The 144,179-nt window shown below is 48.4% G+C and overlaps 1 protein-coding gene across 2 annotated transcripts; it reads right to left on the bottom strand.

Moving 5' to 3' along the window:
* Window positions 1–47,117: 47,117 nt before the first annotated feature.
* LOC146869818 (HLA class II histocompatibility antigen, DRB1 beta chain-like) lies at window positions 47,118–137,738 on the bottom strand. Of its 2 annotated transcripts, none has more exons than XM_085619001.1 (6): window positions 137,050–137,738; window positions 131,050–131,319; window positions 70,424–70,702; window positions 65,943–66,056; window positions 57,705–57,737; window positions 47,118–49,465 (listed from the first exon to the last, which is right to left on the bottom strand). In XM_085619001.1, exons 1-6 carry the CDS (start codon window positions 137,135–137,137, stop codon window positions 49,446–49,448), a joined length of 804 nt encoding a protein of 267 aa, XP_085475127.1. In that variant the 5' UTR covers window positions 137,138–137,738; the 3' UTR covers window positions 47,118–49,445. The 2 variants fall into 2 exon arrangements, with proteins under 2 accessions (XP_085475127.1, XP_085475212.1); XM_085619086.1 differs by lacking the exon at window positions 137,050–137,738 and adding an exon at window positions 135,757–135,833.
* Between the last annotated feature and the right edge of the window lie 6,441 nt (window positions 137,739–144,179).

The following is a 144,179-nucleotide window of genomic DNA, read 5'->3' as shown; positions in this document are numbered from 1 at the left end:
GGGCTGGAAAGCCCCGGTTGTGTTTGGGAAACACCCTCGCTTCTCCCTTTCAGTTCCCTGCAGGCCTGGACATGTGCACACCGCGGCAGCCTCTCTTCTGCCTTCACCGATTAAATACAGTCAAGCTCCTCTAAGTGCTGGTTCCGGGGGACGGGGTCACCTCACGCCACAGGCGGGCAACTAGAGCCAAATTTCAGGGGGGTTGAAAAAGATTTCGGGGGGGGCTAAGTCTTCCAGCCATAGGCAGAGTGGCTGTAAGAAGGGGTGAAAACACAACAAACGCCTCATTAACGAGTAAATGGTATTTTAAAGACCTGTGAAGTACTCGGGTCCGGCTGCAATTAGACGGACGCCAGCCCGCGAGGCTGTCTCAGCCGGGCTGACACACATGAGGGTGGGGGGGGGGCTGAAGCCCGGTGAGCCCAATGGGTGTTGCAGGCTCACGATGATGCTTGTGTGAGGATACAAGAGAGCGGAAGAGCTAATGCATCTGGTGTGGTGCCCGGGGCAGCAATGGTGCAGGCCTAGCGGGTGCACAGGCCCTATAGTGCCTTGAAGTACTAAACTAGAGGGCAATAGACAATATACACACACATCAGCATCAGCTAATCAGCTTGTAGATTTATGTTTTTTAAACCCTGCCTCAAAGAAACGCTGCAGTACATTTGTGGTGAAGGAGTGAGGGGAGGCTGCACTTCCGGGGGTAGCTGGGGGGGTTATTGAATGAATGCTGTGCTGTGTCCATCGTTGTACACCTGAGGCCCAGATTTTGGCATCAGGGTTGCGCCGTAATCTCACTTCCTGTGATGTCACACGACGGTGATGATCACTTCCTGTGCTATCACACCGTTTCTACCTAACTTGGTGGGTCCCCCACTTCTGTTTTTTAGGACTTCAGCCCGGATCGCTACATTGCCCTGAATTTCTGTGTTAGAGGGCGAAAGGCAAATATACAAACATAAGTGTGATCAGGGTTTTAAGTGGGATGAAATAATGTGTGGGGGGAGTCTCTGAAAGGGGCGTGGCCAGTGTAATTCATGTAATTAAGGGTGTGGCTTAAAAACACACAATTTGAAAAGCTGTGCTTAGCATAGTGTGCCCGACTGGAATTTCGCAACTTTTATCATTGCATCCAGATATATAATAAAACAAGTTACATTATACCTACAACAAGCCTGTAGTATTGGCTTTGTCAGTGCTTGTTAGTTGCATAAAAAAATAAGCAACAACTATGTCTTCGTTGTATATAATATTGAAAATGCCTCAGTTCTGACACAATGAGATTATGAAAGAACTATAAGGAGTTTCTTTGAAGTTACATCACAGGCACTGGAGGATGGCACTGTTGCAGAGGTAAGATTTATTTTATCACCCTGAGGGTGAGGGCAAACAATGGGGAGCCGGACACGGACTCGTCTCAGCAGCTGCTTTTTAGAACTGCTGGTGCTGAGCCCCGGCTGGACCCGGCCCACTTAAAGCCTTGAGTATGATGTACAACGCTAGACACAGCAGCGCATTCATTCAATAAGATATGTGCTGATACAGGCACTTGCTACCAGACCAGGCCTTGGAACAGGGAACCGAAAGTCCCCAGAAGCCTCCTCACCACAACCACAGCCTGCACCAGGCCTCTGCGCGAACAGCCAATGAGGACCGGCCTTGTAGGAGCGTCAGCAGTTGCCAGGCAGAGGAGCCCAGAAGGGCCCTTCCAGAAAACAAACTCTGCACGCACAGGTGCAGGTTCAGCAGGTGGAGACAGGATAAAAGTCCCCATTGAACTAGGGTGACCAGACCTTCTAAAGGAAAAACCGGGATGGGCAGAGTCCAGTATACAACACTCTCAACACCAGTGACACTCTAAGTTTGCTCACATCAAATGTCTGCTTTTCTATCAAAGTCTTTAAGCATAGGATTAGGACAGTGTCATCCACGCCGAGATAGAAAAGAACAAAGGGGCATATTCTCAAAGAGCTATCGCCGAGTTAACGGCACTTTATCACAGCCAAAGTTGCGATAAACTTTTCGCCCCACTCACAAGCTGGTGTCAGCAGCCCATAACACCAGTTTACCCACGATGGCGGACGCAAAAAACATCGCCACAGATGACCACGGCAACTATCGCTAATGAGATGCAGAGTAGGCGTTCCCGTGCCAAAAGCTGCGGCACCACCCCTCCGCAACATTCTCAACGACCAGACAGATCGGCGATATGAACTCAAAACAGGCGATAAGGTGCGTTAGCAGCAGGAAATTAACACCTGCTCTGACCTGGTGTAAAGTCGGACGCAGCCAGCGCCACAAAAGGGAGCACAGCCCAGAGCTACACCTGAAGAACAACAGATGCCATGGAGCTACTCATCATGCAGCTCAGAGCCCCAACAGCCCCACAACACCCACCGCCACCATACCCAGGACCGCCACCCCCCCCCGACCTCCCCCGCCTCCCCTCGGACCACCACGGAGGCAGCGCAGACACAGACCCCGGACCTTCAGAAAACGCACCAGCCTCACAGACATGACACCAGAGTATGTAATTGCCCACTACCGGCTCAAAAGGACAACCATCCTCCGCATCCTGAACAACATAGCTCACAGGCTGACGGTACCAGCACAGCGGACAACCAATATCCCTCCGCAGACAAAGCTGCTGGCTGTGCTGCACCTGTTGGCCTCTGGTACCTTCCAACCAACAACCGCCAGAGTCAGAGGAGTCTCACAGCCAGCCCTATCCAAGTTCCTCAAACCTGTCCTGGATGCCATCATCAGCTTGGTACCCCAGTACCTATACTTCCCCCACACTGAGCAGGAACAGCTGGAGACCAAACAAGACTCATAGCATGCATTCAGCAGGTAAAGCACTTCCATGACTGCTCCAGCATGCACCATGTCTCAAACACCTGCATGGCCTCTGCAGCATGCATTCAGCAGGCACAGCACTTCCATGACTGCTGCAGCATGCACCATGTCTCAAACACCTGCATGGCCTCTGCAGCATGCATTCAGCAGGCACAGCACTTCCATGACTGCTCCAGCATGCACCATGTCTCAAACACATGCATGGCGTCTGCTGCATGAATTCAAGAGGTGCAACACTTCCATGACTGCTCCAGCATGTGCCATGTCTTTGGCACCTGCATGGCCTCTGCAGCATGCATTTAGCAGGTGCAGCACTTCCATGACTGCTCCAGCATGCACCATGACTCAAGCACCTGCATGGTCTCTGCAGCATGCATTCACAGGTACAACACTTCCATGACTGCTCCAGCATGCACCAAGTCTCAAGCACATGCATTGTCTCTGCAGCATGCATTCACAGGTGCAATAGTTCCATGCTCCAGCATGCACCATGTCTTAAGCACATGCATGGCGTCTGCTGCACGAATTCAAGAGGTGCAACACTTCCATGACTGCTCCAGCATGCACCATGTCTTAAGCACCTGCTTGGCCTCTGTAGCATGCATTTAGCAGGCGCAGCACTTTCATGACTGCTCCAGCATGCACCATGTCTCAAGCACATGCATGGTCTTTGCAGCATGCATTCACAGGAGCAACACTTCCATGACTGCTCCAGCATGCACCATGTCTTAAGCACCAGCATGGTCTCTGCAGCATGTATTCACAGGTGCAACACTTCCATGACTGCTCCAGCATGTACCATGTCTCAAGCACTTGCATGGCGTCTGCAGCATGCATTCAGCAGGTGCAGCACTTCCATGACTGCTCCAGCATGCACCATGTCTCAAGCACCTGCATGGCCTCTGCAGCATGCATTCAGCAGGTGCAGCACTTCCATGACTGCTCCAGCATGCACCATGTCTCAAAAACCTGCATGGCCTCTGCAGCATGCCTTCAACAGGCGCAGCACTTCCATGACTGCACCAGCATGCACCATGTGTCAAGCACCTGCATGGCCTCTGCAGCATGAATTCAACAGGCGCAGCACTTCCATGACTGCTCCAGCATGCACCATGTCTCAAGCAGCTGCATGGCCTCTGCAGCATGAATTCAACAGGCGCAGCACTTCCATGACTGCTCTAGCATGCGCCATGTCTCATGCACCTGCATGGCCTCTGCAGCATGCATTCAGCAGGTGCAGCACTTCCATGACTGCTCCAGCATGCACCATGTCTCAAACACCTGCATGGCCTCTGCAGCATGAATTCAACAGGCGCAGCACTTTCATGACTGCACCAACATGCACCATGTCTCAAGCACCTGCATGGCCTCTGCGGCATGAATTTAACAGGTGCAGCAATTCCATGAGTGCTCTAGCATGCACCATGTCTCAAGCACCTGCATGGCCTCTGCATGCATGCATGGGGGTAAGCAGCTCGTTCTGTTGAAAAGCCAGGTCTTGAGCATCTTCCTGAAGATGTTCAGGGAGGGGGCGTGTCTGATGTTGATTGGGAGCTCGTTCCAGGTCTTGGCCATGATGTAGGAGAAGGCTCTTCTAACTGTTCTCTCTCTGTGGATGCACGGGTTTTCGGCGAGGGCGAGGTCGGCGGATCGGAGGTTTCTCTTGGGTGTGTGGAAGGAGTTTCTCTCATTAAGGTATTGGGGTCCTGTGTTGTGGAGGGATTTGTAGGCGTGGGTGAACATCTTGAAAGTAACTCTCTTCTTGACGGGGAGCCAGTGGAGGTTATGCAGGTGTTGGGTGATGTGTTTGTGTCGAGGGATGCCGAAGACGTGTCTGGCTGCTGTGTTTTGTATGGTCTGGAGTTTGCGGAGTAGAGACTTGTTGATCCCGGCGTAGAGGGCGTTTCCATAGTCAAGTCTGCTGGTTATGAGTGCATGGGTGATGGTCTTCCTTGATTGGGGGATGTCCATTTGAAGGTCATTCGGAGGATGCGGAATGTGTTGAAGCAGCTGGAGGCGACGGCGTTAACCTGTCGGGTCATGGAGAGGGAGGAGTCGAGTACGATGCTGAGGTTTTGGGCATGGTCCGTGCGGGTGGGAGGGTTGCCAAGGGCAGTGAGCTAACCAGGTGTTGTCTGTCAGGGTAGCGTAGGGGTGCGAGCTCGTCTGCGCAGTTGGAGATCCATCTGAGCAGTTCTTTGGCTGTGAGGATGGCGTTGGCCGAAGTGGTGGGGGCATCACGGTTGAGGGCGGAGTTGAGCTGCTCCTCCGTGATTTTGCTCCAGTTCCTTCTTGGAGGGTGTGGTGCCGGTTTGGGGGTGGTGGGTTTGTTGGCGAAGTGTACGCAGTGGTGGTCCGTCCAGAGGGGTTGCGAGGTGTGGCTGAAGTGGATGCTGTTACCTTCTGCGAAGATGGGGTTGAGGGTGTGTCCTGCCTTGTGGGTGGGCGTGGTGATGAGCTGTTTCAGGCTGATGTTGACGAGGTTGTCCAGGAGGGTGTTGGAGTTGGGGGTCGCTGGGGTTGTCGAGGTGAAAGTGCAGGTCTCCGATGAGTATGTAGTCCATAGAGGTGAGGGCGGTGGGTGCAATGAGGTCAGCGATGGATGTGGCGAACGAGGTGCGAGGTCCGGAGGGGTCTGTAAGAGAGGGTGCCGCGAGGTGTGGTTCTACGGCTGGTTTGGATCTGGAAGTGAAGGTGTTTGGTGTTGGAGAGGGAGTCATTTGTGGTGGAGTTGGAGAGTCGCAGGGAGATCTTGTGTGCGATGGCGAGCCCACTTCCCGGGTGATTGGGGCGGTCTTTCCCCTGGATCTTTTATCCATCGGGGATGGTGCTGGCGATGTTGGGAATGGAGGAGGTGTTGGTCCAAGTTTCTGTAAGAAGGCGACGTCTGGTGAGAGGGTGTCGAGGAGGTCATAGATCTCAATGGCGTGTTTGTGTAGGGAGCGCACATTAAGGAGGATGCACTTCAGGGTTTCGGGAGTGTTGGCGTTCGGTGCAGGGGTGGTGACCGAAGGGGTGCAGACAGTGGTGAAGGTCTGACGGCAGTGATGGCAGGAGATCTATCTGTGGAAGGTGCTTGGTGTGGATAGCTGGCAGATGTTGTTCCTTCCGGGGTTGAGAGTGAGGCGGGCAGCTGAGTCGTATCGATGGGTGGTTGGAGATCCAGGGTTCCTGACGCTGGCCGCGGTCGGGTCGCCGACGGGCGCAGACGGGCTTTCCTTCAGCATGCCAGCGGCACGACCGTGCAGTGGCCGCCATTAAGTAGGGAAAGGGGGAGGGACGAGCAGCTGGAAGGCGGGAACGTGCGTCGACAGGGAGAGGGGCCGTGGGGCAGCAGCGGCGGGGAGAAAGCCGGTCACGCAGGCACAGAAGATAAACAGTTAACAATGAGCAGTATGATTACAATAGGAAAAACAAGACGCAAACAATGAGCAGTGCAATTACAGCAAGACAAATAAGAGGCAAACAAGAGCGCAGGACGCGGCGAGGGAACCTGACCAGGCTGGAGTGAGCTGACAGGCTGGAACGGGCACAGCAGGGAGCGGACCGCAGTGGCCTCGAACACCAGGCAGGGGAGGCGAGATGGAGTCAGCGGCGAGACAAGGCACAGCGGAGCTGCTGGGGAGATGCTGGGGAGAGAGCAGATCTCAGACCAGAGACCTGCTTGGCCTCTGCAGCATGCATTCAACAGGTGCAGCACTTCCATGACTACTCCAGCATGTACCATGTGAGCAAATGCACCTGCATGATGTCTTCAATATGCACACTCTTTCAACAGGTGCATCATGTGACTTCTGCAGCACCTGCACGACCTCTACTGCAAGCATGCACCATGCCTTAACAGGTGCAGCACCTGCATGACCTTGCAGAATGAACCATGCCTTCCACAGGTGCAGAACCTGCATGACCTCACAGCATACGCCATGTCTTTAACAGGTGCAGCACCTGCATGCCCTCACAGCATACACCATGCCTTCCACATGTGCAGCATCTGCATGACCTCGCAGCATGCACCATTCCTTCTACAGATGCAGCACTTGCATGGCCTCGCAGCATGCACCATGCCTTCCACGGGTGCAGAACCTGCATGACCTCACAGCATACACCATGCCTTCCACAGGTGCAGCATGACCTCAGCAGCATGCACCATGCCTTCCACATGTGCAGCATCTGCATGACCTCGCAGCATGCACCATGCCTTCTACAGATGCAGCACTTGCATGGCCTCGCAGCATGCACCATGCCCTCCACGGGTGCAGAACCTGCATGACCTCACAGCATGCACCATGCCTTCCACAGGTGCAGCACCTGCATGACCTCAGCAGCATGCACCATGCCTCCAACAGGTGCAGCAGCTGCATGACCTCAGCAGCATGCGCTTTCAACAGATGCAGCTCTTTCATGACCTCTTAGCATGCGCCTTCAACAGATGCAGCTCTTTCATGACCTCTTAGCATGCACCATGCCTTCCACAGGTGCAGCAGCTGCATGAACTCGTAGCATGCGCCATGCCTTCCATGGGTGCAGAACCTGCATGACCTCGTAGCATGCACCATGCCTCCAACAGGTGCAGCACCTGCATGACCTCGCAGCATGCACCATGCCTTCCACGGGTGCAGAACCTGCATGACCTCGTAGCATGCACCATGCCTTCAACGGGTGCAGCACCTGCATGACCTCACAGCATACGCCATGCCTTCACCAGGCGCAGCAACTGCATGACCTCGCAGCATGCACCATGCCTTCCACAGGTGCAGCAACTGCATGACCTCGCAGCATGCACCATGCCTTCCATCGGTGCAGCACCTGCATGACCTTGTGGCATGCGCCATGCCTTCCACAGGTGCAGCGGCTGCATGACCTCACAGCATGCACCATGCCTTCAACAGGTGCAGCAGCTGCATGACCTCACAGCATGTACCATGCCTTCCACAGGTGCAGCACCTGCATGATCTCGTAGCATGCACCATGCCTTCAACGGGTGCAGCACCTGCATGACCTCACAGCATACGCCATGCCTTCACCAGGTGCAGCAACTGCATGACCTCGCAGCATGCACCATGCCTTCCACAGGTGCAGCAACTGCATGACCTCGCAGCATGCACCATGCCTTCCACAGGTGCAGCACCTGCATGACCTCGTGGCATGCGCCATGCCTCCAACAGGTGCAGCACCTGCATGCCCTCACAGCATGCACCATGCCTTCCACAGGTGCAGCACCTGCATGACCTCGTTGCATGCACCATGCCTTCCACAGGTGCAGCGGCTGCATGACCTCACAGCATGCACCATGCCTTCAACAGGTGCAGCAGCTGCATGACCTCACAGCATGCACCATGCCTTCCACAGGTGCAGCACCTGCATGACCTCGCGGCATGCGCCATGCCTTCCACAGGTGCAGCAGCTGCGAGATTCTCCAAACAACCTCCATGATTCTCTTTGCCCTACCCCGGCCCTGGTTTCCCTCTTCCCTTCTCCTCTGGGGGCCTCTCTCCTCCCTCCTTCTCCCTTTCTCTCCCGCCACTTGGCAGCAGCTCAGGCCTCGTCTCACCTGGGAACAAGTGATGCTGCGCGGTGCTGGGTTCTGATTGGCTGCTCCTGCGCACAGACGCGGCTTCTGTGCTTGTTTATGGTTCTGGGACAGCATCTGTGCAGCGTCCAGGGCTGGAAAGCCCCGGCTGTCTGTGGGAAACAACCTCGCTTCTCCCTTTCAGTTCCCTGCAGGCCTGGACATGTGCACCCCGCGGCAGCCTCTCTTCTGCCTTCAGCGAATAAATACAGTCGAGCTCCTCTAAGCGCTGGGTGCGGGGGACAGGGTCACCTCACGATGATGCTCGTGTGAGGCTGCAAGAGAGCGGAAGTGCTCCTCCTGCGTCTGTTGTGGTGCCCGGGGCAGCAACGGTGCAGGCCTAGCGAATGCACAGGCACTATAGTGCCTTGAAGTACTGAACTAGAGTACAATAGACAATATACATACACATCAGCTCCAGCTTATATATTTATGTTTTTTAAACCCTGCCACGAAGAATTTGGCAACAAAGAGAAACGTGGCAGTAAATCTGTGGTGAAGGAGTGAGGGGAGGCTGCACTTCCGGGGGTAGCTGGGGGGTTATTGAATGAATGCTGTGCTGTGTCTATCGTTGTACACCTGAGGCCCAGATTTTGGCGTCAGTGTTGCGCCGTAATCTCACTTCCTGTGATGTCACACGACGGTGATGATCACTTCCTGTGCTATCACACCGTTTCTACCTAACTTAGTGGGTCCCCCACTTCTGTTTTTTAGGACTTCAGCCCTGATCCCTACAGTGCCCTGAATTTCAGTGTTAGAGGGCGAAAGGCAAATATACAAACATAAGCGTGATCAGGGTTTTAAGTGGGATGAAATAATGTGTGGGGGGAGTCTCTGAAAGGGGCGTGGCCAGTGTAATTAATGTAATAAAGAGTGTGGCTTAAAAACACGCAATTTGAAAATCTGTGCTTAGCCTAATGTGCCGCCCGACTGGAATTTAGCAAGTTGTATCATTGTATCTAGATATATAATACAAGTTACATTATACCAACAACAAGCCAGTAGTATTGACTTTGTCAGTGCTTGTTAGTTGCATAAGATAAATAAGTAACAACTATGGCCTTGTTGTATATAATATTGAAAATGCTTCAGTTCTGATATGATGAGACGTATCCCAGGCCGGGGAGGCAAAGCCGGACCCGATGGAGGCCCGGGTAAAACGCCGTCCGGGTGCAGGAAGCCCGCCCCCCCCATGAATATAAATTACGTCTCGAGAGGGGGCGACCAGGATTGGTCCCTCCAGGGACGAACACATGCCCCCCCAATCAGGCGACGTGTATGCTAGGGCAAGGGGGCATAAAAAGAGCCAGCAGGCCCTAAGCAAACGCAACCACCCCCCCCCTCGCAGAAGAATCAGAAGAATCCCACCCACCCACGCCAAAAGAAGCTGGCGTGGCAGCCGCAGGGGTAGAGGGGAAGCGGAGATTAAACACAAGGAAGGTAGTAAAAACAACTTAGTAAAAGGTAGATGGAAGGCTCTCACAGTGTCCTTGGGATGCCTCACGGCAGGGGCACTGAGGGAGCCAAGGGGCGGTGTGCCGCCATAGAAAGAATACATGTGATGCTCCGGCAGGACCCTGGGGGGTGCCTCATGGCAGGGGTACCGAGGGAGGAAGATGCAGGGACTCAGCCTCAGTAGATAGAGGAGATGCTCAAGGAAGGTCCTGGGGATGCCACACGGCAGGGGCCCCTGGGAGCAGGGAGGGCCCACGAAAGGGTACAGGGTGAGCGGGACGTCACTTGCAGCCCGGGCAGGTCCAGACGGACACCCTCCAAATCGGTAGCAAGCTGAAGTCTAGACCTGTAAATCAGAGGCCCAGATAAGGGGTCCCTCCCCTCCCGGGAAAATTGAGGAGGCTGTGTTCATACTGCAAGCAAATGTAAATAATGTAAATATATAGCATGAACATTGAAGGAACAAATGCTATGTCCAAGAGCGTACCAAATGTGCAAGCATGTGAAATTTTGAATAAACTGCGACCTTTTAAGGCATCAAAAGCACGTTGTCAGTGGTGATTTAAGGTGAAAAGGGAACGCAGTTTGTTGGGGGATTGGTAAGGGGCAGGGAAGGGAGGGTGACTCGCCACCTGGAGGGGGTTTGTGAAAGAACTATAATGAGTCTCTTTAAAGAGACATCACAGGCAGTGGAGGGCGAAACTGCTGCAGAGGTAAGATTTTTTTTTTTTTCACCCTGAGGGTGAGGCCAAAAAATGGAGAGCCCGATACAGACCCGTCTCAGCAGCTGCTTTTTAGAACTGCTGGTGCTGAGCACTGGCAGGACCCGGCCTACCTAAACCCTTCAGTATGATGTACAACGATAGACACCGCGGCACATTGATTCTATGGCAGGACCGGAGGTTCCGATTATGCTAATTTCCTTCTTCGCTTTATTAACATATTTTCTCCACAGCAGCCAAAAATAGAAACCAACAATATTTCTATCCTCAACAAGGAAAACCAACTGGAAAGAGTCACCATGAGCACCACCAAAGTTCGCAAGACTACAGTTCCCATCAGTCTCAGTCTCATTCCACCGTAGTCCTTCCTTAGTGTTAGCCTCCAGAAGAAGGTCCGCCACATCCGTTGTCCCTCCTCTTTCTTCGCTGCTCCGCAGCAACAGATAAGTCACTTTCCTGTTCTCACCTTGTTTTGGTGTATTTCGCATGTTTGCTGGGTATTTTCGGGGCCGTTTCTTCTACGCGGTTGACAGGCTCCTTGTTGGGGTTTCTTCTGTGCTTTGTTCCAGATTCCCCAGTGCCGCGGGAGCGCTTTCGCTCCTTTCGCGGACTCTCCAACTCTGCGGTTAATAATTACCGCCACCAGGGGGGGCTCGCGCGTCTCGTTGGTCCCGCTCCGCGTCTCCTTCATTGTCGGAGCGCGAAGCGAGACCGGCGGTCCGATGAGCCTTGTCCCCCGCGCCGCCACACCTGAACGCCCCGGTGGGGTCTGTATTTTCCCGCATCCATACTGTGACGCCCCGGCGGGGGTCTGTACAGCGGCAGTGCCGCGCTGATTGCCTGCGGGCATTTACCTCACTCGCACTTCGCTCGTCAGAGCTTTTAGCGCGCTGGGTGGCGGTTGGGCCCAGTCACTGGGTGGGGGCTGCGCGCGTGAGGCGGGTGCGGCCTCTATTGCGGTGTTTTACACTGCCCACATCTTTTGCAGTTATCCCAGCTGCCCATATACCACTGTGGAGTTCCTGCCCACATTATTAGACCCCCTTGTTATTCCAAGGGGAGGCTTGGCCCTGTTTTCCCGTGAGGGGATTGCCGCCCGGTTACTAGGGTGAGCGCTTGGCGCTATTGGTGTCTGCGAAGTGGTGCTGCCTAGCTACAATGAGCCACTCGGAGTTTGTGGAGGAGGAGCAGGTGCAATATTTGCCCCTAGACGACCAGTTTTTTGAGGCTGTAGATGACTCTATTTATAGATGTGTACATGATGTGCTGGGGCCTATGGAGGAGCGCCTCTCTAACCGCATTATTGCGGAGTGCGCAAAATTGGCTTTTTCCCAGGGTTCCACTTCTACCCCTTCCCCGGGGGAGGGGCCGCCTGTACCTAAAAAGGGTCGCTCGGAGGGAGGCTCTGGGGAGCCGCGGGGGGTAGACAGGGACGCGTTTGACTGTCTAAAGCGTGCGTTCCTAGCAAAGGCGCCCCTGTCACCCCCGGCGCCATCCCCGGTCCCAACTCCTACAGCGTCCGTAGTTCCGGCTTCCCCGTCCCCGGACGCAGGTTCGCCGGCGGATTCGGACGAGGAAGAAGGGTCTTCGCGGTCTTGGCGCCCTACAGGCTCTGTCGCGGAGTTGCCGCAGGATGCCTCAGGTATGCTGAACCCGGATGACATCATTCATCCGCGGTCAGCGGCCTGGGCACCCGGTGACAAGGTGGCAAAGTTTGTGGCGAGTCGTCTCCGGAAGCCCTTAGAGAAAGAAGCTGGGGGTTGTCTACCGGCGGAGTGCCCTAGGCCGTCCTTGGACGGGAAGGTGGCCCTTACGCCGGAATTGGATTCCAAGATGGCCACGTTCTTGGCCGAGTGTATGAAGGACCCCCGTAAGGGCATAGACCGTTCCTGGCGCTCCTGTCAGGACAAACTCCTCGACGTGATAGGGCCTTTGACAAAGATTTTGGATATGGCCGAGGAAGCCAAGGCAACAGGTTCCTCCATCTCTCCCGAAGTGCTTTCGAACTGGGCGCAGCGGGCGGTGGTCTTTCTGGGCAACGCCAATTGTGCCCTTTCGACGGAACGTCGGCGTTGTTCCTGATTAAATTGGACCCCAAGCTAGGCGACTTGGCTTCGTCCGAGGCAGGGGCGGTCGCAGAAGGTGGGCTTTTTGGCGAGCCCTTTGTGAAGGAATTGGGCAAGTTTGTGGCCACCTTCACGAGTTTGGACAAGGCCCAGTCTAATATTAAACGGGTCTTTCAGTCTCGTTTTTCCGGCGGGGCCGGTCGTGGCAGGGGCCGCGCGACCGGCCGTGGTGCTCAGCAGAACCCTGGTAGGGGACAAGGCTCCGGACGAGGTCAGTATAACACCTCCGCCAACTTTACCAATTTCTACCCGACCAGAGGGTCGTGGAGGCTACAAGAACACCACTGGAGGACCAGCAGGTGGCGGTAAGTCTCATTTCCCCTTCCCAAGTTCAAATTGGGGGCCGGCTGGCGCACTTCAGGGAGGCCTGGGGGGCCATTACGAGCGATGCTTGGGTTCTGCAGACCATTCGAGGGTTCCACATAGAGTTTTACGATTCACCCCGCCAGGCAGGTTTTCCGCAGCTTATAAGTTTTTCCGCGGACGATGCCAGTCTGATAGACGAGGAAGTCTCCGCGCTGCTCCACAAAGGGGCAATCTGTCGTTCGACTCTGCATCCCCAGGGCTTCTTGAGCAATATCTTCCTTGTGGAAAAGACGGATGGGGGGCGCAGACCGGTCATCAATCTGAAGGAGTTCAATGGCTGGCTGATATATCACCATTTCAAGATGGAGGGGATCCCCCTCCTTCGGGATGTGCTCCTTCAGGGGGACTGGATGGCACGCTTGGATTTGAAAGACGCGTATCTGGTGGTTCCGATCCACCCTCCTCACCGCCGTTTTCTGCAGTTTCAGTGGAGACAGCACGTGTACGAGTTTACCGTCCTTCCGTTCGGGCTGTCCTCGGCACCCTGGTGCTTCACGAAGGTGCTCCATCCGGTGGTGGAATTTCTGCGAAGCCAAGGGGTGCGGATGATCGTATATCTGGACGACATCCTTCTCATGGCGCAGTGCCCGCAGCGGTTACTTTCTCATCTGCGTCAGGCGGTGTCGCTCTTGCAAAGCTTGGGCTTCATCATCAACGGGGACAAGTCGATTTTACACCCGACTCAGACTATAGTCTTCCTGGGGTTCGTGGTCGATTCGGTTCATGCGTCTTTGAGCCTTCCCCAGAGGAAGTTGGCCAAGATTCGGCACCTGTTATGACAGACTATCTCCAGGTCCCACACCTCCCTCCGTCAGATTGCCCGGGTGGTGGGTCTGCTCTCCTCATCCATCCAGGCAATCTTTCCGGGTCCCCTGCACTATCGTGCACTGCAGCGCCTGAAGGCACATCATCTTCGGAGGGGCGTGTCGTACTACCAGAGGGTGTCCCTTTCAGAGGAGGTCAAAGACGAAATGTCCTGGTGGCTCGCCCACATGGATGCCTGGAATGGCAGAGCCATTTTCGGAGCCGCTCCCGACATGGTGATAGAGTCCGACAGCAGCAGGTCGGGGTGGGGCGCTCGCTGCGGCGACTTCTCTACTGGCGGCGCTTGGTCATTAGACGAGCAGGGGCTCCATATCAATTGTCTGGAGCTTCTAGCGGGGTCGTTCGCGATCCAGTGTTGGACCAGAGACAGGGTTCGCTCCTGCGTCCTCTTGAGAATGGACAATATCTCAGCGGTTCGTTACATCAACCGCCTGGGGGGCCCTCGGTCACAGGCTCTGGCAAACCTAGCGAAAGACTTTTGGGAGTTTTGTCTGGATCATCACATATCTGTGACGGCGGAGTACCTTCCGGGTCGGGCCAATCAGGTGGCAGACTGGCATTCCCGGCATTTACGGGATTCCAGTCAATGGAAGCTGAACGTTCAGGTTTTTCAGTGGTTAGCCACCCTTTGGGGCCCGTTCTCGGTGGATCTGTTTGCGTCCCGTCTGGACCACCAGCTTCCGAGGTTTTTCAGTTGGAGGCCGGACCCTCTGGCGCAGGCAACAGATGCTTTTCTGCAGGACTGGAGCCAGGAACAGAGTTATGCGTTTCCTCCGTTCTCCATGATTGTGCGGTTGGCGGCGCGGGCTCGCCGGCAGGCAGCGGAGATGGTCGTGGTAACGCCTTTTTGGAGGTACCAAGTTTGGTTTCCAGTTCTTCTGGAACTTTCTTGGGATTTTCCAATCCCACTCCCCCTGTTTCCTCATCTTCTTCTGAATCCGAACGGGGAACAACACCACCTGATCGCTCAGGGTTCTCTCCTCCTGATGGCATGGCGGCTTTCCGGCGACGCTGGTCGCTCCCAGGCCTTTCGGGATCGGCTGAGACCCTCTTGTCACAGGCCTGGGCCGCAAGTACCTCCAAGCGCTATCGGTCCGCCTGGACGAAGTGGTTTCGTTGGTGTCTTCGACGGGGTTTGGATCCCGTGGTCGCGGGCATTGTTCCCATCCTGAATTTCTTAGCTGAAATGGCGTCGGACGGCCTGGCATATCGAACCATTAACGCAATGCGCTCGGCTATCTCAGCGGCCCATTGTCTTGTAGAGGGTGTGCCGGTGGGGGAACACCCTTTTGTTTGTCGTCTTTTGAGGGGAATTCGTTTTGTCTTTGCCCCCGGAACCTCGTTATTCCGTCTTATGGTTTGTCAATGTGGTTCTTAACTTGTTCTTGTCTTGGCAGTCGAATCGGTACCTTTCCTTGAAGGAGATCTCGGCGAAGCTAGCCATGCTACTGTGTCTAGTCTCTTGTCGTAGAGTCTAGGATGTGCGTGCGCTGGACATTTCGGCGCGAGTGTTCTCTCCGGTTGGCGTGACTTTTACCATTGGTCGCCGAACGAAGTCGGCTTCAAGGTCAGTATCGTATCCGGCCTTTCCGGAATTGCCCAAACTTTGTGTCGTGAACTGTTTGAAAGCTTATGAGGATGCAACCTCTGAGTTACGCCCTCCGGGCGAAAGACAACTTCTCATTGCATTACGAAAACCGCACAAGGCAGTCTCCTCACCCACCATTGCTCGGTGGGTGCGGTGGGTCATGCAAGAAGCGGGGATAGACACAAACCAGTTTGGAGCTCATTCTGCCAGAGGAGCAATGGCGTCGAAAGCATTCACCCTGGGGGCTCGCTTGGAGGATTTAATGCGTGCTGCGGACTGGTCTTCGGATTCGACTTTTAAACGGTTTTATTTTAAACCGGTGGTGGATTTAGCACATTTGGTGGTAAGTAAGCTTTAAACTAGCATAATCGGAGCCTCCGGTCCTGCCATAGAATCGAAATTTGCCTAGCATAGTGACGGTAAGTTTCAATTCTATTAAGGACACGGAGGCGAGGATTATCCCTCCCTTAGCACAATCTGTGCGAACCCTCCCGTATGGCAGTAAGTAAGACATTTTGCTACTCTTCAGGATGATGTCATGTTTGCTCGTTGTTTCACGATGCTGTGGTGCTACATTATGCGGTTTCAGGTTCTTACGCCTTGTGCTTTGCCTTTAGGGAATGATGGTTCCAAACAAGACCAATAACGTGGAGGCGTTCGCGCAAAGAAAGAGGAGGGACAACGGATGTGGCGGACCTTCTTCTGGAGGCTAACGCTAAGGAAGGACTACGGTGGAATGAGACTGAGACTGATGGGAACTGTAGTCTTGCGAACTTTGGTGGTGCTCATGGTGACTCTCTCCAGTTCGTTTTCCTTGTTGAGGATAGAAATATTGTTGGTTTCTATTTTTGGCTGCTGTGGAGAAAATATGTTAATAAAACGAAGAAGGAAATTAGCATAATCCTCGCCTCCGTGTCCTTAATAGAATTGAAACTTACCGTCACTATGCTAGGCAAATTTCGATTCAATAAGATATGTGCTGATACAAGCACTTGCTACCAGACCAGGCCTGGGAACAGGGAACCGAAAGTGCACAGAAGCCTCCTCACCACAACCACAGCCTCCACCAGACCTCAGCGCGCACAGCCAATCAGGACCGGCCTTTTAGGAGCATCAGCAGTTGCCGGGCAGAGGAGCCCAGAAGGGCCCGACCAGAAAGCAAACACTGCCGGCACAGGTGCAGGTCCAGCAGGTGGGGAAAGGATAAAAGTCCCCATTAAACTAGGGTGACCAGACTTTCTAAAGGAAAAACCGTGACGGGCACAGACATAGAAATCGGACTAAATGTCCTATTACGTCTCAGGGTATCATATATATATATATATATATATATATAGATATATATATATATATATATATATATAGATATATATAGATATAGATATATATATATATCTACTGGCGGTCGCCAGTAGATAGTTATAGTTAGGACCGTGTTTCCATAGGAAATCTCAAAATTCTATTTTGAATAACTTTGGCGCCGGTTGATGAATCTTCGTGAAATTTTCAAAACTAATGGGGCGCTCCGCTCAGCTCCTTCCCTGAAAGTCTCAGGGGGATTCGTCAAGCGGGGGCCAAGAAAAAAGGGGGGTCCCAAAACGCATTTTCCCCATGCATTTTCCCATAGGACCTTTAGTCGAAGGTACAGCCCGAACGGCTGAACAGAATTACTTGAAATTTGGCAGAGAGGTAGTCCTCAGGTCAGGGATGTGCCTTTTGCATATATGGAGTCAATCTGTTCAGTAGTTCCAGAGAAAATTGCAGTAAAAAGCACATACATATCTATAGCCGCGCACCGTGCATGCTCCGTGCGCGCACCTTGCGCGCACCCTAACGTGCGCGAGCGTAATTCTGATTGGTTGTTACATGTAAGTCAACGTTCGAATCGGTCGAAATCAGGAAGTGTCGGCCGCTATTTTGTTTGTTTTCAGTGCGAGAGTGGAAAAGGAAGGTGGCGAACGTGAAAAGGGGGCAGGGTAGAGAGTTCCTGACCCCCTAGCCTTGGTCAGGGGGTCCCTGAAGGACCCCGAAGGCAGAAAAAAACATTTAATTTTTTTTTTTTAAATCGCGGGGGTGCGCGCACCGTGCGCGCACGGTGAAAAAAATAATAATAATAATTTTAATACGTAGTTTATTGAAAAATATATATGTAAAAAAAATAATAATACATACATAACTTAGCATTTAAAAAACCATACAAATTCACTGAAAAAACCATAGGTTTCACACACGTTATAGTTAGGAATTAGCATTTAAAAAACCTTGCAAATTCACTTAAAAAACCATAGGTTTCACACATGTTATAGTTAGGTGGATATTTCACTCGTAAAAAACCAATGAAATTCCCCCGTTATAGTTAGTTGAGATAACTATAACTCGTGCGACCGCCACTCTATCACAAGGATGATGTCATGAGTGATGCCACTGACCATGTCATGAATGATGTAATATGTGACGTCATGAGCAGAGGATTGCGGGCGCGCGAGTTATAGTTATCTCAACTAACTATAACGGGGGAATTTCATTGGTTTTTTACGAGTGAAATATCCACCTAACTATAACATGTGTGAAACCTATGGTTTTTTAAGTGAATATATATATATACACATACATATATATTTATTTATATTTTTTTTGTTTGTTATTTTTTTTCTTTCCACAAACCCTTCCCTTCCTGTAAAGAGCTCCAGGGTCCCGGTGCTGGGCCCAGCCGGGCTCTGCAGCCCTGATTCACACTTCATTAACTCCAGCAAGCTTGAATGAGGCGAGGCAGCACAACAGGAGTCTAAACAAATGAACTTCTTCCCCCGGTTTCTAAGAGGACGTTTGAAATGTGAACCTGCACAACACTGTGGTTCATGTACCGGTTCACCCGACCCTCCCTTAAAAATAGGAACATTTTTTGTTTTAGGAGAAAGTGTCAGGACACCGGGCCGGTCCGGGCAGATCTGGGACATCTCATCACCCTACATTGAACGCCAATATTTGTGTCCTATTTCAAAGGTGACTATCAATTTATTGTGATTAATGAAGGTAGAGCTTCTATGGGCCCAAGTCAGGGGTTGAATCCTCACCCCACCCTGATAAGGCGGTCCTACCAGGGCATACTCAACCTCATAAGTATGAGGGAGTTCTTAATAAAGTAAAATTCCTAGGGTCCCCCATAAGATATCCCTTTATTATCCTGAACCCTAGGTATGGTTACAAAACTACGGGAGAAGTTTTTGGGTGCTATGACCCTTACATCTACTGGTCTGTTAAAGGGAGTGTCATCCTAATTTTCTGCCAAACAGAGCACCTGATAATAAAGAGACCTCCTATGGGTGACCCCAAGATACTTTTATCTGGATCATTGTAATTATCCAGGAAATATACTTTATTAAAGACTCTCTCATACTTACCGAGTCCGCCCTGGTAGTACCATCTTAGGTGGTGTGAGGGAGCCTATGGTGAAGCATGCCACATTACATTGGTGATGCTACCTCGACCAGAAGGACTTGATTTTACCTTTAATCCAGGGATTGCTAATACAGAAGGAATGTTCTTCTGGGTTCCCCTGTGACGTCCTGTATGCCTTGTGATTTGAAATGCTAGAACTTTCACAGGATAAATAGGATTTGTTTGGAGAAAGGTTCAGTAGATCATTAAAGTGGGCAGGCAATGCAGTCTATGATTCACTATAATGCACTGTATTTTGAATTCAGTCCCACAGTTTGCATCAACCAACCAAAATGAATGCCATCTTTTTTCTAAAGTCTCCAGAATCCCTTGTTGCTTATTCACCAATAATAATGAAGTATCCCAGTATGCATGATGATGGGAGACACCTCTTAATATTGTGACTGCAGCTCTTCTTCCCCACTGAAGGCCAGATATGGGAGATGGACAGATATGGGAGATCTCTCTGGTGTGGGCCAAAGGCCTACCCTTGTTTTCACAAGTGTCACCTCATTGCAGGTGACAGGCTGACCTGAGGGATGATGGGTAACCTGGTGTGGTAAACACAAAGGTCTCCTCTCTGCTCCATTGTAACATCTGTGGATCCATACCAGACAAACAACACCTCGAGCCACGCACCTCTCCACAGGGAGGGGGCAGTACAGTGCTTAATTTGAGCCAGTGGTTTCCGGTGCTCGGCACCAGCACTAAGGACCGCATTACTATGGCCGAGGGACCACCACTGACGGGCTGTCGGTCCCTCAGCCATCGTAACAGGGATCTCCGTCTGCCATATTGCAATGACTTCTGGACGGGTGGCGGGCGGAAACACCGACCACCACGGTCTCGACAGGCGGTCTTTATCCGACCACCTGTCGGACCTCCCTGTAGTCCCAGAATGGTGGCAGCGCCTGTCAGGCACCGCCATAAGGATAACAATATCCCTTTCTTCCGGTCGTTCGGCGGCGGTCAAACCGCAGCAAAATGTCAGGCGGAAATGGATTTGGGGCCCGTAGCGGGCCCCCCAACCCCCTAGGCCAGGGACATAGGCCCTGGGGGGCACCTATGGTGTCCCCTACATATACCTACACCATGTGGTAGGCACTGCATGGTGCCTGCCATGTAGTGCAGGGATATGCTTGGGGTGTCTGTTTTGTCTTGCGGCGGCTGCTGCAGAGCGTAGCACCCACCGCAATACAAAACATGGGCAATGTGACCGCCACGGTGGGGGTCGCATCCTAATTTGCCCTGTGGGACCGCCGCCTTATAGGGGGGCGGTCCCAAACACGATTGGATGGTGGACGGATGAAAGTCCGTCCGCCATCCTAGTGACCCCCTTAATTTTCAACACCAGCGCTTGTGACTGTCTGCCACAAGTTGGCACTGTCTGGCTAATTTAGAGATGACCACAACAACAGTAAATTATTAATTCAATACACATAAAAAATGACTATTACCTGCTGTTCAAGCCATTCTTATAGCTTATAGCTTTGAGGCCTGAATTGTCACACTTGTAGGAGTGTGATGGCTTGTAGTTGGGTTGTCAATATCACTGTCAGCTCTAGCAAAGGGCAATGTGTGGTGCACGCTGCAGTGACCTCCTGACGAGAGCCCTGGCAAATGTTTTTGTTTTACAAATTAAGCACTGCCAGTAGTGACATGCAGTGGACAATATCTGATTCTGCCTTCTACACACCTGAGGACCTCCAGGCACAGGTATCTAGTGTCAATCGCACTAGCACGTGCAACTCACATAAAGAAGGGGTCCGCCTAGTCATAACCAACTACTCAGACCCAACAGGATGGGCTAACAGGGAGCCTTCTCCTAGCTGTGCGGGAAAACACCTGGATTCAGCTGCCAGCAATCACCAGTCATGCCAAAGACTGGCAAGAGGGACAGAAGTGTTCCTTGACAAAAGGGGGTGCTTCTGGTGTGTACCCCGCACTCCAGAAGACTTGTTCTCTCTGCTGGGGACCAGCAGAAGATACTTTTTAAAGGACTCATTGCAGAAGTTTCGTGGGCAGGAGAACAGGCCAGGGTGATCAGAAATGTTGAAATCAACGGCTTAGCAGCACAGGGACCTCAAGACCCTCAGAGCTTCAAAGATGCCTCCTGGCTGGGGGACTATGAAGCTAGTGTAAAGTCCCCCAGGGGTACCCTAAGCACAGTGTTAGAGGTGCAGCAGCTAATGGCACATGTGAAGTCACTGGCAAGAACAGCGGAGATGTGTAGGGCCGCTACCAGCATAACAACATGAGGGTTTTGGGTCTACCTGAGGGAGCAGAAGGGGCTGATGCAGTGGCATATACTGAGACATGGTTGGGTGGCCTACGCCCAGCAGGTGCACTCTCCCCATTCTTCATTGTGGAGCAGGTCCATCGAGTGCTGGTGGGCCACCTGCTGCCGGGGACAGGTTCTAGCCCCTTTCTCTACAGGGATCGTGATGCTGTCCTGAGGGAGCTACGCAAGCTGGGGGAGGTGAAAGAGGATAACACCACAGTTATTTTCTTCCCTGAGTACGCCACAGGGGTGCAGAGACAGAGGGGCTCTTCTCTAGTGGTTAAGCAATGCCAATGAGAGTTGGGCATCAAATACTCCCTCCTCTACCAGTAAAGACTGCAAGTGATCTCAGTTGTTGACACTCAAATAATTGACACCGCTGAACAGGTCTGAACCTGGCTGCAATCTACTGGTCGCCAGGTGCTGCGGGAAAGGAGTGAAGGGTTTGCACAACAAGCTGTCATTCGTGGAGCCAGTCGTACTAGGAGGTGTAGGAGGAGCAGCCGTCCCTTCCACAACTACAAGCCACCCCCAATCTACAGTAGGTTATACAAGAGAGGAAGAAGCTGTTGCATGCGGCAGCGACAATGTGAAATTGCACTCAGAGACAGGATCCCCACACTTCCCCTGAACACTCTCCCAGCAACGTGGGCTCCACTGCGATATGGTCATCCGGTGTGGAGTCCGTGCAGCCCCGGATGTGACTCCTCAGATGGCAGATAATCTAATATAATGTAGACTGGTTGTGCGTCATTCCTTCTTCCATAGTTATAGACCGCTCCGGAGAGTCCCTGGTTTTCTGCGGTTCCTGCTCTCCAGCTTCCTGTTGCTGAAGTTCTGGTGTACAGAGGTCAGCACTTAAAGGTGATCAGGTCCACATGTCACCCAAAGGGAACGGAACAGTTCTTCAGGTGCGAGATGCATGTCAGGGGTGGTGGTCTCTTGATGCTCCGAGCTGCAATGGCAGGAGGTCCATGACGTCGTTGACCTTGCCAAAGAACAATTGTGGGAGTTCTACTATAATCCAAGGTCCTCATTTATGAGGCCCTAGCGGCACTCTTGCAATGCTGTGACGGCATGTCTTTGACGTTCTGATTGCGCAATGTGTCACAGCATGCTTACATGGCCACGCAAAGCCACTTTATGTGACTTTTCTTGGACTTGTAAATATGTGCTCCTTTCAAGCATTAAACAGTGTGAAAGGGGCGTTCAATGGGTGTTGCTGTGGGCTTTCCCACGCCAAACCAATGGAATCTGAAGCATTTCCAGGTTTACGTGAAACCGTAAACCTTCAGAATGCGTCAGATTGTAATACCACTCCATAGGTGACGTTTGGGAGGTGCTTCGAGGATAAATGTTTTAATTTCTCCTCTTTATTTTCACTTTTTATACGTGTGCAGCATTCTGCAGCACACACAGTAAGCGGAAATACCTTGGATTGATAGGTTTTGTGCAGGTGGGTGTCCCTTCTTGCACAACATCAATCAACTCCGCAACACAGTTGTTCCATGGCGCAAGGGTGCCTGCATCAGCGCATGGCAGCCATTGTGCATCAACGTAGGAGAAAAATACAGGGGGGCTTATTCATTAGCCCCTTCAGACAGTTTAATGCCATCGGTGCATCATTTTTTTGACGTACTTGCAGCTTGAATTTTGCATCACGTTGCGCCATATTTATAAAGTGACGCATCTAGGCATATGCGTGACCTTGTAAATCCCTATGCCACATTATACCTGTTTCAGGTATGATGTATGCAGGGTGGCCATTCCCACGCAACAAAGCCTTCTAGGAGTGGCGCAGTGAACTCTAACAGATTACACTGCGACAATTCTAGGACGCCACTGCATCAAAACCTTACGCCTGCCTCATGGCCCCCAAAAGGGGCATTTGTAAACTGTTGGAGGATGCAGAGCAGGGAACAGGCCGGGAAAGGGCCGTGAAACTCTATCTGTTGTTGTAGAACTGGGGAAAATAGTAAGGAAATGCAAATATTAGAGGAACCTGAGTGTAAAGCCGTAATTTTTTTACATGATATTTCATGATACATTAGAAAGGAGAGTAAATGTTAATAGCCCGGATGTCATACCTGGAGACTGCGCACGAAGCCAGTGGGCTTACGGGTGTGTTTGAGCACTGTGTGAAGTTCAGTAGAGGAATGAACTGTAGGGTGGGTTTGGTGACTGTATGAAGTTCAGCAGGGGAATGAACTGTAGGGTGGGTTTGAGGACTGTGTGAAGTTCAGCAGGGGAATGAACTGCAGGGTGGGTTTGGTGACTGTGTGAAGTTCAGTAGAGGAATGAACTGTAGGGTAGGTTTGAAGACTGTGTGAAGTTCAGTAGAGGAATGAACTGTAGGGTGGGTTTGGTGACTGTGTGACGTTCAGCAGGGGAATGAACTGTAGGGTGGGTTTGAGGACTGTGTGAAGTTCAGCAGGGGAATGAACTGTAGGGTGGGTTTGAGGACTGTGTGCAGTTCAGCAGAGGAATGAACTGCAGCGTGGGTTTGAGGACTGTGTGCAGTTCAGCAGAGGAATGAACTGTAGGGTGGGTTTGAGGACTGTGTGAAGTTCAGCAGGGGAATGAACTGTAGGGTGGGTTTGAGGACTGTGTGAAGTTCAGTAGAGGAATGAACTGTAGGGTGGGTTTGGTGACTGTGTGAAGTTCAGCAGGGGAATGAACTGTAGGGTGGGTTTGAGGACTGTGTGAAGTTCAGCAGGGGAATGAACTGTAGGGTGGGTTTGAGGACTGTGTGCAGTTGAGCAGAGGAATGAACTGTAGCGTGGGTTTGAGGACTGTGAAGTTCAGCAGAGGAATGAACTGTAGGGTGGGTTTGAGGACTGTGTGCAGTTCAGCAGGGGAATGAACTGTAGGGTAGGTTTGAGGACTGTGTGAAGTTCAGCAGGGGAATGAACTGTAGGGTGGGTTTGAGGACTGTGTGAAGTTCAGCAGGGGAATGAACTGCAGGGTGGGTTTGGTGACTGTGAAGTTCAGTAGAGGAATGAACTGTAGGGTAGGTTTGAGGACTGTGTGAAGTTCAGTAGAGGAATGAACTGTAGGGTGGGTTTGGTGACTGTGTGACGTTCAGCAGGGGAATGAACTGTAGGGTGGGTTTGAGGACTGTGTGAAGTTCAGCAGGGGAATGAACTGTAGGGTGGGTTTGAGGACTGTGTGAAGTTCAGCAGGGGAATGAACTGTAGGGTGGGTTTGAGGACTGTGTGCAGTTCAGCAGAGGAATGAACTGTAGCGTGGGTTTGAGGACTGTGAAGTTCAGCAGAGGAATGAACTGTAGGGTGGGTTTGAGGACTGTGTGCAGTTCAGCAGGGGAATGAACTGTAGGGTAGGTTTGAGGACTGTGTGAAGTTCAGCAGGGGAATGAACTGTAGGGTGGGTTTGAGGACTGTGTGAAGTTCAGCAGGGGAATGAACTGTAGGGTGGGTTTGAGGACTGTGTGAAGTTCAGCAGGGGAATGAACTGCAGGGTGGGTTTGGTGACTGTGAAGTTCAGTAGAGGAATGAACTGTAGGGTAGGTTTGAGGACTGTGTGAAGTTCAGTAGAGGAATGAACTGTAGGGTGGGTTTGGTGACTGTGTGACGTTCAGCAGGGGAATTAACTGTAGGGTGGGTTTGAGGACTGTGTGAAGTTCAGCAGGGGAATGAACTGTAGGGTGGGTTTGAGGACTGTGTGAAGTTCAGCAGGGGAATGAACTGTAGGGTGGGTTTGAGGACTGTGTGCAGTTCAGCAGAGGAATGAACTGTAGCGTGGGTTTGAGGACTGTGTGCAGTTCAGCAGAGGAATGAACTGTAGGGTGGGTTTGAGGACTGCGTGAAGTTCAGCAGGGGAATGAACTGTAGGGTGGGTTTGAGGACTGTGTGAAGTTCAGTAGAGGAATGAACTGTAGGGTGGGTTTGGTGACTGTGTGAAGTTCAGCAGGGGAATGAACTGTAGGGTGGGTTTGAGGACTGTATGCAGTTCAGCAGAGGAATGAACTGTAGCGTGGGTTTGAGGACTGTGAAGTTCAGCAGAGGAATGAACTGTAGGGTGGGTTTGAGGACTGTGTGCAGTTCAGCAGGGGAATGAACTGTAGGGTAGGTTTGAGGACTGTGTGAAGTTCAGCAGGGGAATGAACTGTAGGGTGGGTTTGAGGACTGTGTGCAGTTCAGCAGAGGAATGAACTGTAGCGTGGGTTTGAGGACTGTGAAGGTTAGCAGAGGAATGAACTGTAGGGTGGGTTTGAGGACTGTGTGCAGTTCAGCAGGGGAATGAACTGTAGGGTAGGTTTGAGGACTGTGTGAAGTTCAGCAGGGGAATGAACTGTAGGGTGGGTTTGAGGACTGTGTGAAGTTCAGCAGAGGAATGAACTGTAGGGTGGGTTTGAGGACTGTGTGAAGTTCAGCAGAGGAATGAACTGTAGGGTGGGTTTGAGGACTGTGTGAAGTTCAGTAGAGGAATAAACTGTAGGGTGGGTTTGAGGACTGTGTGAAGTTCAGTAGAGGAATGAACTGTATGGTGGGTTTGTGCTTCATTAAAGCCCCATTAGAAGGAAGTGTCAAGTAGTGAAGCCGCCTAATGCGGAAGCCCTGGTGCAGACATGCGGTGTGATTGGAGAAGATGTTAGAGTTGTGTCCTGAATTTTTTGAAGATCTACAAGATCTCCGTGGGCTCAGTTGGACTGAGGTGAGATACTAGCTGCCCACAAACTGCGACCATCCGACGGCAGGCAGTATCTAGGGTTCTGCTACGGTAGGTGGAGATGCTATGAGGCACAGGGTTAGTTTAGAAGGCCTATTCCTGGAAGCTCTCAAACCTCATGGCGTGAATAATCCGATTATGTCTGCCATTACCACAGTGAAGAGGTTGCAAGCGGTAGCCCCTCCCTGTGCAAGCTGGACAGGATACCTGCAGCCATAGAGGCCACCAGGGAAGTACCTGAGAATAAAATGGATACAGTACTGGTCGGCAATTCCTTGCTGAGGGATGACCAGTGCAAACTGGGGTGTAGGATTATTGACAATGAGGAGAAATTGTTGTCTCTTAGTCCAGCAGCAGCAGATCTGCAACATCAAGTTATTGAGTTGGCTGAGAGCATTGCTCTTAGAATACAGGGGTCATGTGGCAACTACATAACGGTCATTGAAGGGCTCTCACCACAGCTATGTGAGAGTCATGGCCGGCCAGATATCATGGAGGTGACAAGGCTACCTTTAAGGAAAGTTGGTTGGAGCCGAAGATTGAGCCGCAAGGCCTCTCCAGTTTCTATGCAGTTGAAGGGGCTCACAGGGCCCTAGGCCCTCATTTACGGAGATTTGGCATAGGGCAGAGCAGCAAGTCACCTTGCACCATGGTGCAAGGGTGCCTGTGTTGTCGGAAGGATTGTTTTGTGCAGGAAGAGGCACTTTCCTGCACAAAAACAATACTGAGAGGCATTTTCCCCTTTCTATATTTACTGCAGAATGCAGCACACATGGAAAGAGGAATAAACTAAGAGAAATAAAGTTATTTCTCCTTGATGCGCCTCCCCTGGGGAGGCGTAAGGTTTTGGCGCATCCCCAGGCTTACATGGTTCTGTAAATCTGGCGAAGCGTCAAAATCCATGGACGTTGCTTGGGAACACTGTAGTGATGAAGCAGGCACGAAGGTGATGATTTCACGTTTTTATTTGTAGAAAGCTACACGGCAGACGGGAGACATAGGAAAATCTCCTCCCAGCTCCAACTACTCACCAAACCTTTTTGAATATATCAAAACCAGCAACATGGCAACCAAGAACATTCTAATTAACATGACATAAGCATTAGAACATTGAGCTGCAGCAAGAGGCTACAGCACTACGTAAAATATTGCAGAGAATACAACATATCCACCTTTCTCAATAAAAAAAAAGTACAAAAAAAACATAAAATATAAACAGAACAAAGGAATCTACACACAATATCTGCTGGGAATAGTTCTAGATCTCATGCTTCTCCTAACAGGAACCTCAGTAGGCACAAGAGCATCATGACTTACAGAAGAGTAAGAAACACCAAGTGGTACATTCCTGACTTTAACAATCTTACCTACATTCCACCACTTTCCTCTGTCAACTTGAACAGCATTCCTCCCCACACTGGTAACAGAGATTCACCACATCACAATTACTAAACTTGACCCATTTTATACAGTCACCCACCACTCTGTTCATACGTTCAATGAGGCCGTTAGACTGGGGGTGATGAAGAGAACTCCTTACATGTTTGATGTTACATGACTGTAGAAAAGAGTGAAAAACACAACTCACAAATTGTGTCCCATTGTCCGTGACCATGGTCTCTGGAAACCCTTCCCTCATGAACACCTCGTTAAGGAAAGATATGATAACTTCAGAAGAGGGATCCTTGACTAGTTTGATTTCTGGACATTTTGATCCATAATCAACAAACACCAAAATAAAACGAGAGCCACCAGACAAGATTTCAAAGGGACCGATTATATCCAACCCAACTTTAGTCCAAGGTCCGGAAGGACACTCGATCGGAAAGAGAGGTGGAGTCGACACTTTCAACCCCTTGTCAGCTGTCAGGCACAAAACATACATATCAACTACATCATTGATTTCAGAATCCATAGAGGGCCACCAAAAGACCTCATGAATACGTCGCTTAATTAGAATAGAACCCAAATGGCCATCATGAGCTTTCGCAATAATCCCTTTTTGGAGGCTCTGCGGTGGAATAAGCTTGTCTGAGCATAGTAAAACTCCACTTTCCAGAGAAATTTCTGACTCAGCCTTCCAAAAAGGTTGAAGAACTGGACAAAGAACACCTGACAAATTCACACACCTGCTGCAAAACCTCATCATTCTTAAGAGCGCTCAACTAGTTTTACTGAGTACCAAGATCATGTTATTGTAAATCAAGTGAAACTACGAAACAGTCATCAGAGTCATCCTCACAAGAGTCTAAGAAACCATGTTCACCATCATCCTCATTCATAGGAAAACGAGATAAATAGTCAGCCCTAATGTTCCTACCACCAGAAACATGGACAACATCGAATTGATACTGCATAAGGCGAGACACCATCCTGAGAATCCTAGGGGAACAACATTTACTTGTCCCAGCACAAAGTATATTGACCAAAGGTGTGTGGTCAGTCCTCAATAGGAAACGTCTGCCCCAGACATATGGGTGAAACTTTTCAATCGCCCATAAACAAGATAGAAGTTCCTTTTCAATAACAGAGCACACTCATCATACCATGTCAACTCAATACATTTTCTAAGAAGAGAGCTAATGGGATGTACAATCGTAGCATAATTGGAAATAAATTTAGAATAATATTCCAATAAACAAAGTAAAGATTTGACACCAGTCTTATCCACTGGAGCAGAAGCATGGGTAATAGCATCTAACAACCCCTTCCTGGGTCTAATACCTTCACCAGAAACAAGATGGCCCAGGTACTCAGTCTCTTCAGTGAGAAATGTACACTTCTCTGATTTGACTACAACACCCTTTTCTTGAAAAATTCTCAAAAATTTACTCAGTAAGAGGTCATGTGATGGAACATCTTTGGAGTGAATCAACACGTCATCTTGAAATACTAAAACTCCATCAATACCCCCAACAAGATTTTGCATGACACGTTGAAAGACAGAGGCAGCTGAAGCTAGCCCGAAAGGCATGCGCTTGTATTGAAACATACCTAGGGGTGACACATTTGCAGTGAGTGGGCATGATTCAGAATGTAATTCAATTTGGTGATACGCACAGGTGAGATCTAACTTGGAAAAATACCTTGATCCTCTGACTTACGCAAACAGTTCGCAGATCTTGGGTAAGGGGTGAGAATCATCCCAAATCTCTTTATTTAACGACCCCAAGTCCACACAAACACGTAACTTCCCATACTTCTTACCTGCAACAACCAGTGGTGAAAGCTAGAGAGAAGACTCTGTAGGTTCAATGATGCCTTGATCACACAAGGATGTTAGTTCCTTCTCAAGATCATCCCTGACGCTGAGAGGCACACCCCTCAATTTATGCTTAACAGGCATTGCTCCATCTTTCACGATGATCTTGAGTTTGAAGCCTCTTATCATTCCTAAACTATCTCTGAAAACAGATAGAAATGTTTCTTCCCACTTGCATTGCTGATATTCTTCTGAGACTACAAGAATTTGTTCTTTCATGCCTGGCAAAAGAATCATGCCAAATAACCCTTGGTGGTACCAGCTTAAGATGTTCAATCCTTTGAGAGCAACGTAGATCTTGCCTCTAATGTTCCTTCCCTTGAAAACTAAAACATCTTCTATATAACCCAGGAGTTAAATTTTTCGTCCCGCATATGAAACAGGGGAGCGATCAGGAGGTTTCAAGAGGTCTGCCTCCCCATGTTTCATTGAATAATTTATCTGTTATCATCTGGCGCCTGAATCAACAAGTAAATTTAGAGATTTATCACCAATACATATCTCAACAATGGGATCAACAGGTTCAGTATCGTACACATCAGTAACTACAGAGACAACATCAGAATCTGATTATTGATCAGATTCCAACACACTCAACCGTTTTTTTTATTCTTCAATTTCAAACCTACTTTTGCAAAATGCCATACTTTTTTGCAATAATTTCAAACAATATTGGCACCTGGACACTTCCCACCTTTCTGGTGAGCTGGATTACCACAATGATAACACATTTGTTTTGTGTTAGAAGCATTTGACCCATTTTTGCCTACGGAAGAGTTTCTACTTGCAGTATTTCTTGGGGAAGAATATCAAAAGTCAAATTGTTTACCCTTTGAATTACCTATAACCCCATTTACTGATTCAAGGGCTTTGTCTTCTAGCTCCTTCAGTGAAATCTGCGACGTTTCAATACTTTTCGCTATTTTGATTGTCTCATCAAGAGTGGAGTCACTTAGAGACAATAATTTTTGGCGAATTTGTTTGTCCTTGCATTGGCATACAAATTGATCCCTGATCAACTGATCTCTAAATACTTCAAATTGACAGAGGCAAGACTGCAGAACAGAGATGTAAAAGTCAACGTCTTCTCCTTCACCTTGACGTCTTTTAAAGAATTTATGATGTAAAACTATTAGACTTGGTTGTTTATCAAAACTCATTTTGAGTTTAGTAATCGTGTCTTGATATACATCAACATCATCATCTGGAAGATGAGGTATTTCAGGAAGGTGCTTAAAAATAGACCTACCCTCAAATCCCAAAGAATGGAGTAAAAGACATTTTTGCCGCTCATTGTTGAATCTGAAAGCACCAATTGTTACGAGATAGGTGTTGAAAGCATCAAACCAAATCTCCCATCGAACGGGAGGTTCTCCTGGAGAATCTAAGAAAGAAGGAGCTGGAACAACAGATTGCATGGTCCAGATGAGAACGGAAAGAAGAAAGCAGAATAAAACAGAGACGCAATAAAAATAGATATATAGGATGCCACTTAAAAGATGAAACAAATAGCCAAGGAGGGACAAATGAAAGTAGTAAGAGCTAGTAAAATAACAGAAAACAAAAAAAAGAAAAAGGAAAAAAATACAATATTGGTGTGCGAATCACCGTGTGTAAATTCACTTTTTCCTTGTTAGTGTGTAAATCTCCCCTATGACGATTTAACATGTGTCAAGGATCTAAAGCATGTGTAAACCATAAAGAGAACAATCACTTTAAATGTTTGAATAAGGAGAATTGGAAATAAAGAATTACTGTTGTGGTGATCACAAAATCTTAAATGACAAAGGTGTGCTAATCACTGTGATCAGCTTTGCGTGGACATGAGCTGGAGACTGGTAAGTAATAGGTGATCACAAAATTTGAAATGATAAAGGTGTGCTAATCACCATGATCAGCTTTGCATGAGGTGGAGCTGGAGACTGAAAAGTAGTTAGTGCAGCAACTATATTGGTGTGCGGATCATCATGAAGATATCCGCGATAGTTATGGAAGCAATTGAAGGGCACTTCACCGTACAATTGACAGTGGTTGAAAACGAAGAGAAGAAGGTGTGCCCGTCACCGAGACCAGATTCAGACTTGCACGGTGGTAAAGGATAGAGCGTTGCTAGGCAGCCGAACTTGTTGCAGAGCGCTGAAGAAATCCTTACTGTTACGTGGTAAAGATGGCCGCCGAAGAATGCGTGAAGAGTCCTGTACACAGAGTCAGGCAGAGTCAGGCATCAGAACAGGCCTGTTGTTTGACGTACGAGGTCAAGCAAGGACAGGCAAAACGTTTGGAAGTCAATGCGCATAGAGGGAAGTATTAATAAAGCCGGTGAAGCGTGGCAATGACATAAGAACAATTAAATCATTGCGAGCACGGGTGAGGGCATAATTCAGTCGGAGACAGGCTTAAAAGTGTCTCTTTAAAGAATTTACAACAAAAACCTTCCACATTTTTGGATTTGAAAGGATGTGCTGAGATAGCGATTCAGAAGACCAACAGTTAACGTCAAAAACAATCTTACCGCCGTGGGAGGTAGGAACCTTTAGATTTCTTGTGCAGTTAACTTGAAATTCAGGATGCACACGTTACATTCGTCGTGTTGCCATGTAGCCAGCTTGTCGCCACAAATTGTAGTGATGAAGTAGGCACGAAGGTGATGATTTCACGTCTTTATTTGTAGAAAGCTACACGGCAAACAGGAGACATAGGAAAATCTCCTCTCAGCTCCAACTGCTCAACAAACCTTTTTGAATATATCAAACTCAGCAACAAGGCAACCAGGCCACCAAGAACGTTCTAATTAACATGACATAAGCATGAGAACATTGAGCTGCAGCAAGGGGCTACAGCACTAAGTAAAGTATTGCAGGGAATACAACAAACACCCACCACAACGCCCATGGAACACCTCTTGAGTGCAGAGTATGGCAAAGCAGCGATTTGCACTGCCTTGAATTACACCATATCTATGAGATCAATCAAAGCCATGGAAAGAGGCTTTGCGGGACCGCATAGATATGATTATGTAGTTTGCGCTGCCACTTCCGCGGCACAAGGGGCTCATAAATATGCCCTTCATTGACAACACAGAAGACAAGCGGGACCTCGTAATCTAAAAATACCATCACAGGCCCGATATGAACAATTGGCCACAGTAGAGGTGATAAGTGATATTCTTGACCAGCGGTCACTCGGACAATGGACTGGCTCTGAGGGTGGTTTAAGTGAGCCCCCTCCTGCTCCTGGCGTGGTATGTGCATAATGTGCGCCACTGAGTTTATGCTGTTTGCTTCTGGACACTGAATCAATCTTCTACTGTCCTGGGGGCGTGGTTTTGAATTTGATTCGTGGGTGCAGTATTGAGAGAAATATTTGAAGCACAATTTACACCCATGAATGCTCAAAGATGTATACGGTTACCTGCATTGCATGACCTGAGGCAGGATGGAGCCATTACATAAATGTGTATCTTGATGTGGAATGTTCAGGGATTGACTAATGCTAACAAAAGGTACAACAAGCATTGTCAATGCCAATAGGTCTGGTTTTAAAAGAATGTTGTATGGTAGTGTGAAGCATTACAAGTAGATAGCATGGGAATGGATATATATTGGTGTTGAAGCAAAGAACTGGAGCATAATATTGGTGTAGGTTAAAAGGTCAGGTGCCAGACCTGAAAATCCATGTAGGTTATTAACTGCCCCCCTCCTCCCAGTGCTGCTCCCAGAGAAAAACATTATAATTAACTAGTTATATAAGATACATTAAAAACATTACAGTGTAATGTGTGTGCTCCTGAAAGTTCAACTTCTGGCAGCTGGAAGTAGGGGTGATCTCTGCTGGGTGTAGAGCAAATAATTTTCTGTGGCAGCACACAACTTCTGCCCAATCAAAACATGTACTCCTGGCTCCCAATATGTGGGTGGAGCCAAGGCTCCACTCCTGGCGATTCTCTCTCACATAACTGTCTGGCAACAGCAGTGCTGTCAAGCCAGACCATTAAAACCATGCATTCAAGTAATCTATAGGGGCCCATCTAGCACTTATACAGGAAACACGACTTTCCCAGGAAGATGGCGGGAAATGAAGAAGCACAGGATAGGTCAGTTGGGGCTACGAAGATTTCAGGCAGACCTCGGACACACTTGAAACCCATTAATGTGCAGGTGGATGCAGAGGGTAGACGTGCTGGTGAGGGAAGATTGCAGGGAAAGGATAGACTACCCACTAGCATGTATGCACCGAATGTTGACCAGAACACTTCCATGCCAAGTTAACTGAGTAGTTGGGGGAGTCGGCTCTACGTCCGCAATAATTATGGGGAATTTAACACAACATGTGATGTTATTATTTTTTGCCAAAGCAAGTTAATGTTTTTCTCAATATATAAACATAAAAGGTTGTTTTCCAAGACAGTGGAAGTGCATTGTTAACATTGCTGAAGATGCCGGGAGGCGACCTAGACACTGTAGTGTGGACAGCGGAGACAAGGCCCCTTTGGAAATTCAACGAAGCCTTCTGCTGCAAAGAGCTGGTGATTGCGCTTCATGTAGCTCTGCCATTTGCTAAATGGCCCGTGGAAAGGGTGAGACTGCAGCCTCTGTTGTTCACTTTGAAAGGGACCCTTTAGGTGAGTCCAGCCTTTTCTCTCTTTCCAGATCATTGCTCACCGTGGCTGTTGATAGCCAGCTGCAGAAAGCTCACACCTCTTTCTGTTGTGGGTGCTCTAGGCTGGTGACTGCCCTGCTGCGAGGAGCATCACTCTAAGGCTGTATCTTAAGAGTAGCCTTGAAGGCCGCTTGAAAGGAGAGAAACTATAAACCCATGCCAAAGGTGCCGATAGTGGATCCACATTTCCTGTCTGCCTTGAATGACGCGCTTTCTGAATCCTACCCTGCAGTCACCGGATAAAGGCTCGCCGTGAGGGGAACGGCATCTTGAGGGGAGAAACGCTCCTTTTTTACTCGAACTGGGACGCCGCCGGGAGGCTCTAAGACTTCAAATCCCAGCATCCTCAGCTCCGGGCGCCTGCCGTTGACGTCATCAGGCAGCGCCCGGGCTGTTCAAAAACCCCCCAGGCTCCACGCAGCGCGGGACGCGCTTTCTGAATCCTACCCTGCAGTCACCGGATAAAGGCTCGCCGTGAGGGGAACGGCATCTTGAGGGGAGAAACGCTCCTTTTTTACTCGAACTGGGACGCCGCCGGGAGGCTCTAAGACTTCAAATCCCAGCATCCTCAGCTCCGGGCGCCTGCCGTTGACGTCATCAGGCAGCGCCCGGGCTGTTCAAAAACCCCCCAGGCTCCACGCAGCGCGGGACGCGCGCGGGCAGCGCCCGGGCGAAGCCCGGGCCAAGCCCGGGCCAAGGGCGGGCCCGTCCTTGCCCGTCTCTGACTGGACTGGGCCACATCTCTAACGCTGTTGTGACATTATACCCAAGGTAGAAGGGCGCATTTACTTTTGTTTGGACTTGAAAGTGATTGCTGCGTCTCCTTGTTTTGTTTTATAGTCGCTCATCTTGCATAGCTAGTATTTTGTTTTAGTGGAGTTGTATTTTATCTTCCTCTAAAGTGACCTTTTTTAGATTAACGACCATATTGGTTCTAGTATTGTATAAATGCTAGTATACGCTTAGTATAAATGGCGTCTAAAGGCAAACGTACCGGTGGGGGTGGGTCTGTGACCGGTACTCTTGACCATTTCATCACTAGAGCTGTATCAGTTCTAGAGCACGAACTTGCTATTACTGAGCGTCGCTTGTCTGTAGAGCTAGCGCAAGCTAGACGCTCTTCCCTGGGAATTTTGGCAGTGGCCAAATCTCCTTCGAAGATAGCGGCCCAGAATGGGGGCGAACTAGCTCTGCAGGAGAATGTTGGGACAAGTCCTTCCACATCCCAGTCCTGCAGTGTTGTGTGTGATGCTCCTGGGGATTCTGGTGACATTGCGATAGCAACTCGCAGTCCCCCTATTTCTAATAAATTAGCCTTATCCCATCCACAGACTAGGGCTAGCAAAAGAATTGTAAATCCCCCTAATGCCAAGAGGAAACGAGTAGGGGGGTCCCAGGGAGGGAGAAAGGCCAAACACCCTAATGTTATGGGAAAATCTCCAATGGGGGCAACCCAGGGCGAAGTTCCCGTATCTCCTAGTGGGAATATTACTTGTCATACAGACCAGCCCCAATCGAGTAATATGGTTCTCGAAATAGAAAAAATGGTCCGTTCTCTGATTCTTCCCGTGCTGGAAAGGGTTAAACTAGTTAGTGAGAAGGTAGATAGATTAGAACAAACTGTTCTGGATAATTTTTGCTCACTTAAAAATGTCATTAAACTAGCTACCAAGGTAAGGGACAATTCTGTAGGGGGGTTCTCTACCCTTCCTACACTCTCGCTGGCATCTTCTGCTAGTGAAGTAGTGCACGGGGTTGTACCAGAGGTCGCTCTCCCCAAGGCACAGGTCACTGATAATTCGAACTTTATTAACCAATGTATTGACAATTTGGGCGACAACCTTCCGAGTGTGTCCAGTATTAATGCTGGAAAAAAGTTTAGGAACAAAGAAAGGTCCCTGGAAACTGGGGTTAAAAACAGTATATCGTCTAGGGCTCATATTCATCTGCCCCCTGCCTGTACACCTTACGTTGCTGTTCTGACTGGAGTCCCAGAACTAAAGGAAGGTGTTTTGGAATCGTACCAACAACTAAAGAACAAAGTTACGTTTTGGTTAAATAGGAACAGACCACTTCCTAACCACTTGGATGGAAAGATTCTCTTCACTAGAAGGGTTAGTTGGGTAGGCCCAAGAACCAAAGATGTCCCGGGGGACTCCATTATTGTCAACTTTGGAGATAGTCGCACAGTGCATTATATTTGTGACTCCCGACTGGCTTATGACCAGTCAAAAATCGGGGTACATGATTTAGGGTTTTTTTACAATTCTTACCCCAATGTTCCTGCAGGATTTAGCCCACCTCAGAAAGATTGGGAAGTAAATGATCTGTGCTCCTCAGTAGCTTTTGCCTGACCGACACCTGGGCTGCAGTCATTTACTGCACCTCCTAACCCAAGTATCCCTGCTGGAGGGCCTAAGTCCAACGAACCTCTACGTTACTCCCCTGTTACCGGGGCGGATAAGATAGTAGATGTAGTTGTAACAACCCCTGATCTGTCTACAGAATCACAACGTGGACACGAACAGTTGTGTACGCACTCTGCTCATGCCCAAGGCCAAGGAAGGGAGGGGGGGTCTATGGTCTCCTGGAATATTGCAGGCTTAAAATCAAAAATATATTCACCGGAATGGCTAGATTATATAGGCAATTTTGATGTCTGCCTTTTTCAGGAAACCTGGTCCTGCGAGTCTCAGTTCCTACAGGGATTTTTGAACTTCTATGTCCCCGAAATCCTGGGTCTAAGGGGACGTCCAAAGGGAGGACTGGCAATCTGGGTCCGACAGGACATATTTCCTAAGGCTTTTGCAATTCCTACTGGGTCCGAAGATATTCAATTAGTCAGGGTGTCACCTGGAACCCTGGGTGATTTGGATATCTACAATCTGTATTTGAGGGACCCCAATAGGACAGGCTCCCAGGTTTTGGCTCTCTTGGTCTCCCTCATTGATCAGCACTCAGGTGGGAGGCGAATAGTTGTAGCTGGGGACTTCAATATCACCTTTGAACCGCTCCTAGATCCTGACTCTGGGTGGGGCAACGAAGCTCTGGAAGACCAATTGTGGGGGGTACCTGCGCTTGATCTCAGTCCAATCAAAAGGTGGACTGAGATTATTGTCCAGACTAATGCTCTCTGTTTTGAGCATGGTTTGAGGGCCCTGAATGGGAGGACGCCAGGTGACAAACAAGGGGCGAAGACATTTGACAATGGTCGACACTCTAGCAGGATTGATTACGTCTTATGTAGCTTGCAACTATGGCAACCAGCTTTAGATATGGTTGTTGAGGTTAGAGTTGAGAGCGACCATAACCCTATCTGTGTAGCGCACAGATGGTGGTCTAGCAATCGCTTAATAGATGGTAGAATGGTTCCGTGCCCACCTGAGGTAACTCTAACAAATAACATGCGTAGACTTAAGTGGGGGGAGCTCGAGCATAACATCCTGGCCATTGCGGATATAGATAACAAATTAGTTGATTCTATTGTTGAGCTTGAGGGTATGCTAATCTATGACCCCGGCAATATTGAAGTCGCTGCATGCCATGAGAGGTTGTTTGCTGAAATAGGTTCCTACTTTACGAAGCACTTGAGGAACACGAATAAGGCTCCAGCTAAGAAAAATAGATGGTATGACGGTGCTTGTAGAGAATCTAGGTCCAACCTAGTGAAAGCCCTGTCTAATGGTGGATAGGAGTGTATCCGCTCCGCCAGACTAGCATACAAAAAAGCTGTAAGGATGGCCAAAAAAAACTGGGATGAGCAACACTGGCTTGATTTAAAAAGCGCCTGCCATACCCGAGATTCCCGGCTATTTTGGAACATCCTCAAGTGGGGCAGTAGTGGGCGGCCTGATAGCCCCTCCAACTACGTTTCGCAGGCAGAGTGGGTACAATACTTCAAACCTCAATATGCTTGTAACATCTGGTTCAACTTCGCATGGGTGCCAAATTATGTCTTTTACTCCCAGGGTCCCTTTTGCATCCAAGATGCCAGTAGGGCTCTATGCTCAGTTACCAGGGGACGTGCCCCCGGCCAGGACAGGGTTCCTTCGGACGTCTTTCTCCACAATAAGGAAAACTGGAGCAAGTATATAACCCTATTGGCTAATGCTGTGGCTGCAGGCGCGCCAGTCCCAAAATCTTGGAGGGGGGCAGTTATTATACCTGTATTCAAGAAAGGTGACAGGACGCTCCCGGGAAATTATAGGCCAATTAGCCTCATTGATTCCATACAGAAGGTGGTAGGGAGGATGGTCCTGAATCAAATACAAGAATGGATGGATGATAATAACATTTTGTCACCCTTCCAAGCTGGCTTTCGGAAACTAACCAGCACGGTGGACCAAGTCTTTTACTTTGTTCAGCTCCTATGGAAGGTGGTGACATTGGGGAACGGCAGCCTTTATGTAGCTTTTGTTGACCTAAGGGCTGCCTTCGATCTTGTTCCACGACAACGGCTGTGGGCAGTCCTAGAAAGGCTAGGTCTCCACAAAATTGAGTGGCTGAAGAACTTACATACGTCTTTAAAAGACATGGGTATGGAAGGGATGTGGACTGACCCAGCTTCTGCCCAGTTTCCATCAAAAAGTTCTCTTAAAATAGCATACTGGGCAAGAATTGATTCCCAGGTACTGAGTAAAGCATCAGGGATGTCTGGGAACTTTTTGGAGTTCAAAGATTCCCCCCATCTTGAACAATACTGGGATGTGGTGACTAATGTGGGCGACAGGAAACTCTATTTCCAGTTTAGAGCTGGTTCTTTGCCTCTTAGATCTTTGACTGGAAGGTGGGCCAGGAACTCGGACCTGCAGTGCCCTGCATGTGGGGCTGCGATGGAAACATCTCCCCACTTTCTGTTTGTCTGTCCGGCATTTGCCATTCCAAGGCGTGTTTGGCTTACACCAATGTGTAAATCTCTTTGCACAAGGAGCAGTGTTGTAGCTTTACGCATCTTGCGCACTAGCTCTTTGACATTAGTTTCTGTCGCATTGGCAAAATACCTGGGCTGGGCATGGGCATTGCGGAGAAAATCAATCAAGCGCACCCTTGATGGTCTTTAATGAATTCAGTGTTTGGGGCTTCCCTATTTTTAAGCTGCACTAGGGATAATTTTTATCCAAAAATTTTTTATATCACTATATGTCAGTCTATTGAAGTGTTTAATGTTTTTTTAACTAGGCTTTTTTAATAAGGTATTTTAATGTATTTATTGAAATGTATGGTTTTAGGTACTATGTTTGTGTCTTTTATGATTGTATTTTTAAATCGAATAAAGACTGATTGATTGCGTAAAAGTGGGAGATGGACCCACTTGTTCTTCAAATTCCTAGTTATCTTTGACCAAGGAAAGGAGTCCTGTTCAGAGTACTCGGGGGACTGCTGTGCAACCAGAGGTGGCATCTGCCTCAAAGTAAGCTTCTCCGAGGAGAGGAGATTTTACCTTAAGTCTTGCCTGTAAGGCAGAATCTGTTCCTCTGATCTGAAGCACCTAGAAGCCAGCCTTGCCTGCTGAGAGAGGGACGGAGCCTGCCATCTGTGTAGGAGGTGTGACTGTCCAGTGAGAACCAGAAGCAGCTTCAACCCCAGTGGAGTGTGGGTCCATCAGCATAGGTGGACTGAGGCGAGTGATCTGGGTGCCCTGCGAAGAAGCGCTGGCAAAGTCTCTCCATCCATGTGCCCAAGCGGACTGTGATGCTGCATTGAGGAAGTGTGCCCGAGTGGACTGAGACACTACAACAGAGAAACCTTACCATCAAATTCTGCACTTGTTGTAGACCATCCTGCTGTGAACTTTGACCTTTTTTGCCTGACTCAGTGAACTCACCCAAGTCCAGAGGCGTGTGGAGGTCTATGTCATTACCAGAGCCCCCACATGCCTGCAAGCTCCAGGTGGCAGCCTCCATTGCTATCTGCTGCGGTCCAGCTTGAACGTGGGAGGAACCTTCAACTGGTATGACTCCTGCCAGAAGAAGGAGTGAGCAAGACACATGCAGTATGTCCCCAGTGGGCACCGATGACTCCACCATGGTGAGAACTGTAACACAGGGGCTGTTTTGAACTGATGGAGTGCACCACATATACAGAGGGGCTAATCGGCACCTGAGCCTTGATACTTGCCCTTACAAGCTCAAAACCCAGAAGGGGGAAAGGTCTGCCCAAATACTAAACAGGAGGGACATCCAAGAGTGGGTAGTAGGTCTCATGTAGCAGAAGCCCCAGGAACAGTATAGTATTTCTGTCTGTAGACTGTTCTGTGAAGCATTAAGTTTTATGTGTGTATTAAAGTTCTTTTCTTTACAAAACTGGGTTGGACAATCATATATGGATCTGCTGGGTGATTACTGAGCTCTGAAAGCTACCTCTCTGAGCAGCCTGTGACTGCTTATTATTGCTACCAATAGGAGTCAAGTACTGACGGGATTTTACCTGGGTTTGGTTTGCAGAGCCTAGAAGAAACATCAGAGGAAAACAACTCCAGCCCCCACAGCTAAGATCCAGTAGCTCCTGCTTGCCCTGAAGCTCCCAGAATGGGGTCTGACGGGTCTGATTAGGGAAGAGATACAGCATTACATTGAAGATAATGAGGGCGTAGCATTCGATTAGTCATTGTTAGTCAAGTGGGAGGTGCTTAAAGTGGTCATACGGGGGCACTGCATTAGGACATCTTATGGAACCAAAAAGGTCAAGCACCAAGAGATAGAATCCTTGGAAAGACAATTTCAAGAACTGGAGAGTGCTTGACTCCGTATCAGATATGTAGGTGAATGCATCATGAGTATCCCCTCTTTCCACCTATTAGGTCTCGCCTAAGCAGCGCATGTGCTGTCTCTTCAAGACATGCTGTATCTATTTTGTGGGCTTCTAGCACGCCCATCGCTTGTCATTCGTTCCTTAGTGTGCCTTTTAAAATTCCTTGCTTTTCACCGGTGAAATTGTTGCCATTTGTCCCTCCTTCTGGTGTGTAGTTCCCTCCCATGTAGGCTGGCCCGGTTACATGTATCATTTCACTACTGGCCATTTATGTTACTTTCAGCGCACTAGTTTTTTCATTGGTTTCTGGCCGTAACACGAGCGCTCAAGTTTTCAGTCGCTCACAACACTTTGAGTTCCCGTTCAAGTAGATGGTGTAAACATATTAACATTTCACAATGCTGCCCCCTTCCCTGTCCCTCACCCTTCCCACCACATTACTTGTTTCATTTAGCACTTCCCAGACCTTCTCACGTGACGTGTTCCATAAAGGCTTCACATAAACACTGCTGCTCATCATCTGTCATATATTCGATCCTTCTCTTCACCCCAGGACCATCCTAATTCTGGCCCTTAACCTCCAGTCAACCAGGCACCACCAAAAAGGTCCCATCTCTCCAGCAACCAGTGCTCACATCCCCAGCATGCTAATGTGATTGAATGTGTATCTGTAAGGCATGCTTTACCGTAACCCGTCTCTAGGCGCTGATGCTGCACCCTTCAGTCAGCCTTTCAGCAACCATGCTTTAGCAGTTTCATTAAATGGTTCATTGAGGAAGTGAGCGTCTGGGTAGGAGGCAGTGGGGCAGTCAGCATTTCGTTTTGTGATATGCCTGTTGTTTATGCTCTATCCATCAGCCGCAAAGATAACGACATAAGAGCGCTGGGTATTATGGAGCTGCAGGCTCATGCCTGGAATGTCTCATTCCCCTGTTTATCCAGAAGCCAGTAATGTTTTATTTAGAAAGCATGTCCCTGTCCCTCATCCATCCCACCACGTTACTTGTTTCATTTAGCACAGCCTCTGACCTTGTTTTTTCTTTTTGCTACGCCATCAACCAGCTACAGGGCTATCAGTTGCTTTCGGCCAGTGCAGGCAGCGCTGCCTCTGCAGCATTTTGTGTTAGTGATACAGTCATGGTCGACAGGAGCACTCTCGCTTGTAACTGAATGACACAAAAAAGCGATATGAGGGAGCACATCTGGGAATGCAGGATAGCCCTGCGTACACTGCAATTGACATCCACAGACCTGATTGGAAAACCCTGTTATCTTGCTGCGCAGCTTCAAGGGTCAGCCAGATGGCTGTTTCAAATCCTAAGGCAAGATACCCTACAGCCAGTTTCCTGGCAAATTAATCAATCAGGATTTATAAAGAGCAGGAAAGTCAAAGGAAACCACTTCAGTATTTCTTGAATTTGAGTGGCCATTTATAAATCGTAACAGCTACTTACTAACGAGTGTCCTGGCGCTCAATAAGATGAAAATCGCTCAGACATATTAGCAGCAATCTAATACACTGTATGACAGAACAGATAGGTTTGAATCAGCTTCCTGAAAGCCATATAATTTTCTTGCCCACAAATGTGCAATGGTGACGCATTCCAAGTTCTGGCTGTAGTCACTGCCAGAGCGCCCTCCCTATCTTGCTTTCATATATATATATGGTTGCAGTGCAGCAGTAAGTTCTTGTGACTCTAATATTTGAATTCATTTCTAACTCTATGGAGTCGCAGAACTCTGCCAGCCTATGTGAGAATCAACTTAATTGAGAAGCAGGATGGCTGGAAAAGCCGTTTAGTACTGAAAAGGTGAAAAGTGAAGTACCCTGCAGCTGAGATGGAAGCATACAAAAGAACAAGTTACTTACATTTGGTAGTATTGTTTCTGATGGGTACTCCTTTAAACTGCACTGCAGATTCCTCACCTTTAGAATATTCCCCAAGCACCAGACTAGATCCAGAAATATTTCAGCAATGCTCTTGTGTGCTGCTTGGTGACACCGTGCGGCACCGCAGCATAAAAGCGCCACCCTTGCGGGCTGACGTCAGTTACTTGCTTGACTCTTATTGGCATCTGAGGGTGTGGAAAGACACAATAATTGGTATCAGGGTGCAAATTCCATACTTGGGACTTTTTTAGGTGTTAGAAAGAGGCCACTCCACAGAATAGTGAGCTAGTAGATAGGTTAGGAATATGCAGTTAAATAGAGCATACACCAGAAAGAGCATCATCAAAGGTAAATAAATTGTTCTACCTTTAGAATAGATACCAAAGCAGTACCTCTGAAAGGAGAAGGGTCTATGGAATGGGTTCAGACCAAAAAGACTTGCAGGACCGAATGGGCGAAATGTCCTTCGTGTTGGACGTAGCTGTCAAGGCAGTAGTGCTTCATGAACTTCGGCACAGATGCCCACGCTGCGGCCTGATAAGATTTCAAGGACATACACTCCACATGCCAACATAGAGGTAGCAGCCTTGATCCTGGTGTAATGAACTCTCAGCCCTCCTGGAGGCTGCTTTTAGGCCAGAGGGTAGTAGACCTTAATGCAAAGGAATATCCACCAGTAACAGAGTCCTCTTCTGCACAGCCTTTCTTTTTTCACCCCGTAAAACCCCACAAAAAGCTGATCATCCACACGATGGTGTTTGGTAAATAGGGGTAGGGGAGTGGGGTAAATCATTCCCTTCCCCACTATCATCATCTTTGGGTGATGGTAAGCTTTGATCAGAATCTAAGCCAAAAAGACAATAGAGTCTCTGAGGGTGAGTCTGAGGTAGAACAGGAATAGGATTGGAATCAAATCAGGCTGTATGGAGACTGGTTGTACTTTAGTGATAGCGCAACATCTGTCGGGATCATGTTGAAGTTCATTCGGGGTCACACATTGGAACCAGCACCGGATCCTCCTTCCCCGGATATGTCGGTACTGGAATTGACGAGTTAAGGGCTGACACAGGTCATGGTGCCGGGGTGGAAATCTGTCCTGGAGCCGGTATGGGGTCCATCTCAGGTCCAAGGGGGTCAGACGGAATGGAGGATGGATCTATCAGCTGCAACTCATCTGACAGCGTTTGTGGAGCCTTGGACCCAAAAGCACATCAGAGGGAGCCAAAAAAGTGCCAAATATCTGCAACATGGCCTCCTTAAAGGCTTCAACCTGTTGCAATGTCATCGATGGCCTTGGGAATTTGGGATGCACACTGCAGGATCAGTTCAGCAACTAGAAAATTACAGGGAGATCGACTGGCATCGTGAAGTCCTTGCTACATCGCTTTAGACAGAGATTGGTGGGATGAGGTTAAGTCCTGCTTCGCCTTATTGCTTTTAAGTTTGGACTTTGAGTTATCTGAAGATTTCGACCATGAAGTCGACCTTTTGCGTAGGCCTGAACGAAATTTTTATTACAGCAGAGTAATTGGAGTAATTTTTCATTTCAAGAACAGCGACTATAGTGAGTGGATGCTGCTGTTTGTGGTCTGTTGCATTTAGCACTAGTTTCCTAGTGCAAAATGCATCCTAGGGTCCATTTTGGAATGATGGTGTATTTTATGCTGTTTGCTGGTGTACACTCCTCCTGTAACTCCATGTAATCTTGGGTAATTTTTCTGCAATTTTGCATATTTACGTTACAGCAAATTACACGAGTTAGGCCCGCCACTACTTTCAAAGGAGCAGCCTGGTGAGTGAGAGCAGATACACACTTTTGACATGGAACTGGTGTGAGACATACATGTGGCCCATAACTTCCTGTGTTCGGTGATCTATCATCCCTGATCGTCTTCAGATGCATGGAGGCGCTCTTGTCCCACAACTTAATGTCTTGACCCAAGCCCAAACACCAGACGCACCTTGTCCAGGTCCATGATCGACATCTGTTTTCAACAATCTTGGTATGCCTTGAAACCTGTAGTATTAGAAGGGGACATCATTCCATAGGACACTGGATTTGTTGTTTTAGCCATTGCCGGACATCTGACGAAATTGGGAGCAGAGTTCTGGATCTGTGTCCCAAGGCATGGAAAAAATGGAAGTGATGTCAGTGCGAAGGGATGGCATATGCAGCTTTGTTCTGTTATTTACAGGGTGGTAGGGAACAAGCGCGGATCTGCAGGGCACCGCCTTTCGGATCCCGCCTAGCCTTGGGGGATATTCTACTGGTGAGGAATGTGGAGTTAGGAGTATCCATCAGTAATCCAGATCTTCCATGGCAACTGGAATTCCTGTTAACACACAGCCTTCACTTGAAGCAGTCTTGAAAAGAGTGGGCTGCCATTTCTTGGTGAGCCTGGAGCTGCTCCTCCTTAGGTGCAAAGGAAAGCCAAGGAGAGGGGCCTGGTGTCTTCCTCGTGAGGTCTTTAGAAGAGCATCTTAATCCAGGACCTCCAGGCTCCTGTAAAACCAGACTATTTCTAGGGAGACAAAATCCCTTTAGGCTGGTCCAGGCCCTGGCACCATTCATTACGAACCACGGATGTACATGGGAACAGGCGAGGTGTGTCTGAACTGCTTCATTTTAAATACATAATGATGAGATCAGACCACTGGTAAAAGATCTGAAATCTCCAACTGGTTGGTGCAAAACAACATCCACTGTGTGTCCTTTTAGCTGTTTTGGGCCATTGACCACTGGAGATTCGCCAGACGAGGCCCAGAGCCCATGGAGTCACTTGCCATCGTATCTGTGGAGCCATCCATGGGCGTGCTAGAGCCGACCAGTAGGAAAAATATAATAATAATAATATCCACATTTGTAAAGCGCGAACAATCACCCGTAAGGGTCTTTAGGTGCTGGGGGCCGTCGGGAAGATTAAGCAAGCTATTGCCCAGAGTCACATGGTGCTGGGCTAATCTGCTGCCGGCGTCGGGGATCGAACCGTGATCCCCACATTCCGGAGTCAGTCACCCTGGCCACGGTACCACACCTCTTCTTAGGAAGACACGGACAGCTTGCAAAACTGCCTAGCCCACTGCCTCGTCAGCGACTTTAGGGAATTACCCGCTGTGCTCCAGGGAAATGTTATGTGAATTTGTAAATGGCACTATCACCCGCGAGAGTATCCTGGCACAGAGCAGGCGTGAGCCCCGCCTAGGGTAGGTTGGTTGATTGAAACACCAGGTCTTCAGCTTCTTGCAGACTTCAAGAAGAGAGCAGGAGGCTCTGACGTGGAGTGGGAGGTCGCTCCACGCTTTAGGAGTGACGTACCATGATGCCCGTTCCCCTGATCTGGTTCTGTGTGTACGTGGGATGTGCACGAGTAGGAGTCCTGCTGAGCAGACGCACGTGGGTGGATGGTAGAAAGAGATGTGAGTGTTCAGGTAGGTGAGGCCTAAGCTGTGTGGTCCCTTGAATGTGTATGTGAGGAGTTTCAATTCAGCATGTATGTGTCTTGGGAGCCAGTGGAGTTCCCTGAGGTGTGGTAATTATCCAGCAAGAACAGCAGAGTAATTAACAAGAACAAACTGCAAAGAAACATTAATAGTCGTGAAAGTATGGAGTACCTCAATGACATTACATATGATGTTTGAAATATTTGCAGCCCACCGACTAGTGAGGTCGCGCAACCTCGGTGCAGGATGTTCTACCACTGTGGCAGAGCAACACTTTATGTTATTTTTAAGCGTTTATAGAGCATGCTCCACCAGGAGGGGTCAGCGTGCTGTAGATCTGAACAACCGGGGAGGATGAGCATCCATCTATACAGAACTGAAAATGATTCTTAACACCAACTGCAACTAGGAGTTAGAAAGTAGTAAAGTCCTGCAGGCGGTCAGTCAGGGCAAGCAGCAAAGCAGGGGTGAGATGAAGAGAGAAGAGATAGCTAGAGACAGAAAGCACGTGGGCAGAGTGTGGGCAGCAGGGGTGCAACACCTGCCCCTGCATGGGCAGCAGTGGCGGAACACAAGCCCCTGCAGCCCCTGCGGCGCAGCCCCCTTCCCCAACCCTTCAGGAGCACCTTAAACCTTCAAAGGTCCCCGTTCAGCCCAAGGTCAATGAGTATCTGTCAGATATGGGAATCTCAGGGCCCCCCTCCATATATGGCAAGGGGCCCCATAATTTTCAATGACGTCACTGGTGGGCAGGAGAAAAGAACACTGGAGATCCGGGGATATAAGTACAAAGGTGAGGAGGAAAGCAAGTAATGAGATGAGAACAGGAGAACCCCTCAGCTTTTTTCAAATGCAGCCTGTTTGTGACCAACTAAGCAAACCAGAATTCCCCTCCTTTTTACTTGTTGCCTATATCTTGGAGGTGGAGTTTATATAAAACTATGGCACAGACACGGTCATTGGTTCAGCCCCTCATGACTCCGTCCCTCATGATTCTGAGCGTTATGAGTCTGCCCCTTATGGCTCCGCCCCTCATGGCTCTGCTCCCCATAGCTCCACCCCCTTCCTGGCGCAGCCAATCTATGGAATCCCGAGAGTAAATGTTTTCCATTCCCAGCACAGAAGAATATCATGTTCTTATGAGATAGTTGACAGTGCACACTCAGAGGAGCACACATACATCCGGGTACAAGCGAGTGTTTAAGACAAATTCACCATTTTATTGAATAAACCACACCCAGCAGGTACATCAGATTTATCACAGTAATTTACACAGAAGGCTGATCAAAATGAAAACTAGCATTTTATCTCTGACATTAGACCAGGAGAGGCAATCATCTCAACAGAATCATTCCATAGACAAATATTGCTCAAAAAAAGGATTTGACAGCAGCAGGCAGGGACTTGATTGGTTTTTGACATGGGTTATAGACAAGTCTTCACCATCACTCTAAGAAAATGTCAAGGTAGATCTTTGGCCTACTTTTCACCTGCTTCCTTCTTCACCCTCCTGGACAGAGGTCTTTATAGATGTCTTGCACATTGTCCAATGAGGTTAAAGCAATGAACTCTGAAAGGACTGAGTAAAAACCACTGTGGACAAGGCTGTGAACCCCACAGACACCATGACTGGGATCCTCATAGACCTGTTACTGCTGAAGCATCATCAAAGAGGACTGTAGCAAACATGGTGCCATCACCGACTAGGCCATTACTGACGGGATGTGTCCACCAGGTGAACGCTGCTTGAAGCCATCACACTTGTCATCTCAGTTGAAGACCAGGCATCTCGGCAGGGAAAGTGGTTATGAAGCAGGTGGGTCACCAGCAACCGCTAGGCCTCCTTGGTAGCTGCACTTCGCTCTGCTCTCCACATATTCAGGTATAGGGGTCAGGCACGGGTTGGATCAACAAAGGGCCTGATTTAGATCTCGGCGGATGGGTTACTTTGTAACAACGGTGACGGATATCCCGTCTGGTGAACTGTAAATCCTATTATATCCTATGGGATTTATATTTTGGCGGACGGGATGGATATCCGTCACCGTTCTGATGGTTAACTCATGCGCCAAGATCTAACTCAGGCCCAGAGTCCTAAACAGTTGTTCCTTGAGTTAAAAGGTAGGTTAGGTTTTTTTATTGTGCAGGTAACACAATTAAGGTCAAACAATATAGAACTGCAAGTGTGAGGTGTCCAGGGAGGGGGCAGAAAGGCACTTCAATGGGGGACCGGTACTAAGACTTCGATCAGAAAACAGGGACGTTCTTGTGGGACTGAGCTGTGGCAGGAAGTAGGCCAAGGGCTTATCTTTTAAAAAGCTGTCTTAGGAGAGTGTGACACAAGAAGAGAATTCTACACAAACAATAAAAGTGATTGTCACACGCGATTAAACATACACTTATAAGAATACCAGGTGTCCTGCGATAGCTAACATTATCCGACCTTTTAACTAAATGTATTATAAGAAGAGGAGTCCAGGTCAGTTGATACCAATTAGGGGGGTTCTCATTTGAAAGTTCTGATAACAGAAGGAGCCCTGAGATAGGTAATATCATTGTGGGGTGGGAAACAAGGGTAGTACATTTTTATTTGTCAAAAACAAATGGTGGCACTTTCAGTCCTTTGGTCTCAGTTAAACTTAAGACCAAAACGTACGTTTAACTGAGACAAAAGTCTAACTTTACTACTCGTGAATGCCCTTTGTGAATACCCAAAGCCGTAAAGTTAGACTTTCGTCTCAGTTTACCTTTGTGAATCCGGCCCTACGTGCAATGAAGATGTGCTCTTGACAAAGTCCCTTCGTAGGCCTTCTGCTGGGCATCGCAGAAGCCCTTGTAGACTCTTGACGGACTGAAAGTGTACTCTTGACAAAGTCCCTTCGTAGGCCTTGTGCTGGGTATCAAGGGTGCCCTTGTAGACTCTTGGCGGACTGAAAGTGTGCTCTTGACAAAGTCCCTTCGTAGGCCTTGTGTTGCGTATCGAGGGTCGCCCTTGTAGACTCTTGGTGGACTGAAAGTGTCCTTTTGACAAAGTCCCTGCGTAGGCCTTGTGTTGCGTATCGAGGATCGCCCGTGTAGACTCTTGGTGGACTGAAAGTGTGCTCTTGACAAAGTCCCTTCGTAGGCCTTGTGTTGCGTATCGAGGGTCGCCCTTGTAGACTCTTGGTGGACTGAAAGTGTGCTCCTGACAAAGTCCCTTCGTAGGCCATGTGTTGCGTATCGAGGGTTCCCTTGTAGACTCTTGGCGGACTGAAAGTGTGTTCTTGGCAAAGTCTTGTGGTAGGCCTTGTGCAGACAGAAAATGTGTCCAAGACTGCAGGTTGGAAAAAGAGGGCTCCTTGTAGGCCATGTGCTACTGACTTTGAATATCTTCTCACTGGCAGCAGAAGAGGAACAATAAGTGATAAATTGATTGGTTCGGCGCATGCTCTATTTGAGGCACAAGTTGATCTCAAGCATTAGGCCATTAAAATGTTGCATGAGTGAGTCCCAGAGCTTTGTGAAAGTGGCAGGTCATATAACTTCATCTAACTCATGAAACGGACTCCTGTAGGAAAAGAAAAGAAAGGGAGATTAGAGAAAGACCTGTGTTGCTAGGCATTTGCTAGGCAACAAGCATTAAAAACAAGATGATGGACAATGCAACGGAAGCTGGGCTTGGACAGAGTCTCTACTACACTTGTGGTGGCTGGTAAACTTTGGAAGTGGTGAGGATTCAACACCTGACCTGAAATTCAACAAGAAAGAGAAGAGAACAAGTCTGATGTCACATACCTGATATAGAGGTGGTTCTGCCCTTAAGACAATGAAAAAAATCAGGGCCAAATGTTGCAACGTGAACTAGTGCAATAATGTTATGGTGTACCATGCCAGGCCTAAGAGTACCCTAGGAGATTAGGGATTCACCCTCCCAGGAAAGAAACAGCATCTTTTTTCATGCCTACGCTCAGCTGCTTTCATTTTTCAAATCTGTCCCTTCCATGTAGTTTCTCTGTCACATGGTTATTAGAATGGGCTGGGTTGAATTAGCTAAAGTTTTACAAATTTCACCCTCACGAGGCATGGGCAGTAACAGCAGCCACTTCCAACAGGATCATACCCAGTGGTTCTCCTCATTTTAGGGAAACCCTCCAGGATACAGGGCAGACAGGCTGCGATCTCAGACTTAGACTCATTTTAGGATTTCTCGGGTCTCGAGTCTTCTGTTGCCAAGTAGCAGCCATTCTTGCAAGGGTGCCAGAACACTGCAGATTCCCAAGGCTGCTAAATAACGTATCCCATGGGCCAGTTTCTCAGCAGCTGTGGGTGCCCGGACTTCCGACTCAGTTGGTTTAAGGTTGGGTTGTGGAGAATATGAAAAACTCTCCAAAAGGATCATTTTACTTACCCTGTAAACATCTGTTCTTGGCATGTAGTGCTGTAGATTCACATGCTTTGCATAAGTCCGCCATCCAGTGTTGGGATCGGATGACTGCAAGTTGTGTTTGTTTGAAGAAGTTTGTTTGAGTCACGAGGCTATGTGACTCCTCCTGTTGGTGATGCGGCACATGGGCATCGACTCCATTGTTACCTTGTTTTGCCACAGGCGGGTGAGAGTAAGTATCAGTAACGTGTGATGTCTATGCAAATAATGTGAATAAAGGTAAAATAAACTGTGACCTACACAGGCTCCCGGGAAGGAGGATGGACGCATGTGAATCTACAGCTCTACATGCCAAGATCAGATGCATACAGGTTAAGTAACATAATCTGTTCGAGGCAAGTGTGGCTGTAGATACACATGCTTTACCCAGACTGTAAAGCAGTCCCTCTCTCAAAGTGGTGGCTAGCCTGTGGGGGTTGCAGTTTGTAGTATCCTGGTGTTATGGATTGCCTCTCCCATGTTTCCTTGTCCCAGGCTGATTACTACACAGTTATTAAAAGAGAAGCTGTAGTACTGCTAGTGTTTTGTGAAGGTGTGTGGTGTGGTCCATGCTGCTGCTTTGCAAATGTCAGCAAATGCCATAGAGGCCCCTATTCTGCGAGGTGAATGAGCTTTAGGGCGAACACGTAAAAGTCTTTTAGCTTTAGCATAGCAAGTTTGGATAGATTTTACTATCCCTATTAAAATTCCACTTTTTGAAATAGCATTCCTATACATTAAAGTTCTTTTGACATCCAAAGTAAGTAGAGCTCTTTCCGCAGCAGAATCAGGTTCCCATGTCATGGAAGTCCTCACCCAGCATGGAAAGCTGGGCCTGCCTGTGCTTCCTTCTTCTGGCCTGCAATCTCTCCAAGTCAGCTTCACAATCTGTAAGCCCAAAGGCCGCCTGCCATGCTTTGATGACATCCCACAGCAGGAAGCCAGGCTCTGTTGGGCTAGAGGCTTACCTAATGTGCACCCCCACTAAACATCGATGGTTTCTACTGTGCCAGTATCCCAGGATAAAAGACTCACTGAAGCAGATTACAGCATAGGCCCCCCTTGCTGAGACCAGCCCCCCACCCCTCTCTGTAAAATCCATCAAGCCCCCATAATTGCGGTCCTGAGCAAAGGTACCAACATTAAACTGGGAGCATTAAACTGGCCAAAAAAGACTTCAGGCAACCAACCCATGGGCACCCCAATTTCTTCTTCTATTTCGCTTGGGATGGATCCCATTGTTCATTTTGCATGACTAGTTTTTGAGTAATTTGATGTTTAGAGTGGTTTTTTTGTATATTCTTTGCAGCCTGGCCTTCATTAATTGAGTCCGTGAACTCACAGGCACCAGGACACTCGCACAAGACAGGCGTAATATTGCATGCTTGTGAAATTGCAACATTACTATACGAACATACAATTTCACACGCTTGCAATATTACTCTGCTCTACAATGGAACTCTGTAAAATATCTGGACTGGTGCAAGAGCCTAGAGGCCACAATAATGGCAGACGGAATGAAGTACAAAAGCCCAAGAATACCCAGGACCCCAGGAGGGTGGCACCCCTTGCTTAGGTGTTCAATCTTTTTTAGGCCTCGGCTCTAGATGGTGTGCATGTGCCCTCTAAAAAAGAGACCTGTTGTATGTACTTTGTGGGCTTCAGCCCGCCCACAGGCTTGCCATTTGCTGGCTCCCTCATCGCTCCGTTATTCATTCTCCCCTTTTGCCCATTGCTTCCATGCATAATTCCTCTTTCTGTCTTTAGCCCTCCCCGAGAGTAGCGATCAATTACTGCTAAACATACGCAGGGGCCATTTTAAGGCATTGTTTCTAGACAACTTTTTTATTATTACTTTAGTAGTGCATTTCGTGAGCGCTACAGTTTTTACTTGCACCGTTCTTTGTTTCCTGCTCGTGCCTGCTCATTATTTATTTATTTCTCTTTGCCTCTCGCAATCCCTATATATTGCTCTCTCACTCCCTGTTCTTTCACTGTCTGTTGTTGCATCCTCTGTCTCCTGTGAATTAATTTTTTTTTTTTGCATTTTTATAGCCCTAACTCAACCCTAAGGGATTGAAGCGCTTTACATGAGCACCAGTTACATTACACAAGGATACATTCATTTCTTCGTAGCCCCAGGGAGATTAAGTGATTTGCCCAGAATCACAGGATATTGAGTTGATGGCGAAATTCGAACCAGGTTCCCCAACTCCAAAGTCGACAGCTCTGGCTGTTATGCCACATTCTTGTTCCAGCAGTGAGTCAATGATCAGTAAAGACCTAGGGACAGCACACCCTGCTCTGTTTAAACCAACTATGCCATTATTGCTCAACTTCATTGTAATACTTTGTATGCATTTTTCCTTTTTACTCACATCGGTCTGTTTCCTGCTCATGGCACCTGGGGCACATGCATCAACAATGCCATTTGCGATTCCTTATTAGCGAAAAATAAGGAATCGCTAATAAGGAATAGCAAAAGGCTATGCATGTAGGAATCGCTATTCAAATAGCGATTCCTTAACTTTCCTTAATTGCTACTAGCAAATTGCGAGTAGCAATTAAGGAATGCCATCCCAATCATTCCTATGGGCCTCCAGGCCCATAGGAATGAATTGGAGATTGCATGAGCAAATAGCGAGTACCAGTAGGTTCTCGCAAATTGCTCATGCAATTTCAAGGGTGCAAGGGTGTCAAAATGACACCCTATTGCACCCCTGAAATTGATATGTGCACATATGTTGCACACACACATGCTCTAAGGGCATGTGTGTGCGCAACATGAAACTTTGAAAAATGCACAAAAGTGCATTTTTCAAACTTTTAGCAAATTACCATGCAGTTCATCTTCATGGTAATTTGCTCCCCCTATTAGCGAATTCGCTAATTTTTTAACTTTCATGCATTGCATTTAAGGAATCCCAAATTGAGATTCCTTAAATTAAGGAATCTCAATTTGGGATTCCTTAAATGCTATCGCTATTTAAGGAATCGCTATTTAAGGATTCCTTAAATAGCGATTTTTGCTTTTGGGTTGATGCATTGGGATTGGGTATTTTTAACTCAATACCGGGAGCTATTAGCGAATCGGTATTTTACCGACTGGATTTTGGCTTGATGCATGAGGCTGCTGGTTATTTCTCTATTTCTCTTTGCCGCTTGCAATCTCTCTGTGTTGCTCTCACTCCCCGTTCTTTCACTGTCTGTTGTTGTATCTCCTCTGTCTCCTGCTAGTTTTTTTTTTGCTGCACTTTTTTTTATAACGCTAACTCAACTCTAAAGGGATTGGAGCGCTTTACATGAGCACCAGTTACATTACACAAGGATACATTCTTTTCTTGCTAGCCCCAGGGAAATTAAGGGCCTAATTGCGATCTTGGCAGACGGGTTACTTCATCACAATGGTGACGGATATCCCATCCACCGAAATATTAATCTCATTATATCCTCTGGGATTTAAATTTCAGCTGATGGGATATCCATCGCTGTTGTGACGGAGTAACCCGTCCGCCAAAATAATAATCATGCCCTAAGTGATTTGCTCAAAATCACAGGATGTTGAGCCGACGCTGAGATTCAAACCTAGTTCCCCAGCTCTAAAGTTAGCAGCTCTGGGCATAACACCACATCCTCTCTATCTAGCAGTTGGACAATGGTCAGTGCAGACCTAGGGGCAGCTTGCCCTGCTCTGTTTAATAAACAATGCCAATATTGCTCAGCTTCATTGTAATACTTTGTACGCATTTTGGCACGGCTAGAAAAGTCCCCTGGGATTTACAATCGCCTGCTCAAACATTAACAACCAAGCATCAAGTTAGTAGGTGGGACGTCTCACTGCTTCCTCTAGGTAGCTCCCAGAGCCTCCAGCAAAATGGCTGTCGAGGCGAGCCGCAGTCTTTTCAGATTGCATGACCATAAGCCTCTGCTGCCGGTTTGATATGATTAGATGCCTGAGGTTGTTGGACTGAAGCAGGTTTGTTTTACAGGGACATTTTTAAAAAGTTATCCACCGCACTGCTGTTATCCGGAGAGCAAGAGGTTAGAAGGAAGAAACTACATCCCTGCATGCAGCCAAGCAGATATATTTTCTGGGGTTTGAGAGGGTAAATGCGACACCTGTAACAGTTGGCAATATGTTGTGAACTTCAAGGGACGCACAGATGACCCATTTTTAGGTCTCGACTCTACACAGCGTGCATGCACTGTCTCACAAAGAGACCTGTTGTATGTACTTTCTGGGCTTCAGCCTGCCCATATGTGTGCCATTTGCTGTCCCTGCAGTTGATACTGTATGGACAAGTGCTTCTTTCCTCTTCCCGCTCGCCCCCACTGATAGATGCTGTTCATTTGAGTGTCATATCTCTCCTCTATGATACATGATTATCACCTTACTTTTTCCCCTAAGTACCAAATTTGTGCTGGTTAGTATCTACACTATGCAGGGGGGCTATGGGCCGTTCTCAGAGGCAGACCTCTCTGGGGCTAGATGAGTTTGTGCTGAAATCTGGCCATAGAGTCAACTAAACCAAGTCCTGTCTCTTCCCCCTTCAGCAAATAAGCACTGACATGACTTGATGACTAGAATATTGGAATGTAGATTTGATATGGGGGTAAATATTTACCACACAGAAGACAACCTCAGCAGTGACAACCTGGGCAGGGTTCCTACATCTACCCACCAGTTGCTTACCATATAGGCCGGCATTACACTCTCCCCTAAGGAACGGGTGGCAATAGCCAAAACGCTGCTCCTACTTCGACTATTATATTTCTTTCTGGCATTGCCTGTAATCGTAAGGACAGTATTCTTTACAGAACTCCATGTTGTTGTTTCAGAATTAATATGGGGTAGTGGAAGTAGGGAAAGGGTTGAGCTCCACAAGATACAACATCCTTTGTCGGAGGGAGGGTTTGGGACCCCCAAATTATGAAATGTATTACGCAGCTGCCCAACTACAATGGCCAATTAAATGGCTAGAGGAACTCCCAATTCTGAGAGGACTAGTCTGTGTCGGGTGCTGCGTGGTTGGGCAATTCTTGACTGGCTAGTTAGCCCGACTTGGGTGATCCCCAGTATGTGTAATCTCACAAGAGTGGTGAAGAGGTGCTGGCACAGACATCTGCATGTGAAGGGCCGACCTCCTCCACACGCGCCAGAACTACCACTCTGGATGCTCCCTGAGATGAAGGGCGTTACGGTGAGGTTCTGTAATTCCCGAGTCTGACTCCATTTTGTTCTGTGCCACCATTTTGTGTTGCCCTCACATAGGCCTGTGAGGGTAGCCTGGCGAATAAAGTGGCCTGGCCTTCTTAGTTCATGTATACATTAACTAGGTCTCTTTTTGACTCTGAAAAGAACTGTAAGAAACTGACCTCTGCACCTGAAACTGACCTCTGCACCTGAAACTGACCCCGCAAAGCCAATTTCCCTAATCGATCTTTGTCTGAGATTGCCAATCAATGTTCAGGACATCGTTAACTTTTAGTTTCCTTGTACATGCCTTATCTTGTTCAGCATCTGTTACCGTTTCTTTTTTTATGTTTCTTCATTACATGGGTTATGCTTTCAATTATAGGTTTGTCCGGTTTGTGGAGATTGAATTTGGGACATTCCTAATAATTAACTTTTGGGTTGGGATACTGTAAATTGAGTTTTTGTTATGTGACACTTTGTTTGAAAATGTACCTTGTTGGCTAGAATTTTGTGCAGTGGGTGTACATTTATAATGTGAATATTGGGTATAAAAGGAGACATCTCGCCTTTGTAAAATGAGCAGTCTCCTGAGAATTTATACCGTGATGTATTTCTAGGATCACTGTTACTAGCTGCAGCTAATAAACGTGGTCTCTGATGCCATCCAGAAGTATTCCGTGTCTCTGTATACCAAGACAGGTGAACTCGAAGATCTTAGGCGTGCCCCTGACGCCGCTGGGTTAAACCCCGGTTCTTCAACGGTACCACACGACAGGAGGCCATGGACTGTTGGAGACCCTTATACAAAGTACGGTGTACATTTCAAGAGCTGAGAGATATGTATGGGGGAGATCAGGCCAATATCCTGCTTACAATGCTCTGGTGAACAGATCAGAGACGGGACCAGGAACAAACAGAACCCGCTGCGTCCTTGCTGTTGCAGTGTGTGGGAACAGAAGAAAGGCAACTACCACGCTTTATAAAGCATTGAACACACAGCACGCCACAAAACCCCTGGATGTCAGGAAGAAATGGGAGCATGACAACGGTGGAGGATTAACGAATGGGCAATGGGAGGCCTAGTTGGAATATGTAAAGAAGGTCTCGAAGAACCCAAGGCTCAGATACACACAGTTCAACTCTTTACAACAAACTTATCTCACTCCGAGATGCATGCACCACTTGTTTTCTGGAGCGTCTTTGGCATGCCCCAGATGTCGACAGCTGACACAGGTTTTTACCACATGGTGTGGGACTGCCTGGTGCTGTCTCAGGCATAGACAAGGAACTTAGGGTTATTTAGGAGCTCACAGGGTGGAAAATGGCTCCAGAGCCTGGACTCTGTTTACTGGGCTTTATGTCAAGAGGGAAAAGTGATAAATCTATGTAACCGGGAATTCATATGGTCCATGCATAACAGTGCTATGTCATGGACGCATTGCTGTGTCATGGATGCATTGCTGTGTCATGAACGCATTGCTATGTCATGGACACATTGCTATGTCATGTATGCTTTACTGTGTCATGGAAGCCTACTGGCGATCCGGTCGGCTGGCTCAGAGACCTGCATTAATGGGCCACAGATGTACCTACATTATTGTGCATTCAGCGCGGCAGGGGCCCATTTGGGACCACGTGGGATATGTATCTCACAAACTGGAGGCTAAAACTCACAACAGGCCACAGTTAGGGTGCAGAGTGTGATGTTTTGACATTTCTGGCCAACACTACTTGCGATATCCCAGGTACCTGCAGTGCTTTAAATCAAGCCACCTCTGGATGTGTCCATGCTGCAATGTTATACTGAATGAATGTTTTAATATATGAATACAAATGTATGGTTCTTTGTGACGCTCATGCAGCTGGACCTGTGGGCGATCTGTGAGTACACTACAGATATGATAATTTCACGTTCGAATGAAGTACACCGCCTGGGGCTTTCGTACATTTGATCTCAGTGTTACTTAGGGTCTGTTTTTTATTGTTACTAACAGTATTGTTGTTGGCGCTGGTTACTGAGTAGAATTCTCATGCCTTTTACATACTCCAGAGTTTTCTGGTACGAACACTTATTTTTGTATCGATGCCACAGAATGGACTCTGATTTGTAGTGAAGATTGAATATACTGTAGTTGTTAGGGTGATAAACAGGTAAAAAGCAATACAAAAATACTAGAGAAATATTACCTTCAGACACATTATTGATGGACTGAGGCGAGCCTGTGGAAGAGAGAGAAATGTCTTGTTAAAGGCCGCATTCCTCACTCTGAGATCTGTCCTATATCCTGGGTCCTGCCCGCATTCAGTGTGCTTTCACTTAATAAGTGCTCACTCAGTGTCCTGTCCTGATCTGTCACCCAACAATCCATCACTCAGTGTTATGTTACTCAACAACCCATCACTCAGGGTCCTGTCACTCAACAATGACTCACTCAGTTTCAGGTCACTCTAAAACGCCTCACTCGATGTCTTGTCACTCAACAATGCCTGACTCTGAGTCCTGTCACTCAATACTCTCCCACTGAAGGTCCTGTCAGTCAACTATACCTCACTCAGTGTTTGTCAATCAATAACACAATGACTTCTCACTGGGCAATCCTGCACTCAGAGTCCTGTCAGTCAACAGTTCTTTACTCAGTGTCCTGTCACTCAACAATGTCTCAATCAGAGGCCTGTCACTCAATCCCTCGCTCAGGGTCCTGTCAGTCAAAAATGCCTCACCCAAACCCTATTCACAAAGGTAAACTTAGACCAAAAGTCTAACTTAGTCCAAACGTCTACATTTACTACTTTTCGGTATTCACAACGGTAAGTTACTACTAGTAACTTTACAACTAGTATACTTACTACCAGTTGAGTTACTGGTAGTGAAGTTACTACTGGTAACTTTACTAGTAGTAAATTAACTAGTAGGTTCTTACCTTTGTGAATACCAAAAAATAGTAAAGTTAGTCTTCTGATCTAAGTTGGACTTTTGGTCTAACTTTATGTTTGTGAATTGGGATCTCCATGTCTTTTCACTCAACACAGCCTCAGGGTGCTCCACTGTCAATAGGTGATCTCTTCATTCATTGGCCCCTCACCGCAAGATCCCTTATAAAGGGTTCAATCATAGGGCAATGCCTCCCTCAGAATCCTAACACTGAACAATCCATAACTCAGAGTCCTATCACTGTATCGCCCACCACTCACGCCCCTGTACTTGACCATCCCTCACTGGTTCCATCAATGCTACTATCCCTCACTGTTACAATACCAGTGTACATCATTGGTACTATCCCTCACTGTGTCCATCACTGTTACGATTCCTCATTCTTACTATCCCTCACTGTGTCCATCACTGTTACTATCCCTCACTGTGTCCGTCATTGGTACTATCCCTCACTGTCACAATCCCTCAATGGGTCCATCAATGTTACTATCCCTCACTGTTACAATACCAGTGTACAGCATTGGTACTATCCCTCACTGTGTCCATCATTGTTACTATCCCTCACTATTACAATCCCTCACTGGTTCCAACAATGTTACTATCCCTCACTGTGTCCATCATTGGTACTATCCCTCACTGTGTCCATCACTGTTACTATCCCTCACTGTGTCCATCATTGGTACTATCCCTCACTGTGTCCATCATTGGTACTATCCCTCACTGTGTTCATCATTGGTACTACCCCTCACTGTGTCCATCATTGTTACTATCCCTCACTGTGTCCATCATTGGTACTATCCCTCACTGTGTCCATCATTGGTACTATCCCTCACTGTGTCCATCATTGGTACTATCCCTCACTGTGTCCATCACTGTTACTATCCCTCACTGTGTCCATCACTGTTACTATCCCTCACTGTGTCCATCATTGGTACTATCCCTCACTGTTACAATCTCTCACTGGTTCCAACAATGTTACTATCTCTCACTGTTACAATATCAGTGTACAGCATTGGTACTATCCCTCACTGTGTCCATCATTGTTACTATCCCTCACTGTGTCCATCATTGTTACTATCCCTCACTGTGTCCATCATTGGTACTATCCCTCACAGTGTCCATCTTTGTTACTATCCCTCACTGTTACCATCCCTCACTGGTTCCAACAATGTTACTATCCCTCACTGTTACAATACCAGTGTACAGCATTGGTACTATCCCTCACTGTGTCCATCATTGTTACTATCCATCACTGTGTCCATCACTGTTACAATCCCTCACTGTGTCCATCACTGTTACAATCCCTCACTGTGTCCATCACTGTTACTATCCTCACTGTGTCCATCATTGGTACTATCCCTCACTGTTACAAACCCTCACTGAGTCCATCATTGGTACGATCCCTCACTATTACAATCCCTCCCTGGTTCCAACAATGTTACTATCCCTCACTGTTACAATACCAGTGTACATCATTGGTACTATCCCTCACTGTTACAATACCTGTGTACTATCCCTCACTGTGTCCATCACTGTTACTATCCCTCACTGATAAAATCCCTCACTGGTTCCAACAATGCTACTATCCCTCACTGTTACAATACCAGTGTACATCATTGGTACTACACCACACTGTGTCCATCACTGTTACTATGCCTCACTGTGTCCATCATTATTACTATCCCTCATTGTTATAATCACTCACTGTGTCCATCATTGCTACTATGTCTCACTGTTATAATCCCTCACTGTGTCTGTCATTATTACTATCCCTCACTGTGGCCATCCTTGTACTATCCCTCACTGTGTCCATCATTGGTACTATCCCTCACTGTGTCCATCACTGTTACTATCCCTCACTGTGTCCATCACTGTTACTATCCCTCACTGTGTCCATCATTCGTACTATCCCTCACTGTTACAATCCCTCACTGGTTCCAACAATGTTACTATCCCTCACTGTTACAATACCAGTGTACAGCATTGGTACTATCCCTTACTGTGTCCATCATTGTTACTATCCCTCACTGTGTCCATCATTGGTACTATCCCTCACTGTGTCCACCATTGTTACTATCCCTCACTGTGTCCATCATTGGTACTATTCCTCACTGTGTCCATCATTGTTACTATCCCTCACTGTTACAATCCCTCACTGGTTCCAACAATGTTACTATCCCTCACTGTTACAATACCAGTGTACAGCATTGGTCCTATCCCTCACTGTGTCCATCATTGTTACTATCCCTCACTGTGTCCATCACTGTTACTATCCCTCACTGTGTCCATCACTGTTACTATCCCTCACTGTGTCCATCATTGGTACTATCCCTCACTGTGTCCATCATTGTTACTATCCCTCCCTGTGTCCATCACTGTTACAATCCCTCACTGTGTCCATCACTGTTACTATCCCTCACTGTGTCCATCATTTTGTACTATCCCTCACTGTTACAATCCCTCACTGAGTCCATCATTGGTACTATCCCTCACTGTTACAATCCCTCCCTAGTTCCAACAATGTTACTATCCCTCACTGTTACAATCCCTCACTGTTACAATACCTGTGTCCATCATTGGTAGTATCCCTCACTGTGTCCATCACTGTTACTATCCCTCACTGTTATAATCCATCACAGGATCCAACAATGCTACTATCGCTCACTGTTACAATACCAGTGTTCATCATTGTTACTATCCCTCACTGTGTCCATCACTGTTACTATCCCTCACTGGTTCCAACAATGTTACTATCCCTCACTGTTACAATACCAGTGTACAGCATTGGTACTATCTCTTACTGTGTCCATCATTGTTACTATCCCTCACTGTGTCCATCATTGGTACTATCCCCCACTGTGTCCATCATTGTTACTATCCCTCACTGTGTCCATCATTGGTACTATTCCTCACTGTGTCCATCATTGTTACTATCCCTCACTGTTACAATCCCTCACTGGTTCCAACAATGTTACTATCCCTCACTGTTACAATACCAGTGTACAGCATTGGTCCTATCCCTCACTGTGTCCATCATTGTTACTATCCCTCACTGTGTCCATCACTGTTACTATCCCTCACTGTGTCCATCACTGTTACAATCCCTCACTGTGTCCATCACTGTTACTATCCCTCACTGTGTCCATCATTGGTACTATCCCTCACTGTTACAATCCCTCACTGAGTCCATCATTGGTACTATCCCTCAGTGTTACAATCCCTCCCTAGTTCCAACAATGTTACTATCCCTCACTGTTACAATACCAGTGTACATCATTGGTACTATCCCTCACTGTTACAATCCCTCACTGTTACAATACCTGTGTCCATCATTGGTACTATCCCTCACTGTGTCCATCACTGTTACTATCCCTCACTGTTATAATCCATCACAGGATCCAACAATGCTACTATCGCTCACTGTTACAATACCAGTGTACAGCATTGGTACTATCCCTTACTGTGTCCATCATTGTTACTATCCCTCACTGTGTCCATCATTGGTACTATCCCCCACTGTGTCCATCATTGTTACTATCCCTCACTGTGTCCATCATTGGTACTATTCCTCACTGTGTCCATCATTGTTACTATCCCTCACTGTTACAATCCCTCACTGGTTCCAACAATGTTACTATCCCTCACTGTTACAATACCAGTGTACAGCATTGGTCCTATCCCTCACTGTGTCCATCATTGTTACTATCCCTCACTGTGTCCATCACTGTTACTATCCCTCACTGTGTCCATCACTGTTACTATCCCTCACTGTGTCCATCATTGTTACTATGCCTCACTGTGTCCATCACTGTTACAATCCCTCACTGTGTCCATCACTGTTACTATCCCTCACTGTGTCCATCATTGGTACAATCCCTCACTGTTACAATCCCTCACTGAGTCCATCATTGGTACTATCCCTCAGTGTTACAATCCCTCCCTAGTTCCAACAATGTTACTATCCCTCACTGTTACAATACCAGTGTACATCATTGGTACTATCCCTCACAGTTACAATCCCTCACTGTTACAATACCTGTGTCCATCATTGGTACTATCCCTCACTGTGTCCATCACTGTTACTATCCCTCACTGTTATAATCCATCACAGGATCCAACAATGCTACTATCGCTCACTGTTACAATACCAGTGTTCATCATTGTTACTATCCCTCACTGTGTCCATCACTGTTACTATCCCTCACTGTGTCCAACATTGTTACTATCCCTCATTGTTATAATCCCTCATAGTGTCCATCACTGTTTCGATCCCTCACGGTTACAATCCATCACTGTGTCCATCATTTTTACTATCCCTCACTGAATCCATCATTGTTACTATTCCTCTCTGCTACAATCCCTCACTGTGTCCATCATTGGTACTATCCCCCACTGTGTCCATCATTGTTACTATCCCTCACTGTGTCCATCATTGGTACTATTCCTCACTGTGTCCATCATTGTTACTATCCCTCACTGTTACAATCCCTCACTGGTTCCAACAATGTTACTATCCCTCACTGTTACAATACCAGTGTACAGCATTGGTCCTATCCCTCACTGTGTCCATCATTGTTACTATCCCTCACTGTGTCCATCACTGTTACTATCCCTCACTGTGTCCATCACTGTTACTATCCCTCACTGTGTCCATCATTGTTACTATGCCTCACTGTGTCCATCACTGTTACAATCCCTCACTGTGTCCATCACTGTTACTATCCCTCACTGTGTCCATCATTGGTACAATCCCTCACTGTTACAATCCCTCACTGAGTCCATCATTGGTACTATCCCTCAGTGTTACAATCCCTCCCTAGTTCCAACAATGTTACTATCCCTCACTGTTACAATACCAGTGTACATCATTGGTACTATCCCTCACTGTTACAATCCCTCACTGTTACAATACCTGTGTCCATCATTGGTACTATCCCTCACTGTGTCCATCACTGTTACTATCCCTCACTGTTATAATCCATCACAGGATCCAACAATGCTACTATCGCTCACTGTTACAATACCAGTGTTCATCATTGTTACAATCCCTCACTGTGTCCATCACTGTTACTATCCCTCACTGTGTCCAACATTGTTACTATCCCTCATTGTTATAATCCCTCATAGTGTCCATCACTGTTTCGATCCCTCACGGTTACAATCCCTCGCTGTGTCCATCATTGTTACTATGCCTCACTGTTACAATACATCACTGTATCCGTCATCGTTAAAATGCTTAATGTTATAATCCCTCACTATGTTCATTATTGTTAATATGCCTCACTGTTATAATCCCTTACTGTGTCCATCATTGTTACTATCTATCACTGTTACAATTCCTCAGTGGCCATCATTGTTACTATCCCTCACTGAGCCCATCATTGTAACTATCCCTCACTGTTATAGTCCCTCACAGTGTCCATCATTGTTACTATCCCTCACTGTTACAATCCCTCACTGTGTCCATCATGGTTACCATCGCACAATGTTAATATCCCTCATTGTGTCCAACATTGTTGGTATCCATCACTGTTACAATCCTTCACTGTGTCCATCATTGTTACTATCCCTCTCTGTAACCATCCCTCACTGTGTCCATCATTGTTACTATCCCTCTCTGTTACCATCCCTCACTGTGTCCAACATTGTTACTATACCTCACTGTGTCCATCACTGTTACCATCCCTCACTTTTGTAATCCCTTACTATGCCCATCATTGCTACCATCCCTCACTGTTACTATCCCTCTCTGTAACCATCCCTCTCTGCGTCAATCATTCTTACTATTCCTCATTGTTACTATCCCTCACTGTTACAATCCCTCACTGTGCTCATCATTGTTACTATCCCTCACTGTGTCCATCATTATTACTGTCCCTCACTGTTACAATCCATCACTGTGCCCATCATTTTTACAATCCCTCACGGTTACAATTCCTCACTGTGTCCATCATTGTTACTATCCCTCACTGTTGTAATCTCTCATTATGCCCATCATTCTTACATATATCCCTCTCTGTTACAATCCTTCACTGTGTCCATCATTGTTACAATCCCTCACTGTGTCCATCATTGTTACAATCCCTCACTGTGTCCATCATTGTTACAATCCCTCACTGTGTCCATCATTGTTACAATCCCTCACTGTGTCCATCATTGTTACTATCTCTCTCTGTCACAATCCCTCACTGTGTTCATCATTACTATCCCTCACTGTATCCATCATTGTTACTGTCCCTCAATGTTACAATCCCTCACTGTGTCCATCACTGTTACAATCCCTCACTGTGTCCATCGTTGTTACTGTTATAATTCCTCTTTGTATCCATCATTGTTACTATTCTTCACTGTTATAATCCCTCCCTGTATCCATCCTTGTTACTATCCCTCAATGTTACAGTCCCTCACTGTGTCCATCATTGTTGCTATCCCTCACTGTTACAATTCCTCACTGTGTCCATCGTTGTTACTATCCCTCACTGTGTCCATCATTGTTACTATCCCTCACTGTTACAATCCATCACTGTGTCAATCATTGTTACTATCCCTCACTGGTGGAATCCTCACTGTATCCATCATTGTTACTGCCTCTCACTGTTATAATCCCTTGTTGTGTCCATTGTTACTATCCCTCACTGTTATACTCCCTCACTGTGTCCATCATTGTTACTATCCCTCACTGTTATAATCCCTCACTGTGTCCATCCATGTTATTGTCCTTCAATGTTACAATCCTTCACTGTGTCCATCAGTGTTACTGTCCCTCACTGTTACAATCTCTCACTGTGTCCATCAGTGTTACTATCCCGCACTGTTACAATCCATCACTGTGTCAATCATTGTTACTATCCCTCACTGGTGCAATCCTCACTGTACCCATCATTGTTACTGTCCCTCACTGTTATAATCCCTCGTTGTGTCCATTGTTACTATCCCTCACTGTTATACTCCCTCACTGTGTCCATCATTGTTACTATCCCTCACTGTTATAATCCCTCACTGAGTCCATCCTTGTTACTATCCCTCACTGTATCAAATCATTGTTACTATCCCTCACTGATATAATCCTTCTGTGTACATCATTTTTACTATCCCTCAGTGTTGCAATCCCTCACTGTGTCCATCATTGTTACTATCCCTCACTGTCATAATCCCTCACTGAGTCAATCATTGTTACTATCCCTCACTGTTGCAATCCTTCACTGTGTCCATCCTTGTTACTATCCCTCACTGTACCAATCATTGTTACTATCCCTCACTGTTATAATCCTTCTGTGTACACCATTTTTACTATCACTCACTGTTGCAATCCCTCACTGTGTCCATCATTGTTACTATCCCTCACTTTATGGTCCCTCACTGCACACTCTCGCTGTCCCTCAGTCTTATAATCACTCAGTGTGTCCATTATTGTCCCTCACAGTTACTGTCCCTCGCTATCTATTATCGTCCCTCAGTGTTGCCATCCCTCAGTGCCCCTCATATTCCCTCACCTTTTTTGTTCTTCAGGTAGATGACGAGTCCAATGGTGATGAAGATCCCGCCGAGCACGAAGCCCACGATCCCCGTCACCATCTTGTTTCTGGCCGACTCCGAGGCCTCGAGCCCTGTGTGAGGGAGGGCGACAAGCATTATAGTCACTCAGGGGTTAGAGACACTCAGGGTGAGCAAAAGACTGATGACACGCCTGGTAAGAAACCCTCCAGGGAGCACTCTAGGGTTAGGACTATTGAGGCAAAGTTCACAGGGGCCGATGAGGGTCACTGGGGACAAGACACCCCACCTCTGCATCAGGACCATGCGGACAGAAGTTCCGCCAGGGTTCTCCTCACTGAGGATCAGTGAGGATGCCCGGCAGGGAGCTGCCAGAAGTGCTTAATTTGTACAAAACATAAGTGCCAGGTCTGGCGTCAGACGGCCACTGCAGCGTGCACCACACACTGCCCTACTAGCTCTGCCAATGACTATACCAACACAACTACTGACCATCACACTGGTACAAGTGTGACAATTCGGACTATTCCAGGCCCCAAAGTGATAAGAATGGCTTAAGCAGCAGTCAATAGTCATTTCTAATGTATATTGATTGAATAATTACTCGGCCTGGGCGTAGTTCACAGAGTTTTGCTACGCAGAACTCCGCGAAGTTACAAAAAAACTCTGCGAAGTTCCGCGAGTGGCAGAGTGCAGTGCGAACTGCAGTTTGTACTGGTATTCCTGCAGCTCGGGTAGAAATTCTACCCGAGTGGGCGCTCGCGAACTTACCGTTCACGATCGCAAACTTACTTTTCGCGATCGCGAGCAGGGAAAAACTCCCCTGCACATCGCGAAGCGGAGTTTTCTGCACTCCGGGAGCTCCACGGAGTGCAGAAAAGTCCACAAACGGAGCAAATTTCACCGCCCAGGCCCAATAATGACCTGTTATTGTGCTCATCTCTAAATTATCCAGACAGCGCCGTATTGTAGCAGACTGTCACTAGTGTCCATGTTGACAATTAAGTGCCGGTGCCGAGCACCGGGAACCACCGGCTCAAATTAAGCACTCTGCCGGGCAAGGCTGGTGTACCCAAGGTTGGCAAACCCAGTAACTTATGGGGGGGCATTTAAAGAGTTGTATGATTGCTCTATGCACATTTATGGATTTTCTGCACTTATCATATAATGCAACATCTGGTCATAATTTGGAGATTTCAACAAAAAAAGGTTTTAGCTCAAGTGGAGTGCAGCCTGGATCCATGACTTTAGCGAAAGTGAACGAGTCACCCTTTACCCAATTACTCCTGTATGGAAGCCCTTAAAGAGGAATACCTTTTACCCAATTGGTGTTAATATCCCTAATTGATGAGCGAGGAAAGGAAGCATTTCGTACTGACCAGTGAATGAAAGACGTTTCCTGCCTGCAGGCTTTGTGAGGTGCTGTTTGCTGCTGTAGGCACCTCTTTGTAAGTACAGGTAGACAGTAATGTCAGGTACAGGTATTTTAATAGAATTGTTTCCTGTGCTTCAATGTGCAACAAAATCAACATGTTGTTAGTGCATTACATTGTCAATAAGGTTTGCTAACCTTGTATAGTTTTGTTTGTTAGGAAACCTATGAATTTTCTTTTGCGTGTACGCTCTTTTCCTATTAATGAGTGTCTAATCGTCCAAATAGCTTTATACTAGGGCTACACAATGTGCTGCTTATTTTACCATTAATGGATGTTTAATCTGCATCATTTGCCTCTGGCATAAATTCTTCACTACGAGTGCTAGTGCCTGCATAAGACTGCTGCATAGCCCAGAGAGTTTTCACGCAAACCCCTTTGTCAGAAACCTCCCTGCAGAATGCCCTGGAAGCCGCCTTGGCTCTGATGGAAGGCGACAGACTTTCAGTGGGAGATGCAACCCGTAATTAAACAACCAATCAGAGATTTGTAAAGCACAGCAAATCACCCGTGAGGGTCTCAAAGCGCTGGAGATGCTAGCTGCTTCGTGGTAATCTGTTCATTCGAATAGCCAGGTCTTTAGTCCCTTCCTGAATTCCCGGAGCAATGAGGTGGTCCTGAGGTGCAGGGGAAGGTTGTTCCAAGCTTAGGCCGCCAGGTGTGAGGAGCGTCCTCTGCTGTTGCTTCGGTAGATCCGGGGTGTGTCTGCGAGGGAAAGGGAGGCGGGTCGTAGGTGTCTGGCCTATTGGTGGGCAGACACGTGTTGGTTGATGTATGCTGGTCCTTTGTTGGACAGGGCTTTGTATGCATGGGTCACCATCTTGAACTAGCATCTCTTCTGGTTTGGGAGCAAGTGTAAGAGCCAGTGTAGCTTCTTGAGGAGCGGTGTCATATGTGTTTGTGGATGAGTCTGGCTGCTGAGTTTTCCTTTGGCTGTAGTCTCTTCAGGAGGCGTGCGGTTATGCCTACATAAAGCACATTCCAGTAGTCTAGTCTGCTGGTGAAGAGGGCCTGCGTGAGGGCTTTTCTGGTTGTTGAATGGGAGCCAGCAGAAGATCTTGAGGAGCATGAGTAGGGTGTGGAAGCAGGCAGATGAGATTGCGTTTACCTGTTTCTTCATGGAAAGCTTGCTGTGTAGAGGATGGTGCTGAGGTTGTGTACATGTTCTGTCTGGGCCGGTTATGGATGGAATGGGCCAATGGAAGAAGCAGGCCACACCAATCACAAGTAGCCAGTGGAGATCGCGCCAGTAAACTAACATCCAAGATTATAGAGGTCCGAGCTAGAAGGGTCTGGCTGGTTACAGGCAGCTTTCTGAAGGATGCTCTCCACAGGCAGTCATCCAAGTCTGGGTAGCAGTGAAGATTTAGAAGCAGAAAGGCTGCTACCAGAGTTAGCGTTTTGGTTTTCACATCATAAAAATGGTCTCTGATGATGAACCAAGGCAGAAACGGCATCGATGATGGCCTCACCTCCTTCCTTACCGGAAAAACCCAGAGGATCCACCTCCAACCTTTCACCTCTGAACCCAAGGAGATCACCTGCGGTGTCCCCCAGGGCTCATCCTCAGACCTACGCTCTTCAATGCATATATGACCCCGCTAGCCAACATCATCAGATCTCACGGCCTCAAAATAATTTCCTATGCAGACGACACCCAACTCATCCAAAGACGGCCAAGTACCCGCACTCCCTCCCAAAGAAAGGGAAACTGTTTCTTCCAGAAAGCGACTTCAGAAGTGCTGTTCGAGCCCTCGTACTCTTGCATCTGGACAGTGGTGATTCCCTACTCTCTTTGGGGCATTCTACGCACCACAGCACGTCTCATTCAGGACCTGAAGAAACAGGATCATATCACCCCCATCCTGATGGAACTCCTTCGGCTCCCCTCGCCGGCCCACACCATCTTCAGAACTAGGTGCATCATTTGCAAAGCTATCACCACCACCACCTCTGCTTATCTTTTAGACAAGCTCACCATCTCTGATGAATCTAGGCACACCAGCAGCCGCGACACCATCTGACTGCAGACTAAGAGGTGTAAGGAAGCGAAAACAAGGCAACAGGCCTTCTCCAACTATACATCCAGTGGAACAACATCCCCCTATCCATCTGGACCTCCCCAACGCTGCTCTAATATAGGAAACAGTTAAGGGCTCTCCTCTTTAAAGAACACTACATCACAGTGCAGTAACCGCGCACAAGCAAACTTTCTTTCCCATTACTCCTTGTCTTTATGCTTGTTTTTGGCCATGTACGGAGCTCCGTTGCCTACTATAGAACAACATATACATACACGCATACCTGTATACAAATGGGACTTAAATGGTCTTGCGAGTTATCACATCCACAAAGAGGTGTTCTTGTGGAATAGTGCACAGGAAGAGTATCCTCCTAGGACTGATGTCTAGCAGCAGATACTGGAAGGTACAGACAGACAGACAGACAGAAAAGGCAATGAATGAGACAAAGACACACAGGACTGATTGAAAGAAAGACAGACAGACAGGAAAATGGATGAGAGTAAGACAGACAGGACAATGAATGAGAAAAAGACACAGACAGACCGAGAATGAGAAAAAAACAAAGAGAGACAGACAGGACAATGAATGAGAGAAAGAGAGACAGACAGGACATTAAATGAGAGAAAGTCACAGACAGGACAATGAATGAGAAAAAGAGAGACAGACAGGACATTGAATGAGAGAAAGAGACATACAGAGAGGACAATGAATGAGAGAAAGAGACATACAGAGAGGACAATGAATGAGAGAAGGACACAGACAGCCAGACAGGACAATGACTAGGAGACACAGACAGACAGACAGGACAATGAATGAGAGAAAGACAGAGAGGACAATGAATGAGAGAAGGACACAGACAGCCAGACAGGAAAATAACTAGGAGACACAGACAGACAGACAGGACAATGAATGAGAGAAAGAGACAGACCGAGAGGACAATGAATGAGAGAAGGACACAGACAGCCAGACAGGACAATGAATGTGAGACACAGACAGACAGACAGACAGACTCTGGCTGCTTACGCCATTCCCTCTGAAGGGGCTCCGGGAGGCTGTCGTGCTCCACCTCACAGAAGAAGGTGTCTCCACTCTTGATGGTGGTCTGCAGCATCACCAGGATCTGCCCCGTCCAGTCCCCATTCTGCAGCAGCTCCGAAGACACCACACCCGGGTCCTTCTTCCCATTCTTCACCCAGTGGACGGTGATGTCGTAGGGGTAAAACCCGTTCACGTTGCAGATCAGCTGGTGCGGATTCTTCGGGTCCTCAGTGTCCATCAGCGACACTTTCACTGAGGGCTTCACTGTGAGACAGAGGTCAGAGCAGAGGACAGTCAGGATTACCATGTTCTTACTCTCCCTACCGCACCATCGGCCGGGGCCTGATGGTACAGCAGGGCAGGGCAGCACCTGCTTCTAAAAATGGAACTGGTTTAAAATGCAAACAGTAACTTCATATATGGGCACCCCATGTCAGTCAATGTGTTTGAACATAGATGGTCAAAAGGGTGGTGGGAAGGCCTTTAAACATGAACAAGCATTTGCAATGCAATTGGTCTCGCATTAGTGAAAGTTAGAGCTACTGGGGTTCCAAATAACAATGTTTCTAAGTGTTGATTTTCTGTGAAATATATCACAGCAGCAGCATAATCATAAAAGAAAGTCCAGGAAGCAAGGAAGGGGTGTAGTACCACAGGCTCTTGTTTTCTATAGCTTATTAGACAGCAGTTTCTGGGTATGCAAACGTGCAGGCTTTCTGTAAATACAGGGCATGCACTAATCGATATCATATTTAATATAGCAGCCTTAATTTTACTTTTCAACGTGACTAAATAATGAAGTAATACCTTTACAAAATGAGCCACATTATGCTGCATAATTTGGCCCTTTCTTGCTGCATAATTCCAGCATTTGCAATGCAATCGGTCTTGCATTTGTGAAGGTTAGAGCTTTTGGTGTTGCAAATGACAATGTTTTTCACTTAGTTTTTTTTGTATGCAGTGGAGTGGATTTATGTTGTCTGTAGTGGAATTGAGTGGTTTGGATTGGAATTATTAGTTGTGAATCAATGGGTTCTTAATTGCACACAGTGAGAAGCACAGCAAAGAGGGGGCAGCACTGCAGAAGCGCGGTTAATTTCAACCCAAAGCAGGCCTTTTGTAGCTTCTTAAGTGTCCATCGCTCCATCTCCTCCAGGATATCAGAGAACATAACGAGGAACACCAAAAACAAAAGTAAGAGCGAGCAGCATCTTTGTGAATCCTGCACTAAGTGCTTGAATATATGGTGCATGCACGAGTGTGCACATACGTTAATTTTTGGTACACAGCAATTTAATTCACCTCAAGATGCGTACTCAGCAAAAAGAATAATAGTGCCACAGTGTTTAACTAGCTTATATAAATGATATCTGACACCACAATCTTAAGTCTACAAGAAAAAACATAAGTTGCACACACCAGCAGCCAAGAATCGAATGTGAATCTTACTTTAAATGAAATGCCATTTACAGATCGCACAGGAGTTCATGGCAACTTTGCCACATCCCCAGTGAGCAGAAGAGCTATGAATGAGAGGGAACATTCTAGATTCCAGTGCCCTTGTGTTGGGTGTCAGAAAGTGCATGTGGCAAAGTGCGTCTTTTTGTCTTTACATCTAAACAGCGTAGTTGCACCGAAGCAGGTGGTGTCACCGGCTGGTGCCTGACGAAGCACATGCATGTTGTGCCTGCAATGCCAAACTGATTCACAGAGTCATTTCTGAGTTATATGGCATCACTGAAAAAGACCACTCCAAACTGAGCACATCCCCTCACTGGTTCGGGGGATGCACACGTCTCCGAAGAAAGAAACGCACAAATGCACCATAAACCCCAAGACTTTCCTCCACACAAAAAACAGCACACACAGACAAAAGAAACTAAGCAAAGGAGACGGTCCTAAATAAATCATATGAACTTAAAGCTGTCTACCGTCACGATCTAGCTTATCTGTGAAGGAAACCTAACAAATAATTACCTAGGTTAAGAAAGTCGATACAACTATAATGCGCGCACCAAGGGGAGTCCCCTGACATGCAGCCTGCAGAGCAGAAATGCTTATTGGCTTGTAAGCCTCGGCACTGCTAGTGTTTAGAGGGGGCTGGGCGAGAACTTAATGATCCGTTTGGTGGTTTCACTTATTATGATGCAAGAATGGACTTAATGTATCCTTTTTCAGCAATACCCTCCTCCACAGACATGAAATGTGCCTTTATGTTTGAGTTTGCAATTAACCATTTGCAGGGATCCTAAGAAAGAAATCACGAAAGAAAATATATGCCAAAGTAAACTACAGAATTTTATGGGTTCGTAAAAGTGGGAGAGAGTGGGAGGGAGAAAAAGTAAGAGTGAAGAGGGCGGGTGGGGAGTCAGTGAAGGGGAGATAGATGGGAGAGATAAGAAACAGTGCTAAATAAAACAAGCATTTGCAATGCAATAGGTCTCGCATTCACAAGAGTTTGAGCTATTGGCATTGTAAATGACAATGCCTTTTATTTATTTGTTGATTTTCAAACAGATAAATAAAAGGCATTGTCATTTACAATGCTGATAGCTTAAACTCTCGCATTTGCGAGACCTATTGCATTGCAAATGCATTCGGCGCCTGTGCTATATAATTTTTTTTGAAGGTTTAGAAGAGAGTGTGTCCAAAGCTATTTGAGAAAATACTGCTCGGAGGCTGTAATTAAAGCCTATCGAGTGACAACACACATAGCAGGGGGTGTCGCCATGGGTTGTTGCAAAATGAGACAAGGCGGTACTAAGGAGGGACTACTAAGCCTTTTGACCAATGAACAGCCACAGTTTATAGTGGACAATGACACAAGCCAATCAGTTTGGATTCTGCGTCTATTCTGCCTCCTATGATGTGACATTGGGTATCTTGCTTATCTGTCAACCACGTCTCTGCTGCTAATTTGTACCATTTCCCATTCCCACACTTCTTCAAGCTAAACTCCCTCAAGGCTCCTCTTTTCTCTCCCTCTCTGAAGTTCAATTAAGCATACTGTTGTCTCAGGGATGAGGAACCCGCTCACAGTTTCTAGTATTTGAGCCACTGGTGAATTGCCCAGTTGCCCATGTCTTCTGTGGTGCATCTTTCTATTTATGAGGCTCTGGCAACCTATGCACTGCAGGACTCAATTTCTCACCCCCTCACAGAGCTCCCAGCTCTTCACATACCTCTTGTGATCTCATTTACAGTTTTTGACCTGCAGGGATTTGAGGACGTTGACAGCACTGGCCTTATATGTCCACAGTCCCTAAGCATTACAAGTCCCCTAACTGGGACGACTAAAGATCTAAATGAGTTCAACTTGCTTAGATTTATGTCCTCGCCACAAATCAAGCATTTCAGCTAGCCTCAGTATTTCAACAGTAACAACAAATAGCTAAACAAGAATCGGATTTGAGCGGCCTTTGCAGGTTCGTTCATAACATTGTTTACCGTCTATTTTCGTATTCTGGGTCGCCACATGTTGTTTCGAGCCTGGTATCAATTAGTAGTTTGAGCCACCGATTGATCCCGCTCTCCGTTTCAGCTTTGGAATTAAATGAATTCCCTGTGTTTCATTTCGGTGTTACTTCCAGTGTCACATTTTCCCAAGGTAATTAACCACACTTGCTATGAAGACGGCCTGCTCTTAGATGTGGCATTCATCACTGATTCTTATCCCCGTCCAGGAAATTATTCCGCACGCGCTTTATATTGAGGAACCTTCAGCCTCGGCCGTCCAACCTTGAAAGATAACCTCCAGCCGAATGAAAACATTTTCTGATAATTTTTCAATTTCGGAAAGTAAACAGATTTAAAACGCGGAGAAAGGAGAGCAGACAGATTCTGGGGCTCGATAAGTGATCGGTTACCGCAGAACATTTAATATTTAGATGACAGCTGTAAAACTCGCCCTATCTATCCTCCGTGTCTCTGTTGGCCGCCATGAGCTGGAGAAATAGAATGAACAAGCCCGGCGGTCGGCGGAGCGTGGCGCGTGCGCGCTTGGGGGCGTGTGCGTCTGCGCAAGCGCTTCTCAGAAGCGCGTCCACAGACCCCGATCGCTGCGCGTGCCCCGGTCTGTCTCCCTTGAGAGGCATCACGGTAACAATAGTTCTCGTTGGCGGCAGCGCTTCGCGCTGCAACGCCAGCGAGACCTAAAAAAACAGACGGGAAAGAGAAATAAGAAACAGTGCTAAATAAAAAAAAACAGACGGGAAAGAGAAATAAGAAACAGTGCTAAAAAACAGTAGAGAAGCATATTAAAGTATGCTACAGCATTTTTTAAAACACCATACATGCCGCACAACCCATGAGCGTTAAGGTGCAGGCAGATGGGACAATGATGCAGTCCTGTGATGTTGAAATGCACAGTCACAGCACATGGATGTAAGTAGGTCAGTGACATCTTAAGGAATTTAGGGGCCCTGGGCCAAACGTATTTTGGGGGCCCCTGTTTGGATCAGCTTTGAATTTCTGATCCAGTTTCAGCTCTTTCATGACCTCTTTGGCCAGGTCACTGACAGTGCATAGGCACACTGGTCCAAATTCTAAATGTGTTTACATCAAATATTCCAGTATAGTGATATGTTTTAAAAAATACTGCAAATAATTCAAGTGACATCATCCCATTTCTCATATGTGAGATCCTGTTTGGATCTAAAAGAAACTTTTTTAAGAATGCTGCATGAAACAAACACAACATCTGCAAAATGTATGTGATAGACTCTCACTTAACCGAATGAAAAATACATTGAAGTAAAATGCCAATTTGAAGAATCTGTTCAAGAATTATTCAAGGTCATCAGGGCAAGCGAGTCTGAAGGACGGAAGGCTCTATCGGGGCCCCCTAAAAGGCTGGAGCCCGGGGCCAGAGCCCACTTTGCCCATGCCTTAAAACGTCTCTGAAGTAGGTCCCTGATACAGTCAAGAGTTGGATCTTCAGCTACGCTAGGCAGTAGGGGGAGGAGGCAACGGGACGCATTTCATAAAGTTCTGCTTCTTTTGCAGGCGCGTCTCGGGGGTTTACCCACTACTAAAATAAAGTAGAGTGCACTGGGGCAAACAGCATTTCGTGACAATTCAAAAATATCTCGTACGGAGCAATGTGCATGCACTGGTCGGGGAGTAGGCGCAGTGCTGGTTTTCTGCAGAGGAGTGGTGCGCTGCTGAATTGTGTGAAGAGGGGGAGTTGGGATTGGGAGGGCTGGGGTAGCAGTACCCCCACACGCCTCCCATGCTTGCTGCCCAGGCAATAAAAAAAGCAAAACTCAGGAACCGCATATACTAAAAGAAAACTCGGCACGCTCATGCACTGCCTACGCGCACTTAAATTACTGATCACCACTCGGCAGGCGCAGTTATTACTGATTACCCAGCCACTATTTACATGAGCAAACGCAAAAAGTGCATAAATAACACCTGCATAGAGCCACTTTTATGTGGAGTCGTGTATGCCGAAACATTGTCAGTAATTAGAGAGGAGGGGTGAGGGGGAGGTCTGCAAAGGTAGACGGGCCAAGCTTCCAGAAGACGTTTTGAGTTTTCTGGAAAGAGCAGCCCGCTGTTCTCATCATGCACCCAGGAAAGGGAGAGGAGGAGGGAGGGGACGGGAGCAAAGGCAACAAGGAAAACGGGTAGATCTCTCGCTTGAAGATCATAGACATCCATAAAAACGGCATGGGACCATTGAATACCAAAGAAAAAGAGCGCGCCGAACAAATGATTTATTTATTATTATTTATTTAGGAGTTTTATATAGCGCTAGCTAGACCCGAGGGTATCAGAGCGCTTTACAACATATATCAAAGATTCAATCAAGCAAAGAGGAGACCATAGTAGAATTTAGTGATTCGAGACGAGTAGAGTTCAAACATAAAGAGTATCAGTAGAACTAAAAGAGACGTGGCGAGTACAGATCCCACATAACGAGTAGCCGATAGGCTTTCTTGTTCGGGGAGAAGGAACGAGGTAGGAGTCCGGGAGGAGTAGGAGGTCGAGGTCACAGGACATAGAGTCAAAGTCAAGTGATGTGCCGGCATTCGGTTCACTAGTGAGCGATCAAGGAAAAGGACTTTAAGCTGTTTTATGAATCTTGCAAAAGAGGGGATTGTTCTGATGTGGGGGGCAATAGAGTTCCAGATTTTGGGCGCGTTACCAGCATAGGACCTGGCCACAGTTTTTTGTTTGCGAGTTTTCAGCGGGATGAGTAGTAGAGTGTTGGAGCTCTTGAGGTTCCTGGTCTGACCTGCTTTTTAGGTCTCGCCTACGCAGCGCACATGCGCTGCATTGGAGGACCTTTAGCCGTTGCTTTGGTCATTTTCAAGCACACACTCGTGCTTGTGGCGGCATCCACTTTGTGGGAGCGCGCAGCGGGTCGCCACAAGCACGGTGCAGTGCTTGAAAATGAGCCGATTGCCCTTTCAAGCGCGCGCGCACACCATTCGCGGGTGCACCCCTTTGCCTCTCTCTACCGCTGCAGCCTGCACGCCTTTTTTTTAAACTTTCAGCGCGAGGCGCGCGCGCTTGTTGTTTGTTTGGCGTGATCCTTGTTTTGTTGAATTGGTCCCGTGTTGTGAACAGAGAGCTTCTACATGGTTTCGCATGCACAGCACTTTTTAATTCTAAAGATGCACCCCCATTCTTGTTTACTTTATGATCGGATCATACTACAAATTTGACTTTTGCTCGATTTCCAACGTCAACCGCTGTTGCAGCACTCGGGTTATCTTGATTTGCTATTTTCCAGCACATTGAATATTATACATCCTTAAATGTCGAACTCGACTATAGGCTTTACTTGTGTGTTTGTTTGTACTTTTACGCCTGTTACAGTTTTTTGTATTTTTGAGAACACGGTCATTTATTTAACATTGCTTTCTTCATGAATGTGCAGTTTTTGCATCTCGTGTTTTTCAGTTGACAGGCCCAATTTCCAATTTAATGGTTCTATTAGTGTATTAGGCTCCAAAGTCACCAGCGGCTTCGAGAACCACCAGTGGTGGTGAGCTTGTCTGCCAGATAAGCAGGGCTGCCAGGTGCAGGGGCCAGCTAGGTGTACTCTTTCCCTGTTGAATCTAGTAGGCACCACGGATCCAATAGTGCATAACCCATTATGATGTCTTTGAGGCTTAACCTGTCACAGGCATAGTGGGCGCCATGATTTCCGGTTCTGTCTAGGCAAGGATCAAAGATCATGCTCCAGTTGCCTCCCACTACGAGTTGAGTCTTGCTGAATTCTGTAAACAGCCTGTTCAATAAGTAACGCGAATGGCGCTTTGTGCTTTTAGGTGCTATATCTACTTAAAACTTTACACAGAATATCTCCGGTTCTACGGATAGAATTTGTGTCGATTTGGTGTAAATATTTATATTAAAATTTGCTCTATTTTTCTAAATTGGTTTGGAAGTTTTAGACAGCTAGTTTAAAATTGTTACTGTCAGTGCTTGGACTCTCTGGCTGTGAGAGCAGGTCAGGCAGCCAGGCACTATATGATAGCCCAAGCAAAACTGTGCAGGTATGGCACTTTAAGAATGACGCCATGACACAGGGCGTATCTCTTCACAGCCCTTAGTGCAATGTAATTGGTGCTTAAAGACCATCAGCGCCTTCGTGCTGGATATAATGCAGTCCCTGGGCATTTCCATGCACAGCCCAGGACGAGACTGTATGACACGTCAATCTTACGCAAAGCTGACCCTGTTTGAGTTATCACAGGGAAGACAGGTAACTGTACGGGCTGTGTCACTGCTTTCTGGTCCTATAACTTTGCCAGGCCTGCCTTGATTGCATGGTCCGGCTTCCGTAGCTCGGTTTACAGTTCTGGGTCGGAAAAAGCAGTGGTGAAGACAGTTGTCCAAATGTAGTAAGTGCACCTGAATTGGCCAGGGAGCTCGGCCTACATCCGAGATCCTGGTTTATTTTCAAGTTTACAGAAAAGGAGCGCTGCCAAGCACATAAAAGGTAAAATCTTTAACTTTACGCCAATCCTGGGGGATCACCAACCAATACAGTTGGATTGACAGTTGAAATGCCTGTTTTGTTCTCATGTATCGTACCCAGCGAACACCACACATGTATTGTGAAAAGAAGGGAAGGTCGGTTTGTTTCTTTCTCGATAAGACAACATGTGGAAAAAAGCAGCCATGTCCCCTATCACTTCAGTAATGTGATGTAATTGGATTACTTGGTCCGGTGTCTCTTTCTTGTCGCTTGCTCACCTTCTCACTATGTCTCCCCTTTGGTTACCTGTCTTCCAGACTCTCTCCCAGGCTTTTTTTATCCCAGTGTCTCCCTTCCCTTTTTGCTCTCTTTTCCTTGTGTACAGCTTTATTTCCTTTTTAACACTTTTTGTAATCACTGTGTCGTCGTTTCTCTCCCTCCCAGCCTTTCTGTCTTCAAAGCACTTCTGTAACTTTCTTCCTTCTTTTTCCTAGCCTGCCACTCCAATGACCAAGTTCAGGTAAAGATGCCCTCAAGGGATTCTTTTTCAAGATCTAAATTGTTTATAATTTCAAAAAATGAATTATCGAGAGCCCTAAATAGTGGCTTCTTGACAACCAATGTCAAAGTAAATTGAAAATTATCCAGCGAAACAAAACACAGAGAAAATGAACAAAATTCAACTGAGATATACAATCAACACGGGTGTATACTTAATCAGATTTAAATTTATAAAAGAGATTATGTTAAAAAAGGAACAAATTGTAAGTCACATGAGAGCAAAAGTGATTGAAATGGACACTCTTTCATGTAGATCTTTTAACATAACGCACTAATGCCCTTGCCCATTTCACAAATTGTTTGACAGGTATGACATCATTGACAATACAATGAAAAATTCCTTTCAGATTGGTAAAGAAGAAGGATAATGGGTCAAAATGTCATTTTGTACCCTTTTTAGAATATAATCTCTTTTATAAACTTAAACCTGATTAAGTATACACCCGTGTTAAATTGTATATCTTAGTTGAATTTTGTTCATTCTCTCTGTGTTTTGTTTTGCTGGATAATTTTCAATTTACTTTGACATTGGTTGCCAAGAAGCCACTATTTAGGGCTCTAGATAATTAATTTTTTGAAATTATCAAAAATGTAGATTATGAAAAAGAATCCCTTGAGGGCATCTTTACCTGAACTAGTACACTACCCAAGCCTCCACGGGTCTATTGGGTTGCCCATTTTGCGTTTCCTATCCTCGTATGATCCCTGCATTCGCCTCTCCCTCCTTTAGGCACATACCATTTTCTTTATTGTATATTCTGTCCAGTTTCTCACGTCCCATCCTCTCTTCCCTGCAACAGTTGTCTCTTCCGTGTCACCAAATTCCCTCCTTCAATTATGGCACCCTTCCCTGTCTCGACCATCTATATTACCAATATATTATATTCTGCTTCCTTTTCTATAGGTCATCCATGTGCCCTATGTTCCACCTCTATATCCGCTATGTGTCACGCTCCAGTATTCCATTTTGTGTTATCCTTTTACTATTGACTGGACTTTTAGCGCTGTTCTCCTTCTTTTATGAACAGCATACTCATTACTTTTTTCCTCTCTCTTCTCTGTCCTTTTGCTCTATAACTCTTTGACCTCTCAACTATATCTGTCCTATTGTACCCTCTCCACTCTACCTCACTGTCAAGTGAGCACACCACTGTGGGGGTGAAGGCTTGCTTGGTTAAACCAGAAATTGGGTTGTTCCGCAGGGAAAACATACTGGAAATCCACTGTTTGAGCACTATTGAAAAAAAAAAAGATAATGTTTCTCTAATAGCTTATCATGGGCATGCTTGTTCACAACAGTCTCTTTCTACTTGCAATGTGGAGTATAGATTTGCGCTCACCACTCTCGGAGTTAACCAGCCGCCACTGGTTACCATCCTGGCTGACCAACCCGCATGGAGACATAAAGGATCAGAATCATGCCAACTATGCAGTGCCCTAAAGGAAGACATTATACACCTGGTTTGCATACGTCCTGCTCTAAAAGAATCTCGCATTTTGTTGCTCAAGTACATTTTTAATGAATGGGGGATCCAAACCTGCCGGACGACCATTATGAAAAGCCTAGATCCCGCTGACCTTCAGATCAAATATAAACTCTTGAAATTTCTGATACTACATGGGAAACTACTCATGTTTGATCTCTTCGGGCACAGCGCAAACCGTGGGATATCCTGGGAGATTTTAGTGGCACAATGGCATTCAATGATCAATGAATCAGATGAGTGAAATCTCGGCATTTTGAATACTTTTAAGTGGTTTTAGATCTGTTATTTGATATGCAGCATTTTGCACTATTAGAAGCAATGGCCATGTATCGATTTGACAAACACATGCACAGTGGCACCTTAAATACTCTTTATTAGCCCAAGAGAAGATATTTTAATGTCTAGCTCCTCACACCAAAAGAACCAAGAAATACGCAGTTCATTTAAGTATTTATATTTTAGTCTGTTTAGGTCATCTGCAGTTTCAGCACCGATTGCCAAATATTATTATTAACATATATTTTATGTACATTAATGGAAATGGAAATTCTCAGGATAACTGGCAAAAACTTAGAATCAGTTGAGTTTTAAATGTTTGATAAAATATTAAGTATTTGGTAATATTATGATGGGTTTTATTAACTTAAAACAATAAAATTGATTGATGATTGACTGATGATTGCCTGCCAACCTCGCTAAACCCAGGATGTGGAGTTATGGCCAGAACGGACGACTTTGAAACTCAGGTACCTTCTTTTTCCAGCTTTGAGTCTCGGCGTTGGCTCAACATCTTGTGATCCTGGGCAGATCATTCAGGGGCCTATGTACGAAATTTCCATTTTGCATTTCCTAAATAGCGAATCCTAAGAAATTGGTTTTAGGAAATACAAACAGGAATGTACAAAAATTGTGATTTCCTAATAGCGATTCCTATGGAGTCGTAATCTCTATTGGGAAATCGCAATTTAGGAAATGCAAAACCATCTTGTACCTATACAAGATGTACTTTTTAGGTCTCGGCTAGCGATGGCTGCGCTTGCGCAGTCTCGCTCGCGAGAGATAATGACTTGGGAGAAGAGGGGCTTGAACCCGCCCCTCTTCTCCCCTGTTCTCCATTGGCTGGCCTAGTAAATGCTGGCCAGCCATTGGAGAAGAGGTCCCGTCAATCCAATCATGCCCCGTCCTTTTCGGATCGGGGGGGCGTGTTTTTTGCGAAAAGTCACAGGGAGGAGACAACAGCAAAACACGCCCCCGAATCCGAAAAGGACGCTGCCTTTCTCCGAGGCATTTCTGCTGTGCCTCGGAGAAAGGCGGTGGTGTCTTCCGGTGCCCTCTTTACTAGTTTGTTTTTCCTTGCTTTGGTTATAATGAATTACTGCATTGCATATAATTTTACCCTGCTGTGTTTTCGATTGGTGAAAGGTTTCCTGCGAAGTGTCTCAGCTGCTCCCATCACGAAGATGAGCGTGACAGTTACACCACAGAAACGCCAACCTTTCTCGATCTCGACACCTCTGCGAAACACTCACCCTTTGGCGTGGCTGAGGTGGACTCTCAGAAGGGAAGCAGAAAGATGACGACTAGAAGAAACAGGTTGAATAAGAGAAAGACCCACATGTCGAACCAGAACGAATGCTGAGAGAGATCACGCAAACAGGAGCGAGCCTCCTCTCTCCGCGACTCTCGCAATCTTTTATCAGCTTCGCCGGCGTCCATCCCCACGACCTCAAGACTTTAATCCTCTGCACTCCACAGACGCCAGAAATTCATGGGCCACTACTGTGGAAATTTAGCTTACAAACTGAACATTATCTGCGCCATCTTGCCTCTCCCCAGCGCCACGCACAGCGAATGCACGGCCGCCATCTTAGGCACCCCACTCTCTCATTGTCACTCGCCAGCGCGTTCCCCTGACGCTGCAAGCATCCCTCGCGCGCCGGCCACCCCCGCTCTCTCATACAGGCCATAAACCCTCTCCTTCTGCGCGACCCTGCTACGGAACCACTTCCGACCGACAACCCATACATGGTCATGCCTCTCCTTTGATAACCCCCTTCCTCTGCGCCCCATTGTCCGAACTGGTCCCAGGCCATCACCTAGCCCTGCGGATGCAGTTTATTGCCCCTACTGTAAGGGAAACACCCCACATCAAAGGGATTACAGTAGATCAAAGCCCCTACCCCCTGAGACCCGACCGGTCACACACACCCCCGGGAATTGACGGAATACCCTGCTGCGCAATAGCCATCTCCTACTGTGGGTGGGGTGGGAACTTCTACTGTATCTATGTATGGGATCGGATCTGAACCGGGTGTAGGAAGGTGGATATCTGACTATGGTTACCCCCAACTTTTTGCCTAGTGTCTAGCTGGTTTTTCGACTTATTTGGCCTGAGATCCTGCCATTCAGGGTCTCAGGCTGTCTGCTCTCTCTTTAAAATGGATTCCATGTACCCTAGGTACATTCCCAATTGGTAAGGATCACCTTATTGGACCCTGTACAGTGTACCCTAGGTACCCAGGGCATAGGTGTACCCTAGGCCTCCCAGGGGCTGCAGCATGTATTATGCCACCCCTGGTCTGGCCTTCCAATCAGACACAACTGGCTGATCACTCAGCTGGGGCAAGGTCCTGTAATCACCCCTTGCTTAGGTGTAGTATTCCTATACCTACCTTATATATAGACACATGTGTACCTATCAGTCACTCCTATGGCAGGCCTTAACAATCCTGGAGGCAGAGTGCTTGGTAACATGTGAGATGGTGCTCTAGCATGAGCTGAGCCTGTCTGCAGCTTTCGGAACCATGTCCTTATAGCTGTTCTATGATATAGCCTACCATATACTCTTAAAGTGCCTTATAATCTTAAACGGTTATGGTAACTATGGTTGGGCTGTATCAAAACATGTCGTGTAAGGTGTCTAACACTTTGGAATAATACCCCCATACCATTTCTGGTGATGAGGATATTATCCCCCCCTTCTAGAGGGAGAGACATGTTAAAACCATACTTTGCTGTGTAACCTCTGACCAAAGCCTCAGCATCACAAAATGGATGCTGCTGCCACGACACAAGTCTGACCTCCTGCAGCTGGGAGTGATCCCAGCCAGGGAGGCCTGGACAATAGGTTTCCTGCTTGGGGAGGTGCTAGCACCTCCCCAGACAGCCTTTAGTGTATTGGGGCAGGGTGGGCTGAAAGGAATGAGACATGCCTGGGGCACACAAGGTGTTCCTTGCATAGTCCAGTTCAAACCGGCGCTGGGGCTCTCCAGCCCCAGCTCTGGCGCGAAACTGGACAAAGGGAAGTGGGTGTAACCACCCCCTCCCAGGTCCCACCCATAAGGCGTGACCTAGCAGGTATCCCAGCCCCCCAGATTAGTATAAGAGTGGGAGTTGGGCCTCAAGACTTTAGATTATCCTGAACCTGCAAAACTGAACAGAAACTCTGGACCTTCGACATTCGACGAAAGAAGAAGACTGAAGAATCTCCCTTGTGGCCAAGGAGTGGCTACCCTGTGCAAACAGGCACCATCAAGAGACTACCCTTTGCTTTGTGAAACGTTCTACGAGGAACCGACTGCAGAGCCCGACCAGAGCCTTGACTTCCAGACTTCTCCGACCCTCATCCACATCTGCAGCAGAGCTGAGATCCGTGGAGGCGACGAGCGACGTGGGACCGGCTACCTGGGAAAAGTGGCTAGTATCTTCAAGCGCAGCTTCTGAGGCACCCTCGAAGTTGTGCACCGGGGATTGAGAAGCCCCAACCCCAAGCACCATCTGCACCGAAGATCAGCCCCCCACACTCCACGAGTCCTGCGTGGGGCCCTTCAGCATTTTCCTGCTTGCCGCGTTGTCCGGTTGCTTGCCCGCTGGCTAGTGGCCTTTGTGACGACGCACCCTGAAATCTTCTGCGCTGGTTTGGCTCCTCCAGACTGGCTCCTGCTTCCCTGCGAAGAAGAAGCACCCCAGACCTTCCTGGTCTGATCCTGAAGCAAGTCCTCCGATCCTCGTGGGTTCCGCTTGCCAAGGCCTGGTGAGTCCTAGCCCAGCTTCGACGCCGCCGACAGCAAGAGCCTTCGTGGGACAGCTCGCCTCCTGGCCCTGGTCGTCCTCGACGCTTCCTGGTCCTCCTGGCTGCAGCGACAAGCTTCACCTTCACCTGCAACTCTTCACGACATCGTCTGGTTCCTTCCTGGTTCCACGTGATCACTGGCTAGTGATCTTGACTCTGTCCCCTCTGCTTGCAGGTATCCTCTCTTCTTGATCCCAGCCTTGGGATCCACCGGACACTCTTCACTGACTGCCTGTCAGCATCTTTTCTTCAGGCATCCATAGGAGTCGACGACGAAACCCGACGCAACTTCAACCCTATGCACCCGCAGCCTGTGGGCTAGGTAACTTGGGTACTCCGGTGCTCATCAGGATAGTGACTATCCTAGTGTCTAAGTTTCAAGTCTCAACTTCCTAGCTACTCCGGAAGTGTCCTAAATCTATCTATTTCTAAACTGTACTATTGCTAGTGACTTTTACGCATTACGCGTGAGTGTTTCCACTCTGCACACGAATCCCGTGGACCCCCCACTGCCTATCCTGTGGTAGTCTAGTGTAGCCCCAGCGATTCCCTAGGCCTAGGCCTACTCTATTTCCGTGACAGTGGTTCTTATACCACTTACTTAGTATATGGTTTGCGTGGCCCCTAGGGCCTAACTGTATTACTTACCTGTGTGACTTACTGTATGCATTAATAAGACTGTGTTGTACTTACCTCTAATCTCATAAAGAGTGCTGAGGGTTTTCTTAGAATAAATACACTTTATTTTATATATATATCTGTTGTGGTGTCCTTTCATTTGGTATTCAAGGGATTATATATGGTATCACAGCTGGCTTCACATGCCATTCAGAGTTTAGCCTAAGACTGCTCTTGTCCATGCTACCACTAGGATAGCTGGTCTATAAGGTTGACTTTACAACCAATCACCATAAGGGTATTTGGACTGATATAAGGTGTACACTATAACTAGTGACATCATACATCAGGCCAACTTCTCACATTGGTGAGCAGCGGTTGGGATCTGAGCTTGCTGTTGTAATACCATTGTAATCTTGAAATACTAAATTGAAAGATCACACAGATATTGTCTAGGTACATATAACATAGTTAGTATACTTAAGTCCTACTGGACTTAGTAGTTGTAGGTTGAAGGGAGTAACACACCCTGACTACAACTACTAGAGAGGTTTAGTAGAAACAACTAGTGTAGGTAGGTGCACACACCACACCCTCACTAGATCATGCCTCTGGGAGGAGATCAAGTAGATGCTCTCTCAGGAGGGGCAGGTCTGCAGAAGACCCCCTCTAGGTATGATACCTTCACATCCCAGGAGATGAGACAATTGTGTACCTTCAGAGGAATAAGACAGGGTGCAAACCCTACCCTTAGACAGCTAGTGGAGCTTCTGGAGGCCTATGATGCTGAAAGAGCTGCCAGGGATGGTGCCATAGCTGTAGATGGGGGTCTACCCACCACAGATGAGTCAGATGGGGAGGTAGACAGCCAGAGCCAAGTAGGAAGACTTAGCCAGGCAAACCTAAGTTTACATGGGAGTTTGCATGGGGTTCCCCCATACAGACCCACAAGTAGGCTTTCACAGAGAAACAGGAGGGACAGATCCCCTTCAAGGGAATCCATCCACTCCCATGTTTCTAGCATCTCTGATGCTTCCTCTCACAGGGGAATGACTTCACCTGAGAGAAAGGAGCATAAAGCCAGAATGAGGGAAGCTAATCTGAGGATTCAAAGGGAAGAAATTGCCCTGGCCAAAGAGAAGCTTGCTCTGGCTAGAGAGCAAAAATTGTGTGGGTCAGAACCCACTGGTGGCAGCAACATTCCTAGAGATAGGGATAGGTCTTATGACCATAGAAACCTAAGCAAGATAGTCCCCCCATATCAGAATGGGGATGACATCCACAAATGGATGACTGCTTTGGAGAGGGCCTGCAAAGTACAGCAGGTACCCCAAAGTCAGTGGGCAGCTATCTTGTGGCTCTCCTTTTCTGATAAAGGTAGAGACAAGCTCCTCACAGTCAGTGATGAGGATGCAAATAATTACAAAGTCCTGAAGAGTGCTCTGATAGATGGGTTTGGCTTAACCACTGAGCAATATAGGTTGTTGTTCAGAGACACCCAGAAGACACAGACACAGGACTGGTCTGATTTTGTGGATTGTGCCACTAAGGCTTTGGAAGGTTGGTTAACTGGCAGCAAGGTGCAGGACTATACAGGATTGTACAACTTGATTATGAGGGAGCAGATCCTTAGTAATTGTCAAAACCAGCTTCTCCATCAACACCTGGTAGACTCAGATTTGACCTCTCCCCAAGAATTGGGAAAGAGGGCAGATAAATGGGTCAGGACCAGGATTAGGCCTAAAAATCAGGGTGGTGACCAAAAGAAAGATACCACCAAGCCTCAAGAGAAGGGTGGGGATAAAACAAAAGAGAAATCTTCCTCAGGGCCCCAAAACTCCACACAGGGTGGTGGGTCCCAGGCTCCCTCCTCTACCACTGTTAAAAAGCCTTACTGCCATGTGTGTAAAACACCTGGGCATTGGAAAACTGACAGCAGTTGTCCACAGGCTAAAAACAAAACTGTTCCTTCAACTACTCCTGTCACACCACCTATTACTGTCAGCAGTAATCCCCCAGGTGGTGGGAGTGCCCCCAAAAATTTGGTTGGGTTTTCTTGGGGAACACAGGGGGATCCTGGCTTAGCCAATTCCCCTGCAGCAGCTACTCTTGTCTGTGATGGTGGCATGGGGTTTGCCAACTTCACTGCCTGTCCCAACACTTTGGGTAGGTACAGACAGGAACCCTGCATCAATGGTAGAAAAGCTGAGGCCTACAGAGACACTGGAGCTAGCATCACTATGGTGGCCCATAGGCTAGTTCCCTCTGAGCAGCTTTTGCCTGGTTTCTCATACCAGGTAACTAACATTGATGGCAAACAGACCAGTCATCCCATGGCAGAGGTATGTCTCAGCTGGGGAGGTATCACTGGCCCTAAAAGGGTGGCAGTGTCTCCAACCTTGCCTGTGGACTGCTTGCTGGGGAATGACTTAGAACTCTCAGCTTGGGCTGGAGTTGAACAAGACACCCATTCCAAAATGGTAGGCCTTTCCAAAAAGGGTAGTGGGGTTGTGCCAGTCACAACCCCTGTCCAAGTAGCTTTCCTCCCTGAAAAGGTTGGAAGGGCAGTGGTAGCCACAGCCCAGGCACAGACAGACTTCCCTGTAGGGACTGACAGAGCTGTGACAGTCACAGCTCAAACGCAAACTGAGTGCCTTCCTGAAAAGGTTGGCAAGGCTGTAATGGTCTCAGCCCACACTCAGACTGATATAGGTGTAGTGAAGCCTGAAACTATGGATCACTCCACACAAACAGAGAGTAGTGGGGAGGAAGAAAAGTCTCCCTCCCCCCAGACATTAGGAAAAGGTCAGCCTCCTCAGGGATCTGACCTCACCCCTTGTGAAGGAACTGCCCCAGAGGTAGCCAGGCCTGGCCTGGCAGAGCCTCTGATGTCAGTGGCCCCTTCCAAGGTGGGACCCAGTCTGGTGCAGGTAGCCTGCCTCTCTCTACCCTGCCTCAGTCAGCCCAGGGCTGCAGAGGTCAGGGAGGCCAGTGGACCCCAAGAGGGCCCCTGTCCACAAGAACCCCCCCTTCAAAAGAATGAGGATTGCCTGGTTAGTTGCCCTAGCCAGGTGATGGGTAAAAACATTCCTGAGGGATCCCCTTCACAGGTAGTTAGGGACCTCCCCCAGAGGGATTCTGTTGGGCACAGGCAAACCTGGGACCTTAGGGCCCCAAACCTGACCTGTCCCTCCAGTAAGCCCACAAAAGGGACCCAGCCTCCAGCTTTAGGTAGCCAGAGGCTGACCCTGAGAGCACAGTGCAACTCAGTTAGAGAAAGAAAGGCATCCATGGTGGAGGATGATTGGAGGAAGCTGAGGCCTCACTTTGAGGACACTCACTTCAGTACTCCATCTCAATACCAGCCTTTTTCTTTGCAAAGACACACCAAAGGTAGAGATTCCCTATGGTGGAGACCCTATGATATCTTTAGGATGAGGGATTGCTTAGTGGACCATGAGACAGGGGGTAACCATGCCAGTGCTGGTTCTTCCTTATATGGCCACTCAGGCAATAGAGGCTTACCTTGTCAAGGCCAGCCTTATCTCCTTTCGTTTGGGGGGGGGTTGTGTAGGAAGGTGGATATCTGACTATGGTTACCCCCAACTTTTGCCTAGTGTCTAGCTGGTTTTTCGACTTAGTTGGCCTGAGATCCTGCCATTCAGGGTCTCAGGCTGTCTGCTCTCTCTTTAAAATGGATTCCATGTACCCTAGGTACATTCCCAATTGGTAAGGATCACCTTATTGGACCCTGTACAGTGTACCCTAGGTACCCAGGGCATAGGTGTACCCTAGGCCTCCCAGGGGCTGCAGCATGTATTATGCCACCCCTGGTCTGGCCTTCCAATCAGACACAACTGGCTGATCACTCAGCTGGGGCAAGGTCGTGTAATCACCCCTTGCTTAGGTGTAGTATTCCTATACCTACCTTATATATAGACACATGTGTACCTATCAGTCACTCCTATGGCAGGCCTTAACAATCCTGGAGGCAGAGTGCTTGGTAACATGTGAGATGGTGCTCTAGCATGAGCTGAGCCTGTCTGCAGCTTTCGGAACCATGTCCTTATAGCTGTTCTATGATATAGCCTACCATATACTCTTAAAGTGCCTTATAATCTTAAACGGTTATGGTAACTATGGTTGGGCTGTATCAAAACATGTCGTGTAAGGTGTCTAACACTTTGGAATAATACCCCCATACCATTTCTGGTGATGAGGATATTATCCCCCCCTTCTAGAGGGAGAGACATGTTAAAACCATACTTTGCTGTGTAACCTCTGACCAAAGCCTCAGCATCACAAAATGGATGCTGCTGCCACGACACAAGTCTGACCTCCTGCAGCTGGGAGTGATCCCAGCCAGGGAGGCCTGGACAATAGGTTTCCTGCTTGGGGAGGTGCTAGCACCTCCCCAGACAGCCTTTAGTGTATTGGGGCAGGGTGGGCTGAAAGGAATGAGACATGCCTGGGGCACACAAGGTGTTCCTTGCATAGTCCAGTTCAAACCGGCGCTGGGGCTCTCCAGCCCCAGCTCTGGCGCGAAACTGGACAAAGGGAAGTGGGTGTAACCACCCCCTCCCAGGTCCCACCCATAAGGCGTGACCTAGCAGGTATCCCAGCCCCCCAGATTAGTATAAGAGTGGGAGTTGGGCCTCAAGACTTTAGATTATCCTGAACCTGCAAAACTGAACAGAAACTCTGGACCTTCGACATTCGACGAAAGAAGAAGACTGAAGAATCTCCCTTGTGGCCAAGGAGTGGCTACCCTGTGCAAACAGGCACCATCAAGAGACTACCCTTTGCTTTGTGAAACGTTCTACGAGGAACCGACTGCAGAGCCCGACCAGAGCCTTGACTTCCAGACTTCTCCGACCCTCATCCACATCTGCAGCAGAGCTGAGATCCGTGGAGGCGACGAGCGACGTGGGACCGGCTACCTGGGAAAAGTGGCTAGTATCTTCAAGCGCAGCTTCTGAGGCACCCTCGAAGTTGTGCACCGGGGATTGAGAAGCCCCAACCCCAAGCACCATCTGCACCGAAGATCAGCCCCCCACACTCCACGAGTCCTGCGTGGGGCCCTTCAGCATTTTCCTGCTTGCCGCGTTGTCCGGTTGCTTGCCCGCTGGCTAGTGGCCTTTGTGACGACGCACCCTGAAATCTTCTGCGCTGGTTTGGCTCCTCCAGACTGGCTCCTGCTTCCCTGCGAAGAAGAAGCACCCCAGACCTTCCTGGTCTGTTCCTGAAGCAAGTCCTCCGATCCTCGTGGGTTCCGCTTGCCAAGGCCTGGTGAGTCCTAGCCCAGCTTCGACGCCGCCGACAGCAAGAGCCTTCGTGGGACAGCTCGCCTCCTGGCCCTGGTCATCCTCGACGCTTCCTGGTCCTCCTGGCTGCAGCGACAAGCTTCACCTTCACCTGCAACTCTTCACGACATCGTCTGGTTCCTTCCTGGTTCCACGTGATCACTGGCTAGTGATCTTGACTCTGTCCCCTCTGCTTGCAGGTATCCTCTCTTCTTGATCCCAGCCTTGGGATCCACCGGACACTCTTCACTGACTGCCTGTCAGCATCTTTTCTTCAGGCATCCATAGGAGTCGACGACGAAACCCGACGCAACTTCAACCCTATGCACCCGCAGCCTGTGGGCTAGGTAACTTGGGTACTCCGGTGCTCATCAGGATAGTGACTATCCTAGTGTCTAAGTTTCAAGTCTCAACTTCCTAGCTACTCCGGAAGTGTCCTAAATCTATCTATTTCTAAACTGTACTATTGCTAGTGACTTTTACGCATTACGCGTGAGTGTTTCCACTCTGCACACGAATCCCGTGGGCCCCCCACTGCCTATCCTGTGGTAGTCTAGTGTAGCCCCAGCGATTCCCTAGGCCTAGGCCTACTCTATTTCCGTGACAGTGGTTCTTATACCACTTACTTAGTATATGGTTTGCGTGGCCCCTAGGGCCTAACTGTATTACTTACCTGTGTGACTTACTGTATGCATTAATAAGACTGTGTTGTACTTACCTCTAATCTCATAAAGAGTGCTGAGGGTTTTCTTAGAATAAATACACTTTATTTTATATATATATCTGTTGTGGTGTCCTTTCATTTGGTATTCAAGGGATTATATATGGTATCACAGCTGGCTTCACATGCCATTCAGAGTTTAGCCTAAGACTGCTCTTGTCCATGCTACCACTAGGATAGCTGGTCTATAAGGTTGACTTTACAACCAATCACCATAAGGGTATTTGGACTGATATAAGGTGTACACTATAACTAGTGACATCATACATCAGGCCAACTTCTCACACCGGGGCTTCAGGGGATATTCCCCCATGCATCAAGGGAACCTCAAGAATGTACTATGTGTAATAAAGCAATAAACCAGTGTATAAGAGACTAGGTCTCAGAGATGCAGTTAGAGCACCTCGTGACGATACCTTGCTGTCTGATCTGATGTGTTCTGCTCCGACGGAATAAAACTTTGTTTCCTGCCTTCCAGTCTCCGGCGCCTGCCTCTTTTATTGGTAAATTATCGAGTGGTATGAGAGGTGATTACCGCCGGGCAAATACTTGAAAGGTTATCGACTGAAACTGCCGCTACCATTTAACAATTGGCGTCCCAAACGTGGGGCCCATCAGCGACACGTGGATCCAGTGGGAGAGGTCCCGACGACAGAGTGAACGACTGAAACGATCGGGAGAGCTCCTGCCCAATAGACCCTCGTCTGGCAGCCGATCATCCGAACTTCACTGATTCCGAGCAGACCTCTCTCGAGTGATCTACGGTCCTGACTGGGAACCATCAGGAGTGCCGCGGCAAATACGGAGAGTAGAGGACGATCGGGCGCTGGAGGCGGAAGACGAGAAACTGTCCACGCGGTCCGGGTAAGGTCGTGATACACGACAAATTGAGAAATAATTGATTGATTGTTTGAAGCTTTGGAAATACTAGTATTGCTCATTGATTGTTCTTTTTGAGATATTCGCTGTCTACAAACGGGGAGGAGTAGAAATACTCTCTCTCTCTCCCTTTGCAGATAGTGAAGGGTAGGTAACGCAGACTTTTGTCCCCGTTGAAACCCGTCGTGCCTATCTTTATCTCCCCATTGATTGATTGTCCGAACATTGATTGTTTTGAAGAATAGTGCTTTTTGAGATATTCTCTGTTTGCAAATAACGTAGAATAGGAATATTCTGTCTAGTCTTTGCAAATAGTGAAGGGTAGGTAACGCAGACTTTTGTCCCCGTTGAAACCCGTCGTGCCTATCTTTATCTCCCCCTTGATTGATTGATTGATTGTCCGAACACTAGTTGTTCGATATTGGTTCTTTGGAGGTATTCTCTGCTTACAAATAACGAAGAATAGAGATATTCTGTCTAGTCTTTGCAAGCAGTGAAAAGATAGGTAGTGCTGACTTTTGTCCCCGTTGAAACCCGTCATGCCTATCTTCTCCCCACTGATTGGTAGTTGGTTCTGCCCGGACCGCTTATTAGAGGTGAACCACCCGGCTCCACTGGAAGGCACCCCTAATAAGGACATGTTCACTAAATATGGACTAGTCGCCGTAGCTTATAGCAAGCTGTGGCATAAATATACCAAGAAGGACCCCGAAAGTCAGTGGCCACTGATGGGATCCTTCGACGACCATAAGATAGAAGCGCTAGAAATAGCTCTGCGTAGCAATAAGACGACGCCTACTATGCTTGACAGTATCGGCATGTGGCGCAAAGAAGCAACGCAACGGATAAAGAGGGAAGAAGTAAAAGCAGAAAAGGAATTACGAAAGGCAGCTCACCTTGCCGCTAGAAAGTTAGAAGAAGACATAAAGGAGAGAAGGGAAACTAAACTAAGACAGGAGCCCGAAACCTCAGGCCAGTACGCTGTTAGGACCCCTTCTTTGCTCTACCCTGAGTTGTCCTCCAAGCAGCGAACGAATGACGAATTACTGTTAGGTCCCCCGATCATTTACATGCCCCCTCCGTATGCACCCTCCCAATCAGTAGTGCAACACCCACAACCCCCGAACACGAGCGAAAGCAGTACAGGGGCCTCGGCCCTCACGGCCTCCGCGCCGGCTGAGCCTCTTGTGCCGAACCCAACGTCGACTACAACGCTAGAAGACCATGAGATAGGAAAGAAAGAGTCCACCAGAATGAATCGATTAACTAAGGATGAACGAGCAGGAATTGACAAGATAGTAGGGACGCTGGTGGAGCGAAAAGAAAGTGAGGAGTATATAACAGACGTGTATAACTCGTATGCCGACAGCCGCAGACGACACTTCGTCGTACGGCTCTGTTATCACGCCCTGAATGCATATGAGGATAGGTACCACGATAAAGGTCCCGAAGGCTTAGCGGCCCTATATAGGAAGGTAGACATTGGGGAAGAAGGAGAGGGCGATGTAACGAACCTCTTCACTCGTACACTCGAGGTCTACCGACACCTTAAAGAACATGGACAGACCACCAAAACAGAAACCCCCATAGCAACTAAGCCCCAGGGAGGAAGGGCCGATGCCATGATGCCCATTAAAGAAGCTGCCCCCTACTGGGTCCCCCCACGGGGTCAGGGAACACACAACGACATCAACCACCAAGATGCGAAGGGAAGGGTTGTATATAACTGGGTCTACCAGCCGTGGGACCGGCAAGATATTTTGACCTTTAGAAAGACTCTACCCGACTTGAGAAAGAACCCGACTGCCTTCTACACTGAATTGGGTACAGCCTTAGGCTCAACGATAATGACGTTAGCAGATATCGACTTGTTCTTTGGGCTATGCCTGCCGGCTGATGTGTGGAAACAAATCCGGAGAGTTGACCACGCTGAGCCGTTCGGATATACCTGGGTACAACTCGATACCATAGATAAACAGCGAGAACCAGGACAGAAACCCCCGAAAGCCATCTTAGAGCTCCCAGACAAGATTGTACAAAAGCTGAAGACTCTAATCCCAGAAAGAAAGGTAGACTGGTCGATAGTGACGGCTTGCCGCCAGAAACCCCAGGAGGATGTGTCTGAATACTTCTCCCGATTCGAGACTGTGTTTAACGATTACAGTGGCCAAGACATGACCACCGCAACCGGACATCACCTTTTTGTCCAGAATTATGTAAAGGGTCTGTCGCCAGAAGTTTCCCAGAAACTACAGACCAGCGAGAGTAGTTGGGCAGCCTCCAAACCCGCAGCAATTCTCCAGATGGCCCAATACTACGAAAACCAGAAGAACGAGAATGATAGGTCGTCAGAGAAGAAGAAAAAGGAATTAAAGGACAGGGTAATGATAGCACAGTTGCAAGGGGTGACCATGGGAAGGGAACCCCCGAAAGAGAATTACCAACCAACCGCCCCTAGAAAGCTACCCCCTAGAGATCATACCCCTACACCCTACAACGGACGGAGAGACTTAGATGGGAATCAATGTGCGTTCTGTAGGGGGTTCGGACACTGGAAATCCCAGTGCCCGGTCCTTCTGGAAATGAACAAAAATAGGGACCCCAGAGACACAGCATATGACCCCAGAAATAGAGGACAGGGACGAGGGCACACGAACAACACCATCAACGACAGGCCAGGCAGACCAAACACCTTTGATCGCCCCCGCCAAAACCAGTGTCAGCAGTCCGACTATGAGAGCACTCATGACTTCGCATAGGACCGCCAGGGGCAAGGGAGGGATCCGGTCGAACTCCGTGTTGACCAGCAAGGTCCTTACGTCACCGCTAAGGTCTTGGGCACAAAATCTCCATTCCTGGTAGATACTGGGGCGACACGTAGTGCGTTATCTAAACGACTGATTCCTAGGGCACCCTTGTCTGGCTCACACGTAACCTCAATAGGCTTTGACGGAACACCCTCCACTAACCCCTTATCAGCACCAATCTCCTTTGACTTAGAAGATAACACCACTGACACGACCTTTCTGCTCTCCTCCAACACCCCCGATGCTATTATGGGACTTGATTTGCTAAAACATTTTCGAGCCACCATCAGATGCTCCCCAGACGGAGTTCGAGTCATCCTACACGATAACCCAGATCTGTCCAGACCCTGTCACACACGGCGTATGCTCTCTATAACCGATGCTGATATGTCCCTACTCGACACATTACCTTCACATCTATGGGCTAAAACCGACTCAGATGTAGGGCGCATGGTGATCGACCCGGTACACATAACCGTCCGACCGGACGCAGTGCTCCCAAAGCTTCCACAGTATCGGATATCACCCGAAGGCGAGAAGGCATTGGTGGAAATCATCGAGTCCCTGGTCGAGGCAGGAGTGTTAGAAGAAGTAGTCAGTAATGTTTGCAACAGCCCTATCCTACCCATTGTAAAGAAGCAAGGCGAGGGGGATGAGAAAGCCTACCGTTTCATTGTTGACTTGCGAGAGGTTAACAAAGTAGTCATACCCCAGTACCACGTAGTCTCAGACATCACCACCATCCTCACCCTGATTCCATCCACTGCCACCATCTTTACTGTTATTGACCTCAAGAACGCATTCTTTTCCATCCCCATCCACCCAGACAGCCGCTACCTGTTCGGCTTCACTTTAAAAGCCCGTTCGTACAGATTCTGTAGGGCACCCCAAGGCTACACTGAGAGTCCCAGTATTTACAGCCAAGCCCTCAAGAGGCAACTGGATGCAGTCCAACTACCCGATGGAGTGGTGTTGATACAGTACGTCGATGACATTCTTTTGGCGGCCGACACCACTCCTCTTGCCGTCACAGCCACCATTCACCTCCTCCGCTTCCTTGCGGAGAACGGTCACAAGGTCTCCAGAAAGAAATTGCAATTCTGCCAGCCCCAGGTAACGTATCTAGGCCACCTACTATCCAAAGACGGGAGGAAACTTACCCCTGACCGAATTCAAACCATCCTAGAAACCCCTGTTCCCAAAACTCAGAAGCAAGTACGATCCCTAGTGGGCCTCACCTCCTTTTGTCGACAGTGGTTGCCAAACTTCAGTCTTACCATAAAACCTCTGCTTTCCCTGCTGGCTAAGGATGTCCCCTTCCCCCTCCCCTGGACACCTGAATGTCAATCCTCCTTCAAAGAATTACGAAACGCCCTCTGCTCGGCCCCAGTCCTAGGAACCCCAGACTACACTAAACCTTTCTCCCTCTACACCCACGAAAGGGAGGGATGTGCGTTGTCTGTCCTAACCCAGTCCATAGGCCCTAAGCAACGCCCTTGTGCCTACTTCTCTGCCACTCTTGACCCCGTAGCCAGAGCTTTGCCCGCCTGCCTTCGAGCAGTAGCCGCCGCTGCTGTCTCTATCCGACAAAGTGAGGGGATCGTGCTCTCGAACCTCCTCACGGTATTGGTACCCCATGCTGTTGACACCCTCCTGAACCAAACCAAGACTCAACACCTGACTAGCGCACAACTGACTGGTTATGAACTGACTCTGCTTGCACCCCACATCACATTGAAACGATGCACCACTCTGAATCCAGCTACACTACTGCCTCTCCCTGACGCTGACCCCAATGCATCCCCTATACATGATTGCGTGACCCTCACCGACGAACAAACCAAGAGTAGGGTTGACCTCCGGGATACTGCCTTCCCGGACCCTGACGGAGAACTGTGGATGGATGGCTCATGCATCAAGCTCCCCGATGGCACCACCTCAGCTGCCTATGCAGTCACCACAGCCCGAACAGTTGTTGAGACTGCCCGCATCACACAGCGATCCGCACAGGCGGCGGAACTAATTGCTCTTACACGAGCCTGCATCCTGGCAGCAGGGACAACTGCAAACATTTACACAGACAGTCAGTACGCCTTCGGGGTAGTTCACCACTTTTGGCTCTTATGGAAAGAGAGGGGATTCTTGACTTCTCATGGCACACCCATCCTGCATGGAGATCTAGTCTCTGCCCTGACCGAAGCAGTCCTCCTCCCCACACGGTTAGCTGTGATCAAATGCCAGGCACACAAGAAGGTGACAGACATTATAGGACAGGGAAATGCACTGGCTGACATTACTGCCCGAACCACAGCCGAGAATAGGTCCACGACCCGTATGTACGTGACCAGGTCACAAACTGAGAAATGGAAGGATGCTAGGGAAACAATTAGGGATATCCAACTAGCCAGCACACCACACGAGTTAACTGAATGGGCCCGGGTGGGATTGAAGGACGATGACGGTTGCTGGCGAACCAAAGACTTGAACAAATGGTTGTTACCAGATTCATACTTGATCCCCATGCTGACCATGGCACACTCCCCCGCACACATAGGGTCTGCCCCCATGATCGAACTCATCTCTAAAGTCTGGCACAACGACAAAATACCAGACTCAGCCAAACGTCTAGTCCAACAATGCCTAGTATGCCTCCAACACAACCCTGGGAAAGGAACTGCTGTACCCCGGGGAGGGTTTGGGGTCCCCAATCACCCCTTTGAAGTCCTACAAATGGACTATGTCCAGCTAGAAAGGTGCCAAGGTTTGAAGTATGTACTTGTCATTGTGTGTGCCTTCAGCAAGTGGGTGGAAGCCTACCCAACCCATGACAACACCGCTATGACTACCGCAAAAGTACTACTGAAGGAATTCTTCCCCCGATACGGCCTTTGTCGAATTTTGTGGAGCGACAATGGCCCCCACTTCGTAGCCGAAGTTATCCAACTCATCTTAAAAGGGTTGGGTGTAAAACAGAAGTTCCATGCGGTCTTCCATCCCCAATCTGCAGGCCTGGTTGAGCAACACAATGCCACATTGAAGCTTAAGATAGCAAAAATAGTCGCCACCACAGGGCTAAGATGGCCAGACGCTCTCCCACTAGCATTGCTATCAATGCGTTCCACCCCCATCAAACACCACTTAACCCCCTACGAGGTCGTCTTCGGGCGGCCCATGAACCTTTGGACTGCACCAAAACCGACATCCATCCACGACGTCCCGGACGTCCTCATGTCTGATTATCTGTACAATCTAACTAAAACGTTGTCTATCATCCATCAGCAGGTGCTGCACGCCATTCCCGATGTTTCCAGGGGCCCCGGGCACGACATCCAACCTGGTGACTTCGTCTTAGTGCGTAACTTCCAGCGCACCAAGAGTCTGGAGCCCCGGTGGACGGGCCCCCTGCAAGTCCTGATCACCACCCGAACAGCTCTTCGAGTGGAGGGGAAACGCAATTGGCTGCATGCACACCACTGCAAGAAGGTATCACCGACCCTGACAACCACAGACAACGTCACCGCCCAAGAGGAACTTCTGGACAAAGACCGACCATCCCTGAGCCGCTGCCCGGATACAGAGACACTTGAATTGATTGAATATCCCGATCCCACTGTGCCATCCAAAGAAGGGTATAACTTGCGACGAAAGGAGAGGACTTCGGCTAAGCAGACCACAGGCTAAGTGGAAATCTCAGAGCGGTAGCCTAGTCACCTCAAAGGCCACCAGGAGAGAAACTAAGCAAAGTCTGTGGTTCTGCCCGCTACCGAGTCTCTCGAAGGTGATGGAAGCGCCCGACATGAAGGTGATGGAAGCAACCGGACGTCCGAAGATCCCCTACAAAAACCCAAAGACTGACCGAATGCACAGCTTTAAGACTATAACACTTTTTATTACCCTTCTCTTTTGCCTTCTCCTCATGGTCACCTTCTGGATCATGGAGGAGAACACACCCGCTCATAAGACATTGCTGACCACCGTTCAACCTACCACCACGAAGGAGCACCATCTGATCTCACTTTCACCCCAACTCCGAGAAAGGCGTAAGGAGTTCTGGAATAACTCTTTTGTGCAGTTGCTCCACCAACACAATCTTGCCACCAACGCCACTAACTGCTGGATCTGTGGATTGCTACCACATGCCACTGGGCACTCAATCCCTTTCATCCCTTCACCTTTTTCTGTCCATGGTTCCTGCCTCGCCTGGCTGATCCTTCTGCAGGAGAGCTACAAGGACAATGCCACTTCCGGCAGAACCATGTCACACTTCTACCATGGGTTCTGGATGAACAAAACTGGTAGAACTTCCGCCCTCTTCTGCCCTCTGAGATCGAACGCTTCCTTTCACATGGACATCCCTGCCAAAGAACGAGTTGAAATGCAAGTGTTCAACAATCCAGCCAGACCCACCTTCTCTTACCTCCGAAAACGGACGGCCGCCACCCTAACAGTGGCCCTGTCCGTCATCAACATCACTGGATCTGTATGCCTCGAAGGCCTGGGGGCACAGCTGGTGGGCCACAGCTCCTGCCTCATCACCCGAACATTGGATTCAGTTGACCCACCCTCCTTTGTTGCCTCCCCGAATATGTACTTCGTCTGTGGTACTAAGGCCTACACCTGGCTCCCGAAAGGTTGGGGAGGCACCTGCTACATCGCCTTTGTCCTTCCTCCGACGTATGTGGCTCCAGCAAACCATCACCGACAGAAACGGGCCAAAGACATTGTGCAGGCCGACTCCACCGGAGCACAGTTCATGGACGCAGTCAAAGGCCTTGTTCCACTCTGGGGCCCAATGGCAAACAGCCGTGCCATCCGCCACTTAACCCAGGCAGTCGAAATGGCAATGAACATTACGGCTGGCGCCCTCGCCAACAACACCGCCGAGCTCCAGGCCGTCCGCTTAGTGGCCCTTCAGAACCGCCTCGTTCTAGATGTGGTTCTGGCTGATCGTGGAGGAGCATGCCGCATCATTGGGTCCAGCTGTTGTACCTACGTACCAGACAACTCACCCTCAGTCTACAAAGCAATTGAACACCTCCACAGACTGTCCACAGAGGTCCATCAAGAGCAAGAAGAATGGTCGCTGGGGAGTTGGTTTTGGGACGCTATTAAAAGTTGGGGATGGAGGCTGTTTTCATTTATCCTAATACCGATTGTGATACTATGTGGATGTTGCTTGGGGATTCAGTGTTTGCCACCTTTATGTTCGCTTTTTATGAACTGCATCTGCCCTAAGACTTTGAACTTTGAAACAGAGCGGATGAAAGCCCTTTATGAGGTGGAGGTCCGTAGTATTATGGGGATAAATCCGAACTAGACAAGCTGGCGAGATATGTTAAAAGGGAGGACTGTGGGGGGGGAGTTGGAAGTTTCGGCACCTATGCCTCCTAGGGCAGCATGCCCATAATTTGATTGTTTGCTGTAATTCTGAGACCTGTAGTATTCTTCTCTACCTCTCGGTACGTTTGCACTCCTCAACGCCGCCGTACCTCCGGGTTGACGGCACAGGGCTGTGTGATCCGACATACATCCAACTGTGTTTTTCGCGGCCGGCCCGCAGGGTTGTAGGCTCTCTGCTGTGTACCGGAAAGTTTAAATAAAGGTCTTTAAAAAAAAAAAAAAAAAAAAAAGGGAGGACTGTGGAAATTTAGCTTACAAACTGAACATTATCTGCGCCATCTTGCCTCTCCCCAGCGCCACGCACAGCGAATGCACGGCCGCCATCTTAGGCACCCCACTCTCTCATTGTCACTCGACAGCGCGTTCCCCTGACGCTGCAAGCATCCCCCGCGCGCCGGCCACCCCCGCTCTCTCATACAGGCCATAAACCCTCTCCTTCTGCGCGACCCTGCTACGGAACCACTTCCGACCGACAACCCATACATGGTCATGCCTCTCCGTTGATAACCCCCTTCCTCTGCGCCCCATTGTACGAACTGGTCCCAGGCCATCACCTAGCCCTGCGGATGCAGTTTATTGCCCCTACTGTAAGGGAAACACCCCACATCAAAGGGATTACAGTAGATCAAAGCCCCTACCCCCTGAGACCCGACCGGTCACACACACCCCCGGGAATTGACGGAATACCCTGCTGCGCAATAGCCATCTCCTACTGTGGGTGGGGTGGGAACTTCTACTGTATCTATGTATGGGATCGGATCTGAACCGGGGCTTCAGGGGATATTCCCCCATGCATCAAGGGAACCTCAAGAATGTACTATGTGTAATAAAGCAATAAACCAGTGTATAAGAGACTAGGTCTCAGAGATGCAGTTAGAGCACCTCGTGACGATACCTTGCTGTCTGATCTGATGTGTTCTGCTCCGACGGAATAAAACTTTGTTTCCTGCCTTCCAGTCTCCGGCGCCTGCCTCTTTTATTGGTAAATTATCGAGTGGTATGAGAGGCGATTACCGCCGGGCAAATACTTGAAAGGTTATCGACTGAAACTGCCGCTACCATTTAACACTTCCGTACAAGACGTGACACCTACCACACGTAGTATAGAGAGGGAAAGAGGACAATGCGTTCAAGAGAAAGTTTGCAGGGCGTAGTTTCGATAGTTTAGTCGGCATTTTAAATAGGAATAATCATATATACGTGTATGAGCTAACGTTTATAAATAGTGATATCAACCTCATACTTTTAATAGGTGAAAATAGATATTTTTACACCCGACATGCGCTTGTTTTTCCAAAAAACATTTAAAATATGTATAATTTGTAGAAAACAATACAGTTTGACATATTCTGTTATATATTTTTCCTGTTTTTCTAAATTATAAAGAATTCAGTACTACGTAATTTTGGGGTGAATAGCTTTATGTTAATCAAACGTTCTATTTGTTGGGTTTTATGTGTCCACTTTCATTTTAGAATGGCGTCCGGGCGAGTTAAGCGTCGGCCCCTAGAGTTCGCGATTTACTGTTTATCGCCGTGTTTCCGGGGCTCGGGCGCCGCCAAGGCCGTTGCTGTGTATGTGGGTTGTATGTTCGTGTGTGCGGGTTGCAGGGGAAGCGTGGCGTGATCTGCCGATGGTTGGCAAAAAAAGCTGCATAGCGTGGCGCTGGCTCAAGGCGCCTTATGTCTCGGCAATCGAGGATATATTGGGGTGCTAGTTTGGGCCGAAGTATATAAGAGTGCCTTTTCTATAAGTCTGTGGGGTCACTTTGCTACAGATGGAAAAGTGACGATTGATAGCAACAATCAAGCTCCATTGGGGTGGGCGTGACAGAGATAATGTAGAACTCCGAGATCATACATGCTGACCAGACCAGACCAGATTCAGGTGGGGTGAAAAGATCAAATTGTTTTCAATTAGCTTCGTTCCGGCTAAAGTTGAACTCACTACAGTCCGAGCCAGTGTAAAAAAACACCTCCCACTCCGTTATGTTTTTCAAAATTACACTACCATTTTTAGGTCTCCCCTCCCCCCTTGTCCCACCCACATACGGAGGTTCTCGGCTGCAGTATTACCGTGATCAGGCGTCCTGCGAGTGCGTTGGCACGGGGATAGGTTGGTGACTAAAGGCAGCGTCCAGGACGCAATGGGCACTGCTTCCCTGTCGGGCATGCATAGTACCCCCAGGGGCACCCCGCTTTCCCCCCTCCCCCCAAATTAGGTTACCCAAAGAAGACACAAGAAACAGTTGTAAGTGGGTAACAAATGCTGCAGGATTTATTACATAATTCCAGGATATGTAATAGGTGGGTTATCTTACGGGCGATCCAAGGGCAGGCGGCCATCTACTTCACCTGCCCCGCCTGATGAGCCGGGCAGCACGGGAATGACCCGCAAGTGCTGCCCCCCAAGTGATTCTTTTTTCGATCACGTGCCGTTGAAATTCTACTCACACCCCCCCTCTCGGGGCGGAGCGTCGCATAGCAAGCCCCCGGTTGTTCAGGCCCACAACCGCCCGCAGGCCTAGCGGGGCGCCGACCGGCTTCCGGGACCTCTCTGGAGGCTCCTCGTTTTGGCTCAGGCACCACGTGGTGCCGCGCAGAGGTACCCTTTGTACCGGCCTGCTTCCAGATCGCCCTGTAACTCCGCCTGCAACGAAAAGGAAAACATTAAAACGTTCAGCAAAAAACTCCACCCCACCACACCTACGCCGGGTAAGCGGTAGGGAGGGTAAAAAGGCGAGGTGGGCGACAAAGAGGTCGCCAGTGAGGGTGGGGGAAGGCTAAATAGCCTTCCCCTCACACCTGGGCCCGGAAATGACGCGCATTGCGCGTCACTTCCGGCCCCCGACACGGAGGGGGGCAACAGTCAGGATCCCTGCCCCCGCCCCCCCCGAAGGAGGGAGTGGGGAGGGGTGACCGGGGCCCCGGGGCCACTAAGGCGCCGACCGCCGAGTGGCCCCCTGCGGGGGCCGCGGTCAGCGGCATAGTACCCCCAGGGGCACCCCGCTTTCCCCCCTCCCCCCAAATTAGGTTACCCAAAGAAGACACAAGAAACAGTTGTAAGTGGGTAACAAATGCTGCAGGATTTATTACATAATTCCAGGATATGTAATAGGTGGGTTATCTTACGGGCGATCCAAGGGCAGGCGGCCATCTACTTCACCTGCCCCGCCTGATGAGCCGGGCAGCACGGGAATGACCCGCAAGTGCTGCCCCCCAAGTGATTCTTTTTTCGATCACGTGCCGTTGAAATTCTACTCACACCCCCCCTCTCGGGGCGGAGCGTCGCATAGCAAGCCCCCGGTTGTTCAGGCCCACAACCGCCCGCAGGCCTAGCGGGGCGCCGACCGGCTTCCGGGACCTCTCTGGAGGCTCCTCGTTTTGGCTCAGGCACCACGTGGTGCCGCGCAGAGGTACCCTTTGTACCGGCCTGCTTCCAGATCGCCCTGTAACTCCGCCACAGCCCTGGAGGCGGCTAACCGTCGCAGCCAGGGCCCCCCACCAACCTAGCTCTTTACCTGCACCCTCTATTCACCAATGCTTCGCTTAAATCCAATAAAAACAGGTCCATGCCTATTTGGGAGAGGTGTACTCCATCCAAGTCGAAGTACCCCTTTACATTCCCCCGAATCATCTCATGGCGAATAAAGCCCAAACCCCTTTGGGATGTGAACTTACGCATTGCTCCATTAATGCGCCTCCTGGAGTGCTCTACCGCTTCTAAGGATTTAGCTCCCCGCCAAGACCTGCGGGGGATGATCTCCGACCACACGATCTCACACTCGCCCAGACGCTTGCAGATTTCCCCTAAGTCTCTTTTCATGGCTAATAACAGCAATCGTCTCCCTAGGGTAACAAGGTCGTTTCCACCCAGGTGTATCACCAACAGGTGGGGCAAGGTGGACCCGTGTGCTCTTAGTCTCTGCTCGATCTTATTCCTGAGTTCGAACCATCTCATCCCCGGCACCCCCATCCATTCCACTTCAGTCTGAGGGAAGTGTCGCATCCAATTCCGGTGCGATGCCCATTGGGCCGCCCGGGCGACAAATGAATGCCCGATCACCCACACCACTCGTCCTAATAAAGAGGAGACATGGTGTACACACAAGTTATTTAATCAGAAAGGGTGATTTCAACGATACACACTATAAAATCACAAACACATTACTAAAAGCTGCCTCACGGGCGAACATATATCTTATAGCAATCAGATTCCCAACGCCCCAATTTCTTCACCTGAGCGGCCTCTAATCCCGCCAGGTGAGCGGCGGTGGCAGCGCCAATGCGGAAGGAGTGGCTGGAATACCTTCTGTCCGGCCGGGCGAGCCCCGCCTTGGCTAAGCTGGCCCTGATTACCTGCTCGAACTGGTATCTAGTTACGGGGGTACCATTTGAATGCAACAGAAGATAACCAGGGCCGGGCGGTCTGTACTCCAACAACGCCTTTACCCATTGTACTGGGCAGAACCTGGGGTCACCTAGGGGCTGAAGAACCACCCTGATCCCCCGCCCCGCCTGGTCAGTCTTGGACTTGCGTAAATGAATGGTCAGTGACCCGGAAATGGACACATCTGAAATTGCCAGCGCATCCCCTGAAAAGTCGACCTTGGACCTAGCCACTAACTCGCTGACTCTGAATGCCCCAAAAAATGCTAAGCAGAACGTGGCTGAAAACAGCGTGGCCTCGTAATGAGAGTAGGTGACTAGCTCGAGAGCCCCTAGCATGCCTTTCAGGATTTCGAAATCAATGGGGGCCCGATTATCAGGGGCCCTGGGCTCCTCCCTAGCCCAGCCCTTCAAGGCGGCCCGGATGGGATAGGAGTTAGTGGGATCCGCCCCGCCAGACAACTTGGTGTCGTGGCTTACGGCCGCCAAGTGGCTGCCTACCCATGAACGGCTTTTCCCCTGTCCCCTAGCCCACACCAGAAATGCTCGGACCTGGGACACCAACGCAGCCCCTGAAGTACCCAGCGCTACAGAAGTTGCTCTGAATGTTGCCATGTGGGCGCTGTAACGCTTTCTGGTACCTGGGGCCAGAGCTCTTTCTCCCATCTCCTTCAGGCTCAGTCCCACTGCAGGATCTTCCATAGATGGTCCGGGAATGGGGTCATCTGCGCTCTCGCCCGCGGCCAGGCCTCCCTGAATCGGAGCCACTGAAAACGAGAAAGAGCGTCAGCTGCCACATTTTGAATACCCTCAATGTGCCTGGCTTTAAACTCGACATTGATGCGCAGGCATGCCCGGACCAACTCCCTTAGTAAGCACAGCACCAGCCGGCACCTAGCGGACTGGTTGTTAATTGCCTGAACAACCGCCATGTTGTCAGACCAAAATACCACCTTCCTATCTGACAACGCCGCCGGCCATAGGTGTAGTGCAACAACAATCGGGAAGAGCTCCAGAACAGTCACATTTTTGGTGATCCTATGCCTGCGCCAAACATTGGGCCATCCCTGCGCGCACCATTCCTCGCCCAAGATAGCCCCGAAACCTTCCCTGCCTGAGGCATCTGTGAAAAGACAAAGTTCCTGACTATCAATCCAGGGCTGCTTCCAAATAACCGTCCCATTAAAGCAGGCTAGGAATTCGCTCCATACCACCAGATCCTGCTTCAGACCTGTCCCCAGCTTGACCCAGTGATGTTTCTTTTTTATACCAGCGGTCGCCCTTGCTAACCTGCGTGCAAAGACCCTCCCCATGGGTATGACCTTTACCGCAAAATTCAGGGTCCCTAGCAGGCATTGGATTTCACCCAGAGTAGCCTTGTCCCTACCCAGTAGATCGCAGATCTCCTGACGCAAGGCCTGTACCTTATCCGCAGGGAGTCGGGACACGCCCTTTACCGTGTCCAACTCGATGCCCAAGAATATCAAAACCTGCGCCGGACCCTCGGTCTTACCAGGAGCTAAAGGTACGCCCAAGTGTCCTGCCAATTCCTTGAAACATTGCAGCGCCCGTGCACAATCTTGCGAGTCAGCTCCCCCGATGAACAGGAAATCATCCAGGTAGTGGGTCACTCCCTCAATGCCATACCTGTTTGTTAAGGCCCACTGTAGGAAGGAGCTGAACGCCTCAAAGTACGCACAAGACACCGAGCAACCCATGGGCATACACCTATCATAAAAGACCTGGTCCCCCCACTTGAAGCCCAGAAGGTGTTGGCTGTCCGGGTGTACTGGCAGGAGCCTGAAGGCCGATTCGATATCAGACTTGGCCAACCAGGCTCCCTTCCCTGCCCTCCTGATCATGTCGACTGCCAGGTCTAGGGAGCAGTAAGACACTGAGCATCTACCTTCGTCAAGCCAGGAATTCACGGAGTCCCCTTCAGGGTGTGATAGGTTATGAATAAGACGGAAAGCCCCTGGCTCCTTTTTTGGTACCACCCCCAGGGGAGAAATCACAAAGTGGGGCATAGGGGGTGAGGAAAAAGGGGCCGCCACCCTGCCCAAAGACACCTCCTTCGCTATTTTATCCCGCACTACCTCCGGGTGCTCCCTAGCTGATTTCTGATTCTCCGCATCCCTGCTCACTAAGGGGCCTTGATAAGGAATGCGGAAACCGTCTAAGAAGCCCTCAGAAATGAGGGACCCTTCCCTGCTAGTGTATCCGCGGAGGGCACTGAGGAGGTTCTTTACGCTGATGGGAGAGGGCCCTTTCACATGGTCGTGTGGGGCAAGGGCATGCGCGCTAGCAGATGTGTTCGCGGGGGGCCAAAGCGCGGGAGGGGGAACCCCCCCTGGGCTACTTGCTCGAGGAAGGCTTGTCGGGAGTGTCGCGCTTGGAGCATACGGTGGCGGCATGGGGTGCCCCGCACACACTGCAATTGTGTGAGAAACGGCATGTTTTGTCCCAGGAGCAGAACCCTGCATTAAAGAGCCTGCAGGTCCCAGAAGACCGTGCCCGAAAGCCAGGCCTGCGACCCCCCCCACGACCGCCCCGAAAGGACTTCCTGTTCTGCCATTTCCTCTCCTGTTTATCCTCTTTCTCTTTGCTCTTTACACCGCTCTCTGTACCTGACTTCGTCGTAGACCCCTCAGTATGCTTGCCCATGTGTTTTACCCATAAACGGACCTCCAACTGGTCCCACTCAAGATCTGGGCAGATTGCTCTTTGTCTACGGAAGTCACAGTCGTAGTGGTACCATCCCATGCCCCCACCCTTAGCAGCCTCTTCTGTAATCACGCTTGCATAGTGGAAGAGACCTGGCCCTTCATCTGGGAATTTCTCCACTATTACTGCCGCAAAAATGGCAAAGGCCTGACCCCAAGTCACAATATTTTTGGTGGGATATAAATGATACCGCACCCTCTTGTCCTCTTCCTTGTTGCCCATCCTCCTGGTATCTACCCCCTCCGCCCCATGCATGAGAAGGGTGAAGATATCGATAAATTCCCTGCGCCAAATCCCTTCTTTGGCCACTAAAGGGACCATCCAAGCGAGTGAACAGCGGCCCGATACTAGCGGGGCCGTGGTAACTAGAGGCTTAGGTGCTACGGCTAGTGTTGGTGCCGGCGTCGGTACCACCGGGGGAACCACTACTGCAGGATCGACCGCACTTGCCGCGCTCTCGGCCACAGCAGCAGCTGGGGGTGGGGGCCGCGGAGGAGGTTCCAATGCAGCCGGCGGCTGACCCCAGACCTGCGTGAAGCCCCCCGGCGCCGGGGTCACACTCGGCGGCGGTGGAGCGGACGGGCCGACCCCTAGGGGTGACCTGGCAAGCAGAAGACCGGATCTGACCTCAGCCATGAAGTCTTTTAAAGTGTCTGAAAGCTTACCCAGATCCTCTGCTGAGGCAAATGTCGCCTGGGGCGGGCAAGGCAGTACGTTGTGCGTCCCCGTCCCCAAGCTAACCGCCGCCTGGGGGGTCGCTGAGGCCCTGTGAAGAGGGGCCGCTCTATTTCGAGCCGGTGGTTGCTCAACCGGAAAGTCTTTGCTCGTGGGGCGGCGGTTTCTTTTCGACCGTGACGGGCCCGCAACCTCCCCTACATCCTTATCCGTAGCCGGACCGTCCATCGATATCCCAGAGTCTGGGGGGGTACTGGCTTTCAATAGTTCAGTCGCCCAAGCTAAACCCTTGGCCCTCGTCAGCTCCAAGAATGCGGCAATCCGGGCTTCCTCCGAAGTGTCCGGCACGGACTCCTCAACCTGTGTCCCTGGTGTGAAAAGGGGGGGGGATAATCCTTGGCTGTCCATCACTTAGCAGTTGTTCTCTCTTATCTGCAATTGGGAAAGAGAGAAAGTTAACCGCCTGTTCGCCCCCTTTGAGGCTGATTCTTCGCTCCTGAGTGCCACATGCTACTCCGAACGGTACCCCCGTCCCCCACCTGCCCGTACTTACTCCCGTCCGAGCCCCGAATACGGATGATGTTTGGCTCGCGTCTCTCTGTCGCCAATTAATAATCCTCCAGTCACCGAAAGCGGACGAATGTACTGAAAGAGAAACCAGCATAAGCACAAGAAATATGCATACACGAAAAGGCGTGACTGAACCGCAGAAAAAAGGGGGGGGGGGGGAGGGGGGGGGAGGACACAGGTGCTCATACAAATCACTTTTAACCATGCACACCCTGATCGCGTCTGCCCCTATCCCCACCTTGAACCTGGCAAGCAGCATGGTGCTCCCCACCCCCATACTACTTTCCTGGTGCCCATTTGCCCCAAAATCACTGTCTCGCGTGAAGCGAACGCGTCAAATCTCCATTCATTCGCCTTTATATAGCGTGCACTACGAAATTATTGGCGCGCTTTACATTACATATTCAGGCACGGGGGCCAATTCACTGTCCGGAAGTGAAAATTGTACAGTACCCGCGCTGCCCAAAAAAGGGAGACGCGACCACGAGGCGCAGCCTGCTTCCCCGACCTAGGATGTCCGTTACAAATTTCATTTCGACTACAAAGCAACTACGCGATCCCCTGCCGGTGACCCGCGCGCGCGCGGCATTTCTGCACACAAATGCCTTTGTTTAGGTTGCCGCCTCAATATTGCATGAAATACGATGTACTGACGCTACTACGTTACTCAATTGTATTCATTGTGTTTATTAGCCTCTGAAAGTTGAATTGGTTAGAACCTGCCTTGCCGAGATTCAAACCCAAGAAACCCGTGAGCTCACTGCCGGTGTTCACACATATCGCTTTTAGGGCTGGTAGTGCGCTGGCGGGGGGGGGGGGGGGGGGGGGGGTCTGGGTGGGGCGCAGCGTGACCGCGCTGAGCGAGCCCCTTGAGCTCGCACGAACAGAGCCATCTCTGAAAAAGCGCAGCGAAGTCCACATTTCATAGGACTATGTCTGTGTCACACACACTTAATTGTCCACATTTGGCAAAACTAAACACGACGTTTGATCTTGGACAAGCACCTGCGGACCTCAGCACACAAATATGTCCGACATTGAGACCCACGAACAACCGGCCAATCGCACGTTGGAGCATAAATGCTGTATTTCTATACCCCCCTTTATCGAGCCATTGTCACCTATGTAATGCCGCGACGCGCGCTAGCTAGGCCCAACGTTAACCAAGCGCGTTAAATGAATCGTTACACTTTCCACCTCGTTCGATTCGATAGGCCTGACATGCATAAAATGGCGTGCTCGACCCGAAATTCTCGGAGCTCAAAAAATCGTATCCGCATTCGAATGGGCCTGTCATGCGCACGCGTGCCGGCCCCCGCATCGAGGGGCGCTGTAAGCAGGGGGCAAAAGGAGGCACCAGCCCAGCGCCTCTGCCACCAGTCATTGGTGCCCCTGACCCGTGTCCGGGGGGGGAGACGAACCTGACCCGGACCGTCGAAGGGCATGAACATACCCAGCTCCCAGTGCCCGCCGACACACACGCCCCCCCCACCTATTCGGAAAAGCTATCCCCGCACGCCAGGCGAAGCAGCTCTGACCACTCGGCCACGAAAACCTTTCCGCGAGGCGCCAATAACATCCCAATGTGACACGAAAACATAACCATGCATGCTTCTGTGCCCCCAAAAACAGCGTCCCTCCAGGTGCGGTACGGTGCGCACTAATCATTAGGCCCTCCCTCAAACAACACACAGCCAGGGCGTAAAACGACAATAATTTCGTTACTCGGCACATAACAGTCGCACCGGTAAACAGAACACACACGCTCTCTAAATTACAGGCAAGCGGACCGAAGAGGTCAGAGTTAATATTCAAACCCAAGCTGGGTTGTACTCTACTATCCGCAGTGGTATACGAAACCGCGAAACGTTTCCTAAGCGCCTTCGACTGCTCCGTTATGCGCATTAGCCCACTGAGCTGTCCTGCCTGCTCAGCCCACTCGCGCCTCGCTGAGCCCTAAGAGCATGCTGATATCCCGGATCGAAGCGCCGAGATGCCCCGTGAGCACCCGCCGGGGCAAGGGGGAGAGGGGCCGACAGACGAGCGAAATTCCCCCCCCCCAGCCATAAACCCCAGTAGAGGTTAGCCCCTTAACGCTTAGCACGCAAAGGACAACACCGCACACAAGGCCCCGAGCCATCGTGGCCCAACTTGCGCCCTCCCCGCCCGCGGCCATCCGGGCCACAGGGCCCCGTCGACCTGGTACTGCCCAGGGACGGGGCCGGGGCGAGAAGGGTTAAGCAAGACTCACCTAAGTACTAAAATGGTGGCGGCGGGACCCGCGAGGCGAAGACGACGGACCGATGCGGCGAGGTCAAAGGCGAGGTGGGCGACAAAGAGGTCGCCAGTGAGGGTGGGGGAAGGCTAAATAGCCTTCCCCTCACACCTGGGCCCGGAAATGACGCGCATTGCGCGTCACTTCCGGCCCCCGACACGGAGGGGGGCAACAGTCAGGATCCCTGCCCCCGCCCCCCCCGAAGGAGGGAGTGGGGAGGGGTGACCGGGGCCCCGGGGCCACTAAGGCGCCGACCGCCGAGTGGCCCCCTGCGGGGGCCGCGGTCAGCGGCATTTACACAGCAGAGGACGATTATGAGAGAACGGAAGAACTCCTACAGGGTTAAATAAAGAACGAATCATAGTAGCAAAAGAGGCATTTTGTTATAAACAGTTATTAATATACCTGACCAATTCTCTCTGTTTAAATGTATGTGTAGTACATTTATTTTGATGATGCAATAATTTTTGGAAGGTACCGGTCACCTGTCGATAAAAAAAAAAACACACACAGACGTTTAACTGTACAGTGGCATGCTGGACCGTGTGTGTCCTTTCTAACGAGACGTACACGTCACACGGGAGGTTTGTATTTTTAATGGGCTGGTTTAAAACACAAAAATCTCGAACTTAATTCTTTCCAAGTTAAATTATTTTCCAGAATAGCTCCCATGGTATTTTGGGACACGTCACTGAGGTTACGCTAAGAAAACTTCTAAGCAGGAGTAGAAATTGTGAGTAAAAGTCACCCCTCCTGCTCTGGGCCACATCACTCACGCATGTTCGACTACGGCTGCAACAGGGACCGGCCGATTCATGTGTTATTGTTTACATTGAACTGCCAATGCTCGAGACCCGCGTCGTGCCTGTCAAGCACCGCACTTTGCCCTTCCAGGAGCGCTTTTAGACACTGTTTGGGGGCACTTCAGGGCGAACACTGCTTAGTATGATTCCTTCTTAGGTCACCTCCTCTAGCTCTTCTTGGATGTTGTGGAACTCAGCCCTAATGAATCTTCGAAGCGCTTTAATACAAGTATAAACTCGAACTGTTTTATCAATGCTTTTCTGCTCATTCAACACCCTGTACAGCGCTCTGAAACCTAGACAGAGTCCGCGCTATGATAAACAGTAAATTATGCATTCTAGCCCATCGAAGCTGGCCAGTGTGGCACAGCACCCGTTATAGAAATTCTCTCTACCATAACAAAACATAGGCATTCATTGGGAGTGTTTGGCAGTTTGTTTGAGCCGGGGCTGTGATGGATGCTGTAGTTTGAGTGTGATGCTGCGCAGGAGCCAAGGTCAGGAGTCATGTGCGTCTGCTCTCGACCTTGTCTCCAGCTTTATCTTATTTTATGTTTGATGCAGAGTGGCTCTGTGTATGTGGGTGGCTCTGTGTGTGTGGGTGGCTTTGTGTGTGTGGGTGCAAATGCAATAGGTCTCGCATTTGAGAGTGTCATGAGCAATGCCAATAGCTCTAACTTTAACAATGCCGAGACCATTGCATTGTAAATGCTTGTTAGAACAGTGCAGGCAGTTCTAAAAAGCAGGGGCTGCGACGGGTCCCTCTCGGGTTCTCCATTTTTGCCCTCACTCTCCGGGTGAAAAAATAAAATCTTATCTCTGCTGCAGTGCCGACCTTTACTGCCTTTGAGGTAACTTCAAAGAGGCTTGTTATCAGAACTGAAGCATTTTCAATGCTATGCACAACGAAGCCATAGTTGTTGCTTATTTATCTCATGCAATTAACAACCTTTGATAAAGCCAATAGCCCTGGCTTGTTGTAGGTGCAATGTTACTTGTGTTATATATCTGGAGGCAATAACATAAGCAGCAAAATACCTGTCGGGGGCACACTATGCTAAGCACAGATTTCTAGCTATTGCGTTTTAAGCCACGCCCTTAACTACATCGGCCACTCCCCTTTGAAACCCCCCCTTCCCCCCACCCCAGTTTTTTCATCCCACTTAAAGCCCTGGTTTCACCTTAATATCACTGCATTGAGAATTCATTATTAGAAATGATGGTTTTAAAATACGAACTTAAAACCGGTCCTGCCGCGTCCCTGACGGTAATGTTATTTGTACAATGATGTTCTATGACTTGCGTGTACTTCTGTACAAGTGTGGTATGCGCTGCCGGTGTATGAGCGTGTGACTTTGTTTATACCCGTGTGTTTGCGTAGAGTGCACGATATACTTGATACATGGGTCTGCAGAGTGCTGCTGGGTGTAAAATATGCGTGTGACTGTACTGTACATGTGTGCAGTGCACATATACAAGGGGCAAGAGCTTTGTATGGTGTGCTCGTTTTTCTGTAGGAATGATTGTGTTTGTAGTGGAATGGAATGTAAGGTGGATTTGAAGAGCGCTGCTTGTCACCTGTGGAGATATCCAGACGTGTTTGTCGATGCTCATACATGTGTAATAGGTATAGGCGCTGCATGTTTGCCTATGCTCATACATGTGTAGTGGGTGTAGGCGCTGCATGTTTGCCTATACTCATACATGGGTAGTGGGTGTAGGTGCTGCATCTTTGCCTATGCTCATACATGTGTAGTGGGTGTAGGCGCTGCATGTTTGCCTATGCTCATACATATGTAGTGGGTGTAGGCGCTGCATCTTTGCATTCCGTTGCAGAGTGTCGTTTTGTTCTTTTTCATCAGGAACAGTCTTGCACTCTGGCGTTCCTGTCTTTCCCTTGCATGTGGCAGACATCCAGAGGGTGTGCGCTGTCAATAGTTTATGTATTTTATGTTAAATGCCGAACAGACGCCAACAACTGAAAAGGACTCCATGCTCGTCAGCGGAGGCACCGCCCACAGACACCCGCCCGTCTCAAGGAGCATTTCTGCAAACAATTCAATCTCTTTCTAAAATACGTCCAATTTGGTATTTTTACAAATTGCACCTCGTTTCCAATGTCCATGTCTAAATGTACAGCTACAGTGAAATACTGTCTTGATTGCACAATCTCTTCTCAGGGCGACCATAAAACTTGCCAGCCCTCGTGCCTCGCTTTAAAGCACCCCTCGTTTAACCAAGCAAACCTCCACCCGAGGCCTTTTAGCTGGAACACTTTGTAGTTTCCGCTGACATTGCCCTAAAACTATCAGCAGAGCCTCTTGCTTTGGATGAGCAGAGTTGTATTTTCTTTGCCTTGGAGAATAAACAATATACATTTCGGAGTGTCGTGTTGTTTGAAGTGTTTGTCTATTATCACACATCAACAGTGCCTGTTCAAGCTGATAAAGAAAATCAGTTAATATCCTGCACGTGCGCTCAACTGATCGATAAAATCTCTGATCTGCCATCAATTGTTAGCTCTATGGTCCACGAAGTAAAACTATTATCTGGTAGGGAAGTTGGGACGAGTGATGATATAAGAAATATTGGACCCATAGAAAAAAATCCTCTGGTCATAAAACTTTCTCCCCCGCGGAAGGCTAGTGTTAAAAGTGGGGCCCCCGGACCCGTAGCAGGTACTATTCAGGTACCCTTAGAGGCATTACACTCCCCTAATTTAAAGATAAATCTGGAGTCAAATAATAGTAGCTCAATAGTAACTACGGTCACTGAAGTAACAGGAGTACCTGAAGTATTATCAAAAAGGGCGAGGAAAAGATTGAGAAAAACACATAACAAGGCAGCCCGGGATAAAAAAATAGCTAATGGGGTTGCAAACAATAGCGGCCCATTAAACTTGAATTCTGGTCCCGCAGCTCTCTTCCCAATTTTTACACCTTCGACTGCACCTCAAGCCAATAGAAAGGTTAAGCCATGCAGTAAAGCTGGAACCCAGTTACTGTCAATCCGAGAGAACCAGGTAGGGCAAGATAAGCCTATGCAAGATTCACACTCTTATCAGGGTACTGAAAACTTTTTCCAGAATGAGATTATCCCAGTTCAAGAATTAATAGGGTCTAATAATAATATACACACCTATCCAAAAGAAATAGAGTCCGTTTGGTCTAGAGATGAAGGAGTAGTCCCAAAAGGTGAGCAACATATGGCCATTGAAACAATTGTAAACCTTTCCCTTACGCACAGGGACCAGATTAGTCCGAGAATACAGCCCTGTGTACATAACCAGAAGCTACCTCATGGAAAATTAGTAAATCCCCCTCCTTCGCATCCTAACAAGAATGAACAGGTTGAGGGTCCCAGTATTCTGGTTCAATTCAAGCCAGGGCAGCCTGATCGTTTAAATCGACCGGATAATCCCCTGTTGGTGACTGCTGGGAATATGGATCGATCGGATTCAGGGCTTAGGAGTAATACTGATCGATCCGATCCAGTGCTTAAGAGGAATATTGAATCCCCCAAATTGCAGGATAGTTCCCTGTTGGTGACTGCTGGGAATATGGTTAGATCGGATTCAGGGTTTAGGAGTAATACTGATCAATCCGGTCCAGGGTTTAGGAGTAATATTGAATCACCCAAACTACAAGCTGAAAATCGAAAAGTGGTGTTCTGCCCCCTATACTCGACTCGCGGTTCACATGATATTCTGAATAGAGGGAACATTCTGAAATTACTAAAAGCAACTCCTGATCTTAAGGATGTTGCAACCGAAGACCTGGACTCTGTAGAGTTTAAGATAGATGGTGGTAATAGGGAGACAATCATCACGACTTGGCTAAAGGATGATATTGTAAAGAAAATATTAGCGAATTCTAACAACTTTGAAAGTTGGGGGATTAAAGTATGGAGACTACACGGTCTGCAATACCCGACCCCACTAATACCCATAGTGAAGAAGGAGGCTCCAAAACAAACCACTGTTAACCAATTTAGAGTATTGAAAGGCGCTTCAGGTCCATCTTCATCCCTAAATAGGCTAGGTGGCATTAAAATTAAAAGCTGTCAGCCAGGGTCACGTGTGTGTGAGGAATCAAAAGGGGTTCATGCGGCAGCTGATGACTGGAGTTGGCTTCCGGCTACTCTATCTGAAAAAAATTCAGCAAAGACTGATTGATGTTGGGGTACTTTATTCAATTAACGCCCGCTCCCTTGTCAAAAATAAGATCATGTTTAAGGAGATGTTATCAGATAGAATGCCTACCCTAGTATTTGTCACGGAAACATGGGCCAAAGATTCATCTGGTCCTGATCTAATTGAAGCGGTCCCGGAAGGGTACTGCCTGGTTAGACTCGACAGACAGGGTCGAGTGGGAGGGGGCATAGCGATCCTCCATAAAGCCTACCTTCAATGTCATACTGTACCCATATCTGATTTCCCGGATTGCTTTCAAGCTCTTTATTTTACTATAAAGGAAGCGCAATGTCCCGTTCTTAATGGAATCTTAATATATCGACCTCCAGGCTCGAGGGCTGATTTTGCGCACAACCTTTTTCAGTCCTTGGAACCCTACTTTGGTCACGAAAATCTTTCCATTTTGGGTGATTTTAATTTTCATTTAGAACGGCTTGACCTACCTGATACATCAAGCCTTATTGAGACCCTGGCGTCCTGTGGACTCACGCAGCGAGTTAGCAGGGCCACCCATCGCGCAGGCCACACATTAGATGGCATTTTTTCAAATGATCTTCGTTTGACCATCAAGGACCCGGTGTATCTTTCCTGGTCGGACCATCTTGCGGTTCCTTTTTGCTTGGAATACCATAGGGTGAGTGTTTGTAAAACAGGGAAGCACGTAATGGAAACTGCTAGAAACTTTAGAAACATTAGCAGCGACTCCTTTGCGCCCTGGGCTGCTAGCCTTTCCAACTTAGGTTCGGGTAGTGTACAGTCCGCAGTTGGCCTTTTCGAACAGGTTACCAGGGAGGCCCTGAATGAACTGGCCCCAGTACAGACCCGCCGCCTAGCCAGAAAGAGACCATCTGCCCCCTGGTTCTCTGACTCCCTTAGACTCCTCCGTCAAGAAGTGAGGAGGAAGGAGAGGCTCTGGCATGCTAGCTGGGATCTTAAGAACAAGGAAGTTCACAAACTCCTTGTCAGAAAATATAAGATGGCGATCATGCAGGCCAAACAAGACCACTTCGTAGCCCTAACAACCTCGCTCTCTTCGCCGAAGGAGCTCTTCAAAATCGTTGACTCTTTAGTCAACCTGCAAACTCCTGATCCTGTCACTCCATCCCAAGACCTTTGTGATAAGATTGCCTCTTTTTTCCATACTAAAATACACGATATCCATCTGGGTCTTGAGGAACAAAGAGCGTCTATCAGTGTGCCCACTGCTTGGGCTGAGATGAATATGACCTCTACTGACATCTCCCCACTGTGCACCCTGGATTCCTTTCCCCCGCTGGCCTTGCATGATCTGGAGATCTTGCTTGATAAGACCAAGTCCGGCTCGCCCCTGGATACTTGCCCTTTGAAAATCATCAAGCAGTGTAGGGAGACCCTTCTACCACCGCTGCTAGAAATAATGAATCTTGCCATCAGAGATGGCTTCTTCCCTCTGGAGTGGAAGAAGGCAGCGGTGAAACCTCTATTAAAGAAGGCCTCGCTCGATCCGGAAGTCTTAAAAAATTTCCGTCCAATTTCGCTGCTCCCGGCTCCAGCGAAGATGCTTGAGGCACATCTTAACAAGCATCTCGCTGTCTTTGTGGAGAGTTCGGGCTGCCTGGACCCCTCCCAACATGGATTCAGGAGGGAACACAGTACCGAGTTAGCCCTTACCATCGTGCTTGACAAAATCCGCACGACAGTCGATGGGGGCCAGACCACCCTCCTGGTCCTACTTGATCTAACTGCGGCCTTCGATACCCTCTCCCCCTCAGTTCTTACATCACGTCTGAGGGATGTGGGGGTGAAGGACGCAGCTCTAGATCTATTGACTTCTTTCCTCGTTGGGAGGGAACAAAGAGTCAAGCTGGGGGAGTTCCTATCTCCATCCCGTCCTGTGCTATGTGGGGTCCCCCAAGGGTCGGCGCTTAGCCCGACCCTTTTTAACATCTACGTAACCCCTCTAGCCAGACTAATAAGAACGTTCGGGATGGAGGTAGTCTCTTATGCAGATGACACCCAAATACTCGTCTCTCTCTCCCATTCAGATGTGCAAACCGCCTCCAAGTTTAGATCTTGTATGGAGGCGGTTGGTCATTGGATGATTCAGAACTCCCTTAAACTGAATGGGGAGAAGACTGAGGTGATGGTGTTTGGAGGGAAAGAAAACATCTGGTCAGCCAATTGGTGGCCTGACTCGCTGGGAATGTGTCCTTCCCCCACTACATCTGCTAAGAATCTCGGGGTGCTGATAGACCCTGCCCTTGATATGAACAAACAGGTGAGTAGGACCATCTCCACCTGCTGGGGTCTGATCCACACTCTTCGAAGGATTAGGAAATACCTTTCCTTGCAGGCCAGAAAGCAAATTGCTGTCGCACTTATTGGTTCACGTTTGGACTACTGTAATGCGCTGTATGCGGGGCTAAACAGGAGCCTCCTGCAGCGCTTACAGGTAGTTCAAAATGCCACAGCCAGATTTGTTCTGGATATCCCCAAAAGCTCTTCGGCCATGGAGGCTAGGAAAACGCTGCACTGGTTACCGGTAGAACTCCGAATACGATTTAAAATCCTATGTATGACATATAGAGCCTTTGCCAAAAATAGCGATTCAGGAGTCGGATCTATCATTTCCCATTACACTCCTGGAAGGAACTTGCGTTCCGCCGGGAAATTGCTTCTTATAGCTCCCCGTATACGAAGAGCTAAATGGGGTGGCAGGGCCTTTTCCACTCTGGCCCCCAAATGGTGGAATGATCTTCCTCTTGACCTCAGATCCTTGCCCTCCCTGCAGAAGTTCCGTAGTGCTCTTAAAACTTGCCTCTTTCGGCAGGCCTATATGTAAGGATGTTTGCTTCAATTATTGATCGTATTCTTAGGCGCCTTGATACCTTCGGGTTATTGTTTTGCGCGATATACATTTTTATCATATCATATCAATGCACCAACAGCAGTCAAAATTTGTCGGGGCACTTCACTCAATGCACCAATAGCAGTCAGAATTTGCTCTTGGAATACAAATGGTTTTAATACACTTGTAAAAGATGTAAATGTTGTAAGTTTTTTAAATTTGTTTGATATGTTACTTCTGCAAGAAACGTGGAATTTGGCCAGCACGCCGCTGATCGGCTATTACGAATATTTAAATGCAGCGTGCAGGGAAGCTGAATATGGTCGACCAAGTGGGGGACTCTCAATATATGTTTCTTTAAATCTTAATGTTGAACACTATGAAATAGACCTTCAAGTTAAATGGATTAAATTAATAGCCAGTCAATCGTTGATCATTTTAAATGTTTATTTAAGTTCGAAAAAAAAGGTGCGATCACTCCAACTTATTGAGTTATGGGAGATGGTGAAAGTGCTATATTATGATCATAGGGATGCTCAGATGATCATCTCGGGAGATTTTAATATTCATCTTTTATCGTATAAAAAGCGGGAAACCCACTCAGATCTTTTATCCCAATGGTCTAACTGTGAATTTATTAAATACAATTTAACGATGTTGTATGATAGGGAGCATATTCCAACATTTAATAAAGCCGACTGTCTTTCTATAATTGACTATACGATATTGTCAGATAAACTCGCAGAACGAGTTCAAAGTTATGAGGTTGTGCCAAGGATTGAGAGCGACCATAATCCGCAAGTTATTACGATCAATTTACCCTTCGAGTATTTACCAGAGACTAAAATATTAAGAACGGCCCCGGTCGCCAACTGATAGAGGAGTTTGAATGTCTTGACTCCAAATGTAAATTGGAGCCAGTTGAAGGGTGTGACCCTCTTGGTGTAAGGGATACACCAGGCTCTACGAATATTAAGTTATGGTTGGTAGACAAAGTTAAAAAAGTTTTACTTAAAATTAGATCAAATGGAGCCCCTGGCCCTAATGGAATGCCGAACGCTATTTTTAAAGTCAAAATTGAGTATTGGCCAGAGTTATTAACGGTCCTCTTCAATGAAATTCGTAAGACAGGGTGTATTCCGGATTCATGGAGGGGAAGTATAATACAACCGATCTACAAAAGTGGGCCCCAGGAGAATCCTGCAAATTATCGTTTAATTACCCTCACAGACGTAGATGCTAAAATATTCGCAAGTTGTCTGTTAGAGGAGTTGGAGTCTTGGGCGGAAAGAGAAGAATTGATTCCAATCTTTCAGACATGATTTAGGGAGGGAGAATCGATTCTTACTAATTTGATTTTATTGTCTTTACTAGGAGAAAGAGCCATATGTAGGAAACAAAAATTGTACATTTGTTTTATTGACTTAAAAGCCGCGTTTGATTCTGTACCCAGAAATATTCTTTGGAAAAAGCTAATGAATTGGGGTATATCAGAAACTCTTTTAAAAATGATTAAATTATTGTACTCAAATACCTGGGTGCAGGTCAAAATCGGCAATGGTAGACATACTACCCGCCGCCTTGAGACAAATCTTGGCTTAAAACAAGGATGTGTGCTCGCTCCTTGTCTTTTTAATTTATTTATGTCTGATCTCCCAACCCATTTTAATGATGTAAATTCACATTCCCCTTCTGTAATGGGTAAAGAAATTAAATACTTACAGTATGCTGATGATACTATTTTACTTAGCCAAACTATGATAGGACTAAAAAGATTAATACATTCTTTTAATATATATGTAACCCAAAATGGGTTAACAATTAATATAAAAAAAACAAAAATTATGTTATTAGGAAAAGCCAAACTTGGGGTAAAGGACTTGAGTATCAATGGTTTGTCTGTGGACTGTGTAAAAACGTATAAATATTTGGGAATTACATTTGATGATCGACTATCATTCAGACAGCACTTCAATAACTTAGAGGCTAAAGGTTCCTCACTTGCCTTCGCATTTCGAAAATTAAGAGATAAATTAGTATGCCCCAATTATGACCATCTACTTAAAGTCATGAAAGTAAAACTTATTCCCTCGCTGGATTATGGGTAAATTATTTTTAAGGGTAGAGACGTGAAAGTATTGGAGGCCATAGTTGCAAGGACATATAAATCAGTCTTTAGGATTCCTAGGCAGATTTCATGTGCCAATTTAAGACTGGAATTTGGCTTACGGAAACAGCTCTTAGTGCGTAGAGCATCATTTCTAAAAACACTATTGGCATTATCTCGAGCCAAGGAGGGCATGCTGGCCAATATGTGTTGGAGCGAGATTTCGACCAGTGAATACTCCAGAAGCTGGCAGGATTATTTAGCTGAGTGTCTCCTAAAATTCGAATGTCCCAAATTGGAAGACGAAACAAGGAGTAAAATGGATTATAAAAAAATAATTAATTCAACCGTCGCCTTGCTGTCAGAATTGTTGGATAAATATGAGCTGAGAGAAAAAAACACTTTTGGTCTATTGCCAATTGCTTCGACAAAATGATGGCCCAACCTTATTTACTTTTTCATCATCAAAAACCCTTAATTAAAAAGAAATTTATGTTACTAAGGTTTGGAATTTATCCAACCAAAGATGGAACCCCAAAATGGGAGTCCAAATGGGCATCAAATATTTGTCGGCTGTGTGGGCAGTATGACGAAACCTTGCTGCATATGGTAACACTATGCCCAAAAATGATGAAGGAACGGAAAATAATTTTAAAACCTATTTTTAAAGAAATGGGACTTAGGACTTGTAGATCGGCATTAATATTTTGCCTAAGTGGTGTCAATGTCTATATTATACACCAATTTGTAAAATGTATACTTACAGTGGAAAAGAAATTATGTAAGGTTGACACCCAAAGTATATGTTAAATTTGTTAAGGCTGTGAAATGATGATGTTGCTGTTTTTAAGGTGATGATGAATTATTTTTATGGCACTTTTTAATTGTTTGCTTTTATAGTACTACTTTTAGATAATGTACTAATTGTTTGTTTTTAGAGTACCACTTTTAGATAAATGTTCCATTTATAATGTTTATTATTTTTATCGATTGGCACACGTGCACTTTATCCCTGAAAACTGCCACGTCCTGTAAACTATTTTAAAAATGAAATAATAATGTTGAATTATCCCGAACTGGAAAAAGTTAATTGATTGTGGTCAACTTTATGCATTGTATCCTGGAATGTTCAATTAGGTAATGTGTTTGGTTTGTATTTATTTCTGGCCTTTCTTGTAATGGTTTTAATTAATCAACAAAATAAATAATAAATAAATAAATAAATAAACAGTGCTTGGGTGTGACAGCACCTTCTCCCAGAAAGGCTCATGTCAAAGGAACCTTACAGCATTGAACCCTGTGTCAACTTGGAATCAGTGGCTGTTAGTTGCTGTCAAAGCGCTGATGTTGATTTCGTTCACTTATTAAAATAAAATAAAAAATAAAATATATATATATATATATATATATATATATATATGTGTGTGTGTGTGTGTTTCTGTATATATTTACGAGGAAAGCGGTTGCCTAGTGTCTTACCAGTGGAGCCAAGTGAAAGCACTTTCACCAGCACTTTGAATCCTGGCGCAAGGGTGCACTTTAGTCCCTTTTCACAGCAGCGCAGCATACACTATGGGGAACAGAACAGCCCATCCGAGGGAGCACAGACACAGATTTGGAACAGAGGAGCGCTTTGATACTGGTATTGGTGGTGGCGGTAGGCGAGCCAACAAATTAACAAGGCGAGCCGAACCAGAGCCGAGCCAAGGGTCTGTCTCAGGTCTTAGAGCTCGTGCACGGGCCGATCCCTGAAAATGTATGCCATGAATATTATAAAACCACGTAAAATTTAAAGTTTCTTCAAAGTTCAAAAAAGTGTATTTTAACATGTAGAAGCGTTGACATTAATATGTCACATTATAGCACTGAACTGAAAAGTACATAGTGAAAGTGAACTAAGAGGCGAGACAGCTGTCATGTGAACCCTGTACCTGGCCCAAATTATTAGAGAGGAACACTATGGTCTACTAAATTAAACACGATCGGTTTTTTGTACAACTGATGTTCTGACCTCACATATGTAAAAGTGCTTTCATACACGATAATGATGAAAAAGGAGTTTTGGTGAAATAAAATATTGCCCTAAGATCAAACAATTTAAGCAGGGAAGCTACAATTCATCTAAGTTTCCTGGTTTCACTTAGTACAAATTAGGTGCGAAAGGGTAACCTAGTTGTCTTTCTTTATTATAAGGCTTTGTTTTGACCTCTTTGAGAAAGTTTTTGCAGTTTTTACATCCATTAACTCGACTGGAGATATGGAGTAAATTTAATGAGCACCAGTTACATTACACAAGGTCATGTTCCTTTTTATAGACACGGGGAGATGAAGGGCCTTGTGTTCGAAGGCATTGAGCATATCTAAACGGACTGAATCACTATTTCATTTCAGGCTGTTAAGAAATGCTAAATAGGCTTTCCATATGTACTAAACCATAAGCGCAGTCGCAAAATGCGATTTCTACCCAGTAGAAATTGCATTTTGCGGGTACCAAAATAGGAAATCGCACATAGGGATTTCCTAAGCACATATACAAAGCATTTCCTAAATGTGAAAAGGGCATTTAGGGAATGCTATTACCATTGGTTCCAATCCGATGGTAACCATGTGCAATTTAAAAAAAGCACCCCAGAAGGCTTTTTTTAAATGGCCCTGGAGTGTGCACATGCCCCAAAGGCATTGGAGCGCTTTACATGAGCACCACTTACCTTTGAATGTTGTTTAAGGGGGAGCTAATGGCCATAAGTACCAATGGCATTGCATTCCCTAAATTGCGATTCATATTAGGAAATCGCCAATTAGTAAACGTAAAACCATCTCGTATATATGGCCCTTAAAGTCCTGGGTGAAACTAATGCACATGTTAAGGAATTAACATTTTTAGGTCTCGCCTAGCGATGCAGCTCATGCACTGCACGCTTGCAGGACTATTGTCTTCGGTTTTGCTCCGGAAGTGGGGTGGAAGTTCCACCCATGCTTTCCACTGGCCCGTATGAAAAATCCTTGCTTTTGATTGCAAGGGAGGCATGTTTGTTCCCTCCCTGTCTCCTGTTTGCCGTTCCTGCCCGGACAGGAGATATGCATGCGCACGGCGTCTCTTTTGCTAATGGCGGACTTGACAGGGCTTTGTTAATTGGGTGTTATATGCGCGCGCAGCCTACGTAAACGAGCTTCGCTCCGGACCGATTTGCAGTGGAGAAGTCATGTCTCTGCGGCAGCTCTGGAGCACATGTCTGTACACACTGAACATGCTGCTGCAGCAGAAGAAATACCAAGCGGCACTTGCTGTGATCAAGGGGTTCCGCAATGGAGCAGTGTAAGAACGGAGGGAGTGGAGAGCGAAGGACCGAGCAAGTCGCTATCCTTTCCCCGCTGCTTCAGCACTGAACTTTATACCGCTTGCAACAGTGCTGTGTGTTTCAGCACCGCACTGTACCCCAGCGCTGCATTCAATATCGATTACAATTTGATCCTTTCAGTTTGTTCTGTGCCCTCCCAACTCCCTCGCCCAACACTACACACCCGCCTGTCCTGAGCATAACTCCCTCGCCCAACACTACACACCCGCCTGAGCATAACTCCCTCGCCCAACACTGCACACCCCTCTGACACAGCAATGCATTCTCGCTAGAATTGAGCACAGCACCCGGTTTTCTGCCCCAGAGCTCCCAATTCAGTCTGCACATGTTGCAGGTGCGCACTGACCCCCGGCACAGAAAGAACTCCGTTTTGCGAATTTCCGCCCCATTGTTGCATTTGCCCCCAGGTTGTGTCGCCAATCTGCCCCTGTCTAGGACGCACCCCAGCACTGCTTTTTTCCGGACCTGCATCCATTGCATTGCACCCCAGTGGCACGAGGCGCTCCATCAAGTCCCCTGGGAAGAAAAAGAAAACAGTTGCGAGAGGGAATAAAGTGAAACGTTCTCTACTTAATTGACGCGTGCTGACATCACTTCTGTCCACGCGACATCTCATGTTCTGCTTCGCGGGTCACGCGCTAGTAATGCTAAGCGGCCTTCCGGTCTGTGAAGAGCAACCGAGTCCAAGTGCGGAGTGAGCCAGCCATTCACAGACACAACACTCGCTCCACTGGAGAACAGTCCAGACGGACACATCCGTGGCAGGCCTTTAGAATAGAAGAGAGGAGAAACAGTTGTGGGCTGTGGGGAGAATGGACAGGATTACCTAATACCAGTGTTTTACACAAGCGCACACGCCTGGGGATAGAGAACAAGGGACGCTGACTCATGCATAAAGCGAGGTGCGGGAGGGAGAGGGGCTGCAGAAGAATGACAACATTCTGTGGTTTCCGGTGAGAAGTGATGCTGTAACGTACAAGGAGTTGTGTGCATGTGTGTGTGTGGGTTGCTCGCATGGTGCTATAGTGCCCGTACGAGCTGGACTGGGATGGGGAGGCAGCCCTAGGAAGGACTGAATCCCAAAGCCCGGAAAATTTGGAGCACTGATGATTTTTTTTCTTAGGTCTGACAATTTAATACGTCAGGACAACATGTTGATGGTGGCACTGGCGTACTCGGAAGGGATTCACGGCAGCGTGAATATCCCATGCTTAAAAAAAATATTCTTTGTACTAAGCCTGTTTTCAACCGGTTAACAAAAAAGTGTGCATTTCGGAAGCAAATTCGGTAAATTGTTAGAGGAATTTGCTGACAAAAACACTTTGTCACCTGTTTTCTTAACATCTGCTGCAAAGTAGCAGTCACAAGCCAGAGAAAAGTTGACGACCACCCAAGCTAATGTGGTAACTAATTCTCTAAAGAGAAGGGGTTCCCCTTAGACAACTTTCCCTTTGTGAATTGGGACAAAGGTTTCAGGAGGAGCAGTCAGTGATCCAGGAGACCACTGTAAAACAAATGTCAAACGTAAAAAAAAAGCATCTGCAATGCAATAGGTCTCGCATTTGCAAGAGTTTGTGCTATTGGCATTGTAATGACAATGCTTTTTATTTGTGTTTTGAAAACCTGAAAGTGGTGCGTAAACACCCACTTTGAACTTATGGTCCTTGCTTACGAGAAGCAAGGCTGCCATCAACAGGGGCGTAACACAGGACCCCGCAGCTCCCGTGGTGCGGAGGGGCCCCCGAGTTGCAGAGGGCCCCCTCAGGTACAGCTGCAAAGTATGGTTATCAAAAGGCAAGCGTAGAGACTTTGAATACGGAAAACACCGCCATTTCCAATTAATGTTTTCTAAGTTGCCGTTTCCTGCAATTTTCTGTCAAGATGGTTTAAAATTAAAGTGCAAAAGTCTTCATTAGGATCATGTGAGGCCACTTCCTGTGAAGTCATGGGGGTCCAGGGCAAGTGACGTTACATCTTCCACTGCTGTCATTTTCAGATTGCTACTGCACCGCTTGCTCATATTAGGACATTCTTTTTACAGAAGCACCTACCTAATAGGAACTCATTGAGGTGACTGGAGACAGCAGGCACCACGCCAGAAATAAATCTGTACAATAGCGCAATTGTACAAATATTATCACCCTCAGCAGATGAGCGAGCGCTCCAGTGCACCACACTGAGAAAGGGGCATCGCACCGTATGCATATCATGGATCCAGTATCTATGACATCATTGTAGCTTTCCTGCAACAAAAGCTGCCTTGCACAAAACAGGACATTCTGTTATTCGCCGGACACCCATTCATTCACCAAATGTTTCTGGAATATTTCCAAACTGTTGATCTGAAAACCCCTCATTCTTGTCACAGTGGGAAAAGGAGATTCCTACAAAGTGTTCAAGTTAAGGACACAACAAATCTGCTCCACAGATTGCTGCCTGTGCAACGCTACAGAGACATTGCAGCGCCAGCCTGTGTTTCGGCTTTCACTGGTTGGATGAGGCAACACGCTTCAAAGGGGCCTGCTCCTTACTAAACACCATGTCCACCAGCTCTATTGCCACATTCCTTCCCACCCAACCCATGGTTCCTTTGTGAAAGTGCATTCCCTCTGTGTGCTTCGAAGAGAGGAAAGGCACTATTTGAACTCCCATATATCGACATAACTAAAACTATCTTTGTTGTTTAAAACTTGCCACCACAGAGTTAATGGCACTTTAAGGAAATCCTGCTATTGCCCAACACAACAATATTCATTTCAGGAGGATGAACATACATTGTTGGCAAACCGATCAACCCAGTAAACAAATTATTTCTCACAGAAACATGCCCTACAGAGCCAACAGAAATCTTGTGTACAAGACCATCCAACACCCTCACATGCCCAACAAAGCATGAGAGTAAGCAATGGAAAAACTCCCTGGTAACACCATCACATTCAACACAGCTATATGGACAATACACAACTATTCATTGATCTTGAGTGAAATAAACGGCAACGTCCTGTTACTCACTCACCCAGATGCAGAAACACACAGGGGCTTATTTACAAGCCCTTTGCGCCGCCGGTCGGTCACTTTTTCCCATGTTAAAAGTGACGCAACGGTGGCGCAAGGGGCTTGCAAATAAGCCCCACGGTGCTGTGATTCCAAGCAAGCTTGGGAGCAGTGGGAACACACAGTGTCTTTCCTTAAATCAAAAAGAAAGGTCACTAAACACTAAGCAGAACAAAGCTTCTAAGTGCTGTAAAACCGACTGAACAATGATTGGCTACCGCGACTCCGAACAGATGGAAAACCAAGAGCAGCCCCCTCTGGGCTGCAGAGAGGCTTCAACGGCACACAAACTGTAGACATGTGCTGTAAGAACAGTCATAACGAAATTCAGAAATCAATACAAGTTTGCCACCCTGGACCAGGAGTGCCAGTTTGTCTAGAGTGTCACTAGTGAAAGTAAATATCACTGATGCGGTTTGTTAGGGCTGTTTACACGTTGCGGACTGGGGCAGTTTGAGTTGTTCATGACATAAGGTCTAACATTTGAGCGACTGACCATGGTCAGTCTGAAATAAAAATTTTGCACTTCTCACAGAGCACAAAGACCACACACTTACACCACGCAAAGAGTGTAAAATATGTAATTTGCCACTGAGTGACTGGACGGAATGTTGGAACAAATGCCAGTGCAAAACTGTACCACGCTCAGTGCACTCCCAGAGATCAGGGTGACCGTTCTACGTGTGTGGGTGGCTCCCTTTAAGTACTACCGTAGCTTGTCTTGCTGGTAACCTCTTCAAATCCTGCCCAACGTCCAATATAAGGAATCTAGGCTAACACAAACCCTTACTGTATAATGAAGAATTAGAGGGGGGTCCGAGGGATTTTTAACGATCTGCAAGGATTATATCCCCAATTATATACTTATTACCAACAAAGAAATCCTTGGGTCTTTCAAAAGGCATGTATAGTGATGCGCAAAATCACACAGGAAAACCTGTGGGATGAACCCTTTCAGGACGAAAACCCTCACCCACCATAGATGGCATGCTTCATCATTTGGGTTTCTCCTCTCGGTGACGAGTACAGGTTGGGTGGAGAAGACGGACTAGAGGGAGTGATGAACAGAGAGAGGCAGCAACAGAGAAAGAGAATGATGGGAGCAGGAGTGGACATAAGTGATGGAGAAGAGACCTTTGTGTGGTCGAGAACGGAAGTAAAGAGCGCAAGAGATAAAGATAAAAGGGGAAGGAAACGTCAAAGCAAGAAACAGGGACGAGAGTGAGTTAGTGATAAAAATGAAGTGATGGAGAGACTCGAAGGAGATGATCTGATGGAGACACACAGGGAGGAGAGTGAGTGATAAAGAGTGAGTGATGAGAGAGACAAAGAGGATAATATATGATGGAGACACAGGGAGGAGAGTGATAAAGAGAGACAATGACAATATTGTCTGATGGAGACACGCACAGAGGAGAGTGAGTGATAGATAATGATTGACGGAGAGAGACAGCGAGGATATTTTGTGGTGGAGACACACAGGAGAGTGAGTGATAGGAAGTGATGGAGAGACTCGAAGGGCATCATCTAATGGAGACTCATAGAGAGGAGAGTGAGTGATAGAGAATGAGTGATGAGAGAGACAACGAGGATATTATATGATGGAGACACAGGGAGGAGAGTGAGTGAAGAGAGGGAATGGTGAATAGAGATAAGGGCAATATTATATGATGGAGACACACACAAAGGAGAGTGAGTGATAAAGAATGAGTGATGAGAGATACAAAGTGGATATTATATGATGGAGACACAGGGAGGAGAGTGAGTGATAGAGAATGAGTGATGAGAGAGAGACAGGATATTGTGTGATGGAGACACAAACAGAAGAGAGTGAGTGATAGAGAGGAAGTGATGGAGATACACACAGATGAGAGAGTGATGGGGCGAAGTGATGGAGATACACACAGATGAGAGAGTGATGGGGCGAAGTGATGGAGATACACACAGATGAGATTGTCTGATGGAGACACACAGGGAGGAGAGTGAGTGGTAGAGAGTGATGGGGAGAGAGAGACCACGAGGATATTGTATGATGGAGACACACACAGAGGAGAGTGAGTGATAGAGAATGAGTGATGGAGAGAGACAGGATATTGTGTGATGGAGACACAAACAAAAGAGAGTGAGTGATAGAGAGGAAGTGATGGAGATACACACAGATGAGAGAGTGATGGGGCGAAGTGATGGAGATACACACAGATGAGAGAGTGATGGGGCGAAGTGATGGAGATACACACAGATGAGATTGTCTGATGGAGACACACAGGGAGGAGAGTGAGTGGTAGAGAGTGATGGGGAGAGAGAGACCACGAGGATATTGTATGATGGAGACACACACAGAGGAGAGTGAGTGATAGAGAATGAGTGATGGAGAGAGACAGGATATTGTGTGATGGAGACACAAACAGAAGAGAGTGAGTGATAGAGAGGAAGTGATGGAGATACACACAGATGAGAGAGTGATGGGGCGAAGTGATGGAGATACACACAGATGAGAGTGATGGGGCGAAGTGATGGAGATACACACAGATGAGATTGTCTGATGGAGACACACAGGGAGGAGAGTGAGTGGTAGAGAGTGATGGGGAGAGAGAGAGACCACGAGGATATTGTATGATGGAGACACAAACAGAAGAGAGTGAGTGATATAGAGAAAGTGATGGAGAGAGACTCGAAGGGCATAATTAAGGCTCCCTGTTTTCCATTTTTACTGATTTTTACAGATAAATACAGACAGAAAACATTTATTTTCTTGTCTGTATTTATTTTTAAATATGGATAAAAACGGAAATTGGGTTGTTTATTGAGTAATTCTAAATACTGTCTACCATGACTGCCAGGCCAATAGCTGTGTGGATTGATAGGTAAGGGGGCTAAAAAAGAAATGAATTTTAGTAAAGAGGTTTTAACAGCAGTAGATAAGTGTAAGGTTGATTCTGAAACATGCATATTTTACATTGATTTATCTTCTGTGGGTGTTTACAGCATTGAAACCTGGTAGGCATTCAAGCATATTTACCGGCTAAATAAATGTGGAAATATACTAATTTCAGCTTCATTTTTCCATAAAACCCCAAATAAATATGGATAAATACAGATAAAATTTGCGAAAAATAAATATGGATAAATACAGACGGAAATGTCCAAAAAATAAATACCATAAAACCGGGAGCCCTAGGCATAATCTGTCACCTGAACCCACAGACCACAACCCTTGAAGAAGCACCGACAGCCTCGGAAGCAGACCTGCGGACAGTGGAGTAGGCAGACCTTGTGCCTACCCCCCAAGACATGTACCCTGTGAAAGTCCTACATGAAGAGGTCAATCGGAGGGGCCCCTTCCACGTATCCTGCAGAGGGCCCCCTCAAGTTTCGTTACGCCACTGGCCATTAAAAAAGGCGCTGTTATCTCCAGCCTTGCTTCTCCTAAGCAAGGACTATAAGTACAAAGTGCGTGTTTATTTACGCACCACTTGCAGTTTTTCAAAATACATCATTAAAGGGCATCGTCACTTACAATTCCAATGGCTGAAACTCTCGCGAACGCGAGACCTATAAATGCTTGTTGAATTTTGAAGAGACGTTTTGCATATTGTTCTATAAAGTTGATTGCACGACTCGGCTCGTGCACGGACTCTTAGAGCCGAGGCCGTCCCGTGGCTCGGACCTCCCAGGACGGTTATGGGTCCCGGCGATGCCCTGGCTCTGCTGCCGGGAGCCCGCGGGTTGTGATAGCCTCGTGGCTGGGAAGGGGGAGGGAGTGGGGGGTGGGGGGGTCGCGGGAGCTCATGAATTCTGTGGTGTGTTGTTTGCAGCCGCAGCGCCTCCCCCCCCCCCCCCTTCCGTGACTCACGCCTCCGCTGCTCCATGAAGCCCTCGTAGATCCCGTAGTTGTATCTGCAGAATCTGTCCACCTCGGCCCGCACCTGCTCCAGGACCGCCTCGTCGCTGTTCCAATACCTGGCATCCGCCTCCCCGAACTCGGTGTCGGCCACGAAGTACCCCACGTCGCTGTCGAAGTGCACGAACTGCTGCCGGTTGTAGGACCAGCGGGCCAGGAGCCGGACCCGCTGAGAGCCGTTCACGAAGTGACACTCAGCCTTCATCTGTGTCACGAAGTCCACTGCGGAGAGAAGAGGAGACGAGCGTCACTCTGGACCTGAGGGGTGACCTGAGCACTCTAGAGACAGCTGGGGAGGGAGGGGGCACGAGCTCCCAGGAGAGACACCGAAACACTCAGAGGACACACAGAGGAGGGATTATGAGGCAGGAGAAAGATCATGCTGAAAGAGGAGAGACAGAAACGCTCTGAGGGCAGAGCACCCCGAGGAAAGTGACTGTCAGAAAGGAGAGAGAGAAAGAAACACTCCAAGAACTTAGAGATACACACAGGAGACATTCTACGGAAGCACAGAGATGCTACGGAGGACACACATAAACCCTCTGATGGGAGAGAAACGTAGGGAGGAGGCGCTCTGAGGAGAGGTACACTTAGGGAAGAGACACTCTGAGGGGAGGGAAGAGACGCTCTGAGGAGAGGTACACTTAGGGAAGAGACACTCTGAGGGGAGGGAAGAGACGCTCTGAGGGGAGGTACACTTAGGGAAGAGACGCTCTGAGGGGAGATACACTTAGGAAAGAGTAGCTCTGAGGGGGAGGTACACCTGGGGAAGAGATGCCCTGCGGGGAAGGTACACCTGGGGAAGAGACGCTCAAAGGGGAGGTCCACCTAGGGAAGAGATGCTCTGAGAAGGAGGTAAACCTAGGGAAGAGACAGTCTGAGGGGGAGGTAGGTATACCTAGGGAAGAGACGCTCTGAGGGGAGGTCCACCTACGGCAGAGACACTCTGAGGGGAGGTACACTTAGGGAAGAGACGCTCTGAGGGGGAGGTATACCTAGAGAAGAGACGCTCTGAGGGGAGGTACTCTTAGGGAAAAGACGCTCTGAGGGGGAGGTACATCTAGGCAAGAGTAGCTCTGAGGGGAGGTACAGCTAGGTAAGAGACGCCCTGAGGGGGAGGTACACCTGGGGAAGAGACGCTCAGAGGGGAGGTCCACCTAGGGAAGAGATGCTCTGAGGGGGAGGTAAACCTAGGGAAGAGACAGTCTGAGGGGAGGTCCACCTAGGGAAGAGACACTCTGAGGGGAGAAACACTAGGGAAGAGACACTCTGAGGGGACGTACACTTAGGGAAAAGACGCTCTGAGGGGAAGGTACACCTAGGGAAGAGACGCTCTGAGGGGAAAGGACATCTAGGGAAGAGATGCTCTGAGGGGAGGGAAGAGACGGACTGAGGGGAGGTACACTTAGGGAAGAGACCCTCTGAGGGGAGATACACTTAGGAAAGAGTAGCTCTGAGGGGAAAGTACACCTAGGGAAGAGATGCTCTGAGGGGGAGGTAAACCCAGGGAAGAGACAGTCTGAGGGGGAGGTAGGTATACCTAGGGAAGAGACGCTCTGAGGGGAGGTCCACCTAGGGAAGAGACGCTCTGAGGGGAGGTCCACCTAGGGAAGAGACACTCTGAGGGGAGAAACACTACGGAAGAGACACTCTGAGGGGAGGTACACTTAGGGAAGAGACTCTCTGAGGGGGAGGTATACCTAGAGAAGAGACGCTCTGAGGAGAGGTACACCTAGGGAAGAGATGCTCTGAGGGGGAGGTACACCTAGGTAAGAGACAGTCTGAGGGCGAGGTATACCTAGGGAAGAGATGCTCTGAGGGGGAGGTACACCTAGGGAAGAGACAGTCTGAGGGGGGTATACCTAGGGAAGAGACACTCTGAGGGGAGAAACACTAGGGAAGAGACACTCTGAAGGGAGGTACACTTTGGAAAGAGACGCTCTGAGTGGGAGGTACACCTAGGGAAGAGACGCTCTGAGGGGAGGTACTCTTAGGGAAAAGACGCTCTGAGGGGGAGGTACATCTAGGGGAGAGATGCTCTGAGGGGGAGGTAAACCTAGGGAAGAGACGCTGTGAAGGGGATGTACACCTAGGGAAGAGACGCTCTGAGGGGGGTAACTTTGGGAAGAGACGCTCTGAGGGGGAGGCACACCTAGGGAAGAGACGCTGTGTGGGGAGATACACTTCGGGAAGGGACGCTCTCAAGGGGAGGTACACCCAGGGAAGAGACGATCTGAGGGGAGATACACTTAGGGTAGGGACGCTCTGAGGGGGAGGTACACTAGGGAAGAGACGATCTGAGGAGAGATACACTTAGGGTGTAGATGCTCTGAGAGGGAGGTACACCTAGGGAAGAGACGCTCTGAGGGGGAGGTACACTAGGGAAGAGACGATCTGAGGAGAGATACACTTAGGGTGTAGATGCTCTGAGGGGGAGGTATACCTAGAGAAGAGACGCTCTGAGGGGAGGTACTCTTAGGGAAAAGACGCTCTGAGGGGGAGGTACATCTAGGCAAGAGTAGCTCTGAGGGGAGGTACAGCTAGGTAAGAGACGCCCTGAGGGGGAGGTACACCTGGGGAAGAGACGCTCAGAGGGGAGGTCCACCTAGGGAAGAGATGCTCTGAGGGGGAGGTAAACCTAGGGAAGAGACAGTCTGAGGGGGAGGTAGGTATACCTAGGGAAGAGACGCTCTGAGGGGAGGTCCACCTAGGGAAGAGACACTCTGAGGGGAGAAACACTAGGGAAGAGACACTCTGAGGGGAGGTACACTTAGGGAAAAGACGCTCTGAGGGGAAGGTACACCTAGGTAAGAGACGCTCTGAGGGAACATACACTTAGGGAAGAGACGCTCTGAGGGGAAGGTACATCTAGGGAAGAGATGCTCTGAGGGGAGGGAAGAGACGGACTGAGGGGAGGTACACTTAGGGAAGAGACCCTCTGAGGGGAGATACACTTAGGAAAGAGTAGCTCTGAGGGGAAAGTACACCTAGGGAAGAGATGCTCTGAGGGGGAGGTAAACCCAGGGAAGAGACAGTCTGAGGGGGAGGTAGGTATACCTAGGGAAGAGACGCTCTGAGGGGAGGTCCACCTAGGGAAGAGACACTCTGAGGGGAGAAACACTACGGAAGAGACACTCTGAGGGGAGGTACACTTAGGGAAGAGACTCTCTGAGGGGGAGGTATACCTAGAGAAGAGACGCTCTGAGGAGAGGTACACCTAGGGAAGAGATGCTCTGAGGGGGAGGTACACCTAGGTAAGAGACAGTCTGAGGGCGAGGTATACCTAGGGAAGAGATGCTCTGAGGGGGAGGTACACCTAGGGAAGAGACAGTCTGAGGGGGGTATACCTAGGGAAGAGACACTCTGAGGGGAGAAACACTAGGGAAGAGACACTCTGAAGGGAGGTACACTTTGGAAAGAGACGCTCTGAGTGGGAGGTACACCTAGGGAAGAGACGCTCTGAGGGGAGGTACTCTTAGGGAAAAGACGCTCTGAGGGGGAGGTACATCTAGGGGAGAGATGCTCTGAGGGGGAGGTAAACCTAGGGAAGAGACGCTGTGAAGGGGATGTACACCTAGGGAAGAGACGCTCTGAGGGGGGTAACTTTGGGAAGAGACGCTCTGAGGGGGAGGCACACCTAGGGAAGAGACGCTGTGTGGGGAGATACACTTCGGGAAGGGACGCTCTCAAGGGGAGGTACACCCAGGGAAGAGACGATCTGAGGGGAGATACACTTAGGGTAGGGACGCTCTGAGGGGGAGGTACACTAGGGAAGAGACGATCTGAGGAGAGATACACTTAGGGTGTAGATGCTCTGAGAGGGAGGTACACCTAGGGAAGAGACGCTCTGAGGGGGAGGTACACTAGGGAAGAGACGATCTGAGGAGAGATACACTTAGGGTGTAGATGCTCTGAGAGGGAGGTACACCTAGGGAAGAGACGCTCTGAGAGGGATGGTACACCTAGAGATGAGACGCTCTGAGGGGAGATACACATAGGGAAGAGACGCTCTGCGGGGGAGGTACACCTAGGGAAGAGGTGCTCTGAGAGGGAGGTACACCTCGGGATGAGACGCTCTGAGGGGAGAAACACTTAGGGAAAAGAAGCTCTGAGGGGGAAGTACACCTAGGGAAGAGACGCTCTGAGGGGCGGTACACCTAAGGAAGAGACGCTCTGAGGGGGAGGTAAATCTAGGTAAGAGACTCTCTGAGGGGGAGGTACACCTAGGGAAGAGGCGCTCGGAGGGGGAGGTACACCTAGGGAATAGACGCTCTGAGGGGAGGTACACTTAAGGATGAGACGCTCTGAGGGGAGAAACACTTAGGGAAAAGAAGCTCTGATGGGGAAGTACACCTAGGGAAGAGACACTCTGAGGGGCGGTACACCTAAGGAAGAGACGCTCTCAAGGGGACGTACATCTAGGGAAGAGACGCTCTGAGGGGCGGTACACCTAAGGATGAGACGTACTGAGGGGAGGTACACCTAGGGAAGAGACGGCCTGAGGGGGAGTTCACCAATGGAAGAGATGCTCTGAGGGTAGATACACTTAAGGTAGAGAAGCTCTGAGGGCTGGTACACTTAGGGAAGAGGCGCTCTGAGGGGGGATACACTTAGAGAAGAGACACTCTGCGGGGAGATACAGTTAGGGAAGAGACGCACTCTGGGGGAGGTACACCTAGGGAAGAGGCGCTCTGAGGGTGAGGTACACCCAGGCAAGAGACGCTCTGAGGGGAGATACACTTAGAGAAGAGACGCTCTGAGAGGGAGGGGCACGTAGGAAAGTGACGCTCAGAGGGGGAGGTACATATAGGGAAGAGACGCTCTGAGGGGAGGTAGACGTAGGAAAGTGACGCTCTGAGGGGGAGGTACACCTAAGGAAAAGACACTCTGAGGGGGAGGTACACCTAGGGAAGAGACGCTCTGGGGGGGGGGGGGGGGGGTACACTTTGGGAAGAGACGCTCTGAGAGGGAGATACACTTAGGGAAGTGACGCTCTCAGAGGGAGGTACACCTAGGGAAGAGACGTTCTGAGGGGAGATACACCTAGGGAAGAGATGCTCTGAGAGGGATGGTACACCTAGGGAAGAGACGTTCTGAGGGGCAGGTACACCCAGGGAAGAGGTGCTCTGAGAGGGAGGTACACCTCGGGATGAGACGCTCTGAGGGGAAATACACTTAGGGAAGAGACGCTCTGAGGGGAGGTACACCTAAGGAAGAGACTCTCTGAGGGTGAGGTACACCTAAGGAAGAGACGCTCTGAGGGGGAGGTACACCTTGGGAAGAGACACTCTGAGGGGAGGTACACTTATGGAAGAGACGCTGAGGGGGGCACACTTAGGGAAGAGACGCTCTGAGGGGAGATACACTTAGGGTAGAGACGTTCTGAGTGGAGGTATAGTTAGAGAAGTGACGCTTACACAATAGCTTTCTTTTCTCTTAATTCTCTAAATTTTTTTTTGTTTAAAAACTATCACTTTTAATAAGTACTTCTCGGGGCACTGTTATAAAGTGCATTAATATTTTTAAATCTTCCGCAGGTTAAAGGAATACACTTTTTTGAATTTTGAAGACGATTTATCATAATTTAAGCGATGTTTGTGGTACAATTTACATGGCAAACATGTTCAGGGCTTGGACACCGCAGGCTCTAAGAGCCAAGCCAGACCATTGTCTCAGCTTTGACTCGGCTCTCCCTCTTGAATTGTTCGCTCGCCCACCTTTAGCTGAGATGCCTTCATAAGTTGCAGGTGTAGTTCCATCCCTGGAAATATAGCTCAGGAGACCAGTGGAGCGTTCGTAACAAGCAGAGTATCAGACAGGATACCTTATTTTGAGCACTACCCCACGGGATGAGGGGGCTGGGCCCCCCGAGAGACCCCCAGGATCTCCTGCTGCATCCGAGCCTTTCTCACGGGAGGGGATGCTCACACATACGTGTTGTCTCGGACTCACCTGGAGTGTTTCTGCCGTGCGTGACCCGCACCCCCAGGAGAGCCAGCATCACCATAAGCCCCCCGACGGACATCAAGGGGGTCTCCATGATCGGCAGCGCCGTGCAGCGTCCAAGAGACGGGAGAGAGTCTGGCGCTGAAGTCACTAAGTGAGCCCAGTACAGAGCGCCATGCACCGAACCACAGCGACCCCACCCACTCCACTGGGACAACCAATCAGGGGCCAGTATACAGCGCGTCACCAGTCACCGAGGAGAGCACAAGAGAGGAATAGCGCCAGAAGTCACGGAAGAGAGCTCAGGTGTCAGGACAGAGAGAATTCAAGTGTCATGCCAGGGAGCATCAGCAGTAACCAAAGAGAGTTCAAGTGTCAGGACAGGGAGTGTCAGCAGTCACCGAGGAGAGCCTACGTGTCAGGACAGAGAGCGTCAGCAGTCAGTGAGGAGAGCCCAGGTGTCAGGACAGAGAGCACCAGCAGTCACAGAGGAGAGCCCAAGTATCAGGACAGAGACCCTGAGCAGTCACTGAGGAGAGCCCAGGGGTCAGGACAGCATCCTGGTTTTTGGTGTGTTCCGCCCTCCCGCCGCTGGCGCTGGCCGCCGTTTGCTGCCGCTGTGCTTTACCGTCTGTCTGCCTCCTCCTGCCTCGCCGCCGCCCGTTGTGGGCCCTGCCATCGTCCGCCTTCACCATCTACCTCCCAGCGGGGGGAGCGGCGGCGAAGTTTGCTGCGGACTCCTGGTGTGGCTGCCCTGCAGGGGTGGAGGCGGTGATTTCAGCTTGCGGTTTGCGGTCTCTCCATTTTATGGAGAGGTGCGGCACAGTGAGGTGCAGTGATCCATAGTGAGCGGCTCCACAATCTTAAATCTCGAATCAACAATTAAACAAACAATCGGCCGGCCGGCCTGCAATCTCCCGTGTAGCGCCGCCATGCTCGGCCAACTTCCTTGAGTCTCACCAGCCCCTGGCCCCCACATCAAGTGCTTGGCTACCTTGGTCCGGACCCTCCAGAGAGCTGCAGGAGTGCGGAGTGCGGAGTGCTCGCAGTTAGTGTCGCCTGAAGCCGCCGCGAAGGAGCCAGCTGCGATTTCTAGCGGAGCTGAGCGGTCCCTTGGCCGTGTTTGGACTGGCTCGCGATCCCCCTCTGAGCAACAAGCGCGGTAAGTGCATCCGCTACCAGGGGGTGAGCCTGCAGTGAGCTAGGCGGGACCAAGCTGAAAACAGCCACCGTAACGAGCCCAAAACCCCCACTGCAACGGCAAGCGCAGGCCGCCACTAGTGGGTGGCTGCTGTGAGGGTGAGAGGGTGAGGGTGAGAGACTGAATCTGGCTGGTCTGCAGTCCACCTAGCTGCTGGAGGAGGTGCCAAGAGGGCCGTGGGAACTGCACTGGTGCCGCACTAGTGGCAGGAGGCAGTAGGCAGCGGGCAGTAGCCAGCATCCCGCGCAGCGGTAGGAGCCGCACCAGCGCCCCCACTGCCGCTGGAGACTCTCCCTCAAGAGGCAGGAGGCAGGAACAGCGGCGGGGAGTGGACAAGCGCCTCAGCGGCAGGAGAAGCCGCGGGCATACCCCCACTGGCGACATCTGCTGCATTTTCACCTCGCAGGATCAGTCCGTGTCCATCCTAGCGCCCCTGAACCATACTTTAAAGAGATCTTTGCCATAGTGCAGAGTTTTCTTGCACCTAGCGCTCAGGTGGCAGTAGCCCCTGTCTCGGAAGCCTGGTGTAATACCTTGGCATCTTTCTTTAAGGATAAAATTATTAGCATCCAGGAGACATTTCGGCCCTCCAGGAGGTCTGGTAGTCCTGAGCGGGCTCCCTCTCTGCCTAGGGCTTCCCCGAACTCCAGCCTCTCTGAGTTGTCCCATTGACCTGACTGGCTCCCTTAGAATTCTTAAAGCCCTCAAGTCTGGCTCGCCTAACGACCCGTGCGCTGCTAGACTACTCTCGGATGTGGCCGATACCATCAACTTAGAGGTTAATCTTCTGGTTAACCATTCATTAAGGGAAGCGCATGTGCCCATGGCATGGAAACATGCTCTAATTTTATCACTTCTTAAAAAACCTTCCCTTGATCCTTTGCTCCCAGAAAACTATCGTCCCATCTCGCTTCTGCCTAGTTTGGCCAAAGTCTGCGAGAAGGCGGTCACGTCCCAACTGACTAATTTCGTCGAGGGAGCGGGTCTGCTCCATCCGGCGCAATCTGGATTCCGTGCCTCCTACAGTACCGAATCTGCTCTGTTGGAGGTTTCGGAGTCGATTCGGGAGTGTCTGGATGCCGGCGGGAGAGCTGCACTGATACTGCTTGATCTCTCGGCGGCGTTCGACACGGTGCCCCATGCCATGCTCCTTGACCGTCTCTCGGATATTGGAGTATCTGGGAGAGCACTGCTTTGGATCAGCTCCTTTTTGGAGGGAAGGATGCAGCAGGTTTGGCTCCCTCCGTGTGCCTCGGTCCCCTTGAGGGTCACCACGGGGGTTCCACAAGGGTCGTCACTTAGCCCTCTGTTATTTAACATCTATGTGACTCCGCTGATTTTTCTGGCGGAGTCTCTGGGGGCTAAAGTGATGGCCTACGCTGATGATACCCAGCTGCTGTTCACTTGGAACATGGAGGACGACTCGGTGACTAGACCTCATCAGTGCTTGTCCTCTGTTTTTCAGTGGTTGGCTAATGCACAGCTGAAATGCAATGAGGCAAAGTCGGAGGTCCTGTTGTTCGGCTCTTTCTCTCCTGAGTTTAGAGCTAGACTCTGGCCCTTGGGCTTTCCATGTCCCCCAGCGTTTAATGGGGCCGTAAAAAATCTAGGCGTCTGGTTCGACGAGAACCTGAACTTTGCATCGCATGTAAAAAAAACTAGCCGGCACTTGTTTTGGGCTGCTGAGGAGTCTGAAGAAGTTTCTTCCCTTGCTGCCATACAGGGACAGAGAGACGGTGGTGCGTGCACTGGTTCTCTCCCGCCTGGATTACGCGAATGCTCTCCTGGTTGGCAGCCTGGGCTACCTTGTAAAGAAATTGCAGGTGGTCCAAAATTCGGCTGCAAGACTGCTAGGGGGACTGTCCCCCTGGCATAGTGCTCGGGCACAGCTTCGATCACTTCATTGGCTTCCCGTGGAATCACGGCTCAAATTTAAAATGCTGTCCATCGTGCAACAGGCCCTTTATGGTTTGGGCCCCATGTATTTGCAGGACAGATTCTCCTTTTACATTCCTAGGAGACAGCTGAGGTCGTCCTCTTTGCTGTTGATGCAGGCCCCCAAATTTAAGCGTCAACGGCTGGGGGGCAACTCGTTTGCCCGTAGAGCCTGCCTTGCCTGGAACTCACTTCCTCTGACTTTGAGGGCTATCTGTGATCCTCGTCTATTTAGGAAGTCCTTGAAGACGCTGCTGTTTTAATGGACACCGGAGCTTTTGAGCCGCCTTTCTGTTGTTAGCGCCGGGACACTTCCGAGTAGCTGCGCGCTGAATAAATTAAAATAACATAACATAACATTAATTGCTCCAAAAAAACCCTTTCAAGCAGGAGGCACCGCAGCAGAAAGTGTTCAACCACTCTCAGTTATCCACTCTCCGCCATCCACAGCCACCTCTGAACCCCAGGTCACTATACGGAGCATATCGACACAGCCTCAAGAATGAGGTCGGGCACGGAAAGAGGCCAGCCAGTGACTAAGCCCAAGCTTAAAGCCAAACGAACTAATGACAACAATTCGGCCAGCGGGAGCTTGGTCATATCCCCAGAAGGGTCCAGTAGTGGATCAGTTTATCAGGCCGGAGTTCATCATCACCATCTTCGTCAACCAAAAATTACAACCAAATTTCATTTCCTAAAAGACCCACCTTCATCTATCTTCTCATCCAGTGGCAAAATCTTGGGCCTCCAGGACCCCCTTCTCCCTCTACCTTGCAAAGAATTACCAGCACCAGCGTTGCAGGGACCGGTCTCCCCTTACGCCGCCAACACATCCCCTTCCACGACTCCCCTGTCAATTAACGGTAAAAACGATAAAAAGGCGCCCGACAATAGGGGTATTACCAGCAAAGAAGCCCAGCAAAAGGAAGTTAAGGGAGGGCAGTCCCCCTCCGGCTTACAGTCTGCTCAAAAGCCCACAATTACCCCAATCACCTTATACAACCAGAAAGGAAGACAACCCTCGCTTAGTCCTACGTCAAACTTAGGTAATGCTTTAAACCAAGAGCATGAGGCGCTCAATAGCTCCAACTCAAATGACCTCTTTAAGTCTATTAACGCCTCCCCCCACACTCCGGAGACCACCGAGACTGCCAAGATCACTCAACTGCCTACAGAAGCCATAGCAATAGTACACGAAGAGGGCCATTTCAAGCAGCCGAAGGAGGCCACGAAAACCATACAAAACTCAGGGCGAGACAGGCTCACCAACGTTTCTTATTCGGGACAACAGGAATGGGGGGACTCAATCCTTCCTGAAATTCAGGTCACCCCCGCCAAACAACCTCTGTCTATAGCCAAAACCAAAGAAAATCAGCACGTTAACCAGGCCTTCTATCAGGTGGTAACTTCTCCAAACTTAACAAACCAACAAATTTCTTCAGCCCTTTTGGAATCCCCAGGCCTCCCAAGCTTATCTGAGACTGAACTAGGGACCAAAACATCGAACGCATCTAAAACGTGGGACATTCTTTTAAATACAATGCAACGAACGGTTGACACTCTACATTACCAGTCCGACAAAATGGATCTACAACTGACCATACTTGACACCTTGGCCCTCTTGGTGGGGCGGATCGACGAAAAATTAGGCCAACTAAACCTTCTAATTGGCAGAGCTCAGCAGGATGCAAAGCTAATCTGCAGCTGCGGTCCAATTATTGACAAACTATCGTCACTTCCAGAAATAGTATCTACTTTGATTGAAGGGTTACCAAGGGGGCTTAATAAAGAGGGACCGGACATTAGCACTAGCACAAATACCAGCTTCAAAATCCCAAAAAAGGATCCTTCTACAGCTAAAACAACTGACAAATCTGTTTTGTCAACCCCAGAGAGCACCTCTCCTGAATGCCACCAAAATCCAACTCAGAATGCCAAGCAGCGCCGTCAACAAAGAAGGAAAGGCCGTAACAAAAAACCAACCTTAGCCCCCCTTGAGGTCTATCCCCTTTGTAAGACAGAATCTGGACAGGAGCAATCTGAACCAAAAATTCTCACAGCTTTCTCCACAAGTGCAGAACAAATTCCTATCAAGACAAATGATCCTACAATAGGGGGAAACCCGGCAGCCCTCAAAGAGGCTCCAATATTGGGGGCAGGCTGGGCCCAGTCCAGCAGCCGCATCGGCTCTTACAGTGCCATGGTCCTCAGCGGGACTAGCAACAGGGAAGCTGTTAACCTCCCAAGACAACCACCACCAAATATGCCAAAGGAGGCGACGCTCACATACGGCACTGACTCAGTACCTGAATCTACGTCCATCCTCTTCTCGCTCCACACACCGGGCAAGGAGCCCACACTTTCTGGACTTTTGGGTCTCCGTACTCAACAGCCTCTCCACCCAGACGGAGCCCCCAAAGCCCCCTCAGTTTCTAGGTCTCAAGACCCTCCAACTCTTGAAACCAATCTGAGACCTCTACAACAGTCTATATCAAACAATGGAGGAACCAACCTGGGTGGCAACAATCCAATAGCTCAGCCGGGACCCCAAACCACGAATCCCTCCATTATTGTTTTCACTCCAGAGTATGAATCAAAAGGCCCATTCGACATCTTGAATAGGGGTAACCTACTTCGTCTCCTAAGTACCATGCCAACCCTAAGCAATTTATGTGCAGCTGATCTTCTTTCAGTAGAATTTATAAAAGTGGATAAATTACAGAACTTGGAAGCCACAAAAGCAACCTGAAGGTCGTCCGAAATAGCTAATAAAATTCTGGAGTCGCAGACTACCCTCAAAGCATGGGGGATCCAATCAGCCTTATACTACAGCACAGGATATCCGTTCCCCCTGCTCGAGAGACCCCGTGAAGGACTACCTCTGAGGAACCCACAGACCACGTCAGTCCTAAGGGGCGCCCAGGGTCGTCCACTGTTAAAGAGGCAGGTGCTGAACCTCCAAGAAGGCGCAACGGCTCCCCACTTAGAAAATTTCGAAAACATCCGGATCTTTAGGACAATCAACGCTATGAACTATCCACAATGACAGGGCAACTTGATAAGGACAGATCCGAATTTAGACACTACGCCACTAAAGCTGTGCTCATGGAACATAAACGGGCAAAACAATAAGGCTGCAGACGCTGAATTCCTTTCGATACGTAAGATCATTTGACATCATCCTATTACAGGAAACATGGTCAGAAAACCCGGTGCAAATAGAGGGTTATACATGTTTTTACACCTTAGCCACAAGGAAAAGTAAATATGGCCGGCTAGCGGGCGGCTTAGCCTCTTACATCAAAATTACAAAAATTCACAGTGCCCTGGAATTATCTCATCAATCCCCAGCTATAAACGCAGTAAAGATCAAATTAAACCTTAAAGGGAAAAAAGAAGAGGTATTGGTGATCAACACCTACATAAATCCAAAAAAGAAAAAACAGGAGTCGAAACTCCTATTGGACTACCTGCACCATCTGATGTCCACGCAAACCACCTCTAAACTTATTTTGTCGGGGGACTTCAATCAACATATTCTAGGCTCATCCACAAACAATGACATTCAAGCCCAGTCCTTCTACTGGAATATTCCAACCCAATCCACCAATGGCCAGGGAAAATCCCCAAAATGGGAAAGGAGCTTCTAGAAGAGTTGGAGCACTTAGGGCTGAGAGTCTTAAATGGAAGATTTGCAGACGATTCACCATCTGCCGCTTCATTCCACTCAAGCAATATGTCCTCCACAAACGACTACACTCTAGTATCTCTCCCATTTTTCCAACATATATTAAATTTCAGCCTAGGAGATAAAGGAGACAGTGACCATCGACCTCAGGAAGTCTCCATTTTGGCCTCTCCAGATTTGACCCTCCCCAATCCTATAGGATCTCAGGCTTGACACACAATAAATCTTAAAAGAATCAAATCCTCAGTGGCAAATACAAAGGAGGTACTTTCAGTAGCAAAATCTCAATTAAACAGTCTGAACTATCCCATG

This window comes from Triturus cristatus, chromosome 1_1 (assembly GCF_964204655.1).
Source record: "Triturus cristatus chromosome 1_1, aTriCri1.1, whole genome shotgun sequence".
NCBI lineage: Eukaryota > Metazoa > Chordata > Amphibia > Caudata > Salamandridae > Triturus > Triturus cristatus.
Note: the sequence above shows the minus strand (reverse complement) of the source record. Positions and strands in the feature narration are given on the sequence as shown.

What these genes read in the sequence shown, in the direction of transcription:
- LOC146869818 (XM_085619001.1), bottom strand. Translation starts at nt 137,137, where the DNA reads ATGGAGACCCCCTTGATGTCCGTCGGGGGGCTTATGGTGATGCTGGCT. An exon ending in GCACGGCAGAAACACTCCAG is followed by an intron (nt 131,320 to 137,049) that starts GTGAGTCCGAGA and finishes TTCTCTCCGCAG; the next exon opens with TGGACTTCGTGACACAGATG. An exon ending in CATCAATAATGTGTCTGAAG is followed by an intron (nt 49,466 to 57,704) that starts GTAATATTTCTC and finishes CTTTTCCTACAG; the next exon opens with GAGTCCGTTTCATGAGTTAG.